This window comes from Ylistrum balloti, unplaced genomic scaffold (genome assembly GCF_031769215.1).
Source record: "Ylistrum balloti isolate Yb309-2 unplaced genomic scaffold, AGI_CSIRO_Ybal_v1 Utg369886, whole genome shotgun sequence".
Lineage (NCBI taxonomy): Eukaryota > Metazoa > Mollusca > Bivalvia > Pectinida > Pectinidae > Ylistrum > Ylistrum balloti.
Window position 1 is genome coordinate 339,726 of NW_026782021.1, and position 144,179 is coordinate 483,904.

Below are 144,179 nucleotides of genomic sequence, written 5' to 3' on the forward strand. Positions count from 1 at the left end.
TCAACAGTAAAGTTTAGAGAGAACGTGCCCCTCAATGTATAGTTTAAACCCATTTCAGGTTCGCAGGAGTCCTATTTCCTTATGACACAGCCTTGACATACTTTAAAGGTCGCAGGGACCTTGTCTCTTTATGATACAACCTTGTCCTACTTTAAAGTTCAAATGGGGTGGGGGGGAGTAAAACTTACATCACTGATAAAGTTCAACCAAGGAAAATAGGTCAAAAAGTGAAAACGACACGCAAATCTTATTTCGTGGATTTTGATTGATCGATTTGCAATGTAATGTAATTGATGATTTCATTAAAGAAATCGCTTGCGCTGCAATATTTCGGGCAATTTCATGAAAATCGGTTCTCCAAAAAGTGGGGAGGGGAGGCTAAATCGCCCTTGTTTAAAACGGGTGACTGGGTTTTCGATTAGCATAATGTCTTGTGATATCAAGTCGTAGCCCCATATCTTAACACTTGTTGAATGATATTAGAAAAGCGGAAATACTGAATGATCTGTCGAGGACACGTGCCTATGTAAAAGCACTTGTACATTCTATTTCTGGACGTAACATCATAATCCAGTCCCCTCTCATTACAAAGTGGTGTCACACGTCACCTCGGGCTCAGCAACCACGCAGCAATGTAGCTTGATTGGGCGCGTACACCGATGATTTTAAACACGTAATATAGAGTTGCTTTGTGTTTGTTTGTTTGTTTGTTTTTTTTTTGTTGTTGTTTTTTTGGATATTGTTGGTTATTGTTGAGCTTCGGTTAGGATAGATTTCCTTTTGATTAGACTTTCTTTTTGATAAACAGTCAAACTACAACTGGTGACTGATTTTGCAGCACGTGCCTTCTAAATTTTCCTCCTGGTATGTTTTTTATTTGACATTAAACTTTTTGTAAACATTATGACTTCTCTCATCCAGTGTTTAACTTTCTATTTCTTGATAGTACGACGTTGGTCATTTGGTGTCGTTGTCATGATCCATATTCTCAGTTTGAGAACGTAACATTACATGCTGTTGACACAGAAGCAGGAGTCGCTTGGCCGATATTTCCTTGTGTTTTATTTAATTATCTACTCGTTCATGATTTGACCTTGTTTTTCTTTCCGTTTTAATTCCGAGTTAGAGTTGTGGTTTTATTTACATGCCGATAACTTCCAATTGTTAGCAGAGACCTAAAGGTCATATGATGACTTGCACATATACAATTTCCACATAAAAACAAAAGCGTTAAAACAATGTTATTCCTTTGTGCCAGAAAGAACTGTCATACTAATAAGTTTATAGGAAAAAGGTTCGGAACTTAATTTACATTATCTCAAAGGCTCCATCCATATTCAGCTGTGTGTAAGGCATAATTGCGACACTATGACATTTTGATGAAGGTTGTTATATTTCAGTAAAAATAGCATAATATTGTGTCATATACCATTCCGTTTCAAGGAAATACGTCAAAATTATGATTCTTTAACATTAAATACTTGCAAACTGAAAGTTGTGCATGTATATAGTGTAAACAACCACATATATCCCCCAAAACATGGATGTAGCCTCACATTAATCACTTCTAGTATATAAACAACAAAATAATATTTCAGAAATACGAAATGGTGGACGTACGTCTATTTCTGTTTTTTTATCGACGTCATTATATACCGATCATGTTTCATTTGTCTATCGACACGAGGAAAACATCTTATGATTGATTATAATCTGCAGGTGTGTACCAGGTTGTTTTTCTTCGTAAGGCTAACATACCGAATTAGTTTCGAAAAAATCAGGTTTTTAAAACAGTCACACACACGTTTTCAGTGTGTATCGAAAAGAACTCGGTTTCAATATACTTTCTGTGAGTTATTGTAATTATTTTTTCTAAAATCGTATAATCGATTATCTATCAATGATAAATTAGTTTTCACCTGAGACCGATAATAATTGGTGTAGATCGCATGATCTCAATTTATTTTGTTTATAATTTCAAAGGAAAATATCTGGTTAAGTTTATTTGGTCCCAATTCTACAAAACTTCAAAATCAGTTAATTCAATTTTCAAATCTTGATATTTTTCCTCAAGATTATCATTATTCTCAAATATTTGCCCACACAATTTCATCAATATTGCGTAATTCAGGCACGAACAAGTTTTAGATAAACCATCATGCGAAAACTAATTTTCAACATTAAATTTGTTCAACTTTATTTAGATTCAACTGAATACTTTGGCAATCATACTTGAAACCACAAATAAGTGTTATCATTGAGGAAGAATTCTAAATTATAAAAATACGAATTCGAAAGCTTAAGCATTTTTCTTTTTTTATTTTCTTTTTCTTTTTTTTTAATGGAATTGGTGATCAATAGGGGAAAATCGCTTCTTAATACTTAATGGTCTTTTCCGCGGTTGGAAGAAAAAAATGTACCGGTAAAGCTGGCTTCCTATTATTGTGTCACATCACACATTTCAGAAAAAACCGTTAGAAATGTTTACCAATTTTACTTTTTTCTACGACTTTTTTTTAGTTGTTAATAAGATAGGTATCCATCCGAGTGATGAGAATGACGGAGCATTACAATGATAATCTTACTGTAGTTGTTGTCATTGTTTGTTTAAACACATAGTTTTTTATAATTCTCACGTGTCACTATCTAATTTAATAGTACATCCTGATATACTTTATCATATTCAACTGTTGAGAAATAATCACTTGTGATATGTATATTAGTAGTTCTTGTTTCGTCTGAAATAGGACTAGTCTATTACAGAAAGGGGGAGTGGCCTCCACATTGGAAGGACGTGTATCACACACAGCACTGATGCTGTCAGAGATGTTCCGAACAGTATTGTTTCTATGATAAGAGAGAATAAAACCCGAACAACTCCGGAAGTCGTCACGTGATCGATTACCTCTGGCGGGGTGGAAAGAGAGACCCCGAGAAGATATACCATCTGAAAATTTCTCTCGTACTCTTCGCTCATTGCCTGTCTAACATCGAAGAGAGGAGCCAAAATGGCGGACGGATACTATGAGGATGGCTACATGGAAGAAGAAGAGGAATGGGATAGAGAGGGATTATTAGATCCCGCATGGGAAAAGCAACAGAAAAAGGTCAGTTTCCCTGCTGTCATCACCCGGCATTCTACCTATTTGTTCTGTAAAGTACGCCAGGATTGTAGACCCAGTTCCCTTATACATGTCATGTCAACACATAAGACTACGCTCTTTGTGGAGTAAAGTGGAATTAAACAATTTCGGGAAAGTTATAAGCCGAAGTGCCTCAGTGTTGTGGCTTGTGGCAGCCATGTTTTTCAAATATGGTAGCCATATAAGGAAGCGACATAAATAGGGCGGAGTTTAGTGTGTTAATCTCATAATGGATTAATCACCGCGTGTGCAGCTGAATTTTTAATCTTATTTAACAAAAGCACAAAAAACTGTGTTGTTTCCTTCATTCGTGCACTACGGATATGCGTTGTGGATGTATGTAGCAGTTGAACAAGTGCTGTCCTGTTTGTTTAGCAAGGATAGGTGTTCCTTCGTTTGGAATATTACATCGGGCCCGGTCATTTAATCATGTCATTGAAGAAATCTTACTTTATACAATTTTGGTTGCTTTGGTTTATTTAAATATTGCTTTCAACCTGTATATTGTCGTAAGGTACAGGTAGGGCGTTAAAGGTAAGAAAAGTGGTGACTGACAGTGGCACCTAGTGAAATATCACACCGGTAGTTCATTGTACGCATGCCCAGTGGAGTGCAAGATATCGGACATGTGGATAAATATTACATACCAGAAATAGTTCCGTGAATAGTTCATGTATACAACGTCATTGTTCCGTTTTATCTAGCTATTTCAGTATTCTTGGTGTACATAAATCTTTGTAATTTCAAGCATTGCACGTTAAAGTTAGTACTGAGGCTGTAATATTATGTATGTGTGAAGCATACGTAATGGACTAGCCCATGCCCAAACAAGGCTGCAGCCTGGGGGAATCCACACCTCAGGTAGCTGGCAAACCTGTAAGTCATTACAGTAGTGTCATCGGTAGGGTGAAAAAGATCGGATGGTATTTGCAGGGGATCAGTGTATATTCTCCTAATTGTAGTGTATTACTTACAATCAGCATTATAAACCAGGGAAGCACTGCCCCCATGTAGTTCTAAAAACTGACATTGTGCATTTTACTCGGTTACAGTATTAAATAGTACTTTCTATGAGATACATTATCTCATTAAAAGTTATGTCCTTCAACTCATGACAAACATGTGCATAAAGTGACATTTTTTGGAATTGCACAACATTTTTGCCTGTTTCCCATTTAGTAATTGAAAATAACAAATTTACATAAGCACACCAGAAGGTGACCAGCATTGAGGGTTCCTTAAATTGAAGCTCACTATGTACTATACATAAAACAGTTAACTTTCACAAAATTGCAGGTAGAAAAGATTAAAATGAAATATAAAAATCACTTTGAGCTTGGAAGTCATATAAAATTAATTTATGGATTTTATTGAATATTAAGATTCACAATCCTAGGTTTAGCAGCCAAGAAATGCTGTGATGAGTTAGGTATGATCTTGAGATGTGATGTAATCAAGTTGGGTTAATGTGGGTTGTAACAAACATATGCCATTATCCAGACTGAGTGAAACCATATTGCTAACTCAGCTTATTCCCTGTGTACTTAGCTTTTCTGTGCATCTGCATTATTCTGTTTGTAGGCGTACTATGTATAGAAAGTTTGTTGTTTATATAAGTATATTTATCATCAGACGAGGCAGATTTCCAACTTGACAGCCTGTAAGGTAGTTCAGAGGGATAATTTCCTAAAAGCATGTCTGCTGGCATAGATAGAGATTCTTGATAGACAAACACTATAAAACAGTTACATGAGAACATAAAATGTAGTAATACTCCATACAACTGTATTAGTTCACTTGACTGACATCTTGGTATGCTAACTAGCTGTAGGTAAAATGCTGTGACACAAAGGTTATCAGAAACAGGATATTATGTTTTTAAACACAAATTTTTGATCACATTCCATTCATAGCTGAACCATGTGTTCAACTGTAGACTTTGTCACTGTGTAGGTGTGTCAATATGACATCATCTATTAGCATGATACGTGAACAGTTAAAAAAAAAAGAACATTGAATACACAGTCTCAATCTGTGATGATGTGCCTGTACAGATGATAAGTACAATACAGATAAAATGTCTCAATAGTTTCAATTTCCTGATAACTCTTCACTGACAGCTACATATATATAGAGATGTCTACATACAGTCTTATACTTGCTGTAACATGGGTGTCCACACAGACAGACTTACTAATAGTTACACATATAATATGTTGGTGTCTAGTACTGTCTGTATACAGTAGTGCACTTGCTGTAACCCTCTGGATTTCAGTATTCATCAGTGTTCCCTATTACCCCAGAATAAGATTTTCACCTATGTTTGGAACAATGATCCATACAATGTCAATAAGCACTCCTCCTGAGATAGTCATCATGTAATACTGTGTAGGCATGCCCCCACTTTAATAACCATAGTCTTTATAGGATGTTAATATAAAACCAAAATCCTGACTCATATATCATCCACTCTACATTGAATAACATTGAAATAAAAAAATACCCCTAGTACACAAACACAAAGTCTGCTGATGGGCTATTTTAGTAGATTTAGAACCCATTGACCAGGATGATACACACAGTAGTTATACTTCAGTCTGATGTATTATTAGCTCTGTTATTTAGGTCAACAGCTAGTCCATGTGTTCTCAAACAGGTAGAGCTACTATTGGTAGGTTTACAGGTATTTTAGGTTAAAAGCTAGTCCATGCGTTTTCTACAGGTAGAGCTACCATAGGTTGGTTTACTGTTATTTAGGTTAAAAGCTAGCCCATGTGTTCTCATACAGGTAGAGCTACTATTGGTAGGTCTACAGGTATTTTAGGTTAAAAGCTAGTCCATGTGTTTTCTACAGGTAGAGCTACCATAGGTTGGTTTACTGTTATTTAGGTTAAAAGCTAGCCCATGTGTTCTCATACAGGTAGAGCTACTATTGGTAGGTCTACAGGTATTTTAGGTTAAAAGCTAGTCCATGTGTTTTCTACAGGTAGAGCTACCATAGGTTGGTCTACTGTTATTTAGGTTAAAAGCTTGCCCATGTGTTCTCATACAGGTAGAGCTACTATTGGTAGGTTTACAGGTATTTTAGGTTAAAAGCTAGTCCATGCATTTTCTACAGGTAGAGCTACCATAGGTTGGTTTACTGTTATTTAGGTTAACAGGTAGTCCATGTGTTCTCATACAGGTAGAGCTACTATTGGTAGGTTTACAGGTATTTCAGGTTAAAAAATAGCCCATGTGTTTTCATACAGGTGCTTAATGTTTGTAGCTGTAGGATTAGTGTTATTTAAAAGCAATCATTGATCGGTGGTGTACAATTGGAGTTGACAGTATAATTATTGAGTAAACAAAGATTGCTAGTGAAAGGCTTGTTAATTAGCAGGAAATCATACTGTGAAATCTGTTGTTCAATATTTCAATAACCCATGATTACATGTTTCTGCATTAAAGAGTAGTCATAGTCACATACCAGGAAGAATTTTGTTAGCTCAATGTTTTCAAGCACAATTATGAGAACTGAAATGGTCAAAATGACTTTCATTTATAACCCCAACCCATTCCTTTCTAATTTTTTGGCAAAAGTTACATGACATAATGAATCAACTTTAAGACTGGAGTATGAGAGAGCATAAGATATTAATGTAAAGTTGTTGTGAAACCAGTCAGGTATCAGTAAATGTCCTGAAGATCGTAAATAATATCTTGCCATTGTATGATGTTTATATATTTTACCTGTAGTGCACAGACACATGTTTATGAGCAGCAAGTCTAAAACCACACATGACAAAAACATTATTTACACTCCGTTAAAATATTCAGAAAAAATTATATATAAGAGGTTGGCAGTTCTAATTTAGAAAAAAAATTTCCAATGATATGAGGGGGAAAAAAATGGCATTCAAAAGTTTTGATGTTGCCTTATAAATTTAATTTTGACAAAGCCCTACATTTATGTACAGTCACTATGAATAAAAAATTCCTCAAACTGAAATCTTATTCAGTTGGGTTAATACAAAAAAATTTCATGTTTGTAAGACGAACAGCTGAATTTAACAAATGCCATACAAGATTAATTCATCATTTACCATTGTTTTACATAATGTAAGAGATGGGTCCTCCACTGTCTAGTGATAGCTTTTTACCATCCACTGTACAATGTATACTAGCTATATACCTTCATTAATAGGCATCACAGGTTTCATCTGATACTATTTTACCTTAAGGCATTAGACAGTATATAGATTATAATGTGACACACAAGTGCATTCAAGCATTTAAAGTTGGTCCTTGTTAATCACGTATTGAAATAAATTATCAGAGGTTGATGATGGAAAATGATGTAAATTATGAGATCACCTTCAAGGTCAATGTATTAGATTTTCAAAGTCCTTCAATGATTTTGACTACAAATTCACTAGTTCTCAATTATCTGCTTTATTGTAAAGTGGAGTATCTTTCAGTAAGGATGGTATGACTGTAATGTAATTCATCACCTGCTCAGATGTGCATCTAAAATGCTAATTTTATAAATATTTGCGCATGCACAATGACCTTTTTTCTGATGTTCTGCATCTGCTATCTTTGTGTTTAAATTTTTTTAGAAAGATCCCTATTGTAATAAGTGAAAAGACTTTCTAGAGTATTTTTAGTCAATATTCTGTAGGATTTGTGGTGAAATAAGAATAAAACTACAGTGCACAGACTGGGCTTGATCATCAGTATTGAGAAATCTGAGCATATTACTAAAACCAAACAACAAAATATGTTTGTCTCATTTTAAGATTTAGATTATGTCAATAAATAGTTCTAATTGTTTAAAATACTTTTGATGTTTCCTTTTAAATTGCTGTATGCAATAAAAAGTTTAGCATAGGCACAAAAAGTAAATGTTAATGGCTTTATAGGATGACAAAACAAAAAGTACCTGCTGTTATGCCTTGATTAATACAGTATACTGTGATTTTGGAAGGATTTAATGTCGTGATGGGTACATTTAGACATGCTGCTTTGGTGTGAAGTAAACTGGCCCATTAAATCTCTAGTTTAGGTTATGTGGGAAGAACACCAACACCAAAAATGTTTTATCTGAAACTCAAGTGAATTCTAAAAAAAACTAGTATAATAAATTATTGATGCTGTCTACTGAATTGCTTTCTTCCAGGTACCACCTATGTTTAAAATATCAGTGACAAGCCTTTCCTTGATTAAGATTTGTTACTGATACAAGGGTAATGTATTTACAGTATAATGTTATTTATTATTGTTTCATATTTCACATTTATGTAAGATACATACCACTGATGCCAACACACCTGAATTCATCAGGTCAACCTTATATTGACTGTATCATGACCTGCTCAAATTCCTAAAAATACTAGAATCAGTGGTATTTCTTTTCTAGTATACTTAAAATAACATTCAAACATAACACAGAACATAATCTCAGTGACAACAGATATGATAACTACACAATAGAATTGGTTATAAGGTATTTTTAAACCCAATAATTCCTTGAAAATCATTGCACCCTTGACTTTGACGGCCATGACCAGATATTATTTGACAAGAGGTTGGTGACACTGACATAAGTATACATAACATACATGTATAACATCCAGCACTTGTGTATTAATTGTATGTCCTCTCCAATAGAAAATTTCTGATATTAATGTTTAATATGATAATATTATGTATATGTTAATACTATAATAGAATTTTTTTTATAAAATCTCCCTCTAGGCTAGCTACCTAAATGTTAAATTGTATATTGGTGAAAAGAATGCATATATGACTGACTCTAATTACCATTTAAAACTAGATTTACATCTAGATATATACTTGTCTTTTTGCCAGTATGACTGACCTTACAATTTTATTCACATAACCTTAAAGGTTTTGGAAATTGAAAGTTAATCCTTCCTCTTTACACAATTTCTAAGTAGAAAAAAAGGGATATATATGAATTCATATTGTTGAAAACTGTTCTGGGACAGCCATTTCTGATCAGTTCACTTCATACAGTGTGAATTAGTTGGGAATTCATTTTGACAGAGACTACACTCGTGCACAATACTGCTCCATTTCCTAGGTAATAACAAAAACATGTCAGTAGGACTATTAAATTACTATAGAAGTAACAACAGATAAATACATTACCTGGAGAAATCCTTTCATTCATTGACTGTACTGGAATGAATGTAACATACAGCCACTATAAGGTGATTCAATATTGAAATGAATTGTCATAATTAAACCTTAATCTTCTCCTTTATTTCCTTTTACAGACATTCACAGCATGGTGCAATTCCCATCTAAGGAAGGCAGGAACACAAATAGAAAGCATAGAAGAAGATTTTCGAAATGGATTAAAATTGATGTTATTATTAGAAGTTATATCTGGGGAGCAGTTACCTAAGCCTGACCGTGGAAAGATGAGGTTTCACAAAATTGCAAATGTCAACAAAGCCCTTGATTATATTGCAAGCAAGGGTGTTCGACTTGTCAGCATTGGTGCTGAAGGTAGGATTTTGTCTGTGAGATGGACAATATGTCTAATACAATTACACTGAACTTGGAAGTCAAGCGGTTAAATGTTCTCACACTAATAACTCATTCTTGTTTGCAAAATCCAGATAGTGGTTGGACTTTATAATTGTACTGTCAAGAGCCACACATTTCATCCAGTTATTTGCCAGATGAAGACTGTTAGTGGTGGAGTTTGCTTGATGGCCAAATCTTTTGGTGTGGTCCAGTTTGATGGACAAAACATTTAGTGTGGTCCAGTTTGATGGTCAACACATTTAGTGTGGTCCAGTTTGATGAACAAAACTGGTGGTTTAGTTTTTGTCACCATCCATAAAAGACAAGTTGTACATATCTGTATGTAGGTTGTTATTTGTGATTAGATGGAATATTTAGCCTCCAAAAAGAAATTTTGTTACTGAAATTTATCAAAGGCACTAGTCACACTTCATATCTAAACTATACACCTAAATATTACACATGTAAGTGGTATAGTGTAACAAAAGAAACATTCAGGGAAAAAAACCTTGTAATTGTGTCTTTCTTACAAATTGAACAAGGTACAAGATGTGACATATACCAAGCATCAAGTATAGCTGTCTTCCTAACACAGATAAGTAGCAGTGTGAGGTTAATATCCGCAGGGACATTGTCAAGACTGATCTAACCTCAATTGTGATACACCAATAAGTAGTCCAAACATGTATGTCAAGTATCTCTAATGACCAAATGATGTCCAGCGCCCCATACACTTGTAGTGTTAAGATAATACTGTTATACAGTATATTAGTGGTACACAAAGTGTATAGAGGGTACTGGTATACTCAGTGTGTAAATAGGTTTGGTATACACAGTGAGTAAATAGGTTTGGTATATACAGTGTGTAAATACGTTTGGTATACACAGTGTGTAAATAGGTTTGGTATACAGTGTGTAACTAGGTTTGGTATACACAGTGTGTAAATAGGTTTGGTATACACAGTGTGTAAATAGGTTTGGTATACACAGTGTGTAAATAGGTTTGGTATACACAGTGTGTAAATAGGTTTGGTATACACTGTGTGTAAATAGGTTTGGTATACACAGTGTGTAAATAGGTTTGGTATACACAGTGAGTAAATAGGTTTGGTATACACTGTGTGTAAATAGTACTGGTATATTACAGTGTGTAAATAGGTTTGGTATACACAGTGTGTAACTAGGTTTGGTATACACAGTGTGTAAATAGGTTTGGTATACACAGTGTGTAAATAGTACTGGTATATTACAGTGTGTAAATAGTACTGGTATATTACAGTGTGTAAATAGGTTTGGTATACACAGTGTGTAAATAGGTTTGGTATACACAGTGTGTAAATAGGTTTGGTATACACAGTGTGTAAATAGGTTTGGTATACACAGTGAGTAAATAGGTTTGGTATACACAGTGTGTAAATAGGTTTGGTATACACAGTGAGTAAATAGGTTTGGTATACACAGTGAGTAAATAGGTTTGGTATACACAGTGTGTAAATAGGTTTGGTATACACTGTGTGTAAATAGGTTTGGTATACACAGTGTGTAAATAGGTTTGGTATACACAGTGTGTAAATAGGTTTGGTATATTACAGTGTGTAAATAGTACTGGTATATTACAGTGTGTAAATAGTACTGATATATTACAGTGTGTAAATAGTACTGGTATATTACAGTGTGTAAATAGTACAAGTATACCCATTTTGTAAATGTAGGGACAGATGGGTTACTCAAAGATTTTTTTTATTGCATTAAGATTGCACATTATAGTGTGTCTACTGCTTTAATGCTAATAATGGAAAAAAATGCTGCTGTGTTAGTAATACCAACACATCATTAAGATTGTTTAGCTGTTTTGTGTTTACACACTTAGAAGTTTTTTTTACTTGTGTTGTTGAGATGAGGGCCTTGTGTGCTTAGTATGTTCATAAAACACGACCAATGAGAGACAAAATCATAGCATGTGAAACACAATCAATAAGAGAAGTAGTCTTAGCAAAGTCAATGATTTTTGGGACTCCGATATTTTGAGTCCTGGACTTTTTATTTTTCCTTTGGGACTCGCTTAACTTTTGAGAACCTACTTTAATTTTGAAATGGTCCTCTGGGATCATCTGGAAAAATCCTACAAAAAATACTGGTCAGTCAGTCATGTTTTAATTATTGTTCAGTTAATAAGATTCCTATACAGCGTTAAAACTATGAATAGGTGTGATATTTATATCTAAGCAAATTACACCAACACGTTACCAAGACAGTATGAAATAGTTCAGTGGATGTTATTCTCAAAGTTCTTGTCACATGGTATTGACACACAGACAAGTCACCTTTCTGTAGCTGTTAGACTGATGATAAGGATTAAAACTTATCTAACTCTCAGCTTTTTGTTTTCCAGAAATTGTTGATGGCAATGTTAAGATGACACTGGGTATGATTTGGACCATTATTTTGAGGTTTGCCATCCAGGATATTACAGTGGAAGGTAAAGTTTTCAGATGAAATAAACTGGTGGAAAACAGAATAATGATTGTAGTGTAAACATACAACCACTAACCGATAAAAAATTGTTTAAGTTAACAAACATTTAACCAGAACCATTTATTATGGTGTCAAGAGCTATAATTGAATTGCATCAAAATGAAATGTCAAAAAGTTGTGGTGTTTTCAACGTTTTGTTGGAATGTCAAGCATGTTTCTGAGTATCTCTAATGTTACATAGTTTGGTTATCAAACTAAAGCAAAAGGACTTGTTGCTACCACATCTACATGAACAAGAGCAAATATGAACATGTTAGACATACTGGTATAGTGTGGAAAATTAATCTTTTCTGTTTGTAGTATTTATAGTTGATGAAAGAATACACAGATACCTCAACAGATAAATATAGAATACTTGCTTGTTTCAAGACTCATTGTTTGTAACCATGGAAACTTTGTTATTTTGTAGAGCTGACAGCAAAGGAAGGCCTGTTGCTGTGGTGTCAGAGGAAGACTGCTCCCTACAAGAATACCAACGTCCAGAACTTCCATCTCAGGTAGCCTATCTCCTCGTGGAGGGTGGCAATGCCTTAATACTGGCTTGTCTTGTATCATATTGTTACATTACATTATGAAAACAATATTGTTAAATTGTTGAAGTTTATAATTTGTTGATGTGAAAAGTTTTGTAAAGAGAAGTTTTTTTTATTGTTTGTGAAAAAATGGCAAAAATATAGCAAGAGGAAAAAGTTTTCACTATACTTCAAAGAGTTGAATCTATATCATAACCCATCCTTGTGATTGTTTGGATTTTGTATCAGTGTTATATATGAATTTAATCAATTAGACTCCTACAATATTCACTTAATAATTAGGCTGTGGATGGTGCTTTGGAATTTTGATGTTGATTTCTGAGAGTTGAGAAAACTGTTTTTCCACTGTATGACATACATGTTTATATATGATGTTTTCCATTTTTGCCTCACACCTCACACACTTTATGTATATGTGACCTTGAAACACTGATGCACTGGCCATCTCACAGTGACACTACATAGTCTGCCCACATATACCACCAAGGTCTTGTTATCGTCTTATCAAATTATTGCACGATACATATCTACAGTAAAATGGATGATGCTTATTTTTTCCCAAAGAGACAGTATTCCATTATCCAGAAAACATTCAACATGGCCAAAGGTCTCTTAATGTCAATATAGTAGCTCTTCAGTAATAAAAACAAGGAATGACAAACCTGACACATTTCTTTATGAAATACCAGATAAGAATTATTGAGTCCATAATGAGACTGTTTTCACTGGCAAGTTTGTATAGGCAGACTGTAAGGCCACTCCTATTATGATGTATATGATCTGAAAGCAGATGTTGGATGAAAGAATCAGGATCAAGTGTGATGGTTGTGTATCCATCTATATATATTTAGTAGTCATCACCAAGTTTATTTAATTATAATTGCTATCAGGAAGGAGCTACTCTTGATAATTGAAATGAATGAAGTCAACAATAACATAACTTTTCTTGTCGTACTCTCTGACTATTGTCACGACATGTTCTGTGATAAGACAAGTCATTCTTTACAGAAGATGCTTGTGATATATTGCATATTTACTAGAAACAAACATCTTGTTTTTTTAGTCAGGTCATGCTATATTTCATTGGACTAAAACGATATATACAAAAGTATCTGCAAGTTCTTCTTCCTTGCTCTAGGAAAACAAGATTAGAAAAAAATAGTTATCTCCCCTTCCAGTTATAGATTTTCATATATCACACCAAGAGAGAATGTGTATGTCATGATAATATCGTAGTCATGGAAACCTCACACACAATTTTTCTAACTTGTTGTGATATACAAAAATATATTTACATATATACGTAACCAACCTGATTGAATATTTCATAATACCTTACTATTTACCTATAAATACTCATCTAATTTGATTATCTAGGTAAGAAACATCCGTGTAAACTTTGTCTCCAAATCATTGTTATGTTACCCCGACAACAGAGGCAATGTGTGGTCTGTATTTTTACTGACATGTGAGCGGATATGTAGCTTGCTGTTAACTATTTCAGTTGGAAGGACGGCTTGGCCTTCTGTGCCTTGATCCACAGGCATCGACCAGAACTTTTAGATTATTACAAGCTGACCAGGGTAACTTTATCAACCTTTCAGCATCTGCCTGGAATGTCCCTATTATCATTTTATATTATACTTTTTGTGCAGATTTACTCCTTTGATAGTGCCTTATAACATTATTTTTTTACCCTAATATGTCTTATTATTATTTAGTATCCTGAATGCAGATGTGTGTAGTCACAACTGGTTTGAAAAGTGAGAATTAGAGCTGTCAGTTTTTCACTATGGTTATTTTCATAGATTAACGACCTGACACAAAACCTCTTGATTTTTATGCTGACTTTATGATTTGTTTTGTTAACAACATTATTATTTTTTCCAAAAATTTCAACCAGGTGTGACATGCTTGATATTTGTCCCATTTGTATACCGCTTCCCTTCCTTCACTACTTCACTCTCCCTTGAGCATTGCTTTTTACCCCTCATTATGTCTCCTTTAAACTAATGACCACTTAACTCTTTCTGTTTTGATGGGTTTTTGGTGTGAGTATTCCCTGGGGGAAAACCCTTAATCATAATACCCATATAAAGATTTTTTCCCATGTAAATATATGAATTTTGAAATATAAACACCAAAACAGAAAAAATCCATCCATTCATTCAACTACGAGACGTTCATATGTGTGATGTCATTCATATTTTGTGCAATTTGTTGCATGGCTTGTATTTTCCAGCTGGTTTGATAGCACACAGTGTGAGCTTGTTCTACACTTGGTTTTATATACTACAGAATGGATACCTTTAGTATGTTCACTGTTCAAGAAAACCACACAAAGAAAAAGATTTTACTGTTATCAGTTGAATGTACTGTTATGAGTTATAAGGAGGTTGTACACAGATGAGGGTTATAGTGAGGTTAAGCTGATTTCTGTTTTATGCTTTATTTAGTTATTTATATAATGCAGAGATAAAAGAAAAATCTTAAAAGCTACCATCATATCTGCTGAGTGACTCACACTTTATACCATATTACACAGATAGGTGTGCAGATTTTGCAGACACTTGCACATTCCTGGTTGTGATGGTGTTTACATTGTCTGTCAATTTCATTTTAATTATAAACCTCTTAGGCACTATTAAAACATTAACATTTATTTTATCATTAGATAACATTACTAGAGTAGTATAGACTACTTTTGACTTTATTGGACTTCTAACACTTTACAAAACACTATTGGACTTCTAACACTTTACAAAACACTATTGGACTTCTAACACTTTACAAAACACTATTGGACTTCTAACACTTTACAAAACACTGTTGGACTTCTAACACTTTACAAAACACTATTGGACTTCTAACACTTTACAAAACACTATTGGACTTCTAACACTTTACAAAACACTATTGGACTTCTAACACTTTACAAAACACTATTGGACTTCTAACACTTTACAAAACACCAAGAGCTCTGTACATCTGGTCAGAAAAATTAGGGGGGAAATTTAGCACTTGTAACTATAATAGTTACAAACCATCAGTTATGATTTCAATAAATAGATTAATGACAGAATTTATTATCCATTCTGTAACTAATGCATATTGTATTGAGAAACAAAACCACTGGTGTGCATGTTGGAGTGGAGAGTGAAGTGTGAAGGATCTTTGCCCCCATCAGAACATAGGTGTAATTTTCCTCCTACTGGTCACATCAAACACCTATCGGCAGTGTGTTAAAATCTCTGCCTGTTTCTGCATGTAACCATCTCAATCCTTATTTTCTTCAGCTTTAAAGATGGTTTGGCGTTCTGTGCATTGATACATAGACATCGCCCTGACTTATTAGATTACCACAAACTTTCCAAGGTGAGTCTAGCCAAGGGCTAGCACTGGGTGAAAATCACCCACCTTCACTGTATGTTGTCGACACTAATATCACGTCACTTCCAGTACCTTTAGCAGTTGTAGGAAAGAGTTCTGAAGGTAAAGTATAGGCATAATGAAAGTAAATCTGTATGTTAGGGGATTCATACTATAAGCTTTGTTTGATTCTGATGTTTGTCCTTATTATGACATGTACAATATATTAAAGGAAAAATTGATAGATTTGAATAATAAAAATCCCTTAGAAGGCGAAAATGTTTTTAAAATTGTTGAGCAGGTTTTTTTTATAAATTACATTCTTGAAAGTTTTTGCAACAACGGCAAACCAGCCTTTTTGTTCACTATTTATAATCACATAACTCATTTCTGCTATTACTAATACAGTACAAATGGTATTTATATATATAATAAAAGCTGTAGGTCCCATTGTAGATATGTAGACTATCCCACTATTATCATAGTGTAATACACACCGTTGAAATACTCGCCTACATTAGATAGTTCCCACCTCATCCCTTTGCATGTTGTAATGATTTTGTTGAGCAGTTCAATACATGTTAAATGAATATTCATTTTGTTGTCTTATATTATTTGTTTTTGCATGATTTGATATTGTTTTTTTAGCCTTGAATATTTTTCATTTCTGTTATGTGTTATATATATGGTTGAACAATTGATGTTGTCATCACGGTTTTATAACCTTTCAGTAGAATTATATACAAACATACCTTTGTACGTTAATGTAAACTTTCAATATAAATCCGTTGTACAGTTTTGGAGTTTTTTCAGTAAAGTTTTTTTTTAATTGATGGTATTGATATATTGTTTAACTGTACTGGTTTGTTGTTAAGCAGAAGGAAAACTCTTTACAAGAACTAAATCAATAAAAATACCCAGTTTACATTTTAAGTACTTGACAATTTAGGACAGACCAATGGAAAACTTGAACCTGGCTTTCGATGTTGCTGAACAACACTTGGACATCCCGAGGATGTTGGATGCAGAAGGTACGTTTTTGTATGAAATCTCATATTTCTGTTCTTCAGTTATTGTTAATCTGTCTGGACATCTGTTATTGTAAATCTGTCTTGACTTCTGTCATTGTTAATTTTTCTGGACATCTGTCATTGTCATTCTGTCTGGACTTCTGTTATTGTTATTCTGTCTGGACTTCTGTCATTGTTAATCTGTCTGGACATCTGTTTTGTAAATCTGTCTGGACTTCTGTCATTGTTAATCTGTCTGGACATCTGTTATTGTAAATATGTCTGGACTTCTGTCATTGTTAATCTGCCTGGACATCTGTCATTTTTAATCTGTCTGGACATCTGTTATTGTAAATCTGTCTTGACTTAATCTGTTGTGACATAGTTATGTGTAAGAATCAGTTCCCTGTTTCTATATACTGATACTTGTCGACATCCAATATATTAATGTAGGTATTGTGTAAGGCTTAGGTTCATTTGCAGCTTAAGAACTGGCTATAAGATGTATGTAGGCGTTAACTTGGTCAAGTGTAACTTGTTTGGAGTGCTGACTGTTCTGCAAACTCAGTAATGTACACAGAATTACACTTAATATTACAGACAATTTGACAACAAGGTAAATTTTATGAAAAGTGGAAGATCAATGTTGATATGATAAATATGTGTGGTACTTTGATGAGTTGTAATCATATTGCTAGCATTTGTGGCTGCTTCACTGTGTTTATTCAAAGCGCTTGTATGTGTGACAATTTGAAAGATGAAATTCAAATTTCATAACTTTCTAAGACTAAGTTTAAACAAAGTTTTACAAGGATTTTAAATTCAAAATAAAAACTATGAACTAGGGTGAGAATCTAGTACAAAATGGCATTCTCTAATATGAATGTTTCTGTCCACAGATATGGTTAACTCCGCCAAGCCTGATGAGAGGTCCGTCATGGCATATGTATCGTCCTACTATCACGCCTTCTCAGGAGCTCAGCAGGTCAGTACTCCAGGCCACTCTTACTTTTAAAATAGAAGTTTTGTGAGGTGTTACTACATGGCTTCCATGATACAGATTATTATGAATTATAAAAGTTTGTGGTAAAGATTATCAAGGAGAAATAGAACGATGTGTTAAATAGAACGATGTGTTAAATAGAAAGATGTGTTAAATAGAACGATGTGTAATTGGTAATGACTTGTTGTAAAACTCTGATCACCAACAAAGAAGTGCTTTTTATTTACTAATATTTTCGATTTTTTTCCCAGGCTGAGACTGCAGCAAACAGAATCTGTAAAGTATTGAAAGTCAACCAGGAAAATGAACGTTTAATGGAAGAATACGAAAGATTAGCAAGTGAAGTAAGTATACAGTTATAAGTCTGGTTCTGATGTCAATTGAATTTCACTAATTAGCCCACCATCTAATAGATGGTGGGTTATTAAAAGAGGTTTAGGATTTCATTTCTGTACAGCATTCAGGATCATATTACAACTGAACAGGGTGAACCGATGTGAAATTTGAGAAGTTCGGTCAATTTAAAAGCAGGTTGTAATTTTGTTGATGAAATTTGAAGAAAAAAATGAAAGAAACTATATAATACACAATGTATATGAAAGATAACGCAAAATGCACTAATCATCAAAATCATTTCTGTAGTTTCTGGAGATAAATGTACTAGGATAAAAAAATTTCTGTAATAGATACCCAAAGTGTATGTTCAAAGCATATGATTCCAAAATTTATCTTGTAAACATTTCATCTTTATTTCAGCTTTTGGAATGGATTGCTAGAACAACTCCCTGGCTGGAAAACCGAACAACTGATAACACGTTACCTGGAACTCAGAGAAAGTTAGAGGAATTCCGTGACTACAGAAGAAAACACAAACCACCAAAGCTGCAGGACAAAGCTCGTCTAGAAAACAGTTTCAACACATTACAGACTAGACTTAGGCTGAGCAACAGGCCCGCTTACATGCCAACAAATGGAAAGCTTGTTTCAGTAAGTAGTTGATAACATAAATAGATTTTGAGTTACTGTTGGGGTACTAGACATGTCTTATACACAGATCTAGAGTTACTGTTGGGCTACTATACATGTCTGGCACACAGATATAGAGTTACTGTTTGGGTACTAAACATGTCTTATACACAGATATAGACCTAGAGTTACTGTTGGGGTACTAGACATGTCTGGTACACTGTATTAGAGTTACTGTTGGGATACTCTACATGTCTGGTACACAGATCTAGAGTTACTGTTGGAGAACTAGTCATATCTGGTACACTGTATTAGAGTTACTGTTGGGATACTATACATGCCTGGTACACAGATCTAGAGTTACTGTTGGGGTACTAAACATGTCTGGTACACAATTCTAGACCTAGAGTTACTGTTGGGATAATAAACATGTCTGGTACACAATTCTAGAGTTACTGTTTGGATACTAGACATGTCTGGTACACAGACCTAGAGTTACTGTTGGGGTACTAGTCATGTCTGGTACACAGACCTAGAGTTACTGTTGGGGTACTAGTCATGTCTGGTACACAGACCTAGAGTTACTGTTGGGGTACTAGACATGCCTGGTACACAGACCTAGAGTTACTGTTGGAATACTAGACATGCCTGGTACACAGATATAGAGGTACTTTTGGAATACTGGACTTGCATTTATGTTTACGTGAAACTTTTTCAGGATATTGCTAATGCATGGAAAGGTTTGGAACGAGCAGAAAAAGGGTTTGAAGAATGGCTCCTCTCTGAATTGCAAAGGTAAGATCCTGGTGAATTATACATATGTTGACATCAAATGATATGAAATTCAGAGCAACAATTGAAAAGTTCAAAGATTGGATTGCAACCTACAACCCACTTTCATTTGTTATTTATGATGAAATTGCTAACTGTATGATTTGCAAAAAATTTGTAAATTATTTTATTAAAGTTGTTGTGTCAGTGATCAGCTGATCTAATGGTGGCAGACAGATATCAGCTGAGAGATACTGTGAAACTAAGTGAAATGCTGACCTTTTTGTGTTTACTGATGAATCTCATTATAATCACAGGCTAGAAAGGTTAGACCACCTTGCCCAGAAGTTCCGCCACAGATGTGAGATTCATGAGGAATGGGCAGTGGGCAAGGAAGATATGCTGCAGAGTCAGGATTATCTTAGATCAAGTCTTAATGAACTGAAGGTACGGTCTGATCTCCAGTAAAGGTCTGATCTCCAGTAAAGGTCAAATTACCTGGAATTCTTAAGAGTCCTAAGTCCTGGTATGCTCAAGTAATGATTCAAGGTCAAATCACAATTAGCTCAAAGTAAGGTAAAATCTTCATCAGGTCAAGTTTCAAGTACATATCAAGTTTGATTAAACTAAAGTCAAGTTTAAGTCTGTAAAGTTGTGGTGAATTCAAGTCTCATTGAATGCATAAGGAGGTAAGTTTTGATGAAATTAATTTAGGATAAAGACTGTGAATTCACCAAGGAATATTGTGTGGTTTTCAATGAGGATCATATTGAAATCTGTTTGTGTTTATGCTCATGAACAGTTTAATTGCAATAAAATTCCTTTGATGGTAATATTTATGTACAATAGAAATATGATTTTCTAACAGACATTGTTTTAGAGGGATTGTCTAGTAAGTACCAGGTTACCTTGGTTAATCCTAAACAGCTGAATGTTTGAACCTGATATTCTGTGGTCTACAGGCAATGAAGAAGAAACATGAAGCCTTTGAGAGTGACTTGGCTGCTCATCAAGACCGAGTAGAGCAAATCGCAGCAATCGCCCAAGAACTCAAGTGAGTACTAGGAATACATTTGTGATTCTGAGACTTTATTACAAACAATTAATGATAAACTGTTTCCCAAGTGGAATTTATAGTTAATGATGTTTAAAGTAATCGCTTATTTTGAAGAATCAGACTGCTGCACAGACTCTAAATATCTATTTAAAATGCACTCAATTCAAAGAACAGGAGTGAACAGCAAGTATTGTATTGATTGATTGGAAGAGGACAGATATATAAAAATTTGTTTCTGTCCACTAATGTGGGTCCTGTAGACTGTAATAATCTACCAGCCTTCAAAAATAGTCTTCAAACTGAAGAATAATACCAAAATTTATGATTATTTTAGATTGACCACATTCTCAACATATATTGAAAGGATTTTACTGTAAACTAAGGTTAAACAAAACCTAAGTTTTTATCTTAAATTGAAAGGAAACAAAAATTACAATGTCCCTGAAAATCTGTCAGATTCTGGTTCAAACATTAAAATGCACCTTATTAAGAATGGCAGAGTCTGGTTTTATTGCCAACTGTTGGAATGATCATTAGTTCTTACTGCAAAAAAATTGTCAACCAAAATAAATTGGTTTGGGAACAAAGACTATTCATTTGATTGTTAGTTTTTACTTTTTACCAGTTGCCCTATGAACACTACATTTGTAGGTAGTGATAACTTAATGTCTGTCATCAACAATATGGTACAGATTATTGATTTTCTAATGAAAATATTTGTTAAACATGTAACTTTTTACAGGAACAAACAGTATATTTTGTAGTTCCTGAATTGTTAGGTTGATGTGACGATGTCACTTGTCATTTTTCGGAGGATACTTAATGGATTGTGTTTGTGTTGCAGTGCCTTAGGTTATCATGACTGTGCCACTGTAAATTCAAGGTGTCAGGTAAGTGGGGTTTTTTTTTTTCAAATTAAATATAAAACAGATATAATTTTAGCTTTCCAGTATATGTTTGTAAAGACTCTTTCATTTTGTCATTACTCTGTTTTTGAATGGATTATAAAGAAACCTGTAATGGAAACGTATCAGAATATTGGGGAAAGTTTCTTTTCTGTTGGTGCCAAGGTCTAAATTAAGTTTTTAAGATTAACACAATTTGGCATTGAAGTATGATAGTTCATGGCCAATGTTATAAAGTGTGAAAATGTCTTTGAAACATGAATGGAAACTTACCTCCTACAGCTGTCAGGTATCTCAGATTAGCCAGCAATACAGGATGTATTCTAGCTTAAGGATGTTCACTTGCTATTATAGAGGTGCTAGAGTCAAGGTCAAGGGCGCAAAATAGTTATGTGAAAAAGGTCATGAGGGACAGATTTTTTTTAATGTCTTACATTATTTCTTTATATTGGAGGTATAAATGTGAAGCTGAACTAGATAAACTTTCTCTTTTGGTGGCTGGTTTCATAATTACCTGATTGCAGTTTTAAGTTGTTTTGTGCATGTGTCAATGTGTATTACTCTTGGCTTTACAGACAATCTGTGACCAGTGGGACCGACTAGGAACTTTGACGCAACAGAGGAGGCAGGGATTAGATGTAAGTCTTTAGGAACCCTCACTCATATCAAACCTAGGGACCCTTGCTTATCCTGTATATAGGGACCTTCAATCATACTGTATATAGGAACCCTCACTCATATCAAACCTAGGGACCCTTGCTTATCCTGTATATAGGGACCTTCAATCATACTGTATATAGGAATCTCACTCATATCAAACCTAGGGACCCTTGCTTATCCTGTATATAGGGACCTTCAATCATACTGTATATAGGAATCTCACTCATATCAAACCTAGGGACCCTTGCTTATCCTGTATATAGGGACCTTCAATCATACTGTATATAGGAATCTCACTCATATCAAACCTAGGGACCCTTGCTTATCCTGTATATAGGGACCTTCAATCATACTGTATATAGGAATCTCACTCGTGTTTTTTATCAGGACTCTCATTCATACTATGATGTAGGGATCCTCACTCATACTGTATTGTGAAGCTGTCATTTATAGAATATCTAAATGTATTGATGTCCATTGATTTCCAAAGGGCCACTTGTACTTACTGAAATTGATGGAACGGAATGTATCAATATATCTACCAGCAAAGTGTCTTATTTACTAATGCACATCAATTTCCAGAAATTTATTATCAAGGTATATTAAAATATTCATATTTATAAAATGTATCAAACTGCCTTAGCATTGCAATATCGGTTCTATCAATGACAGCCTGCAGTTATATAGGCTTCAGTTGATCATATTGCTGAACAGGTTTTAAGTTTTGGTGTTCTGAAGACAAATAACTCACTTAGAAGAATTTGTTGTAAGCACAGGAGAACTAAATGTTAATTGAGAGAAATTGTCTTGTTATATTGGTCACAAGAATTTCAAATAAATCTGTTAATCTTCAGTTTCTATAATAATACCATAGTAATTGATATAATATATTATTAATAACCGATTAATTTCTACCTTTAGTAATTAATCAATACTTTGTAATTGTTGTCGTTATTAATTATACCAAAAGTAATAAGTAAGTTGATAAGCTGTTCATTGATAATGTGATGTGATCAAAGAAATAGTTTAATGTGTGAATATGTTACCAATGATTTTACAACATTACCAAACACATTGATAAGTCTAAATAAAGGAGTGTTTGTCCTTAATGTGTATGTATTCAGTATAAACCATTAAAGAAGGATTATGGATTCTATTTTTCAGGAAGCCGAAAGAATTCTTGAGATGATTGATAGATATCATCTAGATTTTGCCAAGAGGGCTGCGGTAAGTTAAGCTGACAGAGAATTTACCTGTAACTGGCCTCAGTAAGTTAAGCTGACAGAGAATTTAACTGTAACTGGCCTCAGTAAGATAACCTGACAGAATTTACCTGTAACTGTCTGTGATAAGTTAAGCTGACAGAATTTACCTTTACCTGGCCTCAGTAAGTTAAGCTGACAGAGAATTTACCTGTAACTGGCTTCAGTAAGATAACCTGACAGAGAATTTACCTGTAACTGGCCTCAGTAAGTTAAGCTGACAGAGAATTTACCTGTAACTGGCCTCAGTAAGATAACCTGACAGAATTTACCTGTAACTGTCTGTGATAAGTTAAGCTGACAGAATTTACCTGTAACTGGCCTCAGTAAGTTAAGCTGACAGAGAATTTACCTGTAACTGGCCTCAGTAAGTTAACCTGACAGAGAATTTACCTGTAACTGGCTTCAGTAAGATAACCTGATAGAGAATTTACCTGTAACTGGCCTCAGTAAGTTAACCTGATAGAGAAATTACCTGTAACTGGCTGCGGTAAGATAACCTGATGGAGAATTAACCTGTAATCTGACTCAGTAAGTTAACCTGACAGAGAATTTTCCTGTAACTGGTCTCAGTAAGTTAAGCTGACAGAGAATTTACCTGTAACTGGCTGCGATAAGTTAAGCTGACAGAATTTACCTGTCACGGATGTAAGTGATGATTGATTGGTTCACTTGAATACTGGACATGTCATCTCAGAGTCTTTTTTTAATTTTATTTAATGCATGTTTTCATGCATTTGTAGGCTTTACGGGAGAACAAATGTAGGATTCCTTTAATTAAATAAGAGAATATGTTTACTGTACTTAATCACATCATTCTTACATATATAATAACAATGCAGATATTTGATATTATACATTTGTGTTTGCAGCCTTTCAACAACTGGTTGGATGGTGCTAAGGAGGACCTTCTGGATATGTTTATTGTGCACACCACGGAGGAAATCCAGGTATCTGTGTAAAGAATTACTCCAGATAGCTGTCGGTAACACTCTGTAGCAAGTTGTTAGATACTTTTAAACCATATATTTTCATTGGGCTCAATATTCAGGGTTGTTAAAAAACGATACTTTTTCATGGACACTTGATTTCGTGGATAAATATACTTATACTTAATTCAAGTGTTTGTGCATTAAGTACCGATGAACTCAAAATAAACTCTAATGACCATTATACATAAATACAATATTGCATGTTTTCTTATGATAGCTTCTTATATTTACTCCAATACAAAAGTTCATTCAAGAATTCTGAAGTTTTGAATGTACTATTTCTAATTTATAAAAACATAAGATTGATTTTCAGTTTTCATTACTGAACATATTTGACCTTTTCAGGAATTAATGGGAGCCCATGAACAGTTTAAGCAGACACTTGGTGAAGCTGATAAGGAATTCAATGCTATCATGTCCCTTGCCACAGAGGTTCACAAGCTTGCTCGTGATCATGGCATTCAGCTCGGAGAAAACCCTTACACTACTGTTGCTGCCCAGGTAAGATTTGCCCTGGACCCTTAGAATGGCTAGGTGTGGTTTTATAGAGTTTACATGCCTGACCATGTTAGTTGATTCCTTCCATCTTTTGAAGTAACCCTAAAAATACTGTATCTATTTGATTTCATTAAAAAACACTGTCATACTATTGCTAAAAATATGAAGAGATATAGTATTGGCATGTCGTGCTCCCCATTAGCACCTGAACTGCTGCATGCTGTACGGGGTTAGGTCTTTTGCTTGGTGGAAGTTTTCTGCCACACAACTACACACTCAATTTGTAAAAAAGCATCTCTGATATTCTAAAGCTTTCTTATGAACAATAATGGTTTACCAATATTTCTTGTGTATATTTTGTTTTTACAGAGGGTATAGATAATTGGGAGCCAAAGTTAGAGCTTATTCGACTATATACTTATATTTATCTTTCGCTAAGTTTACATGCTTAATCATTACATGACCAATAATAGCATGATATCACATGCCCTGTTCCCTGTTCTGGGGACAGAAGCAGGAAAATCTACAGAAAATGAAGTAAAAAAGAATGTGCGTAATGTAAATGGTTTTTTTGGTTTTTTGGGGTTTTTTTTTGTAATAGAAAATTGAAACAAATTTCTGTTTGGAGAGAGAAGAGTTTCTCTTCTGTCAGAGATTAGTAATATCAGTATTTAAGTAAAACTTTGATGAGTTTTGTATCCTGCTTCTGACCCTTTTGTTATATGTTGAACACAATAACTATTAACCGATGGACACAATGCACAGCTAGCTTGTGTTTGGGACCAATGTTTAAAGTTTGTGCTCTGTTATTTTATGACATGCTCTTTGCTGCGGGGCTGGACTTTATAGGAGGTTAGTACACTGTAACAATGTTCCCTGTGTTGTGGTGATGGCATGTATAGCAACATATATATACTCCCACATTTACATATACTCAGAAACTAACTATTTATCTGCTATAACTTACAGTGTGCAAAACAAGTTTTCATTGGTAAATTTTGAAATCATTTCTTCAATCCTTGTTTCTAATGAAAGTTTTTATATACAGATATTACAAAATTAATCAATGATTTATTTAAAAGTAAATTCATTTATTGAATTTCTTACCCAGTTATATTAATGAAACCATTTTAATGAAAGGGTATCATGTAATTATCTCCCCTTGTTACTAATGATTGCTTGTTGAGAAAGCCATTGTAAATATTCAGAGGAAATGTAAGAGGATTTTATTTGTATGAATTCACGTATTTTCTTTTGTCATTTAATTTTTATCCTGTAAATGGATTTATATATGGTACACATGACATTCAAAATACTTCTATTTATTGGTTCGCTCTCTCGCCAGTGAGTCCTGGAAGCGAGTTTATTGGTTTATTGTCTTGCCTATGATAAAGGTTTAAACCAAAACTTGGTACATGGATAAATCTCATAGTGGACACTATTTTACTATCTAGCTATTTGAAATTTGGGAATGCTGAAATGCTGTAAATGTTTGATGGTTAGCTCAGTTTCTAATTAAGCAATGATATTGCAATCAGCCTTGAATATATTAGGGTATGGACATTTACAAAATTTTCTTTTCATGTTTTGCATTACATCTTTAATGAAACAGCAACATGTCTCTGGGTGTACAGAAATTATTGATTAAAATTTACTTTGAAATTGAGAGTGATGGGGGTGCATTTTAAATGATCATACTAACAAAGCGGACCTGGCGAGACAAATAGTTATCACATATTTTCTGATTCTTGTTCAATAATACAGCTAATTTATACATTTTCATAAAACAAGTTACTTTTTGAAATTTGATTTTCATTTACAGATTTGTTTTCTTTCTTAATGAAGTAACTTCAGTGTTGAAGTTTGTAATTCTGGAATTTAATTTGATGGAGCCGTTAAAATGCTTCTTTGTAATAGCATGTGTTGAATGTTAAGTGATGCTAAACGTTGAGTTTGTAATGGCGAAAGTTAAGTGTTAATTACCACCGACTTAATGTGTTCTGTCTCTTTATGTATATTGGGAAAAGATGTCTCTAGTACTACAGGCAGTATTGACAACATCATAGACTAATGGAGGTTCAAGTACTGTTTTTCCAGTAGTAGTTCTGAAAATGTTTAAGTTATTCACTAGTTCACGGAAAGTTTATCTTTAAACTGAACTTAACTAAGTGGAAGCTGTTTTCTGTACATAAATAGACAAACTTTCTTCTGTCTCACTCTTGTAAGAGATATCAGAAACTTGACTATTTCTATGGTTTTGTAGAAGATTTGGTGATGGCCATCACATATTCACTCTATGTCAGTCCAGGCACTGTCATACATCCATATATTACTATTAAATAAATATCAAAGTTGATTGATGTAAATTTCTAAAGATTATAAAAAATGGAGGCTTTAATCTCTTACATAGTAAGAAAACTACTTGTCTTAGATCTAAACCAGTGCCTGAATTGATGTTCATATAGTGGTGTTTTACATGTATACTTGTAGTCCTTTCTGTTAAGTGTTATGTGACTGTCAGGACATACTTGTAATTAAGGGTACTTCTAAGTCTGTGTTCCTGACACCAAACACTTTATCTGTACTCTAACATCTATTCCAATGATAAATTAACAAACCATACTTTTTTAACTTCCCAGAAATCTTTTTCACTTTTCAACTTAAACTCTTGTCACACGATTTAATTGTTACAATAAACTAGTTTAACAGATTTTATCTTGGACCTGAAAATGGCTTCAGGTACACAGGCTCTGGTTTAATTAAAGAGATTTAGGTCTGCTGTATTCAGCATCTATTGAGCATGAGAGGTAGTGATTAACATGCCATTAAGGGATTGGAGACTAGTGCAGCATGTATGGACATGAAATGTTGGTGGGTACTTATTTGTGGTTTAGCCTGAAGACGTCATTTGAAGTGTAAAACTTCAGTGGTTATTATATAAATTCACACACAATTCTTTTACCTGAGATCTTATGTCTTGAATCACCAAATGATTGATGTTGTATATGACTGTAGATGTATTAATGTAAAATCAATATCTTGTATGACTGAATTCAGATAAATATTAAAATCAATCAGATTGGCAATGCTTGTATAAGTGGTGAAATTTATTTTTAACTTAAAGTTATATTCTTAGGAAGTTTGAAGGTAAGTTAATATAGATATATTACATTGCTGGTGTTGAAGTGAGATTTTACCAGGTAAATTAATTGATGTTAATGAATATAGGCAGGTTGCTCAAATTATTATATGCAGTAAATGAGGTAGCACATGTTTATGAGATTTCTATGTACAATATACATTGCAGGATATAAGACTGTTGATTATTGGACAGTACCTGAAGACTGTGATTATTTGCAGCTTGTTGTACTATATTATATTATTTTGTGTTGATGGGTATAACTATAACAAATTTTGTGTACTAGGATATTGCCAATAAGTGGAATGAGGTGAAGCGCCTGGTTCCCCAGCGTGACAGAACTCTTCAGGACGAGATGGTTAAACAGCAAAACAATGAGCACCTTAGGCGCCAGTTTGCATCTAAGGCTAACACCATTGGGCCCTGGATTGAGAATCATCTTGATGCTGTTGCATCTATTGGTGTCAACATGAAGGCCTCTCTCGAGGACCAGCTCAACAAACTGAGGTCCTATGAGAAGACAACCAACTCCTACAAACCTAACATTGATGAGCTTGAGAAGATCAACGAGGTAAGTCTGTGCCACTAGATAGGCACCGAGAACCTATCGGATAGGGATATTTAGGGAACTAGATAGACACTGAGAACCTATCAGATAGAGAGATTTGGGGAACTAGATAGGCACCGAGAACCTATCAGATAGAGAGATTTGGGGAACTAGATAGACACTGAGTACCTATCAGATAGAGAGATTTGGGGAACTAGATAGACTATGAGAACCTATCAGATAGAGAGATTTGGGGAACTAGATAGGCACTGAGTACCTATCAGATAGAGAGATTTGGGGAACTAGATAGACACTGAGAACCTATCAGATAGAGAGATTTGGGGAACTAGATAGACACTGAGTACCTATCAGATAGAGAGATTTGGGGAACTAGATAGACACTGAGTACCTATCAGAATAGAGATATTTAGGGAACTAGATAGACACTGAGAACCTATCAGATAGAGAGATTTGGGGAACTAGATAGACACTGAGCACCTATCAGATAGAGAGATTTGGGAAACTAGATAGACTATGAGAACCTATCAGATAGAGAGATTTGGGGAACTAGATAGACACTGAGTACCTATCAGAATAGAGATATTTAGGGAACTAGATAGACACTGAGAACCTATCAGATAGAGAGATTTGGGGAACTAGATAGACACTAAGAACCTATCAGATAGAGAGATTTGGGGAACTAGATAGACACTGAGTACCTATCAGAATAGAGATATTTAGGGAACTAGATAGACACTGAGAACCTATCAGATAGAGAGATTTGGGGAACTAGATAGACACTGAGCACCTATCAGATAGATAGATTTGGGAAACTAGATAGACTATGAGAACCTATCAGATAGAGAGATTTGGGGAACTAGATAGACACTGAGTACCTATCAGATAGAGAGATTTGGGGAACTAGATAGACACAGAGCACCTATCAGATAGAGAGATTTGGGGAACTAGATAGACACTGAGAACCTATCAGATAGAGAGATTTGGGGAACTAGATAGGCACTGAGAACCTATCAGATAGAGAGATTTGGGGAACTAGATAGGCACTGAGAACCTATCAGATAGAGAGATTTGGGGAACTAGATAGGCACTGAGAACCTATCAGATAGAGAGATTTGGGGAACTAGATAGGCACTGAGTACCTATCAGATAGAGAGATTTGGGGAACTAGATAGACACTGAGAACCTATCAGAGTACCTATCAGATAAGGAGATTTGGGGAACTAGATAGACGTATGAGAACCTTTGATGATAAGAGAGATGGGAAGTGGAACTAGATAGGCACTGCGAGTACAGATAGAGAGATTTGGGGAACTAGATCACTGAGAACCTATCAGATAGAGAGATTAATGAACTAAAGGCACTGAGTCTATCAGAAGAGAGATTTTTATAGATCCACTAAAGAACCTATGTTTGGTTTCAGATAGAGAGATTTGGAGAACTAGATAGACACTGAGTACCTATCAGATAGAGAGATTTGGAGAATAGAAGATTTAAATGTAGAGTTGGGGAACTAAAACTGAGTACCTATCAGATAGATTTGGGGAACTTTGATGTATTCAAAATGACTTTATCTACATATTTGGCTTTGCCTGGACTTAAGAACCTAAGTGGTTGATGCCGTATGAAGGGAAACTTTTGGTTTGATGATTAAGAGTGTAGTAAATGGGAAGTGAACCGATAATGTGGCTGCCAGATGTCTGGTGGAGTGGACATAATTTTGTTATGATTCAGGTGAATGTATTAATGAATAAAGGTTCTACTTGTCTCTAGTTAACCAATGTTTTTATAGTATCCATTGATAAAGATTTAACATTGATGTTTGGTTTCAGGCTGTCCAAGAAGCAATGATCTTTGAGAACAAATACACCCAGTACACAATGGAGGTAAGAGCTTCTAAATTCCAACTTTTATCACAGAAAATTAGAGATAAAGATTTAAATGTAAGTGTTAATAAAATCTGACAGACATAAATTCTTATCTGAGTTGGTTTTAACATTGTAATATATAGGATGGACTAGAATAGATTTGATGTGCTGTTTGATCTTTGTTTCAGACTCTTCGTGTTGGATGGGAACAGTTGCTGACAGCTATAGCTAGAAACATTAATGAAGTAGAAAACCAGGTATGAAGTGTTCAGTCTGCCTCTTAAATAGATATCTTAATAGTTTGATACCTGGTAACATAATCTCATAGTTTTACCGCCAGACTGGTGGTGAGAAGTTTTATTCTCATCAAACCAAGGGTACTTGAAAAGCTTTGTTCAAGATATTTTGACATAGTTATAAGGAAGAATAAAAGATAATTTACTTTTTTCAACTTTTAAAATTTTGTATGATAATGGTGATATTTGTAATCCCACAACTAATGTAATATGTTGTATTTTTGTACAGATCTTGACTAGAGATTCTAAGGGAATTAGTGAAGAACAGATGAACGAGTTCCGTATGTCATTTAACCACTTTGACAAGGAGAGAAGCAGGAGGTTGACACCCAAGGAATTCAAGGCTTGCCTTGTCAGTCTTGGTTACAACATCCGCGAAGACAAACAGGTCAGTGAGTGGAAGGTGTTAAACTGGACTGGGATAGGGTTGAGGAAATGGTAGGGGCCAGTTATGGTAGAGGTCAGTGATGATAAGAGTTGAGGGTAGGGAAAAAAATCAGTGATGATAGAGTTGAGGGTAGGGGAGAGGTCAGTGATGATAGAGTTGAGGGTAGGAAAGAGGTCAGTGATGATAGAGTTGAGGGTAGGGAAGAGGTCAGTGATGATAGAGTTGAGGGTAGGGAAGAGATCAGTGATGGTAGAGTTGAGGGTAGGAGAGAGGTCAGTGATGATAGAGTTGAGGGTAGGGAAGAGATCAGTGATGATAGAGTTGAGGGTAGGGAAGAGATCAGTGATGGTTGAGTTGAGGGTAGGGAAGAGATCAGTGATGGTTGAGTTGAGGGTAGGAAAGATGTCAGTGATGATAGAGTTGAGGGTAGGGAAGAGGTCAGTGATGATAGAGTTGAGGGTATGAAAGAGATCAGTGATGGTTGAGTTGAGGGTAGGGAAGAGGTCAGTGATGATAGAGTTGAGGGTATGGAAGAGATCATTGATGATAGAGTTGAGGGTAGGAAAGAGGTCAGTGATGGTTCAGTTGAGGGTAGGGAAGAGGCCAGTGGTAGTAAGAAATCTGCTGTAGTGTGTCATGTTCTATTTATGATATGCACTGATTGCTCAGCCATACTCAAATATTGTCCGAGTGAATTACTGAACACATAAGATGTAGCCAGTCATTCTCTTGCCACACTTAACATTGTCATATTCAGTTTTCACTTTGAAAGTTCCCCAAAACGACTAATCGTTTGACTGATCACATAGCCATATACATATAAATCTAATGAACACTAATCTAGAGTCATCTTGGACACTGAATGATTGTACTCTCAGAACTCAAAACCTCATCAAACTTTGACATACATATCCATACCTTAACAAAGCATGTAATCATACTTAGAGTGCTCCAGTTAGAAACACTGACATACCTTTACTACACAGTGCAATCAGCTTGTTTGACTTTAAACAGATGCTTAATGATATGTCAAAGGTAAGCAAGTAAAATCACCACTGATTCTGCATAACACTGGTTCTTTATCAACGCCATGAAACATGTATTTGATTGGTTACAGGGAGAAACTGACTTCAACAGAATTATGTCGATCGTGGACCCCAACCATTGTCAGTACATTACGTTTGATGCCTTCCTTGACTTCATGACACGCGAGACTGCTGACACTGACACAGCTGAGCAAGTGATGAAGTCATTCAAAATTCTGGCTGCAGACAAGGTAGGTATCTTTGGTAACTGTCCAACTGGAAACGGTACCAAGGGACATGTCACTGGTAACGGTACCAAGATACAGGTCACTGGTAACTGTACCAAGGGACAGGTCACTGGTAACGGTACCAAGGGACAGGTCACTGGTAACTGTACCAAGGACAAGTCACGTAACAGTACTCTGGGATGGGTCACTGATAATGGTACCCGGAGACAGGTCTCTTGACAGTAGCCAGGGGCGGGTCATTGGTAGCAGTACACAGGAACATGTCACTGCTAACAGTACACAGGTTCAGGTCATTGTCAACCATACAGCAGGATGATTCACTGATAACATTACTTCAGGGTGGGCTGTTTATTCAAGGTAAACAAGAGGGTGTCCCTGGTAACTGTACCCAAAGACAGGTCACTTGTAATAATACACAGGGACAGGACACTAGTGATAGTACTTGGTGCACAGGGATGTGTCAATGGTAATTGGTATACAGGGATGTTTCCTTGTGTTAAGCCAACTCTTCACCATGTAGGAGAATGATGATAAGTAAACACCCTTGTTGCATAACTACCCTGATATCAGTGCGATAACCTCCATTATGTATATTTTTGTTATGATCACACATGAAATGAGTTTTCCATAGTGACATCATAACTTCCAGGTGTTGTATGCATTGTGACAGGAAAGAGAAGTAGTGAAATATTGTTAAAGTATGAAATATCGCCAGTTAAGATTTTGTGTCCTTATAATAACATGCCGTTTTCATAGATTTTTGCAAAACTATCTATTAAAGCTCTACTTTAATAAGAATCAGAGTGGAGTAAGATTCTTTATCATTTGTTAACATAAATGACGCTAAATAATTGTATGTCACATTTGAAAATATTGTGGGATCACTAAAAATGCATGGTCCTATTTTCAGCTGTTTTGTGTGATGTCGATGAAACTTCAATGACTAATGAGTTAATTAAAGAATGAAATAAAAATTTGTCTTAAAAATTGTATTAAGTAATTCTAACTGATGTTATTTTTGTGTGTGCAGCCATTCATCACTGCCCAAATCCTGCGCCAGGAGCTTCCTCCAGACCAGGCAGAGTACTGTATCCAGAGAATGGCTCCCTATACTGGTAGGGACGGCATACCTGGCGCCCTCGACTATATGTCATTCTCAACAGCCTTATATGGAGAAAGTGACCTTTGAGAGCTTTGTGTTGACCTCAAATAACACAGATTCATTGACCTTCCATGCAGGACGTGCAGCATAGATAAGTCCACTTGTATAGCTGACGGCTAGAACCATCCTCATCATTATGTCTTTATATACAAAGACAAATTTGTATGTTCTTGTTAATGAGCAGAATGAACTAGATTTTTTATGGCATATTTGTAAAGAAAATACTTTTTTAATCAAACTTTCTACTCTGAGTGGAGACCATGGGGATGTAGAGTAGAATTGCAAGGGACCAGTATTTTTGCTGCACGTCTAGCACCCTTCTAGGGTCAAGACGTTCGCAAGTGGGACAAATGTGTGCCGAGTGCGACGAAAACAAGAACTGGCAACCCACGCCAGCATTTGTATACACCAAAATACAAACCCTTTATCTATGCATGGCATTCATAGAGGAAATGCTGATATGATTGAGCAATAGAGTGTAAAATGTGTGAATGAACAGCCGATACAGCTATTCCTGACTACACAATATCCTGGACCTGGAGTGGCGCCACCTGGCTGGAAAAGTTCCCTCACTGCATGGACTATAATCAAAACGTCTGATGGTGGAGTACTTAACGAAATTCATGAATATATCTAGGTGTAGGGACTTTTCCATTCCAGTGTGGTCTGATATTTGCAATGATGTTGATGAAAATTCACTGCCAGAAGATGTGACATTAAGAATGTTCAACCTGTGAATGTTAGCAGAGAGAATGCAACAAAGGGAGGCAAATCTCTTCCTATATTCTGTTCAAGTATGCAGGGAATTTTCGTGTAGATATATAGAAAGTAGAATCTTTATTTGAATTATTTCCATTTCTTATATTTATTCCACAAGATATAAATAAATTATGACTGGGACAGTGTCACAGAATTCAAAACAAAAATACTTGCAGCAATCAAACAAAACATGAAACCATGTTTTATTTGTATAGCTCTTCTACAGTGTTAACATGGCCAGACTTCTGGGTAGTGAGCATTGTTTTTATTATTTATATATATCGAATGTATAGTCGCAGTCAAAAGAGGCATAGAATCTTTCACATGACTGGTGTGCAATGGTTTGTGTCCTTTGACCTGTGACATTGCTGTGGCCTTTGCCCTTTGACCTGTGACACTGACTCTGCTAGCAGATGTTTGGGATGTTACCTGTGAAGTTGTTACCCTGTATTTACTTGAGAAATACTTATTTAATTGATGTGTTATATATAAGCCTCTACAGGTCAACAATAAAACCTCAGCGATCCATTCATATTCTTCTGCAGTTTATTATCAACTGGCATTGAATCTTGTGGTTTTCTAGGGTGTAATGACAGATACTGCTTTTAACTTTTTATACTCGTTTTTATAGAATGCCAAAATTACAAATATATTATAATTAGTCCTACAATTTATTTTCTTTGCCTGCAAATTGTTGTGTTATTTTCTAAGAAACTTTTTGTTAACCACTAACCAATCAGATAAAGAAATACAATGGGGAGTATATGAGGACAGTTATGCCATACATCAATTACATTGTCCTATTTATAAACAGGTGTTTAGATATGAGCCACCAGCATTTGTAGCCTGTACTAGAATATAAACAATACAGATCATGGTCCTGGTTTATACTTCAGATTCCATTAAAGATTTCTACCCAACAAAGTCTGAGTTTTCTTGTAATTTCACTTGATACTGATCTGCCTTTTTTATACCTTGTCATGGGGTCTTTGTTCACAAAAGCCTATGTTACATCAGAAATTTTAATATAAAAGGACAGCAGTTTTACAGTATTTCAGATCTTGGGTCAAAGTGTCTTGTACATAGTATTTAACTTAGTCGAGTTTAGAGATATGGAATACTGTGTCATAGACTCCAACATCCCTGTAAGGCTCACAGCAGAATTGTTAATCCGTGTTCATCCAAAAATATATAAAACCAAGCAAACGTTTTTCAGCAAGTCATAAATTATCGAAGTCAAATATACCATACTGAATGCTGCAATGTATATTGCTGTTGTTGACATTCTGATCTCGCAGAGTTACTTCCCATGTTTCACTAAGATTGTATACTGATGAGCTTGACATGTGATCTCGGCTGAGGATGATAATTGTTTGATGATGAAGTTGAACATCGTGCTGTCTTGTTATTAATCATGTAGAAGGAAATGGCAAGTACTGGTGGATTAATGGAGACTACCCATCTATGAGGGCATTGTTCAATTCAGTTTAAAAGAGGTACACTACACATGTTAAAGCATCATAGCCATATTTCTAACCATAATTCAGTGAGTTCACGTAGCTTCTTACTTATAAACTGCTCTTCCAAATTTTATTGGAAACTAAATTTTGAATTATTGTCATAATATAGAGGCAAAAAGATTAGGTAAAACGCTGGTATATTGAGGCAAATGTACAATTACTGCCTTTTGATGAGGTTGATACAGCTTTATTAACCTGTTACTCTATTCCTGGACCTTAGTGAAAACCGTACATTTACCAACGTCTGCCATGAAGACCTCAGTCACCATTGATTGGCGGCCTTCAGAGAAAGCCTTAACAGAACATTAAATGTGAAAACCCCATGAATTACAAGTATATCCCCGATCCCACTGGTCTTGAAGGGACCCACAGCTACTGGTGTCGCCAAAAAACCACTACCAAAGACCAAAGATGTGAGAATATTACATTTTTTAACATTATTTGTTTATTTTCTATTTCAAATAGTTAAAAGCTTGTTCAAATTATTAGTTTAAGATGACACTTTAATCAGATGTACATATTGACCTCTGCTGACCCCTAGGGGCTGTTGCCTGAAATTTCAAACATCTCAAATCTCAGGTATGGTGGAATCAAGTACTCTTCATGGATGGAAAGACCTTCAGATACTTTACCAAATTTGTAAATTTCTTTACCCCAGGGTATGATGGTGGGCTATTCAAGTCGCCGTGCATCTGTGGTCCATGGTCAGCGGTCCGCAGACAAACAATTTTGACTATGAAAGTTTCTTATGGCAATTTCTTCAAAAGTACAGAATGGATCTTTTTTAAAATTTTATATGTAGGTTTCCCTTGGTCCCCAGTTGTGCCTATTTGATTGTTAGGTCTGATTAGAAATACGAAATGGCACAAAGGCGGCCATCTTGGATTTTGAATTTGAAAGTTTGTTATCGCAATTTCTTGAACATTACTGTATAGATCTTTCACAAATTTCATGTATATGTTTTCCTTGATCCCTAGTTGTCTGTTTGAGTTTGGGACTGATCAGAAAAACAAAATGGCCGACAGGCAGCCAACTTGGATTTTGCTTAGTAAAGATCGTTATTCCTATTTCTTAAGAAGTACCGAATGAACATCTCACAAATTTCATACGTATGCTCCCTTTACTTTCTCCTTGTGCTCGTTTGATTTTGGAGCTGATCAGAAGAACGAAAATGGCTTCCAGGCAGCCATTTTGGATTTGGCAGGTAAAAATTATCATCGCTATTTCTGCGAAGGAATGTTCAAATATCTTATCATTAAGAGCAAAAACATGAAAAGAGAAGAGTATAGAAGGGAAGAGATCCAACTTTCAAGTAGCAAATAAAGATAAAAAATGGTGGGCGCCAAGATCCCTCTGGGATCTCTCGTCTTTGATCGATATCGGGAAGTTTTCTAACTAGGAGGTGAATTATTGTTCATTGTAACAGCTTCATTGGAAATCTGAAGGGAGGAAGAGGTGACAACTCCATGTGTCTTATATGAAGGTAGGTGTGTGATAAAAACTGAGAGTGCATTTATCCCTGTGCATGTTGAAGCTGAATAATTCATGTTGATAATATCGTTCCAATATTTCTACTATCTCACTTGTGTGTATACAAGCCATGTGGTAACGGAGGAGACACTCCGTTTTAATTTACCGCGAAATGCTCTCTCCGTTTCAATGCATTTTCAATTTTTATATTTATTGTATGATTGTATAAATAAGATGCGAAATGTTTTCTTTCTTAATGTACTGTTGTCAAGGTGATACTCATATAAAAACATTGCAACTGATTCAGATTCTCAGTAAAGATCATCATTTCGAAACTGGTATTCAACACGTCTGTTGGGAAAAAACCAGAGCAGAAAACTGTAAAATAACTCTAAAGGATCAAAAGGAGTCAGAATATCGGCGCTATCATACTAAAGCTGTGCTTCGTTGCCACGATCTTGATATGTCCCCTCCGGATCATGTACACGACAGTGTTTTCATAGATGTTAACTTTACCATCACTTAGTATATATCCTTTCAGGAGAGTATGTTAGAAATGAACTAATGTCTTCATGAATGTGAATTGCAAATACATAAATCTAAAATATCTATTTGAATTCATGAATTTTTTATTCGAATGTTTTTTTTAAGATTGTGATGTGACCGTTGATTCAGATAACTGCAAGGTGGTGTTCATTAATCATAATGGTATTCATAGCAGCAGGTGCCCGTGAATCCAATGGTATGTCAATATTTTGAGTTCGTTAATCCGAAATAATCTTATATAATATGTTCGTTAATTCACGTGGCTGTTAAAACTAGCCGAGTCTTGTTCAAATGATTGTTGGTACCATTTCAGTACGAGTTCTGTGTAAGATTAATGTAGCCACAATGTACGTCCGTTATTAGGAACTTTTGTTAAGCAGCATTATCCTTCGCGCCATGCTATTGGTATGAACATCCCAACAGAAGTTCGTATTTTGGTGTCTTTCGTTCTTGATGTTAGCACGTGTGAAGATGAAGTATTTATGAATTCTCTCCAATAACATGGCACCAGCCTGACATGTACACAAAGTTTCGTAGAGACTAGGTGAACGAATTTCAATTTGTAGCCAGCCCGGAAATTAAGATCTCCCTCAAAGGCGTTTCGCTGGGGATAAGTGAATCAGAAATATTATACCAATAGATCTCTATTTGTCACGTGACGGACCTGTTATCTAGTTAATTCGTGTACGCAATATTTTCCACGTGTCTTTTTCTCCTGTCCTAACGGTGGGGTTCAATTGAAACTTGCAACTTGTGGGAATGATATTGAGATGGTCCTGACAAAGGATTTTTATTTTCCTGTTCGGTCCGAAAAAAACTGCACATTTTAAACGTCTCCAGTTCTATTGGTGTTATGGAGCTGCATATTGGTGGGATGTAAAGGAAAGGAAACCGACACAGTGTTCTTACATGACTGTGCGATCATGGTTTCCAATTTTAAACTTCTCAAGTTCCAAAAGTAAGATTGATCTTAAACTTACTATGAATGATTCTGAGATGGTGCTGGACAAGTGTTCTTATATTTCTGGCGAGTCCATAGTCTAAGATGGCCGCCGTACCGTAAAACACGTTTTAAAATTCTCAAACTTCACTGGTACTATAAAGTTAAAATAGGCAATTGCTATTTTGTAGACATGATTGCGCAATCGTGGTTTCAAACTTCTGCTCAAATGCCACAGGTGAGATTGATCTGAAACTTGCCGTGAACGACCCTGTGGTGGTGCTGACCACGTGTTCAGACCCATAACCAAAATGACTTCCATCTCATAAAACACATTGTAATTAAACTTCTTACATGGACGGGATTCGGCTCAAACTTGCCTGAGATGATCCTGAGATGGTCCTGAGATGACCTTGAGACTATCCTGAGATGGCCCCGAGGTGGCTCTGAGATGATACTGAGATGATCCTGAGATGATTCATAGATGATCCCGAGATGAACCTGAGATGATCCTGGGATGGCCCTGAGATGGCCCTGAGATGATCCTGAGATGGTACCGAGATGATCCATAGATGATCCCAAGATGAACCTGAGATGATCCTGAGATGGCCCTGAGATGATCCTGAGATGGTCCTGAGATGATTCTAGGATGTCCCTGAGATGATCCTGAGATGATTCTGAGATGATCTTCAGATGGCCCTGAGATGATTCTGGTATGGCCCTGAGATGATCCTGCTATGGCCCTGAGATGATCCTGGTATGGCCCTGAAATGATCCTGAGATGGCCCTGAGATGGTCCATAGATGATCCTGATATGGCCCTGAGATGATCCATAGATGATCCTGATATGGCCCTGAGATGATCCTGAGATGGCCATGAGATGATCCTGAGATGGCCATGAGATGATCCTGAGATGGCCATGAGATGATCCTGAGATGGCCATGAGATGATCCTGAGATGGCCCTGAGATGATCCTGAGATGGCCCTGAGATGATCCTGATATGGCCCTGAGATGATCCATAGATGATCCTGATATGGCCCTGAGATGATCCAGAGATGGCCATGAGATGATCCTGAGATGGCCATGAGATGATCCTGAGATGGCCCTGAGATGATCCTGAGATGGCCCTGAGATGATCCTGATATGGCCCTGAGATGATCCATAGATGATCCTGATATGGCCCTGAGATGATCCTGAGATGGCCATGAGATGATCCTGAGATGGCCCTGAGATGATCCTGAGATGGCCCTGAGACGATCCTGAGATGGCCCTGAGATGATCCTGAGATGGCCCTGAGATGATCCTGGGATGGCCATGAGATGATCCTGAGATGGCCCTGAGATGATCCTGAGATGGCCATGAGATGATCCTGAGATGGCCATGAGATGATCCTGAGATGGCCCTGAGATGATCCTGAGATGGCCCTGAGATGATCCTGGGATGGCCATGAGATGATCCTGAGATGATCCTGAGATGGCCATGAGATGATCCTGAGATGGCCATGAGATGATCCTGAGATGATCCTGAGATGATCCTGAGATGGCCCTGAGATGATCCTGAGATGATCCTGAGATGGCCCAAAACAGGCGTTCTTATTGTTCAGATTGGTCCAAAATTCATTGTCACTGTCGTGAAAACATGTTTTAAGAAAACACTCTTCTGCCATCATGGTGCCATCAAGCTGGAAGAGGAGAAAAATGAATTTTATTGTGTTTTTTGTTATTTTAATTGCTGAAAAGGTTCGCAAAAATAAAAATGAAAGAAAACTTACAAGATTCGTTTTAATTAAAGAAAAATCTCCTTAGACTGAAAACTCATTTAGATGTGAATGTCTTAATTCCGGACGAATGCCATAACGTTCTCTTTGATTTCCTTTAACCTGTTGTTGCAATATTATTTTCACCAGTTTTATCTGTAAATCGGCGGAATTTAATATCCCCAATACAACTGTAGAAAATCATACTACTAAACAAGTTTCTAATACATGTAGCATACAGAAGACAATACTACAACAAAATAGTATTCTCAGTAACATTTTACATGTAAGGACCACGAATACATAAACATATGATTATAAAATATTTAACCGGATCGATCTTTGGAAAATTAGTGTTAAAATATTTCTATGACATATATGATATCACCTGTTACTACCCAGAGAACAAGTTTTATGGCTTTTCTAAAGAATTAACGGTTAGACGAGAGTCCAGGAAGTTGTAACACAAATTATAATGAAATATTACATTTCGTGTCTACCGGCTGCGGAGGCTGTTAGACGTTACATAAATCTTTTGGTGTCCGTCTTCCCAACATCGATACTCCGGGGGTTACGACCACTTTCGTTCTACACACCCCCGAAACATGTCATGGCAGTATCGAGGTGCAGTATTCCTAATTGTGAAATTTCAAATGACATATTTTTCAACTTTGCTCTCGCTCATTCAAGTGTAATACAAGATCATTGTAGATCTTACCGGGGGCTGTTTGAACAGGCATGGTGTAATAAGTATATGGGGTATTTAACCAACATATGGGTAATGCATGTACAGGTAAACACATGGTCCAGATCCCGATACTTATCAGAATCGTTAACAACCAGTAAACCGATAAATCAGAAAAGTGCAATTATGCAATGCGGTATCAATAAATTTATATATATCTTCCGTCAACATTAGGCTGGGCACTATTTTGATACTGAACACAATTCAAATACATTGATATAAATTTTGACACTTTTTTTGTCACGAATCTGACACTTTTTTCACATTTATTATTAATACGAATTACGAATACGAAAGCATCCATGTATAACACATGGCCGTGCACACAAAATGTTTACAAGCCAAGTACTAACATTTCCATGTCATAATATTGAAAATGTCAAAGTAATATCAAATGCCTTACTCTACTTATGTACACTTAAGAAGTTTAATAGTTTTATATAAAGCAAATTCCGTATTTACGAATAAATTGATCGTGCCTTGATTTGCAGTGTAAAGCACTGGCGCATTGCACATGAGGACTGGTTTGGTCTCCGTGCCCTACGTACCCGTTCATTAGTCGGTCTACACTACCGACAACAGCGACACCTACTGTTAGATTTTACGCAGGAAGAATGCATAGAATGATTCGCGCCAGTGGGATATTGTTCCAGGTTTCCTCAAACTCACGTCATTATTTCGAACATGTGTATTTGACGTAAATGTTCAAAACAATGTATTACACAAAAGAGAGATTTCTGGCTATTTGAGGTTCCGCTTTGATAAATTTCGCGGAAAATTTAATAGGCAAATAACATAAGCACAACAAACATGGCGGACACTGTGAATGGTGTTTTGGAAATGACTAGTGCACATGTATTGGGCCAGGATACCTTGATTGTAGCAGCTGACGGTATACAAAACTCGGAAAATGATGTTACAGATGAAGATATATTACAACAAGCATTAGATGAAGCATCAGACAATTTAGTGACCACTAATTTAACACAAAGCGACGAAGCTGTTGCCGTAAACTTGGCCGACACTGTTGCAGATGGGACATTCGATACAACAGAAACACACGGTGTTCCGACTGAAGTGACTTTTGATAATGTGACGTATTCTGTAGTCAGTGATGGTGATAATGTAGCATATGCAACTACATCAGGGGCGGCGTTGGAACCACCAGACACTTTATCGGAAGATGGACCCCTTCACACGAGTATCAGTACGATAGAGGAGGGGGAGGAGGATGGTGAACTGGGGGACACTGTGACCACAAGTTCGGGTGTATCTGTGAGACTTGTACCTGTGAATCAAGCCAGTGGGGCGCCTCTGGGATCTAGTCAAAACCCCATTCGTATTATACAGCAAGGTAACCAGTATACACCTGTACAACACCTCACTACTGAACAGCTTCAACAGATCATGCAAGTAGTGCAAGAACAACAGGTAGCTAAAAGCACGGCACAGGAAGGCTCCAGTATTCTTTACAACCCTCAGACAAACACACGCATTGTGTACAGAGTTATCTATCCCTCAGAACTCCACAAGTCTGGTGCCAGTGGTACTCCCATCACTCTTCAATCACAGGGACAACAAACTGTGTTGCTAAGTCAAAGTAGTCGAAGACCATACAAAAAACGCAAATTAGAAGAAGATCTAGATAAACAAGATGGACCTGATTTATCGAAAGAGGAAAAAGAACTTAGGAAAAAACACAGACCACGCACAAGATCGGGTAGAATTTCTAAACCACCCAAGCATATGGTTAAAGACTATAAACATATTCATGTTTTAGACTGGGATGAGGACTATGATGATTCTGATGGCGGTTACTCAGACTTTAAATACAGTGAAGATGAACGAGAAGAGAGGGAGGGATCTGAATCACTTGGCATGGAGACAGGTATACTGATCAATAACACAGATATGAAGGTGGTATTGCTGGTGTTTTATCAAACCTTGTTCGTGTTGGTATATCATTATCACAGATATGGGTGTGGAGTACTGGCAGTGTATTGCTGGTATTTACCAATCCTTGTTTCTGGTGGTATATCAATAACACACCTTTAGTTACAGACTGTATTTGCTTGTCTTACCATTTCTTGTTCCTTTTGGTATATATTTTCAAACTGTTGTTGTATGACTGACCACTTTTTCTCCTTGACCATACATGTGATTTTAGGTATAGTGGATTACCTCTGACTCCTTGCCCCATTCAACTTTAAGTATTTGTGGTTTACCACTCCTTGTCCCAATAGCTCAGTTAGTTTGAGCATTGACCTATGTAGCCTAAGGTGAAATTTTTTATTATTGTTAGAGGGGAATTTTTCTGTGCTATATTTAGGTGTTTCCAAGATGATAACCAAAATTGTGAAAGTCTGAGTTGTACTGCATAGCTATAGTTGTCCCTTGGGGATGGGGTGAAGTTTACTATGATTTATATATATTATAGGAAAGGTGTATTTTTACATTTTTTGCTAAACCAGCAAGGCAATATTTATCGTATTAGGTTTCTTTAATTTGGGGGCAAATTGGTTCAAAATTGTGAAATTGATGGGTCTTGTCTCACTATAAATCAGCAGAGGAGAGGCCTCAAAGAAGAATAAATATGAAAGTTTAGAAATCTCCTCCTTTACTACCATCACTGTCTCCCCACCTTTGTAATACTGACAAACAACGAATCATATGAATCACGTTGTTAACCATATTTGGTCTAACTTCATGGACAGTTTTCAGAGGAAAGATCACACATTTCCATGTTAAATTCACTATACTGTTTCTGTTAAATAATTCAATGCAAACTAACTAAGAATGATTTATATATACTCTCCCTGAAAATTAATTATAAATTATAAATATAATTAGATAATGTGGATAGATTTTGTTTACAAATTAATTTTTCAAATTTCAGTTATATCCTCTACCATTCCCATGTCTCATCACGTTTTGTTTAGAACTTTCCCACATAGACACTGATAGCCATATATTCACTTAGTGATTTGATAAGTGCATTGGTATATACAAGTTGATTGTGATATGTGTGTGCTTCCACACAGCGATCTGTATGATTGTAGTAAGGTTAGACAAAAGCCTTCCAGATGACTCTTCAAATTTAATAACTGATGTGTCAACCTCTCCTTTAAGTATGAATTGTCAAAACCTTCTAAAATAAATCTGTCCTCAATCCCATCACAAGTTAATACGTAGTCCAGAACACTTAAGGCCTGCTGAAAGTCTTTATACTCGGAAAGAATTAGTTTTTTTTACATTCATTAAATCTGTTCTGGGCTATATATAGTTAGCTTATAATTATTACTGTACAAATGTTTAAGGGATACTAACAGATTTATGTTAGAAAAGGAAGTTATTTTGCTGGCAGTTGTAATGGAATATCATGAATTGTAGTACCAATATCTGTTAATAATTCTTTGATATATTAGACTTACCTTTCACAGTTGCCTGCAAAATTGATCAATATACAGTGTAGTCTTAAGATAATCTATATAGGTTCTGGTTTTATTTTTGGGTCTGGTAATATCCAATAAATAATTTTACACCAGTGTAGCAGACATGGGTAGGAAATGTGGTTTACGAAATCAATTTTAGCAAGGAACATGATAAACATGTATCCAGCATAAATCTTTTGTTTTTCTATTGGAATATGTATTCCTGTAAACGGATCATGTTCCATTCTGTGCTAATATTTCAGTTGTCTTTCAAAGTTAGATATAATTTGATTTAAGGTTAAACATATCTCTGTTGCAAAGTTAAATTTAGGTAGACAGTGTGTAAGTTATTTGATTTAAACTAAGATGATGCCTACAGTGTTGTCTTCAATATCAGCTTGATATGGTCAATTCATTATACAGTTATATATATTTTCTAACTCTGGTGAAGATCTGAAGTTTTGTTAATCCATGATCCTTTCATGGGGACTGTGTCCAATGACAACTTACCTTGATTGCTTTTGATAGCTTGATATGGGCCTCCAGTCTGTCGTTCTTTGATGAAGTCAGAATCTTCTACACTGTTACACTGATTCAAAATTGCTCTAGTTTGTCTCGGGGTAACTGACACAGCAAACAAACCTTGATAATTCGTGCCTTTCCCATTTTCCATCTACTGGTTCTTTGAAGAGTTGAATATTTCCATACCATTTATTTCTCCTCTTAACTTTCTCCTCATGCAAAGAAGATTTTTTTACTGTAAGGATTTCTGTATGTCCATTTATGTGTTAAGTAAACCTCGTTTTATTATTGTAAATAGGCGTTGGACATCCTCGCCCAAAGAACTGGAAGTGTGAGACCTGTCACAAATCATACATTGGACGTGGTGGACTGGGCCGTCACTACCGCCTCAACCCAGAACATGGTTCTGTTGATGACCTGCCTGAGGAAACCCTCCATAGTAGGTGTCCAAGTATCCAAGTAGTGTCAGGCCTTCGTGTTGTTAGATATGCTCACTGCAGATATCATTATTAAATGTCAGATTCCAATGAGAATGGTTAAGTTATTGGATGGGTGTGTATTCATATGAATATCGGTACCACAGGTGTGTACAAAAATGCCCTAGTTCTGACCTTCCCAAAAATGTATGTCAATTTTTTTAAAAGAAAAAAAAATGGACTGCTTACTTGGGCCAATAAGTTGTGAATTTATTTCTTCAGACAGATAATGTTAAAAAACATGCCCTCTGTTGTCAATGTTAAAGCCATGCCTTTTGTTGTCAATGTCGAAATCTTGCCCTCTGTTGTCAATGTTTCATTGAAATTCTATATATATAAAACAGAAAATGGCAAGCAGCATTTACTGCTTCTACCTTCAGAACAGCAAATTTCATTTCCAGTAATCTTAATCAAAGTTCTAGTGTGTTTGAATTGCTTAATTATCCCTGTGAAGCGTTTACATGAAACTATACCTATATCTTTTTAATTTTCATTGTTGATTTGAATTAGACATTATTGAAATAAAATTTAATACATAAATAGATACATTTTAACATAGTGTTGTACACCTGATGCGGATTGCAGTTGAGACTGTCCTCTTATTAACATTTGATACTCAATATATTCCTGATTCTTCTACAGTTCTGGCTAATTAGCTATCATATTTAGACTCCAGAAAGATTTGGAATTATCTTTATATGATTTGAATAGCTGCAGCCAAACTAGTAAAGAAATTAAGATATATAGAATTATTATGTATTCACTACTGACTGTGAAATTTTTGTGGGGCTTCATTTTCATGGTTTTTCAAAAAATCACTTTTGTAGATATTGGATTGTGGATAAATATACCTCAATAAATCTTCTCATGCTAATTTTAAGAGCTTGTAGACATATGAATTCATGGATCAAGATTACACACGAAATCGAAGAAAATAAATTCCCCTGGAAAATGAATGGTTTTACAGTATCTTGGCATCATATCTCTGTAAGAGATGTTGCATTTTATAGCCCATGTTTGTTTTTAATTTGAATAAAAATACATTGATCCTGTCTGTTATCATGACCTTTCAACCAAACACTGAATAACTGTTGATTTATTTACATTTTCATTTCGTTATTGGTTTCAGTCTGCATTGAGTACTTTATCAAATTTTGATTTCTCTGTTTTAGCATTTGGTAGGTCTTCCCATAATGGTCTAAGTAACAGTACGGGTAACTTATCAGAGGACAGCAATACTCAGGACTCTATCTCTGGAACCCCCTCAGTTGGAACGCCAAACAAGATGTTTCATCACAGAGGAGGATACCGGGGACGTAACTTTGAAAATCCACTCAAGCGGAAAAACAAACTGCGAGATGTATGTATGATGGCCAATGATGGAATGATCTTATATTCATCATGGTATATCAAAGGGGAAATATAACACATTTAACAGTCAGTTACCACAAATAATATTGTTAGATGATACCTCATCAACCGTTTTAAGCAGAATTAATTGGCAAATTAATATTTGAATGAATTAAGGAATATAACAACAGGTATTAATTGTGATTTCATGTATTGATGACATATTAACAGTGTCGATCTCTAAACTTCACATGTTCTTGATACAAGATGTCATACTACAGGTCCTGTATCAGATGTCTAACCACTCAGTATGTATCAGATGTCTGACCACAGTATGTATCAGATGTCTGACCACACAGGTTCTGTACCAGATGTCTGACCATACAGGTTCTGTATCAGATATTTGACCATACAGGTCCTGTATCAAATGTCTGACCACACAGTATGTATCAGATATCTGACTATAAAGGTTATGTATCAGACGTCTGACCATACAGGTCCTGTATCAGATGTCTGAGCACATACTATGTATCAGATGTCTGACAATACAGGTTCTTTATCAGATGTCTTACCATACAGGTTCTGTATCAGATGTCTGACCATACAGGTTCTGTATCAGATGTCTGACCATACAGGTTCTGTATCAGATATCTGACTATACAGGTTTTATATCAGATGTCCGACCATACAGGTCCTGTATCAGATGTCTGACCACACAGTATGTATCAGAGGTCTGATCACACAGGTCCTGTATCAGATGTCTGACCACACAGGTTCTGTATCAGATGTCTGACCATACAGGTTCTGTATCAGATGTCTGACCACACAGTATGTATCAGATGTCTGACCACACAGTATGTATCAGATGTCTGACCACACAGGTTCTGTATCAGATGTCTGACCACACAGGTTCTGTATCAGATGTCTGACCATACAGGTTCTGTATCAGATATCTGACTATACAGGTTTTATATCAGATGTCCGACCATACAGGTCCTGTATCAGATGTCTGACCACACAGTATGTATCAGAGGTCTGATCACACAGGTCCTGTATCAGATGTCTGACCACACAGGTTCTGTATCAGATGTCTGACCATACAGGTCCTGTATCAGATGTCTGGCCACACAGTATGTATCAGATGTCTGACCATACAGGTTCTGTATCAGATGTCTGACCACACAGGTCCTGTATCAGATGTCTGACCATACAGGTTCTGTATCAGATGTCTGACCACACAGGTCCTGTATCAGATGTCTGACCATACAGGTTCTATATCAGATGTATGACTACACAGGTTCTGTATCAGATGTCTGACCACACAGGTTCTGTATCAGATGTCTGAGCACATACTATGTATCAGATGTCTGACAATACAGGTTCTTTATCAGATGTCTTACCATACAGGTTCTGTATCAGATGTCTGACCATACAGGTTCTGTATCAGATGTCTGACCATACAGGTTCTGTATCAGATATCTGACTATACAGGTTTTATATCAGATGTCCGACCATACAGGTCCTGTATCAGATGTCTGACCACACAGTATGTATCAGAGGTCTGATCACACAGGTCCTGTATCAGATGTCTGACCACACAGGTTCTGTATCAGATGTCTGACCATACAGGTCCTGTATCAGATGTCTGGCCACACAGTATGTATCAGATGTCTGACCACACAGTATGTATCAGATGTCTGACCATACAGGTCCTGTATCAGATGTCTGACCACACAGGTTCTGTATCAGATGTTTGACCACACAGTATGTATCAGATGTCTGACCATACAGGTTCTGTATCAGATGTCCGACCACACAGTATGACCATACAGGTTCTGTATCAGATGTCTGACCACACAGTATGTATCAGATGTCTGACCACACAGGTCCTGTATCAGATGTCTGACCATACAGGTTCTGTATCAGATGTCTGACCACACAGGTCCTGTATCAGATGTCTGACCATACAGTATGTATCAGATGTCTGACCATACAGGTTCTGTATCAGATGTCTGACCACAAAGTTTGTATCAGATGTCTGACCACACAGGTCCTGTATCAGATGTCTGACCATACAGGTTCTGTATCAGATGTCTTACCATACAGGTTCTGTATCAGATGTCTGACCACAAAGTTTGTATCAGATGTCTGACCACACAGTATGTATCAGATGTCTGACCACACAGTATGTATCAGATGTCTGACCACACAGTATGTATCAGATGTCTGACCATACAGGTTCTGTATCAGATGTCTGACCACACAGTATGTATCAGATGTCTGGCCATACAGGTTCTGTACCAGATGTCTGACCATACAGGTCCTCTACCAGATGTCAGACTATAAGGCTCTGAACCAGATGTCAGAATACAGGTTTTGCATGTGATGTCCGACTTCGCCCGGTCCTGTAGAACCACATAGGTTCTGTATCAAATGTCTGACTAAACTGGTTCTGTATCAGATGTTGGATGAAATTGGTTTGATGTCAGATGACCAGCGTCACAAATTCTGTATCAGATGGAAGGCTCAAAATTAAATTAATGTCAAAGTTTATAAGAAACTATTGATCCTATTCTTAATTCTTGTATTTGTAACAGTTGATTCGGCAGTGTGAGGATGAGGAATTAATGGAAGTAGTCTTACCTCGCCTCGCCCAGGTTATTACACTTTGGGAGTTCCTCTTGATGAAGGTGGAGAAGGGAAAACCATCCCTCCCCCATGTCGACGACATCTACCATGAATTTGAGGCACTTTCCAAACAAGTTCAGAAATTCTGCAAAACCTATCTGAAGCCCTTAGCAAACCCAGAAAATAACGTCAGTAATGTTAAAAAATTAAAGGTATGTAGAATGAGGAAGATTTATATGGTGATATAAAGATTTATACTCTTAACGGAAGTAGTCTGTAATACTTGGATGTGTTAAGATACGTTTGGGATTCACTAATAATTCAGAATGTTACTATACACAAATGTTAACTATCATTATCTGTAAAGAGATATATGACTTATTATAAAGCTTGCACATCATCCTGTACAGTGGATTGAAATGTTGCATTGCTCTTTGCTTGTGACTGTTGCTGAAGTCAACTGCACAAATAATCTGTACCTGACATTAACCAACATGGATGTGTGAGACAGGAAAGACATTACAAAAACATACAATGATTTGAAAATCTATCATAACCAGATGATTTTACCCAAATTTTGTAGGTGTTTAAGACTTCTGTTTGGATCACCAGTTCGTGGTTTTGGTAAATGTATAAGGCTTCATTTTGTCAGCTTGTCAGCAGTTCTTTTCAAAAGTTCATCCCAAAGACAGTTTCTGTTTTCACACAATGAAATGTTACATTGTCATTTATCTCAGTTGTTTGAATTGATGAATTCATCAGTGTTTTCTTTCACAATATTAACCTATGTAAATCAAGAATTATCAATGGTTACAACAAGTGCAGATGTCCTCTTCAAAAGTGCATGTTAAAAAAAAAACAAATGTGATCTAATTTATCATTTTTTTCAACACATTCGGATTAAGAATATATCATTTAAGCTTTGAGTTATCTTTTGAAACATGCCTGAAAACGTTAATTTCTTTTGACTTTTAGCTGGTTGGGTAATCCAATTTCCCTGCGTTGGTTTCTTATTAAACAGTTCTTGTTATTGCTATTTCTGGAATAGCACTGAATAGATCATTCTCAGATTTCATTTGTTGGTGATCCATAAATTGAGATGGCCAACAAATGACTATCTTGGTGTTTGGCAGTCATAGATTGTTATTGCAATTTCTGGAGAAACACTGCATGAATTATTCACAAATTTGATATGTAGATTAGCCTTGTCTCTCATTGTGCATAGTCCATTTTGGGACTGATTGGAAATATAAGATGGCCAACAGGCAGCCATCTTGAATGTTGACAATAAAAGTTGACACCATTTCTTCGGAAGTACTGGATGCAGCTATCGAATGTAGGTGCCCCTTGGTCCTTAGTTGTCCCCTTTTGATTTTTTGGCTGATCATCAGAACAAAAGGGATGACAGATTGCCATCTTGTACATTGACAATGAAAGATCGATATTACTGTTTCTTTAAGTACTTAATGGAGCTTTGTCAAATTTCATATGTTTCTTAGGTAGGCACTGCTTTGTCCCTGGTTATACCCTTCTGATTTTTGATTTTTGGACTGCTCAGAAAAATGAGTGACATGCAGTCATCTTGGATTTAGCATTTGAACAGTTAAGAGGAATTTTCAAATCCTAATATTTTAAGAGGAATAAAAAAAAAGGAGAAGGTTGGGAGTTGGTGGAAAGAACAAAGAAAGATAAAATGAAGGTTGACGCCAAGATCTCTCTGGGGTTTCTTGTTATATATTTATTATAGTTATTTATGAAGAAGGATGAACTGCCGAAACATTCATTTTAGACCAAATAGGAAACTGTAGACAGAATCTCTCAACAAGGAAAATATTTCAATATTGTGTTAGATTTTATGCAAATATCACTATCCACTGTGGTAAAATTTGAAGCTTTAATGATCCCTGATAATGTAATAGTTACATAACATCACAAAATACACCAGACCAGCATCAAAACAAAAAAGAAGTAATTTTAATGTGGCCTGTTGAACTTTAAACATTTAGAACTGATATTGCATTAAATTTGCCATCAGCATTATGCTTTAGGCCTAGTTACATTGACAAATTTGTAGACCTTGACCGTGCTATTTTTCTTTTGTTTTAGGTGGAGAACAAGTGTATGGCGGAGGTGCTAGACTTAGAGTTAGATACATATGAGGTTAAGGAGATTCCGGCCAGTGAATTATCAACATTCCAATATAGAAAAATATCTAGTGATCCAACAGGTATAGACACCAGCATTAAACCTCGTGTGAAACGTGTTGAATATGTCACCCAGCGACAGCTGCTTTCCAAAATGGCTGCTGGAAAGCAACTGACAAGAACAACATTAAGCAATTCGGGTGGAAATAATTTTGTGTTAGCAACAGGACGACCAGTTATCATGGAAGCAAGTAATGGTAAAATGTCTTCCTCTTCAACTACAACAATGCTTGACAATCAAAAGTTTGGTAAAATAGACAGTATCGTTCAATCAGTCAGTCCAGTTTCCTCAACACATCCGCGATTTGTGACAGTGTCTGCGGCACCTAGTCATGGTAACACAGTGCTGCCATCTTCAGGTATGAATAGTCTAGCACAGGGGGTCGGCAAACAGTCCAGTAATACTCCAGTGGTAATACAGACAGTCGAGTCCAAGCCGGGCATTAAACCAAGTGTTGTGGGTGGTATTAGTTTACTACCACCAAACCTTGCCTCTTTGGCAAATGCTCAAAAGGTGTCATCATCAAAACCAGCAGTTGTGAGTGTGATGTCTAATGTTATTCAGTCTTCACCAGCTAACACAATAGTGATTCAATCAATCCCTAATCAATCTCCTTCAAATTCAGTTGTAGAAAACTTGTTGGAAACAACTGGATCTGTGAACACATCCACAGTTAACAGTCACCAAAACATTGTTACCTCTTTGACTGATCCACTAGCCACTGTACCGCTGTCTGCTGTAGAGGGTCTAGTGATTGAGGAGTCCCCCATGCAGTTGTCAAACCTGCCCCTGGCCACTAATGGGGAGAAAGACACAGCTATCTCTGTGGTCGTAGATGAGGAAGAGCAAGAGAGCTCTCCTCAAGAGGACGTACAAAAGTCCCTAGATACTGCTTCAGGTGCAATTCTGTCTAAAAATGAGGTGGAAAGTCTTGACAATATTATGGACACAAGTGATACCATTGTGGAAGCTACGGGAGAATTTGAGGCAGGGGAGATGGTGCAATTAGTACAGGACCAGATTCTAGAGGAGGAAAGTGTTGAGGGCATACAGGTGCCATCTGATCACATTATCACTGCCTCCAATATCTACCAAACTGCAGATGGAATCATCATCATACAGAACCAAGATGGGAGCACAGTGCAACTCCAGGGTGGTGATGGAGAACCGATCCCATTGGAGACCGTACAGGCACTCCTTGCCATGGATGGACAGCTATTACAGACAACCATGGAAGAAGGGGAGCAACTCCAGCTTGACCAGTGATTATAATCATTGAAGTAGTTAACAGCTTTAGACAACTTTGAAGAACATCTAGAGAAATCATAATCACTACCGCTTAAATTCATTGCTGAACTATTTGGCTAATGTGTTAACAAGTAGTGAGTCTGGTAAAGGTAATTTCATCCATTCCACCATTGGTAAGCTGACTTTTCATTCAGAATAAATATGGTAAGTACTTTGTACATTAACAAGAGCACACTCACTGTTCAGACTCAACAAAACATCTTCCAATTTGCTCATTTCAAAATTACATCAAAAATAGGATTTGTTAATTAATAGGAAATAAAATATGTTATTAGAAGAAATATCAAAGACATCTAAAGTTTTAGCTGATAAGGTATTGAAAATCTTGGTCAACTTTTATGATAGGACTAATAGGAATTCCTTAGAAATGGCTACTGGAGTGATTGCTATTGGACAGTCCATTTTTGATCCTACAATTTTGCTGAGAAATCTAGAATGCACCAGAAGACAAGTGATAAGAGAAGACCAGACTAGATAAAAGATTTGGAAGAGGGGATGATTTTGAACCTTCCCCATTGGACTTGTAGAAGTGCCGCATAGATTAAACCTGCATCAGTAATGAAGCTTGAGTTACTCTACTGAACACTTGTGTGAATACTGACTGACCTACATTTCAAGCCTCAGTGACTTAGTTCAATATCACGTTGATAAGTTTGTATCTCTGTCTGGCTATTGGTGGTCTTTATGGAATCCCATTAATATATTAGTTTACAGTTACCAGGAACATGTTTTTATAAATGTTTACAGCAAGAAGTCTTAACTGAATTCAAATTCAGATCCTTCAGACATGGTTGAAATCTTGCAAAGGTGACAAATGACTTACTGTTATCAGACACTTGAATTGATTACTTGTGTGTGACGGTGTATGTGCTAGTGTGTAAAAGTATGTAATTGACTATGCTCGTGTGTGTGTGTGCGTGCATGTGTGTGTGTGGATGTATAACAAGTTCGAAGACACTGTGATGTTTTGAATGAAAGGTTTAGGTATGATTTATAGAATTATTTTATAGCGTTACATTGATATTGTACAGTGTTTAGATAAGATAGACTGTTGTATGATGCTGAACTGAAGAAACAGTCAAGTGTACCAAATTGATCATTACATTATTTTGGCACATTTTGCTATATGACAATAAGTAAATAGTGTTGGTACAGTTTCTTTAAGAATTTTATTATTGGAAATGATATTTATAAATGAAAATAATTTATAAGCAATGTATATAAATTCCATGCTCCAAGCTGGTGCCAAAAGTGCTAAACCATTATTAGTGTTACAACAAATGTGCTAACAGAGGAGCTGACATTGTGTTCTAATTGGACACCATCCCTGGTGACATACCAGATTATCCACGGTGGTTGTCCTATGTCATCAATGGCTGAGGTGGAGCTAACCTTGCTATAACATAGCAATATTATGGCTCTAGTTGTATTATACATTTTGTTTATTGTCAGTTGTATCAGAAAAAATATTTATTGGCTAACAGGTGAAAAGCAAGATTAGTCTTGTACCAGGAAATATTGAAAGATACTGAGAATTCTTTTCGAAGAGCAGCTATAGAAATTTTAATGAATATCTTAATCTTTTTGCATTGACAGTTAAATGTATTAAATTCTTACTATATGGAAATATGGGTTGATGTGTTGTTTATTGCCAACTGACATTGTCTACAATTTTTAGTGCCTGTTGACAGCTGATAAAGCAAGCATGATCTTATTATTAGATGGATTCTGTCAGCTGTGTTTATCACCCATAAACAAACAGCACCCTATAAGACATAGTATCGTTAGCTATGGCGCAGCATCTGTTCAACATCTGTCAGCATCTCCAATTTTTTCTAGAAAATATGTTTAGTCAAAACCACTGGATTTTGAGTAAATTTTATCAGAAACATAGTTGGTGGGGAGGTGACATCATTTTGTGTAAATGGTGTGGCCAAAAAGGGAAAACACGAAAAATGTACCTCAATCACCAGAATCCTCACAAGTTATCAGCATCTAATGTCAAGGAAAATAGACCTCAAACACCAGAATCCTCACAGCGAGTTATCAGCATCTAATGTCGAGAAAAATAGATCTCAATCACTAGAGTCCTCACAGCAAGAATAGGGTATCGATTATGTATGATTGCCAAATGACAATTAATTTGAAATATAGTAACAACTGTGAAAACACCAGTACCTGACATAGTTATACGTTCTGACAGCATAACATAGCAGTGCTTGATGTTCCCTGGAAAGTCGCAAGAGGTCTCGCCAAGGACACAGTTCTTCAGAATAAGCTATGTCCTAGAGATTGGTGTACTATCCAAACTCACCAATTTTCGGAAATTGCAAACACCAATTTGTAACAGAAACCGCTTAAAAGTAGGCACGTGATCAAGCCACAACTTTCCTGTACAGTTTGAAAATATATTTCTAGGATGGGGAAGACAATTGTGTTCAGAGCACATCCGTCAGGTGTGATGGATGTCAATTAGTTATTTTCGTCAGACATGCGTTTCGTGATTAAATACGGTATGGTTAAGTATTGTGAGGAGATCGTGAATTAAAAGTGTAGTTTTGACTGAGCGTGATATTATTCAATCAACATGCGTTTTCTCACTGAATGTAAACCTTTTACTTGCACCAATTTAAATTTATTTAGGTACGTGTTTTGTTACATTTTCAATACCATTATAATAACTTTTATAATTTTTTGTTTGTCCTTTAGTCCTATCTCAGATTACTGCCTCGCCCAATAAAAACACTTTGGCCTAGAGTGGTTTCAAGATTCGACGAATTTCGATTTTCTTCACTCACCTCCCAAGTTTTCACGACCTACGTCGTTATGAGTTCGTTATTTGACTACGTTGTATTATTTTGTAAAAACTACGAGTTACCCCTCTTTGACCGATATTTGTCCCTTTTCTCCCCGGCCTTTTGCCAATCAAATCCCACGTTTCCAACCTCATATTACTATTGTATATCTGCTGTGTGCACATCGTTGAACTTTGTACGCGGACGGAAATGAAATAATATCATAACGTACGGACAACTTGGCTTTTTTAAATACGCATTTTCAAATTACTTTCCGGCTGTTACAGAAGAGTCGGCGAGAGATAATGAGAAAAAAAACTCACTGGAATTTTTAAAATTCAGCTGAAACAGTGTACATTCGTTTTCTCTAGCTAATACGTTATTATAAGTATTGAGAACTGATATCACCTCATGGTCGATTTTCTTTGAAAAAAATCCCATCTTTCTTTTTTTTATTAACTAAGACACATATGTGCCATTATAAGACTTATTTTCTCTTAGGCGGGCCGTCATTCTCCACACACATCATTCACACTGTCACAGGAGGGCCCTCATTCTCCAAACACATCATTCACACTGTCACAGGAGGGCTCTCATTCTCCATACACATCATTCTCACTGTCCATATGTACCGGTTACACGCACATACACATTTAAGCCAGCTTAAAGATGGCCAGAATATGTGATATCACTGTTGAATTAACTTAAATGGTACCCTGGGACATTGTTAGATGGCCAGATTATGTGATATCACTGTTGAATTAACTTAAATGGTACCCTGGGACATTGTTAGATGGCCAGATTATGTGATATCACTGTTGAATTAACTTAAATGGTACCCTGGGACATTGTTAGGTGGCCAGATTATGTGATATCACTGTTGAATTAACTTAAATGGTACCCTGGGACATTGTTAGGTGGCCAGATTATGTGATATCACTGTTAATATGTATTGCATTATGATTAATCAAATTGAAAAGGGACTGGTATTATTTTCCATGAGAAAAAGCTAAACCATCATTTTCATAACTACTTATCTTTCAATTTTTATCGTTTTTTAAAATAAAATTCCACAAATTTCAAAAGTTCGTATACATCCCTTTATTCGATAATAATAAATATTTTGTTTCAACAATAGAATACAATAATTCAAGCAAGGCTAAAGCATTGGATTTCCAAATCAAATCTCAACATCTTGAAGTGAAATGAAATTTTATTTTTCTTCGTTAAGTGCATACCAGGCAGTAGCTTCCTCAATAATCTCATGTGTTCTTCCATCTTTCCTTTAACCGATCCCGCTTGTGCTTCATGTAAACGGTGACGCATACCTACCCGGAATAGGTAACTCATTTCTCAGTATAGTTCAATCGGGGTTTCATTTTCAGTTGGCGATATGGGTACGGAAAAACGACCATACTGTGTATCGTTAATTTGAGTCTATTTATAACCTGTACGTACTGAAGTGTGACGCTACGAACTCTATCCATTGGTGAGGATGATACTTCAACAAATTCTATGTCACGAGTCGTATATGTGGCATATATAACATAGCCTAGTGTAACAGTATGGCCGATCTGGTCTCAAGTGAAGACAGCGATGCAGACATACCCGGAAGTGAGACTGCGGACGGTAAGACTCTTGGTCTACTGCATTTGTAACAGACAATGACCAGTGGAATGTGATAGTGTCCACAGTTTACCTATTGACAATAACTGTAACAAAAGACATTACGATGTTATCTCATTAGTAATTGCTGACATTGTTAACCCTTTAGTAAACACACGGAATTGTAAACTGTCTAGTAACCACGTGGGTTATTTAATCTCTAGTTACCACGTGGGTATGTTAACATTCTAGTACATTCGTGAATTTGGTGACTCGCTAATACATATGTTCCTTTATCGACTCTTGAGTGTGCTCTGTTGTACGTGCAACGTCACGATATCGACTCATCTAATGAGATTTTGATGTTGGTATCAAACAGACACGTGACGGTCACGTTGAGGTTGACACTAGTACACACGTGAGGTTAACACTAGTACACACGTGAGGTTAACACTAGTACACACGTGAGGTTAACACTAATACACACGTGAGGTTGACACTAGTACACACGTGAGGTTGACACTAGTACACAGATGAGGTTAACACTAATACACACGTGAGGTTAACACTAATACACACGTGAGGTTAACACTAGTACACACGTGAGGTTAACACTAGTACACACGTGAGGTTAACACTAGTACACACATGAGGTTAACACTAATACACACGTGAGGTTAACACTAGTACACAGATGAGGTTAACACTAGTACACACGTGAGGTTAACACTAGTACACACGTGAGGTTGACACTAGTACACACGTGAGGTTGACACTAGTACACAGATGAGGTTAACACTAATACACACGTGAGGTTAACACTAATACACACGTGAGGTTAACACTAGTACACACGTGAGGTTAACACTAGTACACACGTGAGGTTAACACTAATACACACGTGAGGTTAACACTAGTACACAGATGAGGTTAACACTAGTACACACGTGAGGTTAACACTAGTACACACGTGAGGTTGACACTAGTACACACGTGAGGTTAACACTAGTACACACATGAGGTTAACACTAGTACACACGTGAGGTTAACACTAATACACACGTGAGGTTGACACTAGTACACACGTGATGTTAACACTAATACACACGTGATGTTAACACTCTTACACACATGAGGTTAACACTAATACACACGTGAGGTTAACACTAGTACACAGATGAGGTTAACACTAGTACACACGTGAGGTTAACACTAGTACACACGTGAGGTTGACACTAGTACACACGTGATGTTAACACTAATACACACGTGATGTTAACACTCTTACACACATGAGGTTAACACTAGTACACACGTGAGGTTAACACTAATACACACTTGAGGTTAACACTAATACACACGTGAGGTTAGTACACACGAGAGGTTGCAATGCTGACCAAGTACACACGCGAGGTTATGATGTTGACACTAGTACAAACATGAGGTTAACACTAATACACACGTGAGGTTGACACTAATACACACGTGAGGTTAACACTAATGCACACGTGAGGTTAACACTAGTACACACATGAGGTTAACACTAATATACACGCGAGGTTAACACTAATGCACACGTGAGGTTAACACTAGTACACACATGAGGTTAACACTAATACACACGTGAGGTTAACACTAACACACACGGGGAGTTGTAGCATTGACTCATGTACACATCTGATATGGTGATGTTGACAACAGCACACTTGAGGTTGTGATGTTGTCACTAGTACACACCTAACATGGCGATGCTGACACTCGTGAGGTTGTGATGTTGACACCAGTGCAAACATGAGGTTGTAGGGTTGACACTACTACATACGAGAGGTTGTAATGTTGACAAGAGTACACACGTGAGGTTGTGATGTTGACACTAATACACACGTGAGAATGTGATGTTCACACTAATACACACGTGAGGTTGTGATGTTGACACTAATACACACGTGAGGTTGTGATGTTGACACTTATACACACATGAGGTTGTGATGTTGACATTAGTTCACACATTAGGTTGTGATGCTAACCCAAGTACACACGTGAGGTTGTGATGTTAACACAAGAACATACCTACATGGTGATGTTGACATTAGTACACACGAGAGGTTGCAATGCTGACCAAGTACACACGCGAGGTTATGATGTTGACACTAGTACAAACATGAGGTTGTTATGTTGACAGTAGTACACACATGAGGTTGTGATGTTGACACAAGTACACATGTGAGGTTGTAATGTTGACACTAGTACACACGTTAGGTTGTAATGTTGACACTAATACACACGCGAGGTTATGATGTTGACAGTAGTACAAACATGAGGTTATGTTGACAGTAGTATACACATGAGGTTGTGATGTTGACATAAGTACACACGTGATGTTTTGATGTTGACTCGTACAAGCGTGACTTAATGGTGTTGATTCTAGATCACACCGGGACGCTGTGATATATTGAGTCTTGAGTACAAAATAATATTGTGATGTTTCATTTTTATCTTTTGTGTCGGCAAATAACGTTTTAATTGTTCTGACGATTGAGATTGAAACATTTCAGTGATTGATTTTACAGTGGTTTTAATTTCAGTCTCTCATGCCGATGTCGGATTCAAGAAATTCTTTTCAAGTGTAAAAAAGTTGTCGAAGCGGTAAGTTTCTTTTTAAAACAAATACTTGAATTAAATTCGTTTCCCTTTGACATGTGAATTTATGAAACCTCACGATGTCTCATGTAAATGTTTCATTTTCTAAAATGACATCACAATAAGTTTCATTACACTCACCCATGTGTAATATACGCAAAAAATATGACGTTGGTTTATTAGCGAATTCAGTCAATGTTAAAAGTTTAAGACAGGCTTGACGAACCTCTTACTTCTCTATAGCTCTTCAAAGTTCGGATTTCGATAGTACGCGACTTTTTTTTTATAGATTTGAATAATCAAGGGTCTTAAACAACTATTTTGAAAAATTAATTAATGGAAAAAAAAAAAAAAATGAAAGATCAATCTCTTCTCTTAATTTTCTGATGGAACATCTACACTCTTCACTGGAGATACAAAAAGGCTTGGTTGATATAAACATTTAAATTTTAACCAAAACAATGCTGATTGGTTACTGCGACGAATCGTTGGTTGGGTTTGAGTCTCACAATTAAAGTCAGGGATCTGGAAAAATATTTTAAACCACTAGGCACAGGACTGGTGGGATGAAAAATTTACTCTTCCGGATTGGAAATTTACTCGTCCAAATTCAGCTATGAAATGGCGACTTAATCAGCGAGAATGTGACATGTGACTTTTTTGTATTTTTATTTGAAGTTTTAGTGAACAAAAAACTATGTGGTGATGGCTGTTTTGTGTCAGACATTGTGCTCGACTTAGGCCTGGTCGTAGTGTTTGTTTACATTTGACTGACTAGGCGCTGTTAAGAACGAGAGCACCTGACATCAGTATAACCGCGGGAAAATGGTTAAGGTATTCCGAATGCTAAATTTAACGCCATGGGAGTTCCGGCGTAATCGAGAGTTAGAGAGCAGACTGGAATATTTGTTTTCGAAGTACCGTAAACACGTTTCTTTGTTTTAAATTTTCTTTACATTTTTATTGAAATTTAAGTTGTAACATTAATATCACTGGAAAAAGATAAATCTGGTTGTCCGAGACAATTTTCACTCGTCCATGACGACCGGACGAGTGCTTTTCCGGATCCCTGTAAAGTGAGCCAGCAATGTAATAAAAAAGATTGGAAATAGTTTATTCGAAATTGAATAGTTACTTACTTGTGTTAATTCCGTTTCAAGAAGAATGCTTAAGCATTCATCGATGATGTGATGTTGAAAATAAGAGACAGGTCGAGCGTCTGCTTGAAACAATCACATTCGATTTGACTGAAAAGTCAATATAGAAGTAACGTAAAGAGAAAAAGCCCATGAACAGTAATGTTGTACAGAACTGTTGAAATATTTGATTGCATTGCAGCATTCTTGGAAAAAGATAACTTATACCAAATAGAAATATCAGCCAAAATGACATGAAAATCTATCGCAAACAATCCGCTCTACATGCAAATTTACAGATGGGAAATGAAACGGAAATGCCTTGAAAAGATTTTACAAAAAGATACAAATTAAGATAAGATACAATAGAGCTAGTTAATTGGTTTAACTGCATCATCCGGCTGTTTCGTCCTTCTGTGTTTCATCAATGATGCTAAGGGCATCACAGTCATTGACTACGCCTGAGAGTTTCTTTTGTGATGGTGGTTACTAAGATTCTGTATCATAGGCCTAGTGATGTGAGGATTTAAATGAGATAATTCATGTCTATACTATAAGTACACATAATTGTCATCAAGTTTTCCATAAATAGACACACACTTGAATCTTTCTTTCTGGTTTGAGTGCAGAACGAGCACCAGAGAAATAGTGCTTCGGAAGCAAGAGGTCTCAGTCGACACCATGACGTCATACCATAAATCAGCCGACCAGCGGTCTCTTATGCGATGGTAGTCACTAGGTGTTCGAACACTTTTAATTAACTATTGACTCAAAAATACGTGCTTACTTGCATTATCACATGTTTTTTTTCTCCGCGGGTAGTACCGATTGTCTGCGTTATGAAGACGCTCTATGCGCTTTTTCGTGGACACCATGAATAGAATTGTAAGCGTTACTTGTACAATATCTCATGATTCTAGAAGTGTTTGATGTTTGAAGTAGCAGGTTTCTGAGCATCGAGTTCGTCAGTAGTCATGCTGATGGATTGGGGGTTATTTGTCTACGTTTGACCGATTTCTTTCACAATCAAGATTTATTGTATTTTTGTGTTTAACAGTGTGGCAAGTCTCAGCGATTCCCCAGTCCCAAGTCCGACAGTGTCACGTGATGACACTGTTTTGCCAATCGACACCCGACCCGATGCATTCTTTGGGGATGTATTCGTGGACCCTAGAAAGACACGGACGACGAACCGTTCATCTGATGAGTACGACTTTAACTACAAGTCACGTGGGGTGGCTGTTCTAATTGTCAATGTGAATTTCAAGAACCCGAAGATGACTCCAGATAGAGAATATGCCAAACATGACATAGAAGTGTTCCAGAAGATCTTAAAAGCGTTGAATTTTACTATAATAAAATTGCGGGACCTTTCTACGTCGGATTTACGTAAGGAACTTGAAAGTGAGTTATCTTCTCTTTAAGTAGCGTCGTTTGGTGTTTTAAATGATTATTTATCACGTTATCATTTGCGTATTTATTTTAACAGTTGATGTCTCTCATTAATAAACTTGTTGGAATGGGGCTATTAATCTACTACTGAAGTAAGGGAGTGTAATGACCAATTTCAACATTAACAGCCACAGACACAGCCTGTGTAGATATAGCTGACATAAACTTGTTACAATAATCACTTTTCCAGTTCATTAACTTTTCTCTATTTTCCAAAGAGATACGTTCAACCTTGACTTCTGACTGTGATTGCTTCCTGTGCCTGATCAGCTCACACGGTTTGGAGACAAGAATATACGAGGATAAGCGGAAGCGACAGCATATGACCTTCACCTACGACCGATGGATACCCACCGACGAGATCATCAAACCTTTCACTGAGAGCTGCTGCCGATGTCTGGGGGGGAAACCAAAACTCTTTTTTATACAGGTGATTCCGAAATTTATCTGATACTTCCATTACAAGCAGTTAGTACTGAAAACTCCAAAACTCAAGGAATCTGACAAGCTAGGTGTTGTAAAATAAGCATGTAATACTTTTCAGCGTACGCCATAAAAAGGCATCTAGAACGTCGCGGAGGTTTTTCTAATTCATTTTTCACGAAGTGAGATGTTTGTGTTTTGTATCGGTATAACTAGAAACTGAGCGCTCAAGACATATAGATTCTTTTCAAACAATGTGTATTTTTATCTCATTTTTCCAGGCTTGCAGGTCTGTTCACAGCTCCGCGGACATCGACTCCATCGATAGTGGAGTTTCTGTGACGTACGCCGTACGTCAGCCCACGGGACATTCACGTGACAGCAGAGACGTTCCTTCAAAGATAGACAAGGTTGACAATTTACATCCGTCATTAAGAAGTGTCCAGGGTGATCAGAACATCTCATCTGAAAACTCGTCTCAGTCTTTCCGCGGAGAAGTCAATCTGGATGGAATTCCTTTCGCTGATGATGATGACACAGACGACAGTGATGACCAAGACTTGTCAACACCAGACAACACTCGTGTACCCTATTACCCTCCACGGACGCACCAAGCTGATGACGTAGACTTTTGTACAATTCCGTGCTACCCTCATTGTCTAGTCATGTTCTCGTCTGCTCCAGGTAAGTTCAAAGTCACTATAGTTAGGTATTAACATTAGTTAAAGCAACATAACTTACTGTCGCATTATTTATGTTTTTTAACGGAGACCAGTCGTCTTGACATTCAAGATTTGTTCATTTATATAGGTTTTGTGATCTCATTACAGAGCGTTTCGCGTGGTCTGATGATTTTAAGGGAGGATGGCTGCCGTACTGTATGTATAAAGTTCTCGATAAGATGGCACAACTTAACTTCCGCATCGATCTTTTAGAGGCTTTGACGGATGTGAACGAAACTATGGCCCAGAGTCTGGAGACAAACATAACAAGGGATAGGGTCATGCACCAACGCAAATCCGCCGCCTGTATCTACCATATGCTTACTAAGGATATTTACTTAACACCCAAGTACGCCCCGATACCCAAAGTCGACAGGGTACAAGTTTCGGCGGTATAGTCATAGTAACGATGGCATCTGCTTCACACCCGGAAGTGTAGTCATAGTAAAGATGTTCCATGTTTCAATCTCTCCCAGAGTGCAATGCGGTACCCCATTAACACTGATCGACGGAATACAATACAGCTGTGTCCTTCGTTAGCGTTGTCAGTGCTGCTGCCATAGCTTTGTCCTACGTCAATTTTGACCCCGACCGCGAGGTCAGTAAGCCATTTACAGAAGTGCATTGTGATTGTTACGGAACGGCAAATCTTGAAGAGATTGTCGGAAGTGTAGCCATGAAATGATCCGGAAGTGTTGTCATGATAACTTTGATATTTCACAGACCCGATATTGGTGCTACAGCTACCGTTATTTATGTAGTGTTTTCAAAGCTGAGACCAATATGGACGTAACAAGTTGCTTTCAATAAGAATTTAGTAGGTGTTAGATGTTTAAAAAGATAAAAACAGAAGCAATAGTAGTTTTTGATGATAGAAATTAACGTTAAAGTGGATGCAAGACCAGTACAATTTTATTCTGTAGTATTGATGTAATGTCAAACAGCAAATGGTCGCTTCCCGTTCTTAGAATCTAGGCTTTAACGGACGGCGAGCTTGATGTGAATTATTATTTTACAATTGAAGAGTGATTTATCCTCGAAACTTTGTCTCATTACTTGTTATACCTTTTTCGTAGTAGTGTTATTTTATTGTGTATTTCTATAAGATTATAGCATGTCTAATATGTTTTGTTGTCTTAAGTCATATTTGTGAAAGGATTGTATCGATGTGGAATATTTGGTTCAGTTGGTAGAGCTGATCCATTATCATGTCGTAGACTCGGGCTTGGTTCATGATCCGGGCATTTGATGAGAATGTGAATTTTCCCTGTTCAGAAATTTAATGAAAATCAGTAATGGAATGCCATGACATGACTCTATTGATATGTTGTGATTTTAAAGCACCAATAGACGTAACTTCCGCTAACGTGTGGAAGAGAAAATATCAGTCGAGCGTCGTCTGCTACTTTTCATTAATGCCCCAACCTTTTACAACCAAATCATGTCTTAATCATCATTAAGGTGGCCAATTATTTCTCAAAATCATAAAGTTGATTCGACGCCCGAAAACTGTTGGCGGGGCCGAAAATGAGAAACTTTGCTTTCCAAAGCCAGTATTCTTAAATGCACAAGGAGATTGTAACTTTTGTGAGAATCAGTAATGATTTCTGAAATGAATAGTTTTATTGTTGGCTATCCATTCCAAATGATAATTACAACGGAAAAATTACGGGAGAATCTCGCGGTACTAGGGCATATCAAATCGTTTTGAGCCTCAAACACTGCAACAAAATAGCTCCCTCACATCTCCGCATCATTGTCCAGTTAGTTTGCCAGTCATTGCTACCCAATCGGTAGAAATCAACCAACATCCCTCAACTGCACATTCAGCTCAACACCCTCCTCAAAACCTCTAAAAGAGATGGAATTCGCTGGGGACTAGTATTGAAAATGAGTGGTTAGTGAGTTCATAGCCACTCTCACAAAGCTTCCACCCCAATACCTGGTGCGCTGTCTCAGTGAAGTAAAGTCTCCTTTACGTATGTCTACTGCCCATTCATTGTGGTTCCATTGGGTTTAGTAGTCGATGGGAATCCGCTCTTTTACTGTCATGGTCGCCGTAACCTTCTTGGAAGATGTGGCATGTTACCATTCCAGTGATTCCAGTTAATTCTCTGATCATCACAGGTTACAAACCTAAATTAAAGTCAGCAAGGGCCCACTAATGGTGATCTTCGAATGACTCGTGTCATCCGAAAGCTTTCTTAAAACCCATCTTGCACATACCTTGGACATGGTATTTTGTCGTGAAGTATCTCGGTGTGGATTCGGTTGTTTTTAATCAACGGGTCGTGCACAGTGTCAACGTAGAGATATCGCAGAAACAGAAAATACCGGCAATGCGTCATGAACGGACATTACGAGGTATCAAGTCTTTTTATGAAACGATTTCAACACTGTCTGACAACTGTGATAACCTGAAGTATCACACTGTATGAACAACTTTAATAACCCATGGTATCACACTGTCTGAACAACTTTTAATAACCCATGGTATCACACTGTCTGAACAACTTTTAATAACCCATGGTATCACACTGTCTGAACAACTTTAATAACCCGCGGTATGACACTGTCTGAACAACTTTAATAACCCGCGGTATGACACTGTCTGAACAACTTTAATAACCCGCGGTATGACACTGTCTGAACAACTTTAATAACCCGCGGTATGACACTGTCTGAACAACTTTAATAACCCGTGGTATCATACTGTCTGAACAACTTTTAATAACTCGCGGTATGACACTGTCTGAACAACTTTAATAACCCGCGGTATGACACTGTCTGAACAACTTTAATAACCCGTGGTATCACACTGTCTGAACAACTTTTAATAACTCGCGGTATGACACTGTCTGAACAACTTTGATAACCCGCGGTATCATACTGTCTGAACAACTTTAATAACCCGCGGTATCACAATGTATGAACAACTTTTTTCAACATCTGGAAACTATGATGACGCGCAGACATAACAACATGTTGTCACATCACATTTGTCGATGCTGTTCATCATTTCCAGTATATATGAAGCAAAAGGACACCAGGAGACTGTATTATCTCCGGGAGAATCAGGTTGGGCTGGCTTTGAACTTTGTGTGATCTCTTTCTCATTGAAAGTCGCTTCTCTGTGACAACTAGCCATAGGTTTATTTAGGGTATAGTTAATGTGGTGCTTGACTGTGATGAAGTCATACAACACAATGAAATATGATTAGCTGGGACTAAAGAACTTCCTAACACTCAGAAAATAGCAAAGTATCTTTTGCGCAACAGCATGCCCTGTTCGATATATTTGATCTTTTTGACAAACATACCTGAAGTTTAGTCACGTCTTCTTCGCAATGGATAAATCGTGGGCGAGCCACTTACCTGTTTATCACCTGACAGTCCCATGCCGCCAATCACATGACAATTTCTGATCAAACATGCATCAGTCATGTTGTTGGCTAACAGGAATAATGTGTACTACTACCGTAGATATGTCGATAAAACTACAGTAGTTATGTGACAGTTATACCACAGTAGTTATGTGACAGAAATACCACAGTAGTTATGTGACAGTAATACTACAGTAGTTATGTGACAGTAATACTACAGTAGTCATGTGACAGTAATACTACTGTAGTTATGTGACAGTAATACTACATTAGTTATGTGACAGTAATACTACTGTAGTTATGTGACAGTAATACTACATTAGTTATGTGACAGTAATACTACTGTAGTTATGTGACAGTAATACTACATTAGTTATGTGACAGTGATACTACAGTAGTTATGTGACAGTTATACTACAGTAGTTATGTGACAATTATACTACAGTAGTTATGTGACAATTATACTACAGTAGTTATGTGACAGTAATACTACAGTAGTTATTTGACAGTGATAAAAGATTGCCTGAAACCTGTGACATTTTGATTCAATTATTTTTAATTTGGGTTCTTACTGTTTAGATAATGGTTGAAGTTCATTTTTATTCAATGTTTTACATAAGACACTTTAATGGGCTTAGTTGGATACTGTTTCCGTTAAATAGAGGATATTTAATATTATCTACAGTAATAACAAATTTATTTTATAAGTGAGCTTAATATCTTAGTATGTTGCAGGAATGGAAGATACAAAAATATTAGATACACGAGTGATATATATTTGTCATTGCTGAAGACACCATTAAATATTTATTTATTACATTTTCACAAGCAAAATAGTCAAATTATTATTATGTTTAGGACAGACATAAAAGGACAAAGCTGACTTATATTTTGCATCGACACCACTCACTTCTCATATTTCCTCGGTACTCGACAAAATTAAGTCCATTTTAAAAAATCACAAATAATGTATTAACAATTAGAATTTTTCATGTAAATTTTATTGACATCAAAAAAAAACTTTTTCATTTCACTTACAGACAAAATTTGCTGTAAAACGTTCGGAGAGAGTTTGATAATAATGGTTTGTAACAACTTCCTACGCGACCGAAGATAAGGCGACGAGCGTGGCAGTCGCTGTCACTGTCGATGACACGAATCCTCATGAAATGTCCATATGGGTTGAACTTCTGATAAGGTCATTTGAGATACTGACTGGCATGGATTGCTGACTTTCATCAAATATGAAAGTTTACCTTGGAATTGCAAGTCGTGTTACCAGTAAACATATGTCTGGTTTTGTATTTTGTGTACCGGGCTGTAGGATTTGTCAATTTTATAAAATGATCTGTGTTCTTTCTTTCCATTGGTGTAAGTCTGCGGAAGTATTATTTTTAACTAGTGAAAAATAACACCTTTATCAATGTGATGATATTTCTTAACAGCTCACTGACAAAAATGTAACAAATTTAACATTTAAAACCATGTGACACCTGGCACTCTTCTATTCGATAATGAACGTACATTGTGCGTCTAACATCGATAGCAATGTTTGTAAATCAGATAGGTCCTAGACTCTGAACGGAATACATCGGGAATGATTTCGGAAACATGAGCCTGTAACAGTGTTTCTGAGTATGGTATTCTATAACTTGTAAAAGGGACAAACGAAATACAAGAGAGAGAAATTTACCTCCCTCAGAATAGTCGCAGACAAGAATAAGTAATTAAATGCATTGCATACAAATACAATAACTTCTAAATATCTGTGGTCTTGATATCGGGATCAGTGATTACAGACTTGTATTTTGTTTTGAAAGTGAATCCAGAGCTACATGCTCGCATTTCATCAACTCTGTTTCTTAATTTTCAACGGAATTCACAAGTATTTTGAAATTCACAATCACGGGATGAAAATAGTTTATTAGATCTAATTAATAAAAATGAGACTGTAAACGTCCAATCGTAAACGATTAAGAAACGCGAGACAGCTACTTCACCTTTACATTGCTGGCTCGTGTTATTATTACGTCATAAAAACGCCATTAGGTAAAAACATGAACGGCTGACCAGGTAAAAAGGTTTCTTCTAGATATCGATGTTAGGCTGTCATGATAGCGTCTAAACGTATTGTACACATATCAAATTATTTCCCTAAATAATAAACAAAACATTCGCCTTGAAATGATGAAGTAGAAGATTTTTGCTAGACACTGAAACAGCTCTAGACTTCACCATTCACTGGACAGCAGTCTGAAGCAAGCACGTCCATGTTGAGTCTGATTCGCCCACAGGAACTCAAGTTATCGTACGGAAACTTCTTCCAATTTAAACCAGGGGTGTCATAAATAATCAACCTACGGACACCGTTTTTACAGTAAGACATCTAAAGTTAGTCCTGAGATCATTGTTTGGACGACCCGACCGACTGCTAAACTGCAGGCTCCCGATCTATTGTTCACCATTCCGAAATGTCAGTTTTCAGTTTGGCACGTGATTTTTAACAATGATATTCTTTGAAACGAATTGCACGACCGAGTGTACAAAGCATTCGAACATCACATGAAATCACTCGTTTTCTTTAAAAAAAAACGTGTCTTATTTGTTTGTAAAAAAAGTGTATAAAGAAGACTTCTCACCTTTCCGAAAGACACTTTCATGTCTTTCAGATCATGGCTGAAGTTCAAGCAACGCGGTTGGTTTGCAAAACAGAACGTTATGTATTGCTAGTTTGACATCGTGATTATCAGAACTGAACTTTGAAAAATACATTGACCCGTTCTTTGTAAATTGTTGTTATATCTACAATCAACTAAGTCTCGTCCGAGTCGTTGACATTACACAAAGGAATGTATTTCTGTCCTCACGTATTACACACACTATGTACTGTGTGTTTAACCTACTTAGTAGCTAGATTAAGCCTTTACGGATCATCGCACACTGGTCTAAATAGGAAAATCTCCAAAATCGATAGGCACACCGTGCGGGTGGATTTCCGAGTCTTTTCATCGTCATATGTTGGGAATTTCCTAGTTGTATTCTGCTTTATATACCTAGTACCTAGCGCCCATTAATACATTATTTAGTTTCGGATATACAGGTATATATGTACTGGAGACGTCACTGATACCGTCTGTGTCAATATGTAAGCGGATAAGACCATTGTGTCCTCGTCTGGTCAAACCAAAGAAAAAGCAACTTCCGCTCAGTGTTGTAACTACTTCAGAAGAAATAGTAATTAAAAATGGCGGAAAACAAACCCTCTCTCCTGGCGGATACGTCAGATACACACAACACCACTGTCCCGTCCCCCGGGCCAGTCGGTGTGACGGAGGGGACCTGTGTAGGGGTTGATGAACTGACTGATACTCCAGGTGAGTGTAGTTGCGTGACGCCGGGTGTGTGTTTCTGCTTCATCATGCCATTAATTATACATAGACGAAAAGCAGGTTGTCTGACGACTTTTCTGTGTAGTAATAACTGGTTACAACATTGTACACAAATACTTACTGTTACATAGTTAACAACATAGGTTAGTCTATCTGTTTTCTAAGTAATATTTGGTGTAAATCTTAAAACTGATTTTCTGCAGATGTACATGACAAATGTTTGCTTACGATATAGTTGTTTGTATAATACTCAGCAATACAAATATGTATTTCATAAGTCGATCAATAGATAGTACAGTGTGTATGGACTACCTCGCACGTTTATTGGATCCACCTGTGCTAATAGCTATATTCATATTTTAACATTTTTATTAAGTCAAAACGACGACACGTTCGTCAGTCGCTGTAATTCATGGATGTTCTAATACGTTGTTGATGTGGAGAGCTCTCAACACCAGATTATATATTCTGTTTAAATAGGTCTAAATCTGCTAGCTAATGTCACGCATGTGGGAAGCATATGATGTGGCCTGTACAGGCGAATACTCACATGATCTCAAAATCGCTATTTGTTATTCTAAAAATAAATTCCTTAAATGGAAAAAAAACAGTCGTCCAGCGGAGACATTCAATGTACAGTGTATATCACGGAGTTTGTAATCAGTCTATATCCGATAAAAACGTATACATTGTCTGTCATCTGATAGATATCACAAGTTTAAACAACACACATGTGTCCTAATATTGTGTACTTACAAGTATAGACTTTCTGTCGATAAAAATGAAACGTGAACTCAGTTACTTATAAATAGACTATATTCCTAGTAAGTTTCTGAAACGTCCTAGAAAATATCTACCTAACTGTTTGTCAGTTGATTAACCTTCTTATAACACCCTATCTTTTGTCATACAGATAACACCCTATCTTTTGTCATACTGATAAAACCCTACCTTTGCCATACTGATAACACCTATTTTTTGTCATACTGATAAACCCCATCTTTTGCTATACTGATAACACCCTATCTTTAACCATTTGTTAGAGCAAATGAAGTCAATATGATAGGTTGATAAACTGACATCACGTTTGTATGTGTCAATTTGGGATCTCGTTGGGGCACAAAAATATCCGGATTAAATCTGCCTTCTGTGATGAAATATATACATTGGAGTCTGGTGGTACAACCAGATATGTAACTCTAACAGTACGGACGTTTCTTAATGTTGTGACTATCACATGATTCTAGATCCTTTGTGAAAGGAGATATTTATCTCTTATGGTCTTCAAAGTTTGCAGTGGTACACACTATAGTTGTCAGTGGTGTATGGTACACGTTACAGGTGTGGATGGTACACAGTGTTATCTTGTACACATTGTAGTTGTCAGTAGTATATGGTACACGTTACAGGTGTGGATGGCACAGAGTGTTATCTTGTACACAATCAGTTGTCAGTGGTGTATGGTACACGTTACAGGTGTGGATGGTACACAGTGTTATCTTGTACACAATCAGTTGTCAGTGGTATATGGTACACGTTATAGGTGTGGATGGTACATAGTGTTATCTTGTACACATTGTAGTTGTCAGTGGTAGGTACAGAGTGTTATCTTGTACACAATCAGTTGTCAGTAGTATATGGTACACGTTACAGGTGTGGATGGTACCCGACACATAACTCAGCGAAACACAAAACACCTCATTGTCAAGAGGTGAGTAAATGACATTCGGCTAAAGTTGTCAAGGTAGCTCTATAACACTACAGGTACACGCTTTACCTGAACAAGTAATTTAACGACTTTACGGTATTGTTGTTGATCAGTTAAACATGTGGTAATTATAAATGGAATACCTGGAAGTAGGCGTTCCGTGTACAAAGATAATGTGTCGTCCTTCCTTCGTCCGTCTGTAAGCAATGTTTCCTATCGTTATTTCTTTAGAAGTACTGAATGGATTTTTCTCAAATTTAATATATATGTCCCCCTTGATTCCTTGTTGTACTTACTCGATTTTGTCACTGATGAAAAAAATAACTGAGAGGCGATCATATTGAATTTTGGCAATGACAGATTTTTATATCGTTATTTCTTGAGTGGTGCTAGATGGATCTTTTAAAATTTCATATGTTGGTTCCGCTTGGTACTTATTTGTGCCAAGCCGATTTAATTTTCTGACTAACCAGTAAAGAAAGTAACTGACAGGCGGTCTTTGTTGATTTTGACACAGTTTATATTGCTATTTTTGAGAAGCTGTGGATAGATCTGTCTTAATTTTTCTATGTACGTTCCCTTGCTCCTTAGTTGTGCCTTCTAATTTTGGGGCAGATCAGAAAATCAAGAGGACCAAAAGGCGACCTCCTTTGATTTGGCGGTTAAAGATTATCCTCACTCTTTCTTCAGACGAAATTTTGAATTTGACATTATTAAAAGAAAACACAAAAGAAACAACAGAAAAGACGGATAAAATTAAACTTTTAAAGAACATGCAAAGACTAAACACTGGTGCGCCACGGTCCCCTTGTCTTGTTATCGTAACTGGTTGTTTTGTGTATTTTAGATACTTCGCCGGACGGTTTCAGAGACACGTTAAACAAACGAGTAAAGACATTAGTACGAGGGTGAGTCACTTTGTTTTATTAATGTCGATTTGAAACTAATTCTTCGCTTTTCTAGAACATGTTCGCGATTGTATGCATGTATGATGACTTTACCTGTCAGACAGCTTACAAACATGTATAACTTACCTCTCAGACAGATTACATACATGTATAATAACTTACCTGTCAGACAGATTACATACACGTATAACTTACCTGTCAGACAGATTACATACACGTATAGCTTACCTGTCAGACAGATTACACACAGGTATAACTTACCTGTCAGACAGATTACATACACGTATAACTTACCTGCCAGACAGATTACATACACGTATAACTTACCTGTCAGACTCAGGATTACATACACGTATAACTTACCTGTTACACTGATACCTAGATAGCCTGATTAAAATGTAACCAATTGACATTCTCTTCATCTTTATATTTTGATGTTAATTATTTTGATGTTGATTAATTGCTTTATAGAATAAAACGTGGAAGTACACCCAAACCGATAGCAAAACCGGAAGTAACACTTGTAGAGGAATGCCCGAGAGAAAACAACGATGACGATGAAAAGTCGAGCTCGTTCGACAACGACAGTACCGGAAATGAGAGTGAAATTGAAACACAGTCAGATATAGCTAACTTTGATTCTCCAAACATCTGGGAAAGGAGAAAGTTACAGAATATGCTCGATGATATTTACGACTTTAACCATTTCCGGCGTGGGGTTGCTGTGCTAATCGTGAATACAGAGTTTTCAAATATCAAAGATAACCGACCTAGTGCCAAACACGATATCAAAAACCTGACAGAATTGTTTCAAGTTCTTGATTTTTACGTCATACTATTACAGAACAAGACAACCAGCGATTTGAGGGACTCATTGATAGGTCTGTATCAATCTTATAGTGCTTGTAATCTAGTTGTATCAATAAGAGATGATTATTATAATGCTAATAATTACGTGTTTATACCCACGGTAACGTTTGAATAAGAAGAATAATATTAACTTTGTCATAATCTTGTTAACGAAAAACACCTGTGTAAACAATCAAGTACTTTTTAGAGATCCAATCAAAGTTGGAGGAAGACAGTGACTGTTTTGCGTGTCTGATCAGCACTCATGGCGCGGAGGCACAGGGTCGAGACCACAATATCCGGCAGCACGTGCTTCATACATACGACGGCATGATCCCTACAGATGAGATCGTCAGTATGTTCAACGATAGCAACTGTGCAGCAATGAGAGGGAAGCCAAAACTTTTCTTCATACAGGTAAACAAATCAACGTTCTCTTTTTCGCGAAAGTGAATAAAATACCTAGCTTGAAGTACTGCATTATGGCGCTACCATTGTCGGAATACACATACCACATATATTTTTGTTGTATTTGGCAGTGACAGAACACAGGTATATGTATTTAGTACGTACATTAATTAGACAAAATTATTTTCTAATTAACTTAGATATTTCATTTTTCGTAACAAACATTCTTATTTACTAACATTGAAGATGGAACTATATTTCTGTGCGGCATGATAATTTTGACGTGCGTCATCGGGCACAATGTAACGTCAACGTCAGGTAAACATAAGTAGATTGAATATGCGTAACAAACAGTTGAAAGTATTGCGAGATAGATAAAGGCTCGTCACTTCTGCCTTTTTTCACTCTCGACAAAATGCAGACACTGGCCATGTATTCCCCATGTAAGTCCGTGTAAATTGACGTGCTGGGGAGGTTCAACGTTAATATTTGTCCGTATCATAAGCGTGTTGGAGACGGTTCGATGTAAATGTTTGTCTGGTATTATAGGCGTGTCGGGGGCGGTACGATGTAAATATTTGTATTATAGGCGTGTCGGGGCGGTATGATGTAAATATTTGTATTATAGGCGTGTCGGGGCGGTACTATGTAAATGTCTGTCTGTATTATAGGCGTGTCGGGGGCGATACGATACAGCCGATACAGATATGGTGGACGATGGAGTCGAGATAGACATCATGGATGTAGTTCCACCGTTCGTCATGTATCCAGGAGGAGAGGGGCATGACGTTTCCTATCACCAGGGACAGAATTACAGTGACGAATGCACGAGTACACATGAAGAAGAAATCGAACAGGAGGAGGGGCATCGTGGGACATCGTTTGAAATTCGGACAAAGGCGGAATCTATAACAAAGCAGGAGGCACATGGAAACACTGGAGAAGACGACTTCAAAAACACTACGAAATCTGACGCAAAAGGTAGGCCGGATGACGATATCATAAGGATGCAGGGATTGGAACATATACCCTTTGTCGACGATATAGAGAAAACTGATGACGAGCAGGAACAAAGAAAAAATCGAGAGGCATGCCGTCGCTACCAAGAGCAAGTGCAGCGGGAAGAAGAACGGAAAAGGCTAGAAAGAAAATTGGCACTCCAGCTGAAATGGGAAATTGACTTCTGCTCCATCCCGTGCTACAACCATTGTCTCGTTATGTTTTCTTCTGCCCCAGGTAAGAAACACTTCATTGGATAATTTCATATTACGATGTGTGACATCGTTCCCCGAAATCGTTCTGTAATACATGTACCTGTGGTCATTATAAAGGCACAATCTGGTCAATCAGCGTTTTTTTTAATTCAAGTAGAAACGATAATATAAATACATATACGGAAAAAATTATGGCATGAAAGTTATTTGCTACGTAGCCAATGTCCGAGTTGGTCAGTTTAAATTTGGGAAAGCACCCTCTGGCGGGAGCAATGATGGAAGAACAGTGATGACACGGTTTTGTTAATCTTTCACGGGGTAATAATTTACATAAATAAGTTGCATATAATACGTTCCATCTCATATTTTTGGCCAACAGTAATTCTAGCATTTTTTCACATCCGTTTACTATTCTCTATTTGGTGTGATACTCTAACTCATTTTACTCGCTCCCGCTTCGGATTGGAAGCCATTTTTGTTGACTTTGCCGAGACTTGTTTGCACAGGCCCGTTATTTGCATAAGAATTCCTTACAATTAATTTTAAACATATGGGAAGTGTAGTATTTGGCCAATATAAGCACATGCATAGTTCATAAGGGGTAAAGAACTACAATCTCATGAACGAGTTTTAATATAAACAAATATTTATAAAACTTTACTAAATTGTCCCTTTAACGATGTAAACTTACTACAACACTAGCGTCCCTAGTGAGCGTTGTTTTCATTCACAAATAGTCTCTTTCTAATAATTTCGTTGATATATATATTCCAGTGCCTCTCCACGAAAACCCATGAAAATGCATTAGAAATGTGATGTTTTCCTGCCAACGATCATTCCAAATATTCCCTTAAAAAGGTTGTAATACCAAACATCTAAAAAAATGGTCCTATAAAATAGACTCTCACGTGATATACTGATTCGTTTTAACAGCTGAAATGGAGTTTCTCATAATCACAGTACTAGGCACAGACGAATGTGCAACGTTTTTGTTTTTAATGACAGCCCTCACCAATGCCGAGTACACATGGAATGTTACCATCAGTCGTACACACATTTGGATATAGTACTTAGTATCGACAAACAATCATATCTGATAAGTGCTCGCTTAAGACGAGGTAACATGCCAGGAGGTTTCAAGTCAATCTCTAAAGTTTACCTTAATATATTTTTTAAATTCTCTCGATAACCTCCATGTCATTGCTATATTCGACTTGTCCTATCTCCAGACATAAACAAACGTGTTATAGAAGTCTCTCATGAGTCCGATATTTGAGGTAGGTAGTGTTGTATACTCAGTATAATTCCGTTTGAAATGGATAAAGATATATTCTCATTACGTATATCAAAGTAATCAAGTAAAACAGGGGCAACAGGTCGCTTCACAATGTTTGTTATATCATTTTTTGTGTAAGGGAGGTAACTCAAAGAGAAACGAGTACTTATATATTGAATGGTTCGTTTTGCCAGTCACGTTCAGTAATTACACATTCACATTCAAAGTTCTCTTTTAAAGGCTTTGTCTTTTTACATATTAAGAAGAAGGTTAGAATGCAGATATTTTGCCTGTTCTGCAGTTTTCGAGGATAGAGCCCGACAAAGTTTAAAAACTGATGACCTTGACCAAAAGGAAAATGCAGCAATTTCTTCATTTTATTTATTGAAAGGATCTGGATCCTGGTCATAATCTTCATTGCAAAATGTCCAGTTCTTTGGTTCAAGATATTTCTTGTTTTCAAATGTGTTTGGTGAGTTGAGTTACGGGCTTGCCTTTAACCTACCCACTTAATCATCAGTTCTAGATTTTAGTTTAAGTCGCGAAATGTGGATTCCGAAACACAAATCAAGTTTAAGAGATCTGATTCTTTTGTAGGTTTTCACTGTTTAAAAAGTATTTTAATGCAAAGTCTTGTTACTTTTCCAGAGCGGTTTGCGTGGTGCGATGACCACATTGGAGGATGGCTACCATATTGTATGTATAATGTAGTGTGTCGGCTCCACAGATACGACTTTCAGACAGACTTTCTACAAGTGTTGACGGAAGTAAACCATGAAATGGCAGTGTATCTCAAGACCAATACTCCAAGCAAACCGGAATTGCATCAAACAAAGTCAGCGGCATGTATTTACCACATGCTCACCAAAGACATTTACTTCCGGCTAAAGTGGAACAGAAATAGGGAGTTTGTTACGGAAGTGTGATTCTAGCATCGATGGTCAAAAATAGAGGCGGAAGTACTTAGTACAGAAATAGATTGTAAACCCTGCGCGATAGCAATGTTGTTCAGATAACGCAACCTTGGAGAGTGTAGTGTTATTCCATTTCCGGTTTTAGTTAAAGTCTTTAAAACAACAATCACGAAACCTTTTATTCGGCAGACGATTTTACGATGTTCACTGCAAGAATCCTGTTATTGTCTTACGGATGTGAGAATTTATCATGGTTGAATACCACCTGAGGAAAATCGGATAAACATGAATATATCTAACTTTACAATGTTATACAGTGTCTGTTTAAATGACCGTGTGGGCATGTCCATAATAACTATAATAATGATCTGGGAACAGTGTCATTTTAACATCTAGAATGATGTATCACATTTGTTATCATTTAAGCTGACATTTCGTTAAATGAACCAGGTTTTTGTATTTGATTCCACTCTTCATTCCCTCTTATCATTGATAAGCCCTAAACAACTAGTCACGTGATTCACTTGCTGTATAGGACAAAGATGTCTTCACGGGAGTTTTGTTTCACATGTTTGAATGTAGATAAGATAATGTGTTGAACTAAATGCTATGCTGTCTCGCTATGGATGTTTAACAACAGGGTAAACTAATTGTTAAGATGTGTTCATACGTTGTTTTAAGTTTGTAATGTTTAACTTTTAACCCGAGCCTTTTAATGTTTTAATATAACGTTCAAATTATTTTAATTTAAATTTATGTAGTAATAATTATCTCAATGTCAATTCACCGGTGTTGATTGCATATCGAGGTTATGATTCGTCGGCCGGTGTCAATATCAGTGTTAATCAGCCGGTGTCGATGTCACTGTAAGTCGCCTAGTGCCGATGTCGATGTTAATCGGCCGGCCTCGATGTCACTGTAAGTCGCCTAGTGTCGATGTCAGTGTTAATCAGCCGGCCTCGATGTCACTGTAAGTCGCCTAGTGTCGATGTCAGTGTTAATCAGCCGGTGTCGATGTTACTGTAAGTCGCCTAGTGTCGATGTCAGTGTTAATCAGCCGGTGTCGATGTTACTCTAAGTCGCCTAGTGTCGATGTCAGTGTTAATCAGCCGGTGTCGATGTCAGTGTTAATCAGCCGGCCTCGATGTCACTGTAAGTCGCCTAGTGCCGATGTCGATGTTAATCAGCCGGTGTCGATGTCACTGTAAGTCGCCTAGTGTCGATGTCAGTGTTAACCAGCCGGTGTCGATGTCAGTGTAAGTCGCCTAGTGTCGATGTCAGTGTTAATCAGCCGGTGTCGATGTCACTGTAAGTTGCCTAGTGTCGATGTCAGTGTTAATCAGCCGGCCTCGATGTCACTGTAAGTCGCCTAGTGTCGATGTCAGTGTTAACCAGCCGGTGTCGATGTCACTGTAAGTTGCCTAGTGTCGATGTCGGTGTTAATCGGCCGGTGTCGATGTCACTGTAAGTTGCCTAGTGTCGATGTCAGTGTTAACCAGCCGGTGTCGATGTCACTGTAAGTTGCCTAGTGTCGATGTCGGTGTTAATCGGCCGGTGTCGATGTCACTGTAAGTTGCCTAGTGTCGATGTCGGTGTTAATCAGCCGGTGTCGATGTTAATGTTAATGACCCGGTGTTAATGTCAATATTTAAGAGCCGGTGTAGATACCAGTGTTGAAATGTTGGTGTCTGTACAAATCTGTTGGTATTGATTTTAATGTCAACCAGCTGGAAAAATGGCAATGCTAATTACCCAGTGTCAATGTTCACTTTTATTTTTGGTTTTGATCCTATTATAAGCTGTTTTTTCTTGTTTGTTGTTTAGCATATTTTAAAGATAATACTTTTTTACGATGTAGATATTCTTTTACTTTATTTTTTGACAAATTAACGCAGCGGTTTTAAATTAAGAAATATCGTATAACATTTACTTTTAAGTAAAATCGATGTTTATTTTCTCTGCGCTTTGTTTTGTACTTTTTACATAATCAGAGGTCGACGGTTTTAAAGCTGAAATATAAAGTCAATAGTTCTATCATGACCGAGATTGTTGATTTCAGTTCGAACATTCATTAGAGTTATTTCCCTTATTATAGGAGACCGCTACCTACTCCAGATCTTGTTTTAACTATATCAGTTCTATACTAGTATTCCTGAATTTTACAGAAAATGGCATCGATACAAATATATCGTTTTTTTTTCAATTTTAAAATAAATATTAGGACATTTATGCAGGATATTGGATATTGATTACTGCCTTAAAACAAAAGAAATCTGAAAAGATGAAAAGTATCCAATTATCTGACATCTATGTGTTATACACAGTGATCGTCCCAAACCGAGGCTGACATCTATGTTATACACAGTGATCGTCCCAAACCCACTCTGACATCTATGTTATACACAGTGATCGTCCCAAACCGAGTTTGACATCTATGTTATATCCAGTTATCAAAAACCGAGTCTGACATCTATGTTATATCCAATTATCCGAAACCGAGTCTGACGTCGATGTTATATCCAATTATCCAAAACCGAGTCTGACATCTGTGTTATATCCAATTATCCAAAACCGAGTCTGACATCTATGTTATACACAATGATCGTCCCAAACCGAGTCTGACATCGAGTCTGACATCTATGTTATATTCAGTGATCGTCCCAAACCGAGTCTGACATCTATGTTATACACAATGATCGTCCCAAACCGAGTCTGACATCTATGTTATATTCAGTGATCGTCCCAAACCGAGTCTGACATCTATGTTATATTCAGTGATCGTCCCAAACCGAGTCTGACATCTATGTTATATTCAGTGATCGTCCCAAACCGAGTCTGACATCTATGTTATATTCAGTGATCGTCCCGTCCCAAAAATGGCATCGAGTCTGACATCTATGTTTATTATTCAGTCTGACATCTATGTTATATTCAGTGATCGTCCCAAACCGAGTCTGACATCTATGTTATATTCAAAATAAACCGAGTCTGACATCTATGTTATGCAGTGACATTATGTTATACACAATGATCTGCCCAAACCGAGTCTGACATCTATGTTATATTCAGTGATCGTCCCAAACCGAGTCTGACATCTATGTTATATTCAGTGATCGTCCCAAACCGAGTCTGACATCTATGTTATACACAATGATCGTCCCAAACCGAGTCTGACATCTATGTTATATTCAGTGATCGCCCCAAACCGAGTCTGACATCTATGTTATACACATCTATGTGATCGTCCCAAACCGAGTCTGACATCTATGTTATATTCAGTGATCGTCCCAAACCGAGTCTGACATCTATGTTATACACAATGATCGTCCCAAACCGAGTCTGACATCTATGTTATACACAATGATCGTCCAAAACCGAGTCTGACATCTATGTTATACACAGTGATCGTCCCAAACCGAGTCTGACATCTATGTTATACACAGTGATCGTCCCAAACGAGTGATCGTCCAAAACCGAGTCTGACATCTATGTTATACACAATGATCGTCCCAAACCGAGTCTGACATCTATGTTATACACAGTGATCGTCCCAAACCGAGTCTGACATCTATGTTATATTCAGTGATCGTCCCAAACCGAGTCTGACATCTATGTTATATTCAGTGATCGTCCCAAACCGAGTCTGACATCTATGTTATATTCAGTGATCGTCCCAAACCGAGTCTGACATCTATGTTATATTCAGTGATCGTCCCAAACCGAGTCTGACATCTATGTTATACACAGTGATCGTCCCAAACCGAGTCTGACATCTATGTTATATTCAGTGATCGTCCCAAACCGAGTCTGACATCTATGTTATACACAGTGATCGTCCCAAACCGAGTCTGACATCTATGTTATACACAGTGATCGTCCCGAACCGAGTCTGACATCTATGTTATACACAGTGATCGTCCCAAACCGAGTCTGACATCTATGTTATACACAGTGATCGTCCCAAACCGAGTCTGACATCTATGTTATACACAGTGATCGTCCCAAACCGAATCTGACATCTATGTTATACACAGTGATCGTCCCAAACCGAGTCTGACATCTATGTTATATTCAGTGATCGTCCCAAACCGAGTCTGACATCTATGTTATACACAGTGATCGTCCCAAACCGAGTCTGACATCGATGTGATATCCAGTTATCAAAAACCGAGTCTGACATCTATGTTATATCCAATTATCCGAAACCGAGTCTGACGTCGATGTTATATCCAATTATCCAAAACCGAGTCTGACATCTGTGTTATATCCAATTATCCAAAACCGAGTCTGACATCTATGTTATACACAGTGATCGTCCCAAACCGAGTCTGACATCTATGTTATACACAGTGATCGTCCCAAACCGAGTCTGACATCTATGTTATACACAGTGATCGTCCCAAACCGAGACATCTATGTTATACATCAGTATGTTATACTGACATCTATGTTATACACAGTGATCGTCCCAAACCGAGTCTGACATCTATGTTATACACAGTGATCGTCCCAAACCGAGTCTGACATCTATGTTATACACACTGATCGTCCCAAACCGAGTCTGACATCTATGTTATACACAGTGATCGTCCCAAACCGAGTCTGACATCTATGTTATACACAGTGATCGTCCCAAACCGAGTCTGACATCTATGTTATACACAGTGATCGTCCCAAACCGAGTCTGACATCTATGTTATACACAGTGATCGTCCCAAACCGAGTCTGACATCTATGTTATACACAGTGATCGTCCCAAACCGAGTCTGACATCTATGTTATACACAGTGATCGTCCCAAACCGAGTCTGACATCTATGTTATACACAGTGATCGTCCCAAACCGAGTCTGACATCTATGTTATATTCAGTGATCGTCCCAAACCGAGTCTGACATCTATGTTATACACAGTGATCGTCCCAAACCGAGTCTGACATCTATGTTATACACAGTGATCGTCCCAAACCGAGTCTGACATCTATGTTATATTCAGTGATCGTCCCAAACCGAGTCTGACATCTATGTTATATTCAGTGATCGTCCCAAACCGAGTCTGTCATCGATGTTATATTCAGTGATTGTTCAATAAGACTTATTAACAAACTCCGTAGACTGGTCATTACCAAAAAGTTACCCGATCTTGCAACAAATACAAAGATAATTCTATTGAGGACAAAAACAACTCTTTTATTATATGTACCAAATTCATTCATGATAGAAAAGAAATATTTCACATATGTAACATGGAGTGCCCAAACTTCCTAGCCCTAAATTCACCACACAGATATAAGGTTATTGAATTAAGGAAACAATGTTCTAAACTCACTGTCTAAATTCATTCATCAAAAACTTATCTCTATGCTATTTATTTTTTTTATCCAATCTAACTCATTTTCAAATTTGTTAGCAGAACTAATATTGAGAAATAATAAGAAATTGAATCATTATAAAATAGTGTCATTCGTAAAATATGTAGCGATTTAAACAAAAAAAAAATATGAATTTTACATTGAAAGAATTTATATTCATATCCATTTAGTTTTGGTCGACAAAAAGTTTTATCGACATAAGAAGCATGATGAGCCTTGAGTTTGTATTCGGTTGAAAATTTCCCTATATGACTGCCAAAAAAGATATATAATAGATTAACGTTATCCTTTTTATTATTTGTCAACTTTGGAGCTAACACCCCTCAATTTCATTTATTAAAGAAATTGCCACAAAACTATTTAAGATATTAATATTGATTAATATGACGTTTTATCTGTTCTTGGATATGCCACAGTTCATTTATCAAGTGTATGTGAACTTTTTTGTGAACTGTGCTCTCCAAACACACATGTTGGTCACCGTCGTCGGTCAGTCGATCGGACTCTTCCTTTAAGCCACCGACGAACGTCCTTGTCTCCATGATTCTTCGAACGTCCGGTTTGACTTACAGACTTAGTAACCAGAGGTTTTATATTTGTTTCACCAGCATTAATCACATTCAGTTTCACACCATATGGTTTTTTTCAAGAATAACCAATTCTACTCACACCGTCACGTCGTTTGGATTACCTCCCTTCCATTGCTTTATACCACATAGAAAGTTCAAATGAAAGCATAACCAGATGTTATAAATATGCGGTTTGATTCAAACAGCATCTAGTAAAACCTACACCGTTTACTTTTTAAATCATAAGAACTGATCAATATAAACTAAATACGTCATATTTGGTGTTAATTTGCAAAAAAAAAAAAAAAAATATATATATATATATATATCACATTGAACTTTTCAGCAAGGCGGTCAGCCGTAGACCCTCTATAGAATCAGAATTTTTTCTTCGTTCTTTGTATAAAGACAGTTTGGGATTATAAGACATCCGTCCAGCATCTTTTCTATCACTTTCGTACCATACATATTTGTAAGCTACTGTTAACTAAACATCGTGCTATGTTTATAACTGTAAATACAATATTACGATTAAATCTCGCCTCCAAACTATCAGATGATATATATAGGATCTTAAATTATATCTGAGATTTTATGAAACGAATCTTCGTTTTTAATTTTTGCAGTCTTTGCGAGCACATATGAAAACTTTCAGAAAATGTATATTTTGACAGATTTTAAAGTAAATGTGGTGTACAAATTCACATGGAGACAGCCATTTCGTTGTGCCATTTTCAAATTATGACGTTAAGTCATTGTCGATATTATGACATCACAATCGTTTTCTGACTCGCGCAGCCAATGAAAAATGCTCCAGGGTATATAACACTAGTGACATATACGCCAAAAATCTTACATGAGTAATTCACTGGATAACAAGCGGATTATGTGATAGAATAGTTTCACATCAGAAGGAATTACCGGTTACACTACAAAATTTGACTATTGTTCCCACCTGACAAAATGATATATTTTTTATTAAAACAAACCATTCAAATCTCGTAGAAAACGTTCGCGTGTAACGTGATTTGGTTGCCTTTTAATCGTGAGATTTTTCCAGCGTTTATAGTATTAGACTGTTTTCTCTTTAACGTGATTTTTTGAGTTTCTGTATCGAGGTTTGTCTTAAGACGCGTTTCCTTCAGTCAAGACATCTTGTTGGAAACAAGTTGGTTGATTACGACAAAGTCGCGTGTACTTTATTATCTAGATTTTGCTTAATCAGCAATCCCGGCCCACATGGAAGTACGAGGGCGTGTATCGTGTCGACGGGCGACTATTAAAAACACATTAGTGAAGTCATGTCTTTTAAACTTTTAACAGCTCGACAATTTTCTGACATTTTGTTGAAATAGGACAAATAAAACTAACAAAGGAAGTATATATGTTGCACGGAATGGGTCGATTAGTGCCTTTTGACACCTCGATACCTCCCTCCCTGGGGTCCAAGTTTGTATCTGTGGGCAGCCTCTCCGAACAAGTGACCCTGGTCATTTAAGTACCTTATGCACAAACGAACAAGCTGCTGGATTTAAGAGCTCTGCACACGACACATAGGGTATATCAACGTGAATTTATAATAAGTTATTGTAAGTATCGTTGTAAGTATAATGTAAAAACGTATAAAAAAATCATATTTCTAGATATCATTAGAATTTTGTTGCCCGTCTGATTTCTCCGTCATGACAGATCTAGGTATGATTTGTCTTTAACTTGGTGTAAATGTTTTCTTATCTAAAATAACATTCATTACTAGGTGTTCCTCTAAAATCCCGGTCATCAGCTTTATTTTTTTTTAATTTTTCATCTTTTTTTTTTTTTTTTTTTTAAATATCATTACAGGCTACCCAGTATTACGTATTTGTATATCTATGCATTTAACAGGTCGCCGTGTCTGTCCCCTGTTAAAGTTTTATAAAAAAAAAAGTAGGGTGGTTGGGTGGCCGGATTGCCGGATGGCGCTGTAGTAACACACTCGCTTTAACATAGACGTCAGGGGGTTCGATTCATTGACGTGAAAAAGCATGGAGTTACCTGCACGACCATGTGGGGTTTCTCCTTGTACTCTGGTTTCCTTACACAGTAAGACACCATTTATGCCAACAAAAATGATTGATATAAGCTGATTTCTGTGTCGCAATTATAAAATAAATAAAGTTTATATATATATTATCAATGAATTAAAAGCGACGTTATGGACAAGCGAATTTTCAAATTTTCGATGCAACCCGACCCTTTGTCAAGACACAAATATTACATAAATTACATCACATACATAGAGCATAAAACAAACACAACGTTATATATCTAAATTGAGAGCGGTGGTGTAAATTTATATATTTAGACAGAAAACATATGTATTACGAGTCAGCTGTGGGCTATGTTTGTACCCCGCAAATCAATAGAATAGAAAGGCGTTTACAGCCATCATGATACCCCCCTTACACGCTGATTTCAAAGCCAGTGTCAATGTCAGTGTCAGTCCAAAGACTGGCTGTTTTTTCAGAATTGAGATACCAATATATTTGCATACTTACATCATTTATTCGACTTCCATGAAACATCTCGTAGTATACATTCAGAAATGTTAGTCTTGTAATAGTGACTGTGATCAAACTCAACTCGTAACAATTAATGATATAAAATTCGATAGAAATGAAACGTTTTCTTAACGTTTAATGAAGAGAGCTAACTCCAGATTTGGGTGAACATTTTTATGTATTTCGGAAGTAAAACTTGTACTATGTCCCCGTTTAGTCAGATCATCTACCTTAGACAAGACGTGTCTACATCAGTTTCTGTTCAGTCGCTAAGGTCATTAATATAGAAATTGCGTCTTATTACTTTTTTTATAAGAAGCCTTCGGCAGTCTTTTAGTCGGAATAAGGTAACCTCGTGGGATTTCTTTTCCACGGCCACACAGTTAAAATAAGTAAGTGTTTCACTATTTAACAAATTAAGGATAGTGTATGCAGATGTCACTGATACTTAATAAGATATAGCTCATTGGAGTACAGATGTACAAGCCATGGTCGTCTTAATTATTGCAGTTATTGAAATACAGCCTTTTCGTCGTGAAAAAAAGTTGGTGCTTTTGGATGGCTTTATAAGAGATTTAACTTTTCTGTTAAGGTTTGAGAAACAAAAGCAACTTTTCGAGTAACGGACGATTTAGTAACTTATTTCCCCAAAAAACATCCAAAAAGTGGAACAAGGAAGTGGTTACCATTGCTAAAGATTGCTACGAGCATTTCATTACCTTGAGCATTGCACACACTTGAGCGGATCTTTACTAGAATAACCCTTGACTCTATGCTAGCATGCTCCTGAAGGTAACAACTTATTAATTCTTGACACATGACAAACTTGTGAATCTGAGACAAACATGAGACGGACGAGAAAATCACTAGGTTTTACGATGTTGTATCGTCGAATGTCAGCATTCCATATGAAAGTTGATCCTCGTGAATGTTACGTATTAATATTACAATCCAGTGTGGGAATAATGTCAGTCAGCAATACATGAACATGTCTGTGTCGAAAATAAATACGGTGTACACTGGAAATAACTTTTGTGTTTTACCAGATATCACTTTCGACGAAAGTTTGGAAAATTCGTAAATACCGATTGAAAAATTGACCCAAGGTAGGCCTTACAATTGTAAATATTAGCACACATCTTAATTACGTGAAGACATTAAGTGGTCATAAATCACAGAGAAAAATATATTTCGTGAATTTCCTTAAAGAAAGAGCGGATGCAGGTCGTGGTTATGCATGACATAGAGCCAGTAGTAGGAGATTAGTGTTATCAAAGACGAGATTGGTGGAAGTAGATTCTCTGGTGGAAGTGGGTTCTGGAAGCAGTGGGGTTCTGGTGGCAGTGGGGTCTTGGTGGAAGTGGTTCTGGTGGCAGTGGGTTATGGTGGCAGTGGGTTCTATTATCATATTGTCAGACGGATTTTTCAAGAAAGAGAGCCAACACAGATGTTCTAGGGGTGGGGATGGATAAATGGAAACAGCATCACCAATAATAAGCAGACTGATTGTCGTAGATATAGAAAATGCATAAGTTTCCTTACCACAACAATTTACACATAATTTGAGTGCCGCCTATCCAGATAAAATCGAAACTGGTTTAAATCTAGAGGGCAAATTTCACCACCGAGTACATCAAAACGGAATTCTATAGCATGCAAGTTAAATCGTTGGACAAAATGAAACATTCTCAAAGCGTATCTTAAATATTTTACACATTTTGTGTAAAATGCGCTAACAGATGAGGTAACTTGAATCTTGTTTGAATTGTGGGATCAAATATCACGTGATATCACACGTAAATGGCGTCAGTATCACATCAACCATATCGATTTCATATCCCTTTTGTCTTCATGTTTCATCTTGTCATATTTTCTATCCAAACGACGTGTCGCCTAGTTGTTTTGGACGGCATACGCGCTGTTTGTGACATAAGACATTACTCTAAACGGCCACCCGGACGAAACAAGTGCGTAGAAAGGAATGTAAAAAAAAAACCTGATCGGATTTCAATTACATTTTGTGGAAAGTGTTTATCATTAGATGCTTATATCAGGTAGATATACATCTCTATTGTATGTATCGTGTTGTTTACTAACATTTTTGATTTTTATCAACTCCTGACCAACCTTGTAATGACGACGGGATTGATAGCGCCATCTATGTTCTGATTCCGTTATGCGTTTGACTGATAAGGGAATATGTCACATAGGTGTTAGCTATAACCAAGATTGTTAAATTGACGTAATGCCACACCTGGCATTCCAACAAGATATAATTGTTCACCGTATATTCATACAAGTTTACATACAAACGGAGTTGTTCAACTTGCACTGATAAAAACGCATCGTTGTATTTTGCTTGGTGTCTGTACGCGGAAAGTCCAGGTCACTTGGTGTGTTCTTCGCTATAGCCTTTGGATGAACGCTGTTCGATAGATCACATCCGACGTGGGTTTTTTTGAAGCTGAGACAAACCAGCTGATGCGGGAGATGGTAAACGTCGGAACCATTCAATACCACATATTTAACCCGCTGACATTTCCATGGATTTAATCAAAGCAATCAAGTTTCACGATGTAAATGTATATTGTAACTAGGTGTTGACATACAAAGCATTTGATTTGGTGACATTTTAAACACCTAGCAGACAGATTTACGATTGTCCGACCCGGCCGACCTATCAAATTTAATAGAGAAAGGGGCGTGTCCTGGCAAAGGCTAACTGACAAGTTAATCAGGTTCATCTACTGGTCAGTCTTAAAATATCGAACATATCATTTGCATAATTGCTCGTATCCTAACCCAATAGTGATCCTAGCCTTACACATAGTGCAGTAGAATCAACCTTGATATCAAGGTTACATTATGCAATACACCGTACACAGTCATATGTATACACTACACAGTATATGTTGGGGACATTTTCTTCGGGTGGGTAATGTCAACAGAATAGAAGTTCTTATAACACAACCAGTAGAAGATTAGAGTGTGACGTTTCGATGACTACATGGTCACCTCATCAGACAAATGACCAGTGTGGAGCATACTAGCACTGACGTACGTAGTGTACATGATGGTACGAAATTGACCCACTTTTTTTCGGCTGTACTAAAATACTATGTACACTAAGGTCGAAAATAGTGTGACGAGATGGTAAAAAGATCACTGACCAAAAGATTCACAAGATGGTAACAATGTACTGTAGTCAAATCAGATGCACCCACTGGCAAAACACTTGATATCATTCAGAGCCGCCTAGAACAAGACCGGTCATGGCGAAAGAACACCAATCTTCATATCCATGACATCATAGATTTACCAGAATATGTGCTCACAACAACTATCAGTTTGACACAGCCATGGACTGTCCAGTGTCCAGTGTGGCCAATTAGTTTATAGAGCGACAGTCATGGAATGTAAGCCGAGTTTGTGGAAGCGGTGTTTTGATTACATATTGGAAATAGTTTATAAAAAAGGGGGCCACAGACTGAGAACATCAATACCGTAGATACCACCGACAACATACAATTTGTGAGGAAGAAATCAATGGCGCTATGGCATTCCTTGACACCCTCATAGTGAAAAAATATGACGGTACTATCAAAGTATTGGTTTATAGGAAAAAGACGCACACGGACCAATACCTCAACTTTCAACTGCACCACCCCTTACACCAGTAGTAGGGCGTTGTGCGAACCTTGCTCAACAGATGTGGAACAATTGTCACAGAAGCAAGAATAAAATGCCATCTATAGCGCCACCCAAATATATGGATACCCTGAATGGACAATCCAGAAAATTAACGAATTTGATAAAAGCAAAAAGACTAAGAGACGAACCACCAAGGAAAAGTACAAAACGAAAAGACGGGTAATTATCCTTTACATCAAAGCCCCGTCAGAAACTATTCAGGGGATTTCCCGTAGCCATGACATTGCAACAGCCATGAAACCTCACAAGACTCTCTGAAATATACCACCCCATGCATATACAAAATTGGACGCACCATATATCGGAGGAACAGACAAGAGATTCATTCAACATAAGAAAGATGCAAAATTTCAAGAAAGCAAATATTCAATAGACCCATGCGAAAACGTCTCAGTTCCAGCGAAATAAATCAGCATTTACAGATTATTCCACACAAAATCAAATTTCAAAATAGTCGACAAGAATAATAACCTTTTCTGACGATTGGTTAAGGAACCAAAGCCAACAGTAATAAACAGGGACAATGGGGGAGGGGTCACAGACTCTCGCACGTCTGTCACCAAGAACTGCACAGTATACAGTTACATATACACACTACACAGTATATAGTTACATGTATACAGTATATAGTTACATGTTTACACTACACAGTATATAGTTACATGTATATACTACACAGTATATAGTTACATGTATACACTACACAGTATATAGTTACATGTATACACTACACAGTATATAGTTACATATACACACTACACAGTATATAGTTACATGTTTACAGTATATAGTTTCATGTATACACTACACAGTATATAGTTACATGTATACACTACACAGTATACAGTTACATATACACACTACACAGTATATGGTTACATGTATACACTACACAGTATATAGTTACATGTATACACTACACAGTATATAGTTACATGTATACACTACACAGTATATAGTTACATGTATACAGTATATAGTTACATGTATACACTACACAGTATATAGTTACATGTTTACAGTATATAGTTACATGTATACACTACACAGTATATAGTTACATGTATACACTACACAGTATATAGTTACATGTATACACTACACAGTATACAGTTACATATACACACTACACAGTATACAGTTACATGTTTACAGTATATAGTTACATGTATACACTACACAGTATATAGTTACATGTATACACTACACAGTATACAGTTACATATACACACTACACAGTATATGGTTACATGTATACACTACACAGTATATAGTTACATGTATACACTACACAGTATATAGTTACATGTATACACTACACAGTATATAGTTACATGTATACAGTATATAGTTACATGTTTACACTACACAGTATATAGTTACATGTATACACTACACAGTATATAGTTACATGTATACACTACACAGTATATAGTTACATGTATACACTACACAGTATATAGTTACATGTATATACTACACAGTATAGCTACATAAACACACTACACAGTATATAGTTACATGTTTACAGTATATAGTTTCATGTATACACTACACAGTATATAGTTACATGTATACACTACACAGTATACAGTTACATATACACACTACACAGTATATGGTTACATGTATACACTACACAGTATATAGTTACATGTATACACTACACAGTATATAGTTACATGTATATACTACACAGTATATAGTTACATGTATACAGTATATAGTTACATGTATACACTACACAGTATATAGTTATACAGTATATAGTTACATGTATACACTACACAGTATATAGTTACATGTATACACTACACAGTATATAGTTACATGTATACACTACACAGTAGATAGTTACATATACACACTACACAGTATATAGTTACATGTTTACAGTATATAGTTACATGTATACACTACACAGTATATAGTTACATGTATACACTACACAGTATATAGTTACATATACACACTACACAGTATATGGTTATATGTATACACTACACAGTATATAGTTACATGTACACACTACACAGTATATAGTTACATGTATATACTACACAGTATATAGTTACATGTATACAGTATATAGTTACATGTTTACACTACACAGTATATAGTTACATGTATACACTACACAGTATATAGTTACATGTATACACTACACAGTATATAGTTACATGTATACACTACACAGTATATAGTTACATGTATATACTACACAGTATAGCTACATAAACACACTACACAGTATATAGTTATATGTATACACTACACAGTATTACACTACACAGTATATAGTTACATGTATACACTACACAGTATATAGTTACATGTATACACTACACAGTATATAGTTACATGTATACATACACAGTATATAGTTACCTATTTACACTACACAGTATATAGTTATATGTATACACTACACAGTATTACACTACACAGTATATAGTTATATGTATACATACACAGTATTACACTACACAGTATATAGTTACATGTATACACTACACAGTATATAGTTACATGTATACACTACACAGTATATAGTTACCTATTTACACTACACAGTATATAGTTACCTATTTACACTACACAGTATATAGTTACCTATTTACACTACACAGTATATAGTTACCTATTTACACTACACAGTATATAGTTACCTATTTACACTACACAGTATATAGTTACCTATTTACACTACACAGTATATAGTTACATGTATACACTACACAGTATATAGTTACCTATTTACACTACACAGTATATAGTTACCTATTTACACTACACAGTATATAGTTACCTATTTACACTACACAGTATATAGTTACCTATTTACACTACAAACTATATAGTTATGTTTACGGTTCATCGTATACGTACATACTCCTTTCCTACAGACCAAAATATCAGTCATTACTATTCATTTCATGTATATCAAAAGAGAAAGATGTTGAATTATTCATGCGGTGATTTTGTTCTTAATTTTTTTTTGACGCATCTGAAGTGAGTTTGATGGTTGAAGTTGACATCTAATACAATGGGAGATACTTGCATTATATCCGAATCATCAACACACTAGAGTAAACATACGTGTCAAAGGAGATGACACCGGGGTAAACATTACATGCCAAAGGACATAACACCGGGGTAAACATTACATGTCCAAGGATGGAGATAACATCGGGGTAAACATTACATGTCAAAGGAGATAACACCAGGGTAAACATTACATGTCAAAGGACATAACACCGGGGTAAACATTACATGTCAAAGGATGGAGATAACACCAGGGTGAACGTTACATGTCAAAGGACATAACACTGGGGTAAACATTACATGTCAAAGGACATAACACCGGGGTTAACATAACATGTCAAAGGAGATGACACCGGGGTAAACATTACATGTCAAAGGACAAAACACCGGGGTAAACATTACATGTCAAAGGAGATGACACCGGGGTAAACATTACATGTCAAAGGACATAACACTGGGGTAAACATTACATGTCAAAGGATGGAGATAACACTAGGGTAAACATTACATGTCAAAGGATGGAGTTAACACCAGGGTATTATGTTTCAGCCTTATACGATACCAAAAAAGTTAAGCGGGACCCCGATTATTTGCACTTGCAATTGCACTTATTTGCGACGTGATTTCACAAAAACTGGTGATGTAAGAGTAATATCTGAGTAATAACTGGACATCGAACGAAGCTGGGTCATCGAGTTTTACAATGACGTCATCATTTTTCGTGACGAGATACCCAAGGTTCCATGAGTTGCGCGGATGTATATGTTAGTGTAAGTCGTTCTAAAACTCTGACCAAATTGACTTTATGCGCCATAAACGGCATTCAATGCCTATAATATGTAACACTTTGTCATTTGAATGCTACACATTTGTCAGAAATAAGATAATCTTAATTCGAATTGGTACGAGAGCACATATCGAACTGGGCGTCGGAGGCCTCGGCAGGAAACGAGTTTTACTGATACATTTGAACATTAAAACCAACATCAGTACGCAATAGAAGACGATAAATATGCCACGGACACCTGTTAAAAGTGACATCACATTAAAATAACAATATATTAAAATATACATAAATACAAATAATTTTAACATACATCCATATGTCTTTTTATGAGACACTATGCAACTCTCATGCCAAACTTTTAAGTACAGTAATACAGACAGATATGAGGAAATTTCTTGGTTACACAAACACATCTTGCTATATATATACCGTCGAGATCCAAAGTCACGACCAATGATAGGACAGTTCTTAAACTTGATGTTGTTGTCGAAGTTGAATCTATGGAATGTCGGATATGGAACTCCATATACCAGTACGCTTGAATCTCGTCTACACCTTTTGGTGAGAACCCAAACTGGTTTTTTAATAAAACAATAAGTCGTCACTGTTTTTGAGCATGTTGCCTATCATCCGTGTCAATCACATGTTTGTCATGTTCATGTTGTCACTTAGTAGCTGTTTTTCACGTGATGAGTCCCATGTATATCACTTGTGTGTCACTTGCAGCTATTTACGCATGTCACATCACTTCTCCGTCACGTAACTTTTAACTTGTAAGTTATTTCACATGTCACTTGTTTGTGATGTAATTTAACACGTGTATGTCATGTTATGTGTCACTTGCTCGTCAGATGACCTACCTCTAACTTGACATAAGCAGAATGTAGCACAAACTAATAATCGACACATGTCAAGCGTCACTTCTGGCACGTAACTCGTCACTTTTATATGCCAGGTCAACTGTTATGTGAAGACTACATGTATGTTATGTCATCCGACCAAAAAATATCCGTGTTTCCGGTTTCTGTTTGAAAAATATGAATTGGTATTGAGCGATTTTTATTTATTTATTCAAATAATGTGTTTTTGCTTTTGATACTGACTGTTCAAGTACTGCATAATGATAAGGGAATGTGTCAGGTATTTACAAGTGTCATCTGTATGTATTATGAGATTTCTATTATGCTGGATATTGAAAATGAAGTCACTGTTGTTGTGGTGTCCTCCTATATAACGATAGGTGAGCCTTTCCTACACCAATAAAAACATACACACAAAAGACTAATTTTTAGGTCAACAATGCGGTAAACATACGCGAGATAAATTAATTTATAAGCATGTGTTTGTATGGAGGAAACGTGAACCAATATATTGGTGTGTACTGTATTTTGTGGAAATGGCAAATCCAACTGTGATGCAATACTTTTCCCTTAAGATATTTTACTATGTTTATTTCAGAATAAGAAATTAGTTGAAACGTGCTAAACTTATAGGGACCAACGGTTGTTTTAATAGTTGTCGCGCAAAACATGGTTGGCCGTGCAATCCTCAACTTGAACTTAGATTACCACAACCTTGTTTTAGTGTTATTTTTTCCAGTATGAAAGTGCCATGAGAGGACAAATCGGTACTTTTTCAGGATCGAAAATGAAATAAGTGTCCGAGCACTGTTTCCGTCCGCGCACTGGTCAGATAAGTCTTATAAATAAACGCTCAAATTTTTGGTCTCTACTATTTGTTGTCTGAATTTTAACTTTAAGTATTTAATTAAACTCCAGTGATACATTTGATTTCAGTTGACTGCTCAAACATCACTTTTTTTCTTTTCCCTCCTACCAACCATAATAACAAAACAGAAATAACGTCCCAGTTACTTTAATGGTCCGCCGACCACCAGAAAAGTGTCGTGAGAATAGAATAGTGCACAGTCAACTTCATCACTGTGAAGCATACTAGCACTGACGTATGTAGTGTACGAGATGGTGCAGAATCGACCAACTTTTTCGGCTGCACTATGATCCATGTACACTAACGTCGAAAATAATGTGACGAGATGGTGAACAGATTATAAATAAAATCATACAAAATGGTAACAATGTACAATGTTCGGCTATGCTTTGTTTAAGATTTGATCATAGATGTGCGAGTTTTCAGTTGGTAATTGTATTGTAGTCACAGAACAGGCATGTACAAACTTGAGTTACACTGAGGCTGATCAACTGAGATCACTAGTGACAGGTGTCTTCAAATCAACAAAATTACCAGCAAATAACATATCAAAGGCAGACCGCATTACACGTAAACAATTGACCAAGGACAGATCTATCATGATTTTACCAGCAGGGGAAAGCCTCAGTCGTCATGTTCACTGACGAATATAAGAGATTAAAGTCGTAGCTTTGCTCGACAACAACACACGAAAACCTCGAGAAACCTCACAAGACTCAACGAAACAGCCAAGTCTACCTTAAGGATAAAATACCCAAAGCAATGTCGAAGAATGCTTATACAAAATCGGCGGCAAGAACTGCGACGAATCGTATACCGAAGAAAAAGGCAGGAGATTCAGAGTCTGACTTAATTTACCTCAGAGCGATGTGGAATGCCAAGAAGGAAAAAAACAAAACCAAAAAAACCAAAAACAGAACAAAAAAATCACCAGGGCAGAGAGAAAGCACTCTCAGTCCTAGATCAATAAATCGGCACTTATAGATCAGTATACACAGAAAAAATTATACCATTGAGTGGGGAAATTCCATAATAGTCGACAATAAAAAACAGCGTTTCAATGCGGCTGGTTAGAATCTATCTAGATACGCTGCAGCGGGGCAGTACTAAACAGGTACGGTTAACTACAGTACAGTGCTACCATCTTGTGTACTTTTTGTTTTATCTATAAACTGTTTACTATCTCGTCACATTGATTTTTACTTTAGTATACAAAGAATTATGGTACAGCCGATAAGTTGGTCGTTTCCTTACCATCGCGTACACTACGTACGTCAGTGCTGGTACGCTTCACTCTGGTCATTTGTCTGATGAAGGTGGCCGTGTAGTCATCGAAACGTCACACTCTAATCTTCTACTGGTTGTGTTATAAGAACTTCTATTCTATTGACATTACATACCTGAGGAAAATGTTCCGAAATGGCGAGAAAATGTTTGGCATCGGTCTGTATATAGATGTGTCGAGTGCCTCGGTGAATTTGCCTTATGGTCGTGGTAGTTTTGGGGATCACAAGCAAATGAAACATGAAAATTCAAAGTATTTTATTTCACAAAATTTTGAAAAAAGGCTCGATGGTAAAAACATATGGACGGTCAGAGAACCGGAAACACGGTTTTCCCCCCTTTCCCTCCTTTTTGCCCTCTCAAAAATGTTCACACTTCTGTCAGCTTTGGGAGAGGGTTACTCTTAAACTTCATTTTTTTTCCCTTACATCATTTTACAAAGTGTTTATATGCGCCCAGATGATCTTAAATTACAGGTTTAGTCTGTTTTTCAAGATTTCTACCAGGCATTAAAGAACTTTTAAAGATGTTTGCTTAGAACGATTACGATTTATATTATACAATGCACAAACATTGAAGAATTTCTATATTGATAAATTTTGCAAATTTATGAGTTGTTATTTATTAAACTAAACCTCAAAGAGTTTTAAACGACCTATAGAACTACAAAAATTAACATATTCCACGTCTAAATGCCATTCAAACTGACGTGCTTTTGTCAAACTTTGTAATCAAAACTTGTGAATTCAATAATAACTGAGATTTAACTGTAGATAATGCTGTATTGCTTTCCTCTATCAGAATCATCTCGATGATCCGATAAGACAGGTGTAACAAACACAAATTTAAATTAATCCTAATGCAGGTAATCTATCATCCGATCTACTATCTGTTTATCGCTATCCGATCGTTCATGTTTGTGTAATGAAACTCTCCAGGTCGGTCAAGTCAACTTGTCCCAAGACGAGTTGGGCTGGTAGCATGGCAGATCAACAGTTTAAGTCAATTCGTCCTGATCTATCCTCGTCACCTTAATGATTGTTACATGATGGGCAGTGCGGCTACAATAAAAGCGTGTCAGTGATATAGATATTTTCAACTCCTATTCCTTTTGTTTACAGCATTCCGCCATGTTTGAATGTGATGATCTTTGACCTGGATTATTTAATAAAGCAATCTTCCTGAGGAATAATGTTTCTCAATTGTATTGTCCTCGCGAAACTTGATTCACTTTAATATGCTATAAACTCACTGATAAAGAGATCGCGTTCTTCAAAGGAATCCGGGGAAGTATGTTTGGAGTTTTGTAGCAATCTAAGATCAAGGCAATACTTTGAAGTTGTATTATAATTCGTCCCTACAGTAATCGAGTTTCCCCTACAACATGTTGAACAATGGCGACAAAGAAAAATAAAATATGACAAATATCTCATGCAACGCTGGTAATGATGACGATAAATACACAGACTCGGGGAACAGTCAAACACTATCGGTTTTGTAAGATGTTCGATGAACGGTTATATATACGACAGATGTGGCGATAAATAAGAAAAATGTAGATCAAATACAATGTATATTAAATGCTGCTAAACCATGTGGCATCTTGTACCGTGCTATCATGTTAACGTCGTCGTTTCTCATAAGTGACTCTGTGCTTTCGAAATTGATCCTCATGAAATTTTATCATTTTAAGTAATCTTTCGTCCATATATAATTGCTGCCTTATAAAACAACACCTGATATTTATGATAGACTTTGCTTCGTTCTGATATCATAAGCTTTGTTATACTTCTCGTCGTTTTTCGCATGAAGTTACAATATCAAACAAATCATTGAACTTCGCAGATCTGTATTTATTTCAATACCACGCCATGTACTAACGACCTCAGACCTTCGTTGAGACCCTGTCTGTCTGGATACATGAAGACACAGATAAAGATTTTTAAAACACCTTAAATATAAATTGCTACTGCATACCAAATTAAATATTCGCTACAAAAATGCCACACACACGAAGTTTATAAATAAATCATTTAAACGAAACATTTTTTTATGAAAATGAGATGATGAATTGATGAGTAGAGATGTAACTTTCGGCCCCAATTCCATCATTTATATGTAAATCGGTATCCTTTGGGCGAAACGAATCAACTTGGGTGTTTAACTTGATGAGTTTCCGTTTTTTATTATTTCGCACAATGAATTTGCATTAATTGCAAATTACTTGGTGTGGGCTTTTTTCCTATTTTGATAAAGCTAAATGGGGGTGCTATAACGAGACATTGCGTTGATGTGACGGGCAAAACTGAGAACTCACACATCGCTAATCAAACCGTCCCCGTGACAGGGAATAGATACACCACGCCTGTCTCTCTCGTCTATCTTGGGAAACTATCGTTTTGATCAGGTTCTCGTCTACGTTTGGAAATGATTGACAAGTATTGGCGTTATCGACAGTCGATAATTCAATTGAGGTTTTAATCTCCTGAAGGCCGGCGTCAATACTAGCGGGGTTTTGTTTGGGTTGAGATCATCCATCTCCACAGAAATTACTTTGTCATTTAAAGAAAACCCCAGATTGGTTATCTACTAATATCCATTACATTAGAGAGTAGTGTGCCCGCCACAAGGAGGGTCACAATAGCCGGCCAGCTATAGAACAACAATAGTAAGCAGTTATCTCTGGCCATTACTGTACTCATTAAAGGCGGACTCGTTTGACAAATCTTTAAAATCCGTTTCTACACTCTCTATTATTACATCGTCTACCATTCCTGAATTACACTAAGTTGAGAGAAAGAAAGTTCTCTTTGATTAATTCCACATATATATCAATATTGAACATAGGAAGGGGGTAAGATTATTGTGAATAAAATTTGTACGAGGGGATGGTGATTAAGTGTTATATGGCAATGTCATCATATCAGGTATCATAATGCTGTAACAAACATCCCGTGTAGATGTTGTACATGACACCACGTGTATGTATTGTGCGTGGCACCAGATGTAAATGTTGTACCCTACACCAGATGTAGATGTTGTACCCGACACCAATTGTAGATGTTGTACCCGACACCAGATGTAGATATTGTACCCAACACCAGATGTAGATATTGTACCAAACACCAGATGTAGATATTGTACCCGACACCAGTTGTAGATGTTGTACCTGAAACCACGTGTATGTATTGTGCGTGGCACCAGATGTAGATGCTGTACCCTACACCAGATGTAGATATTGTACCTGAAACCACGTGTATGTTTTGCACGTGGCACCAGATGTAAATGTTGTACCCTACACCAGTTGTAGATATTCTACCCGACACCAGATATAGATGTTGTACCCAACACCAGATGTAGATATTGTACCCGACACCAGATGTAGATATTTTACCCGACACCAGATGTAGATATTGTACCCGACACCAGATGTAGATATTATACCCGACACCAGATGTAGATATTGTACCCGACACCAGATGTAGATATTGTACCCGACACCAGATGTAGGTGTTGTACCCGACTCCAGATGTAGATATTTAACCCGACACCAGATGTAGATATTGTACCCGACACCAGATGTAGATGTTGTTATCGACACCAGATGTAGTTATTGTACCCGACAACGGATGTAGATGTTGTTCCCGACACCAGTTGTAGATGTTGTACCCAACACCAGATGTAGATATTGTACCCGACATTATGTATAAAAGAAAACGGAACCCATTTGTAGATGTACCCGACACCGCGTGTAGGTGTTGCATTCGACACCAGGTGATGCGCTCTCTACACTTTCCGACGTCAGACGTGGTGCATCTATTTGTGAGGCCCTTGCTACACTTGAAGACGTGGGACGTGGTGACACTGATTTGTAAGGTTCTCGTTACACGGTAAAACGTCAGATCACGGGACACTGATTTGTAAGGTTCTCGCTACACGGTAAAACGTCAGACCACGGGACACTGATTTGTAAGGTTCTCGCTACACGGTAAAACGTCAGACCACGGGACACTGATTTGTAAGGTTATCGCTACACGGTAAAACGTCAGACCACGGGACACTAATTTGTAAGGTTCTCGCTACACGGTAAAACGTCAGACCACGGGACACTGATTTGTAAGGTTCTCGCTACACGGTAAAACGTCAGACCACGGGACACTAATTTGTAAGGTTCTCGCTACACGGTAAAACGTCAGACCACGGGACACTGATTTGTAAGGTTCTCGCTACACGGTAAAACGTCAGACCACAGGACACTAATTTGTAAGGTTATCGCTACACGGTAAAACGTCAGACCACAGGACACTAATTTGTAAGGTTCTCGCTACACGGTAAAACGTCAGACCACAGGACACTAATTTGTAAGGTTCTCGCTACACGGTAAAACGTCAGACCAGGCAACACTGATTTGTAAGGTTCTCGCTACACGGTAAAACGTTAGACCACGCGACACTAATTTGTAAGGTTATCGCTACACGGTAAAACGTTAGACCACGCGACACTAATATGTAAGGTTCTCGCTACACGGTAAAACGTCAGACCAGGCAACACTGATTTGTAAGGTTCTTGCAACACGGTAAAACGTCAGACCACGCGACACTGATTTGTAAGGTTCTCGCTACACGGTTAAACTTTATACCACGCGACACTGATTTGTAAGGTTCTTGCAATACGGTAAAACGTTAGATCACGGGACACTGATTTGTAAGGTTCTCGCAACACGGTAAAACGTCAGTCAGACCACGCGACACTGATTTGTAAGGTTCTCGCAACACGGTAAAACGTCAGACCACGCGACACTGATTTGTATGGTTCTCGCTACACGGTTAAACTTTATACCACGCGACACTGATTTGTAAGGTTCTTGCAACACGGTAAAACGTCAGATCACGGGACACTGAATAGTATGGTTCTCGCTATACGGTAAAACGTTAGACCACGTGACACGGATTTGCAAGTTTCTCGCTACACGGTAAAACGTCAGACCACGCGACACTGATTTGTCAGGTTCTTGCTACACGGTAAAACGTCACCACACGACACCGATTTGTAAGGTTCTCGCTACACGGTAAAACGTCAGATCACGGGACACTGATTTGTAAGGTTCTCGCTACACGGTAAAACGTCAGACCACGGGACACTAATTTTGAGGTCTTCACTTCACAATAGGACGTCGGACGTCGCGACAAAAATGTGTTATGTCTTCCTTACACGACCAGATTTCAGACGTTGTGCCAGATCCTCGCTACACGGTAAGGCGTCGGACGTTAGGACATAGATGTGTGTGCAATAGGCAATATTGGAGGGACACCAGATTACTACACCTCGTGTAGTCTACACACACCAAACTCTGACCAACGTCATGATTGGTAGAGTAGAATGACATCGTCGTATCATTACAGGTGACATACGATCACATTTGGTTTCCAATTATTTGAAATTAATATCTCACACGGGGTATCGACTGATCGATATCATAACGCCTGTCAATAAACACTCATATTTCATAGGTGACCTGAATCACTTTTCTGTCAATAGCAGATCGTATTTCACAGGTCAATTACGCGGAGAGATTAATCTGACAGGTAAGACGAAATGTTCTTTATGAAACACAAAAATGTTTCATTCGGGCATTAAAATACTCCCAAAATAAACTGTGATAAAAGTGTCTCTCGTGTAAACCGAGGAAGATGTCGTATCGCGATAAGAATGCGTACTGTAAGAAATGCTCCAAAAATCAAAGATAGAGGCGTTTTATAGGAAAAAAAACCAGGATCAGGTTGATGGAATTTATATACATTTATTTGTCGGGCTTTGTTTCATAATGTCGCTTATAGACGATCATCTATACGCATTCTCTGATTAACGACGACGCTGATTGTCAGTTGTATACAATCCTTTCAACCAGCCCAGAGACTTGGCGCTTCAAGGTTTAAAGTGCGCATGTTAGCATTTTACGTCAAAGCTATGTAAATACGCCCGTTTCTCGTGCACTCGTTCTACACAGGTCCAAGAGTGTGGATAAGCGTGTTTTAATGGTATTCGGGAATTATTCATTCTCTCGGTTATCAGAGGCAGGTACCGACAAATAAATCAATTCTGTTCAATAATCATACTTTATTGCTGCCGCTAAAGGGGTTTGCGATACTGAACCCTGAAAACGTCCAGAAGACCTCCTCCGAACTTTGTACAGATATCAAGTTAGTACTCTAAAGGTGCATTTTTTTGCTATTGAAAAGTTCTCCATTTAAATGGTTTTTTTCTATTACCATGGAAATAAATAGGCCAAATTACAAATTTCAGTTGTATGTAGATCTTACAGCTATCAAATTATAATTCGGTTAGTGTTTTTTTTTCGCTCTGGAGGAGTTCTGTCTTTTTCGCTACAACGGAAGCAATCACAACTACAACTTTTTTTCTCCATTTTTTGAAGTGAAATATCAAAACCGTTCATAGCATCTACCTGAAACTTTGTCAGCTTGTCATCCTATCATTGTAGTGTGGTGCAATTTGTGATGGAGGGGATAATTTTTTTCCTGTTATCATGAGGAACAAATTAAAAATAGATCCACGAAATAACAGGTTATTACAGGTATTTTCAGATGATGCCAAGCCTTACTTAATTAACAATAAAAAATTATCTAAATCAAAATATCAGTAGTAGTAAATAGTTGTAACTGCAATATTTACATATACGGATATCTTTTAAACAGCGGGGTGCAGGGAATAATGCCACGCATTGTGTTATCTTTTTTTATTTGTTTTGCTAGTTCAGTGAATTACAACATTAATTTAATGTTAAAATGTATTTTTTCTCAGTTTGTGATGATCAAAATAGCACTTTACTGCTTCTATATACGTTGACAATGCTACTGGAAAGGTAGTGTATTGTCTTACATTAGATCTTCAAAAATATAGAAACCAAAAAGGCAAAGGATTCAACAAATACACCTGTTGTGTAAGTTAGAGTGTGTGTTCAGGAGGGGACTTGTGTGTGTGTGTGATTTTAAAGATTCCTCTGGGATGTCTGAATATTGCTAATACAATACATGTTCCCTACTGCCCCCCACCCCCCGCACCCTCCCTTACTAGATCTCCGACAATGGTTTTCTAAAAGTAATAACACTGACCTTAACCTTGACCTTGACCCAACAACCCTGAAATCCAATCTTGACCAAGTCATTTTGTCGCTTTACAAGCGTGTGAAACTTGTTGAATTTTCCTGAAGGAATGAAGCTTTTAGAGCGCTTATAGTGGTTTTCTAAAAATATTAACAGTGACCTTGACCCAACAACTCTTGAACTCCAGCTTGTCTAAAATATTTTAGTTGTTTGTGAGTATGTGAGGTTTGCTAAAACCTCGTACGGAATGTAGGCGCTAGAACGTTGACAAATTTTGGTGTTACAGACGGACAGGCGATTTGACACGTGGATTTGAAATAGATTTTAATGGAAATCTTATGCCTCAATATGACATAAAAATAACCTCTTATAATAAATAAAATCTAACTTTTGAGAAATGAATCAATATAACGATGTTTTCCACTCCTATTTATAAAAGCAGAATATCGCATAAAATATCGTTAAACGTAGATATATATAATCCATGTATATTAATTCACACATGGAACCGATTTTGTCACAACGTAAATACATGCATGTTCATACATTTCAGTATAGAATATGTATTCCAGATCTTTTTCACTTCAAGTACCGAATCTGTTTCGTTTTAAAATCATCAAATATGCTACATTAGTAAGAGGAATTTCCGTCAATTCTGTTTGTCTGAACTGACCACCTCAGCCAATATATATTTCGGTAACAGTACTCCGAACTCATTTTAAAGAAGTTCTTAAAGGGTAAAGAAGATCCAGAAATTTACAACTTGTCCGGAATATAATGAAGTAAGTGAATACATCCGATATAATGAAATGTTAAAATGATTCTCTACGTCTGATTCACAGTATATCACTTTATTGGGTTTTACCTAAATACGTGTAGTTTTAAGTAGGTCCTGGTTGTCACACAAACCCGTCAGATACTGTTACTCGTACATACTAACCTATAGCCACGAGGAATCGGATTCACCTAAATTTATGTAACACTAATATGAATTTAACTCCCTTCGGTATTCGTCCCCCTTTTCAAATTATATACATAATGTATCAAATGTATTTCAAGTTGTGATAATTATTGCTTTACGTCTAGTGCAAGACATTCAATGCCGACAATTATAGATTTTTTTCTCAAAAAGTTGTAAGCAGTACATTACCTTCAATAACATAAAATCGCCTTACCACTTATCTCACAAAAATATAAACTCGTATTTCAAATAACATCTCCGCTTGTTTATTTATCACGGCAAGCGAACAAATAATTCTTTATTTCTTCATGTGGAGTGTAACATTGTAAGTCATAAAACTGAATGCCAATATTTCTTTACATTTTAATTTATAGTGACCATAATGGCGGTACACACCTGATACATAAGTGCGAGAAGACTTTTATGAATGAGCACAGATCCTCGTAATGGTGTGCTACATTGTACCAGGCCGAGCCTGGTTAGCTTCACCAATAATTACTCCATGTATCGTTGGTTTGATAATCAGATAATTCTTGTGTATAATCACTGTTAGGTTTGATTACACTGTATATACATGGCATTCACTAGAGGTATGAATGTTGTTCCAGTAGAAGTGATTTGGATTAAACTATGACAGGTTGGATGTGTGACTGACAAGACTGCTAGCCATACAGACTTTTATTAAAGAGGACGATTGTCATAAAAATAACGCAAGTTACAAATAAAAAATGACAAAAAACTGATGATTGAGTCTCGGTTCATATCTCAAGTATCGAAAGGCGCAAGATGGTGCAATGGTTGAGGTGATAAACAGGACGAAAATCAACAGCGAAAAACCGCAACATAATCTTAAAAACCGTTTTTGTTTTGTTTTTTGTTTTTCCTTTTTTATAAATGTGTGTTTTTCATTTTTAAAATTATTTTATTTAAGCAAAAATCCAGCATCGGGACATTGATTGATGTCATAGCAATTGTTACAGAGCATTTTGCGGATAAACTCGTTAGACAGTTATTTCGGAACATTGTCAATAAAAAATAGTTGTTTTAAGCAGTAGACGATAAAAAAAGTGTCTATTCGATGACTGCACTGTCACCTTCATCAGACAGTCAATTCGGCAATGCTCTGTTTAACATTTAGACATTGATGGGTGAAAATTATATCATTGACAGGAAAGTTGTGGTCGACAGGTAAAAAAAAATTCAGACGCCTGGACACGGAGGACATCTGGACAAGCTGCAGCGGTACAGTATTAAACATGGACGAGGGGAAGGTGGGGAGTTTTAATGGGGGGGGGGGTCGCAAATCTATTACCAACTGTTAAACAAAGTATAGTCGCATCGACTACTGTACATTGTTACCAACTTCTGTATTTTTCTATGATTTTTTTACCATTTCGTCACACTACTCTCCACCTTACTGTGCACAGGATTATAGATCAGCCGAAAAAGCCGGCCGATTCCTTACCGTCTCGTACATTATGTGCGTCAGTTGTCTGATCAAGGTGACTCTGAAGTCATCGAAACGTCATACATAAATCTTCTACTGGTTGCAGTGTAAGACGTTTTATTCTATCGTTAGTCACTCCATGCTTTGTAAAATGAGAGTTGCTACACAATCCACGTACCTGTGTACAACCGGGATAATAATTAATGGACAAGTTAACCTCCAAATTTATCACCATAACAGACTACAAATTAACGTTTTGACATGTCAAACAGCAGTATTGTGACAGTACAGAAAAAATTTAATATGCGGACAATCGTTGTTTTCTTATTTATAACATCCGTAAGAAATGCTTCCTTTTTGTTGTATGAAATCGATCCCAGAAGTTGTCATCGAATTGGATGTGAATCAGAAATGGCAGATGTTTGGATTTAAGTAATAAATCTACAATTTTATATTTTATATAGAAAGGGCGAAGCTATGATGATATACCATTGTCAGTCCTGCCTCCTAGATTGTAATTGTTTTTGTTTTCTTTCAGTCCAAAATATAACTGCAGTTTATATTTATTGATGTGTATCTGTATATACCAAAACTATTTATTTAATCCAGATACAAATTTTCTTCCTGTTTTGTTTGTAAAATATTGTTTCTAGTTTTCGGACCTGGAACGGAAAACGCATGCCCCCGCCCCCGCCCCCGCCCCCGCCCCCGCCCCCGCCCCCCTCTCTTTCTGCTTTAGGTACACACCTCGCCATTTGAGAGATTCATCCATCTTATTAAATACAGGAAGTCTTATTTGAAAGGAAAGTCAACGCAATTTTGATAAGAATGTTATGCAGTTGGCTTGAAGAGATTTTCTGAAAGGTCGTTTAAAATGGGTGTTTTGTGGTGATTTGATGATCAATAAAATGGAATATTTTAAATTCATCACCATGGAATCATGCTCCAATGAACAGCAAGACTAATTTTGGTAATCAGGAGAAATCTTGAGTAATCATTAAAAGTTTGAATATTTCCAGGTACGTGTAAGTGTAAAAGGGACATGTCAAGTAAGGAAATAGACAGATGACATACACGGCTGGTTAGACCTGTGACCGCACCCCTACGAACTGATGTGACAACACATATTCATGATCTAGCATGGTTGATTAGGAAGGCCGTTTCGCACCATCCTACTTACACTACCGAAAATATCATATCAGGACAGCTCTTTTATCTATTTCGTCTTAAAACATTAAAAGTATCATTTAAGAGAGGCCCTTTCGTCCCCTACTCCCCCCTCTATAGTCCCTCTACTTTCCCATCGCCTCTTTTTTCTTCGTCTTATAACGCTAGCATTCTACTGTAGAACAATGCCCTACAGACAGGTGATATATAGGTTCAATGAAACGCCAATCTACTTCCGTAATGCTTTAAAAGAAAACATTATGTATATTTTGATATAAAAAGCGGCCACAGGTGAATGGTTTGTAACCACATATATTCAGTCCTGCGGGGATGATCTATGGTCTCTCGTGGACGCGAGATAAGTAAATAGTGAGATACCTGGCACACAAATCGGTGAGGATGATATTCTCCATACCTGTCGCCTACACACAATAGGTAACAATAACTACTAACTAGGTGTGTTTTTGCTGTGTGTTTACTACACAGATATGCCTATTACCACGGATCGTCGCCCCGCATACCTGTGGTGTTTCTCACAATAAACCCATACGTTCTCATCCACCATACTGCTACTATTCATAAATATGAAATCACCAGTGAGTTGGAAAATAAAAAAAAAAAATTTTCCACCGAAATGAGAATTTCCCTCCCGTTGTTATTATCGATATAAAATGATTGACTGTAATGTAAATGTGAAGATGTGTATACCTGGCCTATGATTAAAAGTCCGGAACATTCTTTTTCTGGTTAGCAGTTTACCAGACACCAAGTCTGCATCAACAGCAGTCATCCGCACCAAGAGTCTCGCAACCTGCACTCCGTGTTTCCCGTCACAAACACAACAATATATAGCAATCCACACAACGTGTCCTACAAACTTGTGCAGCATACTGTCAATACAGTTGTGCAAAACTCGCCTTGCACAATCCACCTAAAAATCATACAAACCCTGCCGCAGGCAATCCGACCAAATAGGCAAAGGAACTCTATCTGCTATCCACCCAAAGCGTCATATCAACCCCGTCGGTAACAAACCATGCAATCCATCCAAAGAGTCGCCCCAACCTCACCGTAAACAGTCCATCCACCCCATCGTCGAACTCCACCAAATGCAATCCATCCATAGAGTTGTTCAAACCCTGCCTAATGCAACCCGTCCATAGAGTCGTACAAACCCTGCCTAATGCAACCATCCCTAGAGTCGTACAAAACCTGCCTAATGCAATCCATCCATAGAATCGTACAAACCCTGCCTAATGCAATCCACCCATAGAGTTGTACAAAACCTGCCTAATGCAATCCATCCATAGAATCGTACAAACCCTGTCTAATGCAATCCATCCATAGAGTCGTTCAAACCCTGCCTAATGCAATCCATCCACAGAGTCGTACAAACCCTGCCTAATGCAATCCACCCACAGAGTCGTACAAACCCTGCCTAATGCAATCCATCCATAGAGTCGTACCGTACAAACCCTGCCAAATGCAATCCATCCATAGAGTCGTACAAACCCTGCCTAATGCAATCCATCCTTAGAGTCGTACCGTACAAACCCTGCCAAATGCAATCCATCCATAGAGTCGTTCAAACCCTGCCTAATGCAATCCATCCACAGAGTCGTACAAACCCTGCCTAATGCAATCCACCCACAGAGTCGTACAAACCCTGCCTAATGCAATCCATCCATAGAGTCGTACCGTACAAACCCTGCCAAATGCAATCCATCCATAGAGTCGTACAAACCCTGCCTAATGCAATCCATCCATAGAGTCGTACCGTACAAACCCTGCCAAATGCAATCCATCTATAGAGTCGTACAAACCCTGCCTAATGCAATCCATCCATGGAGTCGTACAAACCCTGCCTAATGCAATCCACCCATAGATCCCTGCCTAATGCAATCCATCCATAGAACCCTGCCTAATACAATCCATCCATAGAGTCGTACCGTACAAACCCTGCCTAATGCAATCCATCTATAGAGTCGTACAAACCCTGCCTAATGCAATGCATCCATGGAGTCGTACAAAACCTGCCTAATGCAATCTATCCATAGAGTCGTACAAATCCTGCCTAATGCAATCCACCCATAGATCCCTGCCTAATGCAATTCATCCATAGAACCCTGCCTAATGCAATCCATCCATAGAGTCGTACCGTACAAACCCTGCCTAATGCAATCCATCTATAGAGTCGTACAAACCCTGCCTAATGCAATGCATCCATGGAGTCGTACAAAACCTGCCTAATGTACAAAACCTGCCTAATGCAATCCATCCATAGAGTCGTACAGACCCTGCCTAATGCAATCCATCCATAGAGTCGTACAAAACCTGCCTAATGCAATCCATCCATAGAGTCGTACAAACCCTGCCGAATGCAATCCATCTATAGAGTCGTACAAACCCTGCCTAATGCAATCCATCCATGGAGTCGTACAAAACCTGCCTAATGCAATCCACCCATAGAGTCGTACAAAACCTGCCTAATGCAATCCATCCATAGAGTCGTACAAACACTGCCTAATGCAATCCACCCATAGAGTCGTACAAACCCTGCCAAATGCAATCCATCCATAGAGTCGTACCGTACAAACCCTGCCTAATGCAATCCATCCATGGAGTCGTACAAACCCTGCCTAATGCAATCCACCCATAGAGTCGTACAAAACCTGCCTAATGCAATCCATCCATAGAGTCGTACCGTACAAACCCTGCCTAATGCAATCCATCCATGGAGTCGTTCAAACCCTGCCTAATGCAATCCACCCATAGAGTCGTACAAACCCTGCCTAATGCAATCCATCCATAGAGTCGTACAAACCCTGCCTAATGCAATCCATCCATAGAGTCGTACAAACCCTGTCTAATGCAACCCGTCCAAAACTAGACCTGACACTCAGTCTTATAGATGCTTACTTATTCAGCCCAGTTCAGATGAAAGGACTCACAGGTTGTAGATTTCCTGTAGTACTAAGTTGGACACTTGGTCACATAGGTGCTCCATTTTTTATTTTAAAAGATGTCATAATTCCCAGTAGAAGACTATATACTTCTACTTTGTGTGCTATTGCATATACCCTTAGGATCCATCGAAGACAGAAATAAATGACAACTTTTACATTGAAGGCGATCTGTTCTCCCCTAGTTAATCACCTATATTCACTCGACTACCTCCTTTTGATGGAACTTAAGACGATCCGTCTTTCTACATTAAAAACAGTAGCATGTCGTGTTGTAGGAGTCCAACAGCTAGTCCAGTCGGTTTATTTATCAGATATAAAACGGAGATCGAGTTTCTTTCAATTGTTTAAACAGCACCATGTACTTAACATATTCTACGTATGATCATTGAAAACTGAGATACATGTAAACCGCTTGTAATTATAAAAGCCCGTCCTCTGTCGATGGTGATCAGATTTTAAAGACACTTTACAATATCCTTCTCTCTGTCTTTAATGGTCTTCTATAATTTATTTCCATAATATTAGATTACGACGAATTTGCATTTGAATGATACGATCTTACTGGGGAGCCCATGTATCCAAAAAAGTATCCCCGGATTGATAGATATTGGTGTGTAGATGGCTGGTCTAGCCCCGGCTCCTGACGGTTATTGGGCGCGAGAAGGACCTGTTGTCGGTCATAATGACAATATCTTTGATTTACATAGATAGAAGCAACATGTGAAATAGACAACCACGATATTAAAGCGACATGTTTTTATATACCAAGGTAGGATATTGGACATTATGCGGTGTCGACTTACAGCGGAGAATTTGCACATTTGTACCTATACCACATCCCTGCCTGTTAAAAACTCATGTGTGACGTTAGTTACGATGATTTAGTTTTTGTGTAAATGTTTACACGTTTTGGAGCTCTTCTCGTTTACTTTCCAGTGTATATTGTAAAGGGTACACCACCTTTAAATATACACAATTACATTCAGACTAGAAGTCAAAAGGTCAAAGGTCACGATAGTAAAGGAGGAAGGTAGAACATCTTTAATTAATGTTGTTAAACGTAAAAAAACACTACATCAAGTTTTAATACAAATAAATGTTGTGATATTGAGTTAGCCAAAGTGTACAACATTAAGGCAATCATTTACTGGTGATAAATAATGACATATTGTATACGGCCTACAAACAGAACTCCTCGGCAAACTGCGACAGTCGGTACAGTGATTTTAATATTAACGAATTTATTTTATAGATCATATCTCCCCGCGCAGACATTGGAAGACAGCTCAGCCTGAAGTTTCTGCTATGTTGCTTGTAGCTTTCGAGTATAAATCAAATATGTGTTAACCATTTGTCCTGCAGCGTAGCATCGCGCGTATCCGTCAAGCTTGGTGTTAGGTACAAAACAGACAAACATGAGCTGTACTTTACTATATCTGTAACTATAATCATAAATAAATCTCCCTAGGGTGGTTTCCCGTGACGTCACTGATAGGAACTTTCTAATTACAAGTAAGTGCCTCAGCAGATTGAAAGCATGTAGATGAGATCAATAACCAATCGGAGTATCGATCATTTTAAGGAACACTCTAGTGAACGTTGATTCCATAACTTGACATTTGTACGAAGTTTAAAAAATATGTTGAGGCCATATGGATGAATACTCCAGCGCAAACCAAACTTTTATTTCAAACAGGTTGCATGATATGTTGTATGTGAACATCTCAAACTCCCCCAGGATTAGATCGAAATCTGAGGAAGTATATAGCTTATCATAAAAGCCCCGCAAATCATAACCATCATCAGATCATATTTGTCAATAAATCGCAATATCAATATATCACAGTGTCAACAGGTCACAGTGTCAACAGGTCACATTGTCAATATATCACAGTGTCTACTGATGACAGTGTCAACAGGTCACAGTGTCAACAGGTCACAGTGTCAACATATCACAGTGTCATTAGATCACAGTGTCTACTGATGGCAGTGTCAACAAGTCACAGTGTCAACAGGTCACAGTGTCAACAGGTCACAGTGTCAACAGGTCACATTGTCAATATATCACAGTGTCTACTGATGACAGTGTCAACAGGTCACAGTGTCAACAGGTCACAGTGTCAACAGGTCACAGTGTCTACTGATGGCAGTGTCAACAGGTCACAGTGTCAACAGATCACAGTGTCAACAGATCACAGTGTCAACAGGTCACAGTGTCAACAGGTCACAGTGTCTACTGATGGCAGTGTCAACAGGTCACAGTGTCAACAGATCACAGTGTCAACAGGTCACAGTGTCAACAAGTCACAGTGTCAACAGGTCACAGTGTCAACAGGTCACAGTGTCTACTGATGGCAGTGTCAACAGGTCACAGTGTCAACAGATGACAGTGTCAACAGGTCACAGTGTCTACTGATGGAAGTGTCAACAGGTCACAGTGTCAACAGATCACAGTGTCAACAGGTCACAGTGTCAACAAGTCACAGTGTCTACTGATGGCAGTGTCAACAGGTCACAGTGTCTACTGATGGCAGTGTCAACAGGTCACAGTGTCATTAGATCACAGTGTCTACTGATGGCAGTGTCAACAGGTCACAGTGTCATTAGATCATAGTGTCTACTGATGGCAGTGTCAACAGGTCACAGTGTCTTTAGATCACAGTGTCTACTGATGGCAGTGTCAACAGGTCACAGCGTCAACAGATCACAGTGTCAACAGGTCACAGTGTCTACTGATGGCAGTGTCAACAGGTCACAGTGTCATTAGATAACAGTGTCTACTGATGACAGTGTCAACAGGTCACAGTGTCATTAGATCACAGTGTCTACTGATGACAGTGTCAACAGGTCACAGTGTCATTAGATCACAGTGTCTACTGATGGCAGTGTCAACAGGTCACAGTGTCAACAGGTCACAGTGTCAACAGATCACAGTGTCAATAGATCACAGTGTCATTAGATCACAGTGTCAAAAGATCTCAGTCATTAGATCACAGTGTCAACAGATCACAGTGTCAACATATCACATTGTCAATTGATCACACTGTCATTAGAACACAGTGTCAACAGCTCACAGTGTCAAAAGGTCAGAGTGTTAACGGATCACAATGTCAACAGAATACAGTGTCAACAGATTACAGTGTCAACAGATCACAGTGTCAACAGATCACACTGTCGTTAGATCACAGTGTCAACAGATCACATTGTCAATAGATCACACTGTCATTAGATCACAGTGTCAACAGCTCACAGTGTCAAAAGGTCACAGTGTTAACGGATCACAGTGTCAACAGAACACATTGTCAACAGATCACATTGTCAATAGATCACATTGTCACATTAGATCACAGTGTCAATAGATCAGTGTCAATAGATCAGTGTCAATAGATCAGTGTCAACAGATCACAATGTCAACATATCACAATGTCAACAGATCACAATGTCAACAGATCACATTGTCAACAGATCACAATGTCAACAGATCACAGTGTAAACAGATCACAGTGTCAATAGATCACAATGTCAATATATCACGACTGTAATATAAAAATGTAAGTAGATCGTAATATCAACAGATTCTACCTGTCTATCTGATCTATTGTGAGATTACTACATTGTATCTCAAAATTGATCGTCAGGTCATCCCAGTAGACAGATCAAGATAAATAAAATACCTTTTCAGATCATCTGGTCATAAAAATCATGACTTAATAATAAAGATCATTTAATCAGATTCGTTAAAAAGACCAAGATTTAAATTGACAATATAGGTCATTGAATCATAAACATTTAGATTATTGACGTAGGTTTATTCAAAATATCACAGACTTATATATATATCCCATATTGATTAGGTGACAACGACCTAAATTAATCATATATAGCAGAGACCAAACTGATCACAGGATCTTCGACCCTTATTGATCATATAGATCACTAACCCAGATCGACCAAAGGATAATTGACCCAGATCGACCAAAGGATCATTGACCCAGATCGACCAAAGAATCATTGATCCAGATCGACCAAAGGATAATTGATCCAGATCGACCAAAGGATCATTGACCCAGATCGACCAAAGAATCATTGACTCAGATTGATCATAGATATCACTAACCCAGATCGACCAAAGGATCATTGACCCAGATCGACCAAAGGATCATTGATCCAGATCGACCAAAGGATCATTGATCCAGATCGACCAAAGGATCATTGATCCAGATCGACCAAAGAATCATTTACTCAGATTGATCATAGATATCACTAACCCAGATCGACCAAAGGATCATTGACTCAGATTGATCAGTATCACTAACCCAGATTGATCAGTATCACTGACCCAGATTGATCAGTATCACTGACCCAGATTGATCAGTATCACTGACCCAGATTGATCATACAGATAACACAGCTTGGTGAAGCTGCCGAAACATCATATCCGCGACTGGCATTGATGTCAAAAGTTTTACACGCAGGTCAAGTAAAAACATATCCTTAAAACATATTTCATTTTTGGAATAGTAATATCGGTCAGCATGATAGATGACAATAAAAGCTTGGAACCAGTGTTAAAGTGCTAGCGACCTTTCCGGTATGTATCAAAAGACAAATTGAAACACTTGACATCACTTTTTTACCTTTCAACTGAGTCTACAATGTCTGAATGATCAGGGAGTAAACGATAAATCAAAAAAATGAACACAATAAATAAAACTTCATCATAATGTATATTGTAATGAAGTCTTTTTACCTGTCTCCGCGTCAGTTCCTGATAAGATCATCAGTTCGCATTAGATCTCACAGATAACCGGGAATACGTATGTCAGGTAAAATCTAAAGGCTGTATTTCTATGTCGTATTAAAATGCATCAAAATAACGTTTTATCCAGTAGTCTCCACACATTACCATTAAACATGTTATGTGTCCTAATTTTAATTAACAACGTTATGTGATACTTTGTAACCGTATTTTATATATGTGAACGCCGTGTTTTATATGGTAGTTATATATTATACATCAGAATGTTGTGTATTATGTTATGATTTGTAGTTTTGAATCAAAAGATTGGATCATACTTTGAAACTTGGTATTAGAACCTTGTGTCAACTTTGTAACTATATATCAGAAGGTCGTATTACACTCTGTAAATATGTATCAGAAGGTCGTGTTACACTCTGTAATTATGTATCACAACGTTGTGTTACACTCTGTAAATATATATCAGAACGTCGTGTTACGCTCTGTAAATATGTATCAGAATGTCGTGTTACACTCTGTAAATATGCATCAGAAGGTCGTGTTACACTCTGTAAATATGTATCAGAACGTCGTGTTACACTCTGTAAATATGTATCAGAAGGTCGTGTTACACTCTGTAATTATGTATCACAACGTTGTGTTACACTCTGTAAATATATATCAGAACGTCGTGTTTCGCTCTGTAAATATGCATCAGAAGGTCGTGTTACACTCTGTAAATATGCATCAGAAGGTCGTGTTACACTCTGTAAATATGTTCAGAACGTGTTATACTCTGTAAATATGTTACACTCTGTAAATATGTATCAGAAGGTCGTGTGTAAATATATACGTCGTGTTTCGCTCTGTAAATATATACTCTGTAAATATGCATCAGAAGGTCGTGTTACACTCTGTAAATATGTATCAGAACTCTGTAAATATGTCGTGTTACACTCTGTAAATATGTATCAGAAGGTCGTGTTACACTCTGTAATTATGTATCACAACGTTGTGTTACACTCTGTAAATATATATCAGAACGTCGTGTTTCGCTCTGTAAATATGCATCAGAAGGTCGTGTTACACTCTGTAAATATGCATCAGAAGGTCGTGTTACACTCTGTAAATATGTATCAGAATGTCGTGTTACACTCTGTAAATATGTATCAGAAGGTCGTGTTACACTCTGTAAATATATATCAGAACGTCGTGTTTCGCTCTGTAAATATGTATCAGAAGGTCGTGTTACACTCTGTAAATATGTATCAGAACGTCGTGTTACACTCTGTAAATATGTATCAGAAGGTCGTGTTACACTCTGTAATTATGTATCACAACGTTGTGTTACACTCTGTAAATATATATCAGAACGTCGTGTTTCGCTCTGTAAATATGCATCAGAAGGTCGTGTTACACTCTGTAAATATGCATCAGAAGGTCGTGTTACACTCTGTAAATATGCATCAGAAGGTCGTGTTACACTCTGTAAATATGTATCAGAATGTCGTGTTACACTCTGTAAATATGTATCAGAAGGTCGTGTTACACTCTGTAAATATATATCAGAAGGTCATGTTACACTCTGTAAATATGTATCAGAAGGTCGTGTTACACTCTGTAAATATGTATCAGAAGGTCGTGTTACACTCTGTAAATATATATCAGAAGGTCATGTTACGCTCTGTAAATATGTATCAGAAGGTCGTGTTACACTCTGTAAATATGTATCAGAAGTTCGTGTTACGCTCTGTAAATATATATCAGAATATAGTACTATTTTTGAAACAGATACAGTTCAGAATCACTACATGCAGAATTCTGGTATAAATTTCACACGATAATTTTCTGTATTTCATATGAGTTTATTTCCATGTTCCGATGGAACAAAACAACTGCGGCTGATCTAATAAAAGGTCGAGCCTACCAGAATAGAACACTATCACGGAGTCCAATATCAGTCGTGAGATCGCCCTCAAACACAGCGTTTATTCTGGGTACCTGAAATAGATCATCGTGCTGGTAACACATATCTACATATACCTAAACGGACAACAGAACTAGATTGTATCCATCTCATTAAAATACATATCTATCATCAACATGTAAGGAATTCGTCCATGTCTCAGCTTTGTCCTTAACAATAAAGAGTGCAGGGAAATTACACTAAGATTTCATCGGGTGTTATCTGTGAAAACTTGCTACAGCTTTTATTGAGAGAGAAAAAACATCGCGTTATCATCAAGTAACATTTAAATGTCAGGAATACATTTCTGTCTTTAGAAATCTGACGCAGTATATCGTGACTGAGATGCACCGACACAGCGTCGACGCAGGTCATTATCATCCTATTGCATGGTGAAAGGTTTAATAGTTAATTAATACAACTGTAAGAAAAAAAAGCTTAACCAACCCTTGGTAGATAAAACCCGACTACCTGAGCTCTGAATACGTTATGTGCGCTTGTTCATTACCTTGAACGGATATTTCATACCGTGAAATGGGAAATCTCAATGATCTGTACTTTTAAAAACCCTCGCTAATGATCTTTAAATTATTATCATCAAAATACCATTCCCTTCTTCACTTTGAATAAACAAAATAGATAGCAAAACTGCTGTAATTCAAATCTAGACCGCGTAGATTTAGCACATAAAGTATGAGATGTGTTGAAAACGAAACTAGAAGGACGAAGATCGTTCCAAGCAGTAGCGACTCTATAAGTATCTTTTTAAATTTGAAAACGAAATACCGATTTATTCCGTTTTATCTATCTAGAACACGTTTACAATATATTTACAATGTATACTAATATAGATACTGAAATGCATGAAAAATCGCACGTGGCTACATAATAATGACTGAAGCCAATACGTTACAGTATTTGTTTGATGTACATTGCGCAGGTGCAAACATAGTGTTATGCAATCAGGACATTAGTAAATCGATTTAGCCAGATCTACATATAAGATATGTTGGCATTTGTGTTATATTGTAGTGTTGCAATAACACAATTAGGCGATTAATATGTACTTTTTATATAAAACAACACCCACATTTGTAACTAAATATGAACTTTTCGGGGATACGCCTTTGACGTCAAGGTTTGCAATTTCGCATTTAATTGGAAACATTTTATCTCATTATATGCATAAAAAATGACACGTTTAGAGGACGTGTTAGCGCCAGACGAGTGCGCAACAGACGGATTACACAACATCATTTCCGGACGTGCGCACACAAGACGGAAGTACACCTTGTCGGTCACTGAAAATTTCAATTTTAATAAATCGATTTCATAGGAGACAGTTGACCCACTGGGCAGGTATTTGAGGACAAGATTCGTACTAGACCTAGAGGACTAGATAATATCCCAGCGATTAGTTACACAGTGAAAAGGGGATTAAAGTCGTATATTTGTCAAATTATCATCGAAAACGGTAGCCTGGGATTTAAATAGTCCTCAGGCAATATAAGGATAATGCAGATACCCCTGTAAGAATACTGTCTCAGGCAGTAGGAAGATTAGTGCTGTGTTTGCTTAGTATTAGTGAGTCTACGGCGAACAGTTAAACAGCACCCAGCACAAATTCTGTCCCAAACCTCAGTTCATATTAAATAACGCCATTTTAAACTGTTTATCAATGTCATAAGTGTAGAGTGTGGAGCATTGTCACATAAAATGGAAGAGTGAAATTGGTCACAGGAAGTGCGTAACGTTAACGTTGTCACGGGAAGTCCATGAGTTACCTTGGTAACAGGAAGTGGAAGGGTGAAATTTATCACAGGAAATTATGAGATGAAAATCCTTGAAAATGATGGGTTTAAATTTTTCATTGAAATGGTGGAGTGAATCTGTCACAGAAAGCCATTAAGTTAAAGTTTGTCACAGTAAGTTTTTGTGGTGCAACTTTTTACAGAAATTAAATTTGAAGTAGAATTTTTTTTAGGAATGTAAGACGTGGTATGAGAGCAATTTTACATGTACAAAGAACGGGTAGTGTGGAATGTGTCATATGTGTTACGATTGTGCCATAAATGATAACGTATTCATTGCCTCTCCTTACACCTACTTCATGGCCAGTCTAGCAGGCGGACATAAATTACAAGTTTTCATACAGTAACACACATAATTATGGTTTTAATTTCAAAATAAACCCCCTACAATCCATCAAAATCTTTATCAAATACACTGTAAATCGATCGTGCGATTCCCCGTCCAACAGGCGATATTAAAGCTATAAAGCACGTATTGATTTATAGATGGATAGCCCTTCATATTAAAGGTCATTTACTATAGAAATTGTCAGCAGGACGGAGTCAGTGAACTCACAAACTGCTCGTGTCCGGTGTTGGGAAATCATTTACTCTCTGTGGAAAATACCAGGAGTCTAGGAGTCTGTACTGGAGGACACGAAAGTATCCCAGGATCGAATTCTGAAGGTCAAACGTGCATGGTGAAGTCATTTTGATAACTTAAGCTTAAAATTCCCGAATAAAACTAAATTATGACAATTGGTTTGACTTTGGTATTCCGGGACATGTTCCAATATAGTTCAATAAATCTTAAGCAATGCTAATCACGATTAATGAATATTTATGAGTAACGTTAATAATAGGTTATATATGCTTACAGAGTGCAATCTAACCATGACACACAGTTGATAGAAAATATCTACACTCCGTGCTGAATTTGCCAATATGCCATAAGTATACCAATTTGTAGTATGTGAGACTGTATTCTACAAATTACGGTGATTCGGTCCGTGTAGGAATACAGCGAGAGGTCTTCCGCGGAAACAAAGATGGCGTGTAGTCATTTTCGATATCTATATGCAGGTAAAAACATATCCAAACTTGTTAGACTTTAATTAGAGACCTTCAAAAAAGTAGTTGTAAAAAATTATTAAATTATGGCAGAACACATTTATTATCAAACACGTGATTTACCATAAGTTAACGCAATAATATTCGAGATTACCAAGCATGGAATCCATAACTACTTATTGACAGGAACGACACCTATTTACAAAAAAAAAAAAAAAAAACGACACAAAAATAGTTAAATTTGTTTTATATAAATTTTATCGTTTAAAAAAAGGAAAAAAAGAAAATAAGAATACTGAATCATCATCTAGACACCTGTATCCAAATGCAAAGACCACTCTTTGAGTACAGCACACCCAAGATCCATAAAGTAAAGGGAACCTTTTACGGCCTATAGTGGACTTACTTGTTGCATTGGTTGCAATGTCTCCAGATTACTAGCAGATATTCTAGCACCCTTTTAGGTGAATACAGACAACGATACTTATCCAAAAAGACCAGGAATTACACAACACCTACTGACAAATCACTTGGTATCAGCCGTCTCCACATCAAAGACATCCTGGATTTATTAGAAGTTGTGCTTACAACAATATATTTTGCCTTCCGATATACCATTTATCAGCAATACGTTTGCGCATCCATGGACAGTCCAGTGTCTCTAATTGTAATTGTGGCCGAAGTATTCATGGAGAACTTGGAAAAAGAGGCTAAAGTCACGGTCACCTTAGAATGCAGGCCCAGTCTGTGGAAACGTCATGCTGATGACATATCGGTAATAGTCAAAATGTTGAGGGATTTGACTGAGGATATCAGAACCGTACACACCACTTACAGCATACAATTCACCCGTGAGGAAGAAATCGATTGTACTATGCCATTCCTTGACATCCTTCTTGTAAAGAAAGATGACGGTTCTAGAAAGTATTGGTCCATAAGAAAAAAATCCACACCTCAACTTCCGATCGCACCTCCCCTCACACAGGAAGTTGGGCGTTGTACGAGCTTTGCTTGCCAATGTGCAACTTACAAAAGAATAAGACAAGAAGAAAAAACAAAATCACATCCATAGCGCCATGAAAACATATGAATACCTTGGTTGGGCAATTTAGACAGCAAATTTGGGAAAAGCAAAGAGAAGACCCGGAGACTAAATACAAAGGAAAAGATCAAAACGAGAGGAGAAGTAGTTATCCCCTAACGCCAAAGGCCAGTCAGAAGTCATTTAAAGTATTTACCGTGGTCATGACATTACAACAACCATGGATTCTCACAAGACTCTTCTAGATGGCTAAGTCCATCACTGAGTATTAGGCGCCCATTCGTACTTTATACATAGAGTTCAATTGATTTCAATCGGTAGACATCAGAATAACTCATATCGCAAGAAAATATTGTCCACATGTGATCTGGCTGGTTCGTTCTAGTTTAGGAACTGGCTGGTTTGTTCTAGTTTAGGAACTGGCTGGATTGTTATGGTTTAGGAACTGGCTAGTTTGTTCTAGTTTAGGAACTGGCTGGATTGTTCTAGTTTAGGAACTGGCTGGTTTGTTCTAGTTTAGGAACTGGCTAGTTTGTTCCAGTTTAGGAACTGGCTGGTTTGTTCTAGTTTAGGAACTGGCTGGTTTGTTCCAGTTTAGGAACTGGCTGGATTGTTCCAGTTTAGGAACTGGCTGGTTTGTTCCAGTTTAGGAACTGGCTGGTTTGTTCTAGTTTAGGAACTGGCTGGTTTGTTTGTTCTAGTTTAGGAACTGGCTGGATTGTTCTAGTTTAGGAACTGGCTGGTTTGTTCTAGTTTAGGAACTGGCTGGTTTGTTCTAGTTTAGGAACTGGCTGGATTGTTCTAGTTTAGGAACTGGCTGGTTTGTTCTAGTTTAGGAACTGGCTGGATTGTTCTAGTTTAGGAACTGGCTGGTTTGTTCCAGTTTAGGAACTGGCTGGTTTGTTCTAGTTTAGGAACTGGCTGGTTTGTTCTAGTTTAGGAACTGGCTGGTTTGTTCTAGTTTAGGAACTGGCTGGTTTGTTCTAGTTTAGGAACTGGCTGGTTTGTTCCAGTTTAGGAACTGGCTGGGTTGTTCTAGTTTAGGAACTGGCTGGTTTGTTCCAGTTTAGGAACTGGCTTGATTGTTCTATTTTAGGAACTGGCTGGTTTGTTCCAGTTTAGGAACTGGCTGGTTTGTTCTAGTTTAGGAACTGGCTGGATTGTTCTAGTTTAGGAACTGGCTGGTTTGTTCTAGTTTAGGAACTGGCTAGTTTGTTCCAGTTTAGGAACTGGCTGGTTTGTTCTAGTTTAGGAACTGGCTGGTTTGTTCCAGTTTAGGAACTGGCTGGTTTGTTCTAGTTTAGGAACTGGCTGGTTTGTTCTAGTTTAGGAACTGGCTGGTTTGTTCCAGTTTAGGAACTGGCTGGATTGTTCTAGTTTAGGAACTGGCTGGTTTGTTCCAGTTTAGGAACTGGCTGGATTGTTCTAGTTTAGGAACTGGCTGGATTGTTCTAGTTTAGGAACTGGCTGGTTTGTTCCAGTTTAGGAACTGGCTGGTTTGTTCTAGTTTAGGAACTGGCTGGATTGTTCTAGTTTAGGAACTGGCTGGTTTGTTCCAGTTTAGGAACTGGCTGGATTGTTCTAGTTTAGGAACTGGCTGGTTTGTTCCAGTTTAGGAACTGGCTGGATTGTTCTAGTTTAGGAACTGGCTGGTTTGTTCCAGTTTAGGAACTGGCTGGATTATTCTGGATTGTTCCAGTTTAGGAACTGGCTGGTTTGTTCTAGTTTAGGAACTGGCTGGTTTGTTCCAGTTTAGGAACTGGCTGGATTGTTCTAGTTTAGGAACTGGCTGGTTTGTTCCAGTTTAGGAACTGGCTGGTTTGTTCCAGTTTAGGAACTGTCTGGTTTGTTCTAGTTTAGGAACTGGCTGGTTTGTTCTAGTTTAGGAACTGGCTGGTTTGTTCCAGTTTAGGAACTGGCTGGTTTGTTCTAGTTTAGGAACTGGCTGGTTTGTTCCAGTTTAGGAACTGGCTGGATTGTTCCAGTTTAGGGACTGTCTGGTTTGTTCTAGTTTAGGAACTGGCTGGTTTGTTCCAGTTTAGGAACTGGCTGGATTGTTCTAGTTTAGGAACTGGCTGGTTTGTTCTAGTTTAGGAACTAGCTGGTTTGTTCTAGTTTAGGAACTGGCTGGTTTGTTCTAGTTTAGGGACTGGCTGGTTTGTTCTAGTTTAGGGACTGGCTGGTTTGTTCTGGTTTGTTCCAGTTTAGGAACTGGCTGGTTTGTTCCAGTTTAGGAACTGGCTGGATTGTTCTAGTTTAGGAACTGGCTGGTTTGTTCTAGTTTAGGAACTGGCTGGTTTGTTCCAGTTTAGGAACTGGCTGGTTTGTTCTAGTTTAGGAACTGGCTGGTTTGTTCTAGTTTAGGAACTGGCTGGATTGTTCTAGTTTAGGAACTGGCTGGTTTGTTCTAGTTTAGGAACTGGCTGGTTTGTTCTAGTTTAGGAACTGGCTGGTTTGTTCTAGTTTAGGAACTGGCTGGTTTGTTCCAGTTTAGGAACTGGCTGGTTTGTTCCAGTTTAGGAACTGGCTGGATTGTTCCAGTTTAGGAACTGGCTGGTTTGTTCCAGTTTTGTAACTGGCTGGTTTGTTCTAGTTTAGGGACTGTCTGGTTTGTTCCAGTTTAGGAACTGGCTGGTTTGTTCTAGTTTAGGAACTGGCTGGTTTGTTCTAGTTTAGGAACTGGCTGGTTTGTTCCAGTTTAGGAACTGGCTGGATTGTTCTAGTTTAGGAACTGGCTGGTTTGTTCCAGTTTAGGAACTGGCTGGTTTGTTCCAGTTTAGGAACTGGCTGGATTGTTCTAGTTTAGGAACTGGCTGGTTTGTTCTAGTTTAGGAACTGGCTGGTTTGTTCCAGTTTAGGAACTGGCTGGATTGTTCTAGTTTAGGAACTGGCTGGTTTGTTCTAGTTTAGGAACTGGCTGGTTTGTTCCAGTTTAGGAACTGGCTAGTTTGTTCCAGTTTAGGAACTGGCTGGTTTGTTCCAGTTTAGGAACTGGCTGGATTGTTCTAGTTTAGGAACTGGCTGGTTTGTTCTAGTTTAGGAACTGGCAGGATTGTTCTAGTTTAGGAACTGGCTGGATTGTTCCAGTTTAGGAACTGGCTGGTTTGTTCCAGTTTAGGAACTGGCTGGTTTGTTCTAGTTTAGGAACTGGCTGGTTTGTTCCAGTTTAGGAACTGGCTGGATTGTTCTAGTTTAGGAACTGGCTGGATTGTTCTAGTTTAGGGACTGTCTGGTTTGTTCTAGTTTAGGAACTGGCAGGATTGTTCTAGTTTAGGAACTGGCTGGATTATTCTAGTTTAGGGACTGGCTGGTTTGTTCCAGTTTAGGAACTGGCTGGATTGTTCTAGTTTAGGAACTGGCTGGTTTGTTCCAGTTTAGGAACTGGCTGGATTGTTCCAGTTTAGGAACTGGCTGGTTTGTTCCAGTTTAGGAACTGGCTGGATTGTTCTAGTTTAGGAACTGGCTGGTTTGTTCCAGTTTAGGAACTGGCTGGTTTGTTCTAGTTTAGGAACTGGCTGGATTGTTCTAGTTTAGGGACTGTCTGGTTTGTTCTAGTTTAGGGACTGGCTGGTTTGTTCCAGTTTAGGAACTGGCTGGATTATTCTAGTTTAGGGACTGTCTGGTTTGTTCTAGTTTAGGGACTGGCTGGTTTGTTCCAGTTTAGGAACTGGCTGGATTATTCTAGTTTAGGGACTGTCTGGTTTGTTCTAGTTTAGGAACTGGCTGGTTTGTTCCAGTTTAGGAACTGGCTGGATTGTTCTAGTTTAGGAACTGGCTGGTTTGTTCTAGTTTAGGAACTGGCTGGTTTGTTCTAGTTTAGGAACTGGCTGGTTTGCTCCAGTTTAGGGACTGGCTGGTTTGCTCCAGTTTAGGGACTGTCTGGTTTGTTCTAGTTTAGGAACTGGTTGGTTTGCTCCAGTTTAGGGACTGTCTGGATTGTTCTAGTTTAGGAACTGTCTGGATTGTTTTAGTTTTGAACCTGACTGAATTGTTCCACTATAGCACCAGGCTAATTTGTTACAGTGTTGGATCTTGCAGGTTAGTGAAAGTTTGGAATTTGGCTTGATTGCTTTTCGGATCTGACTTAAAAGTTTTTTTCCAGTATGGAGCCTACATGGTTTGTTCTAGTATAGGAAACGCACGGGTGTTTTCCAGTATGGTAATGGAATGGTAATGGACTGGTAATGAACTGGTTTGTCCATTTAGGGAACTCCTTTTAGGTATGGGACTTGACTGGTTTGTCCATTTAGGGAACTCCTTTTAAGTATTGGAATTGACTGGTTTGTCTATTTAGGGAACTCCTTTTAAGTATTGGACTTGACTGGTTTGTCCATTTAGGGAACTCCTTTTAAGTAAGGGACTTGACTGGTTTGTCCATTTAGGGAACTCCTTTTAAGTATTGGAATTGACTGGTTTGTCTATTTCGGGAACTCCTTTTCGGTATTGGACTTGACTGGGTTGTCTATTTAGGGAACTCCTTTTAAGTATTGGACTTGACTGGTTTGTCTGTTTAGGGAACTCCTTTTAAGTATTGGACTTGACTGGTTTGTCTGTTTAGGGAACTCCTTTTAAGTATTGGACTTGACTGGGTTGTCTATTTAGGGAACTCCTTTTGAAGTATTGGACTTGACTGGTTTGTCCATTTAGGGAACTCCTTTTAAGTATTGGAATTGACTGGTTTGTCTATTTCGGGAACTCCTTTTAGGTATTGGACTTGACTGGGTTGTCTATTTAGGGAACTCCTTTTAAGTATTGGACTTGACTGGGTTGTCCATTTAGGGAACTCCTTTTAGGTATGGGACTTGACTGGTTTGTCCATTTAGGGAACTCCTTTTAAGTATTGGAATTGACTGGTTTGTCTATTTCGGGAACTCCTTTTAAGTATGGGACTTGACTGGGTTGTCTATTTAGGGAACTCCTTTTAAGTATGGGACTTGACTGGGTTGTCTATTTCGGGAACTCCTTTTAAGTATTGGACTTGACTGGGTTGTCTATTTAGGGAACTCCTTTTAAGTATTGGACTTGACTGGTTTGTCTATTTAGGGAACTCCTTTTAAGTATGGGACTTGACTGGGTTGTCTATTTAGGGAACTCCTTTTAAGTATGGGACTTGACTGGGTTGTCTATTTAGGGAACTCCTTTTAGGTATGGGACTTGACTGGTTTGTCTGTTTAGGGAACTCCTTTTAAGTATTGGACTTGACTGGGTTGTCTATTTAGGGAACTCCTTTTAAGTATGGGACTTGACTGGTTTGTCTATTTAGGGAACTCCTTTTAAGTATGGGACTTGACTGGTTTGTCTATTTAGGGAACTCCTTTTAAGTATGGGACTTGACTGGTTTGTCTATTTAGGGAACTCCTTTTAAGTATGGGACTTGACTGGGTTGTCTATTTAGGGAACTCCTTTTAAGTATGGGACTTGACTGGGTTGTCTATTTAGGGAACTCCTTTTAAGTATGGGACTTGACTGGGTTGTCTATTTAGGGAACTCCTTTTAGGTATGGGACTTGACTGGGTTGTCTATTTAGGGAACTATATAGATCTCTTTCACTGTGGAACTTGACAAGTTTGTCCGTTTAGGGAACCGTCTAGGTTTTTGTTCAGTATGGAACTTGAGCGGTTTGCCCATTTAGAGAATTGGCCGAGTTTCTTTTCAGAATGGGACTTATGACTGGTTTGTCTATTTTTAGGAACCGTCTAGATTTTTCCCTGGATGGGATTTTTACGGGAACTGTCCGTTGTGTGCCCAGAATGAGATCTGTCTGTCTTTTCCAGAACAGAGTCCCCAAAGCTCGAGGAGAGTGTGTCAGACTGACGATATCACTTCTACGTTGATGACCTAGACAGACTTCCCCCCAAATTAGGATTGAATTGAATTAATCCAAGGTTATATACTCAAGGGTGCACTTGCATTATGACGCTACCTTGGAAAATATGTGCACTGACTTCAAAGCTTAATCATGGATCAAGGTTAAAAGAAGGGCGAAAATCAAGGTGAAAGGAACGGCATTATCCATATAGGACATTTAATACCAGTTTAACTTTGAATGGCACATTATCATTTGATAACTTTGATCGAAGTAAAATAAGGTGTAAATATACATTGCATGTAACTGATTAAACTTTAAACTGGAGATTGAAGGAATTAAGCAGGACAAAGTAGTGCAAAGCATTGTCGTCTTCAAAATACCCAGAAGTCTTATCTAGCATACTTCTCATGTCCATGTGTGACGTGATGAGCATGGTGTTGCGAATTTTCTGATTCAGGTTAATTCTCCATTACTAAAATCTGTAACAGAATGATTAATAAGTCATTGTGACTCACTACTGGCGCGAGTGTCAACAAACCTAAACACTTAAACACAGAAATATTACGTCACATATTATTCAGGTACCGTGGCAATGACGTCGTGGTTGGCACGGGTAACGCAGAAAAACTTCAAGAACTCTCGTCATCTCCGAGATCTTATATATGATTGATGAACCCTTGTGACCTTTAATTGTTGTAAGTTGCAGAAAGTGTAATAACTGGAGTCGTAGTTTACCATTGTAATCTGCCACTGGGACCCCCATTACCCTGTAAACGTCTGGAGTGTTTGTCGATAATGGTCAATTACCACAAGGTTATCGAGTATGAAAGCACAATTAAAACTAACATTCTGATCAACAACAACGCGTGTCTATTGTAAAAATTCGTTAATTGACCGTAGACAGTGCTACAGTATACCCTAAGATGGTCCCTCCAGGTACCCTCGTAAGCTTCATCTACCGAACACTCCATTATGTCAAAATATGTGTGCGTTATCTATCTGTTTCCTTGTGTTTGTTTCATAGAATTTTACGACCATAATAAAAACACAGTAAAACTTGTACTTCAAAGACATTTCCTGAAGATTGATTTTATAATACAGGTCATTCAACCGAAAAAAAGCGTATGTTCTGACCCAAAATGTGTTTTAAATGAAGGAGAGTGGAGAGAGATTTCATTTTGTCACCCATTTGACAATAATTTGACGGATGTGTTGATAAATCTGTTGGTGTAGAGAGTAGTAAGTGACTAGGATGCACATATTGAAGCGATTCAGAAATACAGTATTAATAGTGAATATTGAGTAGCAAACCAATATTTAGGGAAATCAGTAACATTTTTTGGTCCTGGTCTGTCGTGAACTTAAGTTGAAATGACAGTGGTTTACAAACTATGTCATAATTGAAAAGCTTAAGTTTCTGCAATTCTTCGCGGGGTTGCAGTGCTATTAAACTTTTGAACGAGTAACATCTAAAGTGAGGGAATATGGAAACAAATTGGTCTACAGGGAGGTCAATCACCAGAGATAATGTTTTGTCTCACAAGAACTGTCCAATGTTATAACACCAAGGCATAAACATGTCACAGCGTAGGGTCTCCTGACGTTAGAAACGCCACGAAGCATCGACGAGTCGACGACAGTTTTTACATATTGAGAAAAGTGGGCAACATATTTAAATTGTGCAGTTACCAGTTTACATAGGGAGATGAGTTGGTTGTATTTTTAAACCAATAAACCAGGTTACCTATGGAGATGATTTGACTGTATTTGTATTTTTACACTAATAGACCAGTTTTCAAATCATCGTTACCAGTATGCATATTGAAAAGAATTGACGGTATTTGTAACCCTATAGTTTGCATTTTGAGTTTACAGAAATTTGTAACATCAGTTCATGGTTTTGTAAGAGACGAAATGGCGTTATGTTTATAGCAACAGTCATTGAGACGTGTTAACGTTATTTGTACATGTACATGAATTCACGTTAAATATTATGACCTTTGACCTATGTCTCCGTATATTAGTACTGAATAATTGTTACTTTTCTTGAACATGTTCATGGTAACTTATAGGTATATCTGCAGTGAACCAATTGTATACATGCCCATAGTAGACTAAGATTTCCTTTTGGGACGAGTTGACGGAGTGCTTCTTTTCGCACCTCTAGGTATAGTGGTGCCCTAACTTCCAAACCTCCCGTCACCTGTTTTTCTGTGAATCGTTACCCTGAAATCCTGCCGTCGATCCATAGTCCTATATATTTAAACACGAAATAGTTTAGGTTTCATTTTATTAAATTGATATTTTCTTTAAGTGTCCTCAGTTTAATCGGGAAGTTTCTTTGAAGTTCTGTAGTGGATAATGTTTTAATTGGAGAATGACCGATTTTTTATTTAAAATGTCGTTCAGACATGCTAAGTCAGGTTGATAATTTCCAATAAAAGTACATTTATTCATTCCTCTTACGCCGGTTCTATGTCTCTCTCATTCAGCCCTAGCTATGTACGTATATTGGAGGGAAAGTACACGTGCATTATGCCCGGTTTGTCTGGACAAACAAAGAATTTCCATCTGTTAAAGAACATGTCAGTGTGTACTCCTATCTGTATATCCGTCAAAAAGTAAACATCGTTATAGTTTTTACGTGTATAGTCAAATAACTTTAAACCGATCAACCTTTAAATGGAATTTCTATTATATTTTTGTTAAATGTATTTTTCTCCTGAGACAAGGAAATGACATTGAGTTTAAGTGAACATTTTTAATCAAAAGTTCTTGGAATAGTTGCTATAATTCCAGTACCCACGAGGAAACATACGTAATTACACACATCCATAAACACAGTACACCTGAGTAGACTAACGTATTTACACACATCCATAAACCCAGTACACCTGAGTAGACTAATGTATTTACACACATCCATAAACCCAGTACACCTGAGTAGACTAATGTATTTACACACATCCATAAACCCAGTACACCTGAGTAGACTAACGTATTTACACACATCCATAACAAAGTACACCTGAGTAGACTAACGTATTTACACACATCTATAAACCCGGTACACCTGAGTAGACTAACGTATTTACACACGTCCATAACAAAGTACACCTGAGTAGACTAACGTATTTACACACATCCATAACAAAGTACACCTGAGTAGACTAACGTATTTACACACATCCATAAACCCAGTACACCTGAGTAGACTAACGTATTTACACACGTCCATAACAAAGTACACCTGAGTAGACTAACGTATTTACACACATCCATAAACCCGGTACACCTGAGTAGACTAACGTATTTACACACATCCATAAACCCAGTACACCTGAGTAGACTAACGTATTTACACACGTCCATAACAAAGTACACCTGAGTAAACTAACGTATTTACACACATCCATAAACCCGGTACACCTGAGTAGACTAACGTATTTACACACATCCATAAACCCGGTACACCTGAGTAGACTAACGTAATTACACACATCCATCAACCAAGTACATCGGAGTAGACTAACTTATTTATACACATCCATAAACCCTTGGAGAGACTTACATAATGACACCTATCAACAAACCCAGTTCACCTGAGGAGACTTACGTAATAACACATATCAACAAATTCAGTTCACCTGAGGAGACTTACGTAATAACACATATCAACAAATTCAGTTCACCCGAGGAGACTTACGTAATGACACCTATCAACAAACTCAGTTCACCTGAGGAGACTTACGTAATGACACCTATCAACAAACTCAGTTCACCTGAGGAGACTTAGGTTATTACACATACAATAGTCACGGCACACCTGAGTTGTTTTTAATTACAAACATCCATGATTATAGATAATAATGATGTAGTCATGGATTTTGATTGTTACCATCTGAATAAAGAAATCACTTTCTGGTTGAAGTACAAGAATGGAAATATTTTCAAATTAAAAATGCGAATTTAATTTCAAATAACCTACTTGAATGAAAACACTAAAATATGTGTGAAGCTAAATCGTGTTTGACCAGGTAGTTATGAAGGTATCTACTAGTATTGTTTATTAATGGTCTCATACATACGAAATCTCTCGTTAACTGTCAATAAAAACACAATTATCACGGACGCGGGCGACACAACTACAGCAAAAATGTCGTGCAACTCGATAACTTGTAAAAAGACGCCTGCAATCAATTTGCAACACCTTTGACAGGAAGTGTCTTGGTCTATTGTGAAGAGGGTAATTAAAAGGTTCCATTGCTATTGTGGTAAATTTATATCCATATCAAGTAACTTCCATTGAATGTTGTATGATAAAGTATTTCCTTGGAATTCTATCCTCGTCTAGTTTGAAACATAATTTCGGAGACGTTTATTATTACACATTTATTTTCTTGACACTGTAGCGTTTGATGGGTCGACAAAGTTCGGTGATCACCGTAAATGATCGTGTAGCGGAAAGGATGCATTCAAAGAGAGAAAAGGACGCATGTGACAGAATATCGACATCAATGACGCCTCACTCGGTTTATTATGCTCCCCACGACGTATCGGTTCATATCCCAACGGAGGACACGTTACCCCCAGTCGGTGTGACCAAGTCCTCTGTTTCAGTTCGGTTGACCGTATGACAACATGATGATTAGTAGTTTGTCAAGAGCATTGTAACCAGGTTTCTACACTCATTCCGAATTCACTCAAATTCAACACGTGTATAGCTCTGGGCCAAAGATCAAATGGTCAAATATGCACGTGCAGTACCAGATCCTTAGACCACAGGCAAGGAAAAAACATCTTAGATATGTAATGCTGTGAAACCTTTTCAGGACTGTAGGACATATCATATGACCTTTGACATGTCGATAGATATAGTAGGTGACGCTCGGAGGTTAGGAGACAATCTATTAGCCTTTCTATGTACACAGTGTTAACTCATTGACATTTGTTTCTTGAATAAATTGTCAACAACAATTAGCCATCAGGCACAACACTTTTACATAAATTCTGTCGGTGTAAATGGCCTTAAAGTACAATCTGTTTGTTTTATAGTATTACAGCCTATTATATAGCTGGTTAACGCATTGTATTAAGTACATTCGTCCTATCTCATTGTTACGTCGTTGTACCCACGGAATGTTCTCGCGGTATCTTGATATTTTCCGTCGTTTTCCTGTTGTCCATTAATTGTAAAGAAAAAAATGTAACAACAACAATTAGATTGGTGGTTAGCCAAGTGCTGTAGGGTGCAGTGGTGTCGTTGATGGAGGTCTATTCCCGGATGTACCCTTGTAGGACATAATAGATTTATGCGGACACGCATTCACAGATGACATCAAAATATTCAACGCATTTCGTTATAGCGATATTTTTGTAACTATTTGAGAATATTATGTATGTGGTTTCGATAGTCTCATTAAGTAATCCCAGAGAAAGCTATTCGAAGTTGTACGTATTTTGTCAGATGCATGTTGACAGATAATTAACGTCTAAATTGAAAATTGCCAGACCATGCATGGACGGTTTTTTTATGAACTCTTGTGACCTGTCAACACAAATTCTTGTCTCTCTACTGACACCATTGCGTTCCCACAGAAATCTGACTAGGACAAAATGGTGCCGATCGGAAGTACACAAACCCAGTCTCACGAGACATTGGTTCCCAATAGAGCTCGATCAAGTTGTGATCATAACTAGATCTTAACAAAGGCTAATGATATTTCCGGACCGTGATTTTCGTTCCACTCCATTGGTTTTAACTTTCCGTCAGATTCATCAGGAAGCCATACATATATGGGTACATCGTATCTCCAGGATCTCAGCTGTCCTAAGTACGCCGGCGTTTCCTGTTGCCGAGACGATCCGAAAGGAAATGCGTCCTTATCCAGTTGTTAATCGCCAACACCTCAATTGTATGCATAGTAGTGCGCTGGTGTTATTCTATGACTGTTCATCTGAAAGCATCCGATAGTTGTGAACAAAACAATGGACTTTATATAGCATTGTTTGAGTTATTTAAAGCGAACTTTTCGTATGTCACACTTTTGTCTTCGTCGTCACAACATAATGACCAATGACAATGGACATTGTTAGGAATCAGAATTATCGTCCCTGTCTCCATCACAAATCCCCAAACGTTAAGATAAAGGAAACTTCAAAGCTATGATGAATGCATTTGATATTTAAATATCTCAAAATTCATAATAACAAGTACTAAACCAGAGACAAAAATACACTGTTAAAATATGCGTTAATGTTAGAAACACTTATGTCTAAGTTTTGATGTGAATCATGACCCCACTCTTGCATGTTTTTTCTGAGCCGAGGTTTTCTGGGATGTAGAAAAAGAAAACTGGGCCCGGTAATATCCGACCCGTGGGAGATATAACCGGTGGTACAGGGTGAGGAGATAGGAGACACTGTGATCCGGTCATCAAGTTAATGTTGCGTACGTTTATGACCACACGTGATAAACGTTGGACTGATGAAAGAATCCGGGACAATGCCGTCACCCGGACGAGTTACGAAATGTGTTCAGAAAAGCCTTATTAAGTGGTCGACCAATGGCCTTTATTATATACGGTGGATTGAACCGTAGCTGGTCACTGTTTCGAGTAACTTCCCACTTAGTAATTATACCAAAGATTTCTGTGTAGAGTGCGTGTTCGGATACGAAAACGGGTCATAGATCCGTATACTTCTATGTTTCTCGAGATGTCCCGTAGGTACTGAGGAAGAAATATCAAGTTTTCTAAACATATTCTCAACCATATGCATTGGTTAAAACTTGGACAGAGAAAAGGGCGGCCTAATATGAACAGTAAGGCGATTTAACCAGGCATGACAATTTGGTTTCCCTGAAACTGGTCAGGCATAATAAGAGGATCATTAAAATTGTATACATATCTAGGTCACTTCCTTAGGCTCGTGTTTTGGTCTAGAAATATAGAATGTAATACAAACCTATATCAAAACAATGTCTCTCGGGTCATCATCATTGAGGTCACCTGCAGGTTTTTGTTTTATGTCGCGTCCGGTGTCTTATCTATATTGTTATTTCTAATACTAAAGTTATCTTGGAAAATGATCTGTCTCCATTGCAAATATGGTAAACTTAATTTGATAACGATGCTAAAATAACATAAATAAAAAGTCATGTACAATATTGTAACAGTAGCATCATCATCACGTGACCGTGCTGCAAACTGATCAAGACCTGAAAAATTGAATGAAAAATTTCAAACAAAACAGGACAAAAATAACTGTTAAGATCGAACTCAGAACCTCCAAGTAAACTAAAATTCACCACTTACGCTTTTTGTTATATTGCTTTTTAAACAAGTATAATTGCATGTCGTCAATAGACACTTTAATAGGGAGAAGGATAGACACCTTGAGGGGAGACAGATAGACACCTTGAGGGGAGACAGATAAACACCTTGAGGGGAGACAGATAAACACCTTGAGGGGAGAAGGATAGACACCTTGAGGGGAGACAGATAAACACCTAGAGGGGAGACAGATAGACACCTTGAGGGGATACAGATAGAGTGCTTAATAGGGAGAAGGATAGACACCTTGAGGGGAGATAGATAGACACCTTGAGGGGAGATAGATAGACACCTTTAGGGGAGAAAGATAGACACCTTGAGGGGATACTTGAGTACTTAATAGGGAGAAGGATAGACACCTTGAAGGGTGACAGATAGACTACTTAATATGGAAGACAGATAGAGTACTTAATGGGGAGACAGCTAGACTACTTGAGGGGAGAAAGAGAGACACCTTGACGGAAGGCAGTAAAACTACTTAACAGGGAGACAGATAGACTGCTTAGTAGGAAGAGAGATAGAGACACCGTGACGGGAGAAAAATAGAGACACCTTGACAAAGACAGATAGAGTACTTGAGCGGCAGAAAGAGAGACACCTTGACGAGCGAAAGAGAGACACCTTGACGAAAGGCAGATAAACTACTTAACAGGGAGACAGATAGAGTACTTAATGGGGAGACAGATAGACTACTTGATAGGAAGAAAAACAATTACCTTGACGGGAGAAAATAGAGACACATTGACGGGAGACAGATAAATTACTTAATAGGAAGAAAGATGGAGACACCTTGACGGGAGAAAGATGGACACCTTAACCATTAGAGGAGGAAGTTAGACGTGTTAACGGGGAGAGGAGGAAGTTAGACATCTTAAGTGATCGAACGATAGACACCTTATAGATACATAGTAGACACTTAAAAGGGGAGATACTTCCGAGTCTGAAATATATCTTTTTTATGTTTTTTTTTTCATCTGTATAACTAAACGCATTCGAATTTACTGATCAGTACTAACAGAATGAAGGCACTGGACATTCTTGTTGATACGATACGGATAATACAAATGTATACATATACATATTTAAACAAAGCTAAGATAGAACAGTATATCTACAAAGTAGGTTAGGTAACAATACCAAATGACAGTGTATCGTGTGTAATCTGTTACATAGCCTTAAACAGATCGATCAGTCCAAAACAAAGACATTGATTAGACATAAAATAAAACGTTTTTTTCTTCCAATCTTTTCTCCCACAGATATCACTTAGAAGTAAGACTGTGTAATCTGAAATACCACCAACACTAGGCTTGGGTACAGCTCTCTGAAGCGTGCCTAATGCGTAGTTAGGGTGCTGTTGTTATTCGGGGGATCATTTCGCTGTTTAGGATATCATTCTGGACGTTGTGAAAGGTATGCAGTTGAACGGCGCGACATTTGTAGTGTATCAATTTCACGTTCACGCCATACCTGTCTTGAATTTCTTTACTACTAAAGCGGCTAACCAGAGGACTCAAGCACTGTTGATATACACCTATCGACGGTATCCAGTCTTCATCATTGTGACTACCGTGGTATTCAGTCACTTCGGTGTATGTAGTCTGTTAATTATAGTGATAACCGGGGTATCTAGTCACTAATGGTGTATTATAGTGACTACCGGGTATCTAGTCACTACTGGTGTATTATAGTGATTACTGGGGTATCCAATCACTACTGGTGTATTATAGTGACTAACGGGGTATCTAGTCACTACTGGTGTATTATAGTCACTACCGGGGTATCTGGTCACTACTGGTGTATTATAGTCACTACCGGGGTATCTAGTCACTACTGGTGTATTATAGTCACTACCGGGGTATCCAGTCACTACTGGTGTATTATAGTCACTACCGGGGTATCCAGTCACTACTGGTGTATTATAGTGATAACCGGGGTATCTAGTCACTACCGGTGTATTATAGTGACTACCGGGGTATCTAGTCACTACTGGTGTATTATAGTGATTACTGGGGTATCCAGTCACTATTGGTGTATTATAGTGACTAATGGGGTATCTAGTCACTACTGGTGTATTATAGTCACTACCGGGGTATCTGGTCACTACTGGTGTATTATAGTCACTACCGGGGTATCTAGTCACTACTGGTGTATTATAGTCACTACCGGGGTATCCAGTCACTACTGGTGTATTATAGTCACTACCGGGGTATCCAGTCACTACTGGTGTATTATAGTGATAACCGGGGTATCTAGTCACTACCGGTGTATTATAGTGACTACCGTGGTATCCAGTCACTGCTGGTGTATTTAAGTGACTACCGATGTTTCCAGTCGTTATATGTACATATGAGTTGGCTATTATGATAACGTCGTGGTATCTATTCTCGTTAAGGGTATATATTCTAGGAGTGAAGCTATTATTTTTCGATTTTTTGACGAATTTATTTCAGGTAATGGATCAGCAATCTGTTAATTCCTTACAAGGGTACAAGGGTGCAGTACTGATATATATATATAAAACGTTACCTTCTGTACATCATGTAACTTACAGCGAGCCCAGTATCATTATAACGTAATAAATATATTCCTTACTTGTTTACAGGCTATAACACAGTATTTACAGTTACCTTTGTAATTAATTTTTTAACCATTTTAATGCTCGTTATCGTTATACGTGAATAATGACAGTTTCTCTGGCGTATGTAATGATATGATGTTATAAATGATAGAATCCTGCTGAACGTCACCGTACACTGTGGTTGAATTTTGCGCATTTTAAAATGCTTCCGCGAAATAAAGTTTGTTTGAAATATATGGCCTTTATGCCAATCTTTGTCTATATTTTAAGGTTGTAATTGACGGAATCGAAATAGAGAAACCTTGAAATTCTGTATTAAGCAGGTGATAAATGAATATTTGTGAAATATTGAAAAAAATGTTTATAGTTTCTATTGCTGAAAAATTGACACACACATGATTTCAGAAATGCAGGTTGATGAAAATATTGCGATAAAAGTTTTACGGTCGCCATAGTGGTCTCTTTGCGAGAAATAAATTTATTTTCTTATGCTATATGAATCTGGACCTGTTTGTCGGGTCGTTAGTATGCCTGATGTTTCCATTGTTGTTTTGTGGCATGACTTACATGGACTGACCAAGAGTAACATAGGTGTCGCCTCTGAAGCAGAACACGCTTACTCTTCCGGAAAACGTGGTCTTATTCTCCTTCTAATTTTTGAGGAATCTCTGTTTTAACATTTCATTTGCTCATATTTTACTCTAGTTTTATTGAATTTGAGTTTATGGATTATGATTATGTTGACATGTTGGTATTTTCTTTTTGTGTCTGTAAACTTTGGAATGGATAAAGACAATTATTTCAATGAAGAAAACTATAAATATCAGTGATTAACTGACGCTCTCCGAGCATTTCAATCACACGATGTACCACGACTGAGGATAACAGGAATGTCAATGATTGGTGGTCAAGCAGTGGTTTGATTCTTTATCTCCATTTTGTAAAATAATGAAACAAATTGAAATGATTTACACAGCTGACTTACGTTGTATCCTGCGTTACGGTTTCAGGTTACGGACCGATTTTTCTAGGATTACATTTTTTCAGATATTTCAATAACAAATGAATCTCATTTGCGTTGTATTTACTGAGGAAACAGGCACACAACGACACTGTTGACATGCTGTTATCTTCATTAAGATGGTGTCCTATCGAGGAGTCACTCTGCTCTACATACATGTGTAACTTGTCCAATTAGAAAGTAGCTTTCGGGCGGCGCATGAGCGAAGCTTTTAAGAGACCTGAGTTTGGGAATTAAGATCAGAGACTGGACAGTGTTACCTCCCTTCTTTATATCACGTGTATAGTGATTTGATGGGCGTCTTTCCATGTGGTTCCGTACTTTTCCATAGGAGTGATTATATTACGGAATTTCTGTAAGTTTATTTCCTAATTATTCGTGTGTGGGTTTCAGTTGTAAAACATTTTAGTGACGTCACTGGTTATGTGACATCACCGGGTTATCGATCGGAGTTATCTGAGTGTACGTGTTGACAAGGAGACCTCACAATGATATCATACAATAATACAGGATAAAAAAACTCCCTTGGTCTGCCTTATGCCAAGTGATCAGCTGTATCGAGTAACTTTTTATCAGAAAAAAAATCTTGAAGTGAAATTGATTTGTGTATCTGTATATCTGCATGTGAAACACTGTCACTGACATAGACAATGGGCGTGACAGAAGTCTATGCTGTGGGTCGGGGTTCGGATGACACGATAATTAAGTCAATCAGTGTATATCGGCAAGTTGAGAGAGTTCCAGTTAAATCGAATACACTGTCAACAAAAACCCAAGGCCGACGGTTTTGTAGATATCAGCGAACCATTTAAAAACACGTAGTTTTGTTGTGATAGTCAACGCAACTGTTATTTTTTTTAAAAGAAATAGACCGAAAGGAATTTATAAGATAATTCCAACACATTTTTTCTTTATTTGATAATTATATGCTTAAAAAATAACAGGAATCTCGGTGCCGTCAAATCTATGGCAATGTTGTCGCCAATTCTCGAAGTTCAGTAAACAAGTCATAACTATCAATACTGGTATCAACGAATAAACATTCCACAAAGTAAAATCACGTGGAGATGTTTGTAAGAAAGTTTAGTATCAATATCAGAATTCTGTGTGATTTATGCCTAGCCTTGTCTGTTTGCCCTCTCGAGACCTGACAACGTGACCTCTCAGGATTTCCTTGCCGGAGTGACCTCTTTTGTCCATCAACTTTAATCTTTTTCACATAATAATGTCACAAACAAATTCCCTGCTCCTGTCAGCGTGACAGTTCAATATAGGCATCCACTGCTTGCCAGCATGACCGCTAAAGACAGGTTCCCTGTTTCCGCCGTTCTACAAACTACAGATAAATCGCTATCGCTCCTCAGTATGACCGCTCTAGACAGGCCCCCTATTTCAGCCAATCTAACAACTCCAAATAGATCTGCACCGCTCGTCAGTATGGTCGCTCTGGACAGGCTTGCTCCCGATATTGTCACAGCTCCAGATAAGCTTCCATGCCAGTATGACATCTCCAGACTAGTCCCCTGCTCCCGACAGTGTGCCGTTCAAGACAGAACGGAAGCTCCCTACTCCCGCCACCGTGACTTCTTCATGCAAAAGCCATTTTGTAGCAGGAATTTTATTATCAATGTCTATACTTTCTAGTGCGACCGTCAGTCCCTTTGACCTCTGGTGACTCTGTGAGTGACAAGCTTCCGTGCCCCACTTGTCCCCTATTGCGGATATGAGAGTCTGGCTTCCCCAGACAGCCCCGACACACGATACTATCTTGTCAAACAGCCCACAGTTCGTACAGTCCCCCATGTGCTGACATTGCGCCATTTGACGCCCTTGGTTGATATGTTTTTACACGCTTCGACATTTTTTTATGAACGAAGAAGGCATTTAAAGTGAGTGTCATAATAAACTGATTAGAGTTGTCGCCGATCAGTATTACAGATTGCTGATTGATTTGTACAGTGCCGCCGAGTTCCAGCCTACCGGCTGATTACTCCATCAGTGTATACCTACCTCTCGCGTTTTTTGTCATTACCAGGGTGAAAGAAAAGACAGAGAAAAATGTAGGATTTGCTGGTATTGACTAATCAATGTCATTCATAATGTTAACAACGATGATTTGTGTGAGATCCGATTGGGCCTATCACACTTATCACGTCCCTAATAGGTGGGGAAATGTGCGGTGTGGCACTTTTGACGGACGGGTGGTGTTTGACAGGAGGCGACGATGGAGACTTGCATGATTGTTGGTAGAGAGGTGAGACAAGTGGAGATATCGTAAACTCTGACGCGGGGCTGATTTTATACACCGCTTTTACTTCTGATGTGACTTAAGTTGGTATAGCGATCTGGGTTTTGTCGTAATGAGGTGTTGAAATTCCTTGTGTATTAGGAATCGACCTTTCTATAAAGATCTTGTATTTTTGTCAGGGTTTTGATTCCGTCCAGATATCTCATATCAGTTTCCAAGACCGCCTTCTTTCAATTTGGTGGGATTTATCATATTGATTTGTAGCACCGATGTCTTTTATGTAGTATTTTTATCTAAACTTTTTATTTCTTTGAATACATATTTTGTTATGATAAAGCCTGGGTCGGGTGTACAATATTCATTGCTGTAGTTCTCTTGTGTGTTGCTCCTCATAGCTTCATAGTCTAATGTTACCTGAATTCTGACTAATAAATAGTGTCTGACAAAGGGAAAGAAAGCAAGATTGTATGATACCTGGAAAAACGACTGCTTACCATAACGAAACGATTGTTTTCCAAGAACTTGCCATATCCCTTTTGAAAAACAACATAACCGCTATAATAGATAACAATTACAATGTAAATAACCCATGCCTATCTCAAATATTTACTTTAACACAAAGTGATGTAAAAAAACGTATGTACCCGCCGACCACCAGATACATATGTATCCGCCGACCATCAGATACATTTGTATCCACCGACCATCAGATACATATGTATCCACCGACCTTTAAATACATATGTATTCGCAGACCATCAGATACCTATGTATCAGCCGACCATCAGATACATATGTATCCGCCGACCATCAGATACCTATGTATCCGCCGACCATCAGATACATATGTACCCGCCGACCATCAGATACCTATGTATCCGCCGACCATCAGATACATTTGTATCCACCGATCATCAGATACATATGTATCCGCCGACCATCAGATACATATGTATCCGCAGACCATCAGATAAATATGTATCCGCCGACCATTAAATACCTATGTATCCGCCGACCATCAGATACATATGTATCCGCCGACCATCAGATACCTATGTATCCGCCGACCATCAGATACATATGTATTCGCAGACCATCAGATACATATGTATCCACCGACCTTCAGATACACATGTATCCGCCGTCCATCAGATATGTATTCGCAGACCATCAGATACATATGTATTCGCCGACCATCAAATACATACGTGTCCGCCGACCATCAGATACATATGTATCTGCCGACCATCAGATACATATGTATCCACCGACCATCAGATACATATGTATCCGCCGACCATCATATACATATGTATTCGCCGACCATCAGGTACATATGTATCCACCGACCTTCAGATACATATGTATCCACCGACCTTTAGATACATATGTACCCGCCGACCATCAGATACCTATGTATCCGCCGACCATCAGATACATTTGTATCCGCCGACCATCAGATACATTTGTATCCACCGACCATCAGATACATATGTATCCGCCGACCATCAGATAAATATGTATCCGCCGACCATTAAATACATATGTATCCGCAGACCATCAGATACATATGTATCCGCCGACCACCAAATACATATGATCCGCCGACCATCAGATACATATGTATCCGCCGACCACCAAATGCATATGTATCCGCCGACCATTAAATACATATGTATCCGCCGACCATCAGATACATATGTATCCGCCGACCATCAGATAAATATGTATCCGCCGACCATTAAATACATATGTATCCGCAGACCATCAGATACATATGTATCCGCCGACCATTAAATACATATGTATCCGCAGACCATCAGATACATATGTATCCGCCGACCATTAGATACATATGTATCCGCCGACCATCAGATACATATGTATCCGCCGACCATCAGATAAATATGTATCCGCCGACCATCAGATACATATGTATCCACCGACCTTCAGATACATATGTATTCGCCGACCATCAAATACATACGTGTCCGCCGACCATCAGATACATATGTATCCGCCGACCATTAAATAGATATGTATTTGCCGACCATCAGATACATATGTATCCGCCGACCATTAAATTCATATGTATCCGCCAACCATTAAATACATCTGTATTTGCCGACCTTCCGATACATATGATCCGCCGACCATCAGATACATATGTATCCGCCGACCACCAAATACATATGTATCCACCGACCATTAAATACATATGTATTCGCCGACCATTAAATACATACGTGTCCGCCGACCATCAAATACATATGTATCTGCCGACCATCAGATACATATGTATCCACCGACCATCAGATACATATGTACTCGCCGACCATCAGATATGTATTCGCAGACCATTAGATACATATGTATGTTGACCATCAGATAAGTATCCGCCGACCATCAGATATGTATTTGCAGACCATCAGATACATATGTACTCGCCGACCATCAGATACATATGTATCCACCGACCATCAGATATATATGTATCCGCCGACCATCAGATACATATGTATTCGCAGACCATCAGATACATATGTATTCGCCGACCATCAAATACATATGCATCCGCCGACCATTAAATACATATGTATCCGCAGACCACCAGATACATATGTATTCGCCGACCATCAGATACATTTGTATCCGCCGACCATCAGATACATATGTATCCGCCGACCATCAGATACATATGTATCCGCCGACCACCAAATGCATATGTATCCGCCGACCATTAAATACATATGTATCCGCCGACCATCAGATACATATGTATCTGCCGACCACCAAATACATATGTATCCGCCGACCATTAAATACATATGATCCGCCGACCATCAGATACATATGTATCCGCCTACCACCAAATGCATATGTATCCGCCGACCATTAAATACATATGTATCCGCCGACCATCAGATACATATGTATCCGCCGACCACCAAATACATATGTATCCTCCGACCATTAAATACATATGTATCCGCCGACCATTAAATACATATGTATCCGCCTACCACCAAATACATATGTATCCGCCGACCATTAAATACATATGTATTTGCCGACCATCAGATACATATGTATCCGCCGACCATTAAATACATATGTATCCGCCGACCATCAGATACATATGTATCCGCCGACCACCAAATACATATGTATCCGCCGACCATTAAATACATATGCATCCTCCGACCATCAGATACATATGTATCCGCCGACCATCAGATACATATGTATCCGCCGCCATCAGATACATATGTACTCGCCGACCATCAGATACATATGTATTCGCAGACCATCAGATACATATGTATCCACCGACCTTCAGATACACATGTATCCGCCGACCATCAGATATGTATTCGCAGACCATCAGATACATATGTATTCGCCGACCATCAAATACATACGTGTCCGCCGACCATCAGATACATATGTATCTGCCGACCATCAGATAC

The 144,179-nt window shown here is 37.5% G+C and overlaps 4 protein-coding genes across 4 annotated transcripts; all 4 read left to right on the forward strand.

Annotated features, from left to right (window-relative positions):
- Positions 1-2,915: 2,915 nt before the first annotated feature.
- On the forward strand, positions 2,916-35,618 carry LOC132546365 (alpha-actinin-like). Its single transcript, XM_060210079.1, has 23 exons — positions 2,916-3,107; positions 9,428-9,662; positions 12,076-12,162; positions 12,628-12,715; positions 14,256-14,334; positions 17,070-17,151; positions 18,030-18,115; positions 18,385-18,477; positions 18,890-19,120; positions 19,818-19,894; positions 20,188-20,317; positions 20,833-20,924; positions 21,772-21,817; positions 22,408-22,470; positions 23,657-23,719; positions 24,627-24,704; positions 25,092-25,247; positions 28,670-28,954; positions 30,781-30,834; positions 31,005-31,073; positions 31,342-31,500; positions 32,618-32,776; positions 33,804-35,618. The coding sequence occupies exons 1-23, from the start codon at positions 3,009-3,011 to the stop codon at positions 33,960-33,962; spliced, it is 2,670 nt and encodes an 889-aa protein (XP_060066062.1). The 5' UTR covers positions 2,916-3,008; the 3' UTR covers positions 33,963-35,618.
- A 6,647-nt stretch (positions 35,619-42,265) lies between these two features.
- LOC132546347 (uncharacterized) lies at positions 42,266-55,219 on the forward strand. Its single transcript, XM_060210060.1, has 5 exons — positions 42,266-43,560; positions 45,924-46,064; positions 47,274-47,461; positions 50,049-50,291; positions 52,186-55,219. Exons 1-5 carry the CDS (start codon positions 42,483-42,485, stop codon positions 53,548-53,550), a joined length of 3,015 nt encoding a protein of 1,004 aa, XP_060066043.1. The 5' UTR covers positions 42,266-42,482; the 3' UTR covers positions 53,551-55,219.
- Positions 55,220-57,952: 2,733 nt separating this feature from the next.
- Positions 57,953-65,491, forward strand: LOC132546358 (uncharacterized). Its single transcript, XM_060210072.1, has 6 exons — positions 57,953-58,016; positions 60,578-60,638; positions 62,826-63,172; positions 63,439-63,650; positions 63,925-64,327; positions 64,474-65,491. The coding sequence occupies exons 1-6, from the start codon at positions 57,953-57,955 to the stop codon at positions 64,761-64,763; spliced, it is 1,377 nt and encodes a 458-aa protein (XP_060066055.1). The 3' UTR covers positions 64,764-65,491.
- A 5,501-nt stretch (positions 65,492-70,992) lies between these two features.
- On the forward strand, positions 70,993-78,426 carry LOC132546349 (uncharacterized). Its single transcript, XM_060210062.1, has 6 exons — positions 70,993-71,122; positions 73,693-73,753; positions 74,225-74,634; positions 74,811-75,019; positions 75,682-76,246; positions 78,149-78,426. Exons 1-6 carry the CDS (start codon positions 70,993-70,995, stop codon positions 78,424-78,426), a joined length of 1,653 nt encoding a protein of 550 aa, XP_060066045.1.
- The last annotated feature ends 65,753 nt before the right edge of the window (positions 78,427-144,179 follow it).

Excerpts from the sequence above, each read along its gene's own strand:
- LOC132546365 (XM_060210079.1), top strand. The coding sequence starts at position 3,009 with ATGGCGGACGGATACTATGAGGATGGCTACATGGAAGAAGAAGAGGAA. Across the intron at positions 20,318-20,832 it reads CAAGTCTTAATGAACTGAAG|GCAATGAAGAAGAAACATGA; the intron begins GTACGGTCTGAT and ends TGTGGTCTACAG. Across the intron at positions 32,777-33,803 it reads AAATTCTGGCTGCAGACAAG|CCATTCATCACTGCCCAAAT; the intron begins GTAGGTATCTTT and ends TTGTGTGTGCAG.
- LOC132546347 (XM_060210060.1), top strand. The coding sequence starts at position 42,483 with ATGGCGGACACTGTGAATGGTGTTTTGGAAATGACTAGTGCACATGTA. Across the intron at positions 43,561-45,923 it reads ATCACTTGGCATGGAGACAG|GCGTTGGACATCCTCGCCCA; the intron begins GTATACTGATCA and ends TATTGTAAATAG. Across the intron at positions 47,462-50,048 it reads GGAAAAACAAACTGCGAGAT|TTGATTCGGCAGTGTGAGGA; the intron begins GTATGTATGATG and ends TATTTGTAACAG.
- LOC132546358 (XM_060210072.1), top strand. The coding sequence starts at position 57,953 with ATGGCCGATCTGGTCTCAAGTGAAGACAGCGATGCAGACATACCCGGA. Across the intron at positions 63,651-63,924 it reads CAAAACTCTTTTTTATACAG|GCTTGCAGGTCTGTTCACAG; the intron begins GTGATTCCGAAA and ends TCATTTTTCCAG. Across the intron at positions 64,328-64,473 it reads CATGTTCTCGTCTGCTCCAG|AGCGTTTCGCGTGGTCTGAT; the intron begins GTAAGTTCAAAG and ends ATCTCATTACAG.
- LOC132546349 (XM_060210062.1), top strand. The coding sequence starts at position 70,993 with ATGGCGGAAAACAAACCCTCTCTCCTGGCGGATACGTCAGATACACAC. Across the intron at positions 75,020-75,681 it reads CAAAACTTTTCTTCATACAG|GCGTGTCGGGGGCGATACGA; the intron begins GTAAACAAATCA and ends TCTGTATTATAG. Across the intron at positions 76,247-78,148 it reads TATGTTTTCTTCTGCCCCAG|AGCGGTTTGCGTGGTGCGAT; the intron begins GTAAGAAACACT and ends TTACTTTTCCAG.